Source organism: Drosophila nasuta, chromosome 2L (assembly GCF_023558535.2).
Source record: "Drosophila nasuta strain 15112-1781.00 chromosome 2L, ASM2355853v1, whole genome shotgun sequence".
NCBI lineage: Eukaryota > Metazoa > Arthropoda > Insecta > Diptera > Drosophilidae > Drosophila > Drosophila nasuta.
Window position 1 is genome coordinate 4,847,902 of NC_083455.1, and position 144,179 is coordinate 4,992,080.

General features: G+C 35.8%; 10 protein-coding genes across 25 annotated transcripts; 5 read left to right on the forward strand and 5 right to left on the reverse strand.

Annotated features, from left to right (window-relative positions):
• The first annotated feature begins 34,726 nt into the window (after nt 1–34,726).
• On the forward strand, nt 34,727–81,610 carry LOC132785271 (uncharacterized). 10 transcript variants are annotated; one of them, XM_060791300.1, is made up of 12 exons: nt 34,727–34,773; nt 57,308–57,772; nt 67,461–68,000; nt 70,626–71,062; nt 71,138–72,122; nt 72,970–73,687; nt 74,358–74,549; nt 76,002–76,640; nt 76,759–77,402; nt 77,466–78,147; nt 79,006–80,395; nt 81,136–81,227. In XM_060791300.1, the coding sequence occupies exons 2-11, from the start codon at nt 57,524–57,526 to the stop codon at nt 79,878–79,880; spliced, it is 5,961 nt and encodes a 1,986-aa protein (XP_060647283.1). In that variant the 5' UTR covers nt 34,727–34,773; nt 57,308–57,523; the 3' UTR covers nt 79,881–80,395; nt 81,136–81,227. The 10 variants fall into 10 exon arrangements, with proteins under 10 accessions (XP_060647283.1, XP_060647267.1, XP_060647276.1 ...); XM_060791284.1 differs by lacking the exon at nt 34,727–34,773 and adding an exon at nt 34,812–35,929 and having other exon boundaries at nt 56,988–57,772; XM_060791293.1 differs by lacking the exon at nt 34,727–34,773 and adding an exon at nt 34,812–34,947.
• Nucleotides 60,242–61,344, reverse strand: LOC132798872 (fibrinogen-like protein 1). The gene is made up of 3 exons (XM_060810875.1): nt 61,207–61,344; nt 60,434–61,146; nt 60,242–60,374 (listed from the first exon to the last, which is right to left on the reverse strand). The coding sequence occupies exons 1-3, from the start codon at nt 61,279–61,281 to the stop codon at nt 60,278–60,280; spliced, it is 885 nt and encodes a 294-aa protein (XP_060666858.1). The 5' UTR covers nt 61,282–61,344; the 3' UTR covers nt 60,242–60,277.
• Nucleotides 81,611–82,676: 1,066 nt separating the features above from the next.
• LOC132785323 (CD63 antigen) lies at nt 82,677–86,120 on the forward strand. 2 transcript variants are annotated; one of them, XM_060791380.1, is made up of 4 exons: nt 82,677–82,761; nt 84,165–84,257; nt 85,101–85,700; nt 85,770–86,120. In XM_060791380.1, exons 2-4 carry the CDS (start codon nt 84,189–84,191, stop codon nt 85,842–85,844), a joined length of 744 nt encoding a protein of 247 aa, XP_060647363.1. In that variant the 5' UTR covers nt 82,677–82,761; nt 84,165–84,188; the 3' UTR covers nt 85,845–86,120. The 2 variants fall into 2 exon arrangements, with proteins under 2 accessions (XP_060647363.1, XP_060647354.1); XM_060791371.1 differs by lacking the exon at nt 82,677–82,761 and adding an exon at nt 83,999–84,105.
• Nucleotides 86,121–87,436: 1,316 nt separating this feature from the next.
• LOC132798979 (tetraspanin-6) lies at nt 87,437–91,745 on the forward strand. Its single transcript, XM_060811056.1, has 5 exons — nt 87,437–87,546; nt 87,642–87,765; nt 89,453–89,641; nt 89,706–89,876; nt 91,082–91,745. The coding sequence occupies exons 2-5, from the start codon at nt 87,685–87,687 to the stop codon at nt 91,571–91,573; spliced, it is 933 nt and encodes a 310-aa protein (XP_060667039.1). The 5' UTR covers nt 87,437–87,546; nt 87,642–87,684; the 3' UTR covers nt 91,574–91,745.
• On the reverse strand, nt 91,617–94,092 carry LOC132798971 (argininosuccinate lyase). Its single transcript, XM_060811027.1, has 3 exons — nt 93,275–94,092; nt 92,070–92,470; nt 91,617–92,009 (listed from the first exon to the last, which is right to left on the reverse strand). Exons 1-3 carry the CDS (start codon nt 94,002–94,004, stop codon nt 91,728–91,730), a joined length of 1,413 nt encoding a protein of 470 aa, XP_060667010.1. The 5' UTR covers nt 94,005–94,092; the 3' UTR covers nt 91,617–91,727.
• Nucleotides 94,093–94,627: 535 nt separating this feature from the next.
• LOC132798985 (dTTP/UTP pyrophosphatase) lies at nt 94,628–95,977 on the reverse strand. Its single transcript, XM_060811069.1, has 4 exons — nt 95,728–95,977; nt 95,374–95,618; nt 95,176–95,322; nt 94,628–95,119 (listed from the first exon to the last, which is right to left on the reverse strand). Exons 1-4 carry the CDS (start codon nt 95,815–95,817, stop codon nt 94,972–94,974), a joined length of 630 nt encoding a protein of 209 aa, XP_060667052.1. The 5' UTR covers nt 95,818–95,977; the 3' UTR covers nt 94,628–94,971.
• Nucleotides 95,978–96,542: 565 nt separating this feature from the next.
• LOC132798978 (uncharacterized) lies at nt 96,543–103,481 on the forward strand. Its single transcript, XM_060811040.1, has 4 exons — nt 96,543–97,149; nt 98,423–99,253; nt 102,309–102,602; nt 102,662–103,481. Exons 2-4 carry the CDS (start codon nt 98,552–98,554, stop codon nt 102,968–102,970), a joined length of 1,305 nt encoding a protein of 434 aa, XP_060667023.1. The 5' UTR covers nt 96,543–97,149; nt 98,423–98,551; the 3' UTR covers nt 102,971–103,481.
• Nucleotides 103,482–103,703: 222 nt separating this feature from the next.
• Nucleotides 103,704–111,415, reverse strand: LOC132784831 (neurotrimin). Its single transcript, XM_060790707.1, has 7 exons — nt 111,199–111,415; nt 106,446–106,689; nt 104,527–104,891; nt 104,189–104,470; nt 104,058–104,129; nt 103,938–103,975; nt 103,704–103,724 (listed from the first exon to the last, which is right to left on the reverse strand). Exons 1-7 carry the CDS (start codon nt 111,278–111,280, stop codon nt 103,704–103,706), a joined length of 1,104 nt encoding a protein of 367 aa, XP_060646690.1. The 5' UTR covers nt 111,281–111,415.
• Nucleotides 111,416–115,761: 4,346 nt separating this feature from the next.
• LOC132784839 (zinc finger TRAF-type-containing protein 1-like) lies at nt 115,762–116,823 on the reverse strand. Its single transcript, XM_060790719.1, has one exon. The coding sequence runs from the start codon at nt 116,821–116,823 to the stop codon at nt 115,762–115,764; it is 1,062 nt and encodes a 353-aa protein (XP_060646702.1).
• Nucleotides 116,824–123,393: 6,570 nt separating this feature from the next.
• Nucleotides 123,394–134,488, forward strand: LOC132798732 (fibrinogen-like protein 1). Of its 6 annotated transcripts, none has more exons than XM_060810693.1 (4): nt 123,394–123,550; nt 123,678–123,828; nt 133,285–134,105; nt 134,163–134,488. In XM_060810693.1, exons 3-4 carry the CDS (start codon nt 133,507–133,509, stop codon nt 134,284–134,286), a joined length of 723 nt encoding a protein of 240 aa, XP_060666676.1. In that variant the 5' UTR covers nt 123,394–123,550; nt 123,678–123,828; nt 133,285–133,506; the 3' UTR covers nt 134,287–134,488. The 6 variants fall into 6 exon arrangements, 5 of the variants coding, with proteins under 5 accessions (XP_060666676.1, XP_060666677.1, XP_060666678.1 ...); XM_060810694.1 differs by lacking the exons at nt 133,285–134,105; nt 134,163–134,488 and adding exons at nt 131,666–132,092; nt 132,162–132,585 and having other exon boundaries at nt 123,409–123,550; XM_060810695.1 differs by lacking the exons at nt 133,285–134,105; nt 134,163–134,488 and adding exons at nt 131,389–132,092; nt 132,162–132,586 and having other exon boundaries at nt 123,434–123,550.
• Nucleotides 134,489–144,179: the final 9,691 nt, after the last annotated feature.

Genomic DNA, 144,179 nt, shown 5'->3' on the forward strand with positions numbered 1-144,179 from the left:
AAATTGGAGGCTATAGCCTTGACCGAGACCCAAAAAAATCAAAATTTTCATATATAATATTGTAAGTATGACAAGCTAACACATATTCATATAAATATATATGTATATAGTTTTGACTGGTTGCTTCCGTTTGGAACACCTGCGCATGTCACGTAGCCCTGTGCGACTTGAAGAGAGTGCCAATTGGCAGCTGGCGAAACGTAGCCAAAGTTTAACACTTTCGAGTCACAAACTCGGCCCGTTTCACGCCACATTTAAAAGCAATTCAAACAATCCATAAATTTATGATTGTGCATGAGAAATTCAGATTCAGATTCAGTCAGAGCAGCACGCGGGGTCCAATCAAATATTCAAATTTACGCTTTTCAGCGTTCATAACTTCATCTTTCAAATTAATCGATGAAATATGTACCAAAACGAACCGGCAACTGTCTCTCTTGCCATATATTTGCTGACCAACTTGTTGCTGTCAAAATAGCCCGACCGGCTGGCTCTTGGGTCTCGTTTCTGTTTCTATCTCTGTGGCAGATACTATGTATATATCTCGAAGACTTTAGATCGAAGTCCGTGGATGAAGTGGTCGCGCCACAGGCTGCCTAATACCTCATAAATAAATGTTTAGCAGTCGGTCAACGAAACTGTAGCGCACAAAAACAAATGTCTTTTGAAAATGAATACACGCGTAGAGTCAACTGATCACTCCTACCCCCGGTTGACCCCCGACGGCTTGTAATAGGCATATGTAGATAGGAGGAATACCCATTGTCAGGGACTGTCACAGACAGTCAGATAGCCAGACAGCGAGCCAGCTAGACAGCCGAAGTGCCATCGTGATAACTTCATAACTTAGCGTATTTGAATAATTTCGAATGCGCATTTCAATTTCAACGCACTGATACTGACGCACAAGGTGAGAAGGAGAGGGTCGCCTATAACCCCTGTCCAAAATCTATATACCATACATACATATATATGCTCGAATTGACAGCGACTAATGTTTGAAATTTTTGTTGTGGAATTTTAAAGATTTGTTTCGTTGTTGTTATGCTCTTATGATATACCATTTATTCACTGTTAGTTTTGCTACCCTGGAATGGCAGCTGAATTTATTGGGTGCTAAAGATGTAATCAACAGTTGAGTTCTCTCACTCTCTTTCCCCTTATCAATAGACAGACAGACAGACAGACAGAATGAAGTCATGCCCAGAGATCTGCATCTATTTAACGAAAAGAAACTGTTAAAATCCAGACAAATGGACAGGCCATTCGATAACTTATGTCTATAAATACCAAATATAAATGAATGTGTTCAAATCGTAATGATGCTACACTATTATTAGTATATTGATAAGGAAAATAGTAGACTCTAATCACATTTCTACAATTTTACTACTAGAGTATTCAGCTATATAAATACCAAATATAATAACGAAATCAAATCATAATAATGCTACACTATAATTAGTATTCTATAGCATACTTTATTTTTGGAATTCATCACTTTTCTACTATATAAGTAGAGTATCTATCAGAGTATTATACTATATAAATACCAAATATAAAATACCAAATATAAATGTTCAAATCAGAATGATCATTAGTAAATAGTACTCTGTTAAGTAAAATAGTATACTCTAATCACATTTCTACAATTCTACTATATTAGTAGAGTATCTACTAGAGTATTCTACTATATAACTAGCAAATAGCAAAAGTGTTCAAATCATAATGATGCTATACTATAATTAGTATTCTGTAGCATACTTTATTTATGGAACTCATCACTTTTCTACAATTCTACTATCTACTATCTACTACTAGAATATCTGCAAGAATTCTATCTATCTAACCACCCACATCTAGAGCCAAGATCTAAATGGCGCCATGTCAACGCGAGCTGTTAATGTGCTAATAATGTCACCCGAAAGCCAAAGCCACACAGCGGCACTAAAGTTTAGACAAAAACAAATGTGACCATATCCAGATAATGCTGCTAATATGCTAATTTTCAAATAAACATACATATATGTATATATGCGAGTGAAACAAAAAATATTTTGTAGCCAGGCAGGTCGACAGTCTGACAGTCTGACAGTCCGATGACTATCAAAGCATATTTTAATGATCATAATTTTTTAGCAGCTGTCCAGCTGGCGATTCGCTTCGGCTCGGCTCGCTTCGGTTTATTGAACAAGTTCAGTGAGGCTTGTTTAATATTTGTTTTTCCTTTTTTTATTTCGTTTAGCCAGCTTATTGTTTAAGGTTAGTTGTAAAACAACAACGACAACAAATGAGCGCACATTAATTACAAACAAACATACACAAAAAATATGAAACAAAACAAAACAATTCTTCTGCCTTTTTCTCTACGCATAACATATGGCAAAAAATATTATTTTTGTCATGCATGTCATCAAAAAACTGTAACGGTTTGTGAATCACACACATATTTACAAACATAAATCACACGCAAAAAAAAACCTGCATAAATTTTCGAAAAATTATAAAAATTAATAATTTACGCTTGAGAATTGTACAATTAACGAGCTCCAGCAGGAATTCGCATAAATAAACCCTTTCAATATTAATTTCATTTTTTGTGTTCGAAATTAGCAATAATAGTTTGTGGCACGGACACAAAAAACGACACTAATAGCATTTCTATTATTATCGTAAAACGCGTTGACAAATTTGCAGACATTAAATAAATTTAAAGGTTTTAAGAAATTTGTATGTTTGCCAAATGCGAAATATTTCGCTCGCTTCTGATTTGTCCGAAAACCCAAATCGTTTTGAATTTTCGCCAAAAAGTCATGCGTCATTGCTTCCAATCAGTTGGGATTTAAATAGTATTTGTATTGGTATTTTTTTGGGCTTTGGTTTTTGGCATTCGGAAGACCCGTTTTAGATTGCCTCTGGTGATTTTGGACAGATGGTTTACTAATAATATGTATTTATTAGTTTCGGCTTGGGATCAATTAACTTAATCTACTGCTATCTGTCATCGTCAATTGTCCAAATTGGCTTATTGGTCTCTTCAAGCTCTCGACCAGAGGTAGCGCTTTATATTTAACGAGCTCTATTGATGCCTGCTAACTGTTTCAGGTATCCCCAATGTGTGGGTTTTCGACCTCCGATCACTTTATCACTGATCACACTTGCAGCTTTTGTATTCATGGACCTTAATGAAATCGTATAAATCATTTCTTCTTATTTTATGTTTTTATCAATATTTTAGATTGGCGAAATGCAAATATAACTTTGATTGTATGCTATTAAAATAAACTTTTTTTGCAAGGAAATCTAGCATATTATATTTCATATTAATTAATCTAAGACTGAAACTTTCCTTATTAAATGAGAACACGTTAGAAAACTACAGCTACCCATTTTGAATAAAGCAAATCAGTGCGGTATTATTTTTAGAACATACCGTAATAATATACCACAAAAAATACTGAAAATTCAAATTCAAACTGAAATTCAAAAATATACCGAATGCTATATTTGCTACAATTATATAGTATATTCAAAACAACTAAGACCCAATTGCGTTCGGCGTTTGTTGCCATAACGAATTTTTTAAATAACTTCTAACTATAAATATTGATTAGTAGATTAAAAACACCTTTCTAAACAATTCAAAATACTTTCATAAAATTGAATTAGTAATTTTTTTCTAATTATTTAAGATAAATATTTATACATTTAATATTCCTCGATTGTATCAAATTATATTTTATTTCAGATCAATGGAAGCATATATAAAATACATCACTAAATTTATTATTAAATTGTATTAAATACTTCATTATTAATCTACGAACAATTAATTATAGTTAATTAGTAGAATGGACGCAATATCAAAATACTTGTTACTAAAAACACAGATTTAACTTCTTTTCCTATTCCTATTCTTTTTAAAACTATTAGTTGTTTAAAATCTACATATATTTTATTCTATGCCTATTTAATTTTACACTTAATTTTAAAAACCGTTGTTTAGAATAAAAAATATATATTTATTCAGCGAATACAAAATGTATCTAATACACAACAACATAAATTGGAAAGTATCTTGAGTCTCATACATTTACTAGATACAAAATAATGTTCTTTGAATTATATGCCTGGTAGAGCTCCAAAGCCACAGAGCCAGCGAAACGAAACAGCGCAAAATCCACGTCGACGGCTTCGACGATGTTGCCGCCATTAACGCAAATGACGCTGCAAAATGGCGTCCATATTAGGCAAGAGGCAAGCAGCCGACCAGTCAGCCAGTCAGCCAGTGAGTCTGGCAATGGCTTGGGCTTGGGCTTGGACTTGGGCCTGGGTGCGGACAAGCGCATGTTGATTGGAGCAGCGAGATTGGCAAACGGCGGCGGCGCATTCCATTTCCATGCCACTCATCCGACGGTCGACAGTCGACAGCCGCTAGTCGCTGGCCGCCATCCACACTGGCTGACAGTGATGACTGTCAAGAGCAATTAAAGTCAAACTCAAGTCAGCGTCAGCGTCAGCGGCGTCATTTGGGCTTAGATTTTTCACCGCCGCAGCTGCGCATAGTCAGAGCAGCAACAGCAGCAGCAGCGGACCAGAGGAGGACTGTGGCCACAGCCGGACGTGCTGTCCATTCAAAATGCAGCAACAACAACAGCAATAACAGCTCCAACCTACAATTAACAACAGCAGCGGCAGCACCCAACGAGCAGCAGCAGCAGCAACAGCAGCAGCAGCCTCTAAACTTAATTTCTTGAGTTTTTCCACTTGAAAAACTATGTAATTTAGCACTTGGCTTCAAGTGCACGGCTGACTGGAACTTGTGTGGACTTCGGATTGTGTGTTTTGTGTGTGTGGAATGGGGACTGACAACTGGTGACTGGAACAGAGAGTGCGTCATCGCCTCCAACCTCATGGACAGCTCAATCAGCAGCAACGTGTCCCACTCTGCCCCGAGGTTGCAACTACGTATCTGCATCTACAGCGTTTCGCTGTCTGTGACATGAAGTGTGCCCAATAATGAGCAATTAACGCCTTACTGCCTACTTTTTTCATCTTTATATCTATCTATTTCTCTCTGCTGATCTCTTTTCTTATTCTCACCTCTCTTTTTCACATCGTACGGTAGTTTACTACATGTTTTTCTTTTTAAATATTGCTCAGAGTCATAGTTATCAAGACGCCAGGTCTGAGTGAGTTGTTGGCCTGTTTTTTTTCTTTTGGTATTTTATATATTCGTTTCTTCGGCTGCGCGGGGCGAGAGGAACAGAAAGTAATTTCTGTAGCGCCTTTTATCTGGCACCGCCAAGTCTTCAACACCTCTCGACTGTTCGCCAGCGTGTGCGAGAGAAAAAAAAATACACACATACAACTCGTTGTAATAAGAAGTTGGTTAAAAACAGTAATAATAATAAAGAAAATCACCAAATCATCATCATCATCAGCTACAGCAACAGCAACAGCAACGGCAACAGCATCGACAGCAGCAGCAGAAGCAGCATCAACGAGGCAGCGGCAATGCGATCAAACGATGAATCGATTTACACATCGTTGATGTGTTATTTGTGTAGGTGTAGGTGTGCGTGTGTGTGAGAAAAACAACACAAGTGCTTGCGAGGGCGGTTAGTAAAATGTAAATGTTGCACTCAGATTATCAGATAACCAGAGTACGGTTAACAAGTGAGAATCATGCAGAACGGGATAATTTGCAATAAGCAATAAAGAATATAAATGAAATTGAATAAGAGTAAATGACAAATAAATTGTAAGTCAAATAATTTAGGAAAAATTTGTTTAAATAAATTAAACGTAAAACATTTCTAAATACAATTTACTCATACAATTTTGACAAAATTTTTACAATTAAATTATATTTTTATATACTACCTCATATTTTATTTCTTAGCATTGAAAGGTTATGAAGTTGAAATACTTTTAATATGCAGGTAAAGTTAAAAAGTCCTTTAATGCAATTTTTTTGTATATAGTAATATAGTAATTTTCAAAGAATTTAATTGTAATAATGTGAATGTAGCTTTAACTATTACTCTGCTGTACATATTACTTATTATAAATCTCTATTAATAATATATAGAAACCTTATTATCAGTGTTTTACAATAAATAAGAATTAATTAACAATATGCAATAGGAATTCATCTTCTTTAATTTGGAAAACGAATTCGAAACGGAGTCACTAAATTTTATTGACCCTAGCGATTTTACTGCGGGCCAGTGATAACTTGAGTTACCCCATCAATTGGGTAATTTCAAAACAAATTTAACTGCGAAGCATCAGTGGCAGGGCTCTCTCTCTCCCAAGCACTTGAGCTGCTCTCAAGCTGATTCACACACTCACACTCGCACATGCACAGAGTCAGATGGATACAAGCCGACAGACCGATCAAGTTTGTTGCCTAAGTCTTTCGTTTTGCGCTATGATTTGAATGGATGGATAGATGATTCGCATGCCCAAGTCTCATCTGCGCATTGATTGGACTTTTTTGTTGCTGTTGCTGTTGTCGTTGTTTACCTCAACTCCAAAATGGCATTTTGATGTGAGTGTGGGGCCGTGGCACTACCGTTGCCGTTGCTGTTGCCGTTGTTATTGCTGTTGCTGTTGCCGCCGCCACTTGGTGTACGAGTGTGTAATTAATGTTGAACAACTTCATCTTGATGAGCTGTTAATTAAAGCCGCCATGCGGTCGTCGGTCCCATGTCCAATTGTCCAGCAGTCCAACTATCCAACTATCCGACAGTCGGACAACTATTCGTAAGCCGCTTAGGTGAGCGAAACACGAGCGTAACGGCTGGCTGGCAAAATAATCACAAATTAAGTTGCCAAAAAAAAAGAAGGAAAAAATATGAGACTCCGACAAATACTTGTCATTGTTCGATTGCTTGGAGAAAGTAAGTCAAATACTTTGAAGTTCTGTTTGCGCTCTAATTGGCTGGGGCTGGGTTTTGCTTTGGTCTGTCTGACATCTTTCAAGGTCTTTAGCTTTGTTTGGCCAATTCTTTCGGTTAGCAGCTTAGTGACGCTTTGGCTGTGCTACTACGCCAGTGACACAGTTATTAACGTGATTGGCACGAAAGTCAATTCGAATGTGAATTGCGAATGTGAATACGAATACGAATGCGAATGCGAAGACGAAGAAACCGCATGGCAAATGTATCCCAAAATTAAAACGTAAAACCCAAAACTGAAAGGCTGAATGACTAAAAGCATCTGGCCGAGTCTCTAGAGTCTCGGGTCTAGACCACAAGCTGCAAACGGTGGCAGTCATCAAATCATATTTGCAATGACAATGCAATATACCTTCTCCTAGACTTTTAAATCAAAATCGGTATCGTTTCTCTGATCCTTTGGCATCCGACAAGTGCTTGGCAGTCAACCGCAAATTATACACAAATGAATTGGCCCAGCAGGCAAAAAGGTTTTGCGGTTTTGCAACAGCTCCCTTTTTATTTTTTTTTGTACCCCTGACATTTATCAGACATATGCAACCACACAAACCTATTGGCAACAGATTGCAAATTATAGCTTAGCTTAGCTTAGCAGGTTGCGGCCTAGACTGCAACCTGATTCATGCTAATAACGACGACCTAAAATGTAGGCGTCACTTTATTATGAGTACTGAGTTCAGTGAAATTACTTTTCACTCTAGTCCTAAGAAAGAGTTTCTCTTCGTCGTCTTAATTTTGTTTATTTTCAGCTATTAAATTGCATTTCTACTTTCTTCATATCATAAGCGTTTATTTCGTATAGTATTTATTAAAAAATGCAACTATTTACCCAGCAGGATTTTTATATTTCCACTTGCATCTTATCCTCAATTTTGGCTGATTGAGCATAAATCAAAGCGAGCGTAAAAAAATCTTTATTTGATTTTATTGTTTCTGATGAGCGTGATAAAAGTTAACAGTTAATCAGGGGGCCAGAATTCTCTTTCTCGCTCCCCTCGACCATGGCAAATTAAATCAAATGAAAAGTCAAACCCATAAACACATGGTTAAGCTGAGTTGTAGAACGACCCACGCACCCATCAACCATCTCCCATCTCCCACACTTGTCGAGTGGTAAGTACTGAACCCAAATATCCCAGAGTAACCGAAACCGAAACCAAAACCCAAACCGAATCCCAAGCACAAATCCGAGTTGCCACCCTTCGACGTTTAACATAGTTCGCCCCTTGTCTGGGGTTGCTCTGTCTTTACCCTAGGTTAGAAACAATTGCGATACATTTTGTTAAATTTATGCACCCTTTGCTGATTTTTTATTTACTTTTTCTGTTCGTGTGCACTTGTCATTTTTTTACGGCATGAATCGGCCAAGGGGAAGAAGCAGGCTATCGGAAGTAGCTTACACAACTGAAGGAGGAGCTACGTGCGGTAATTTGAGCGGCTCAACGGAAGCTAATGCCGCCAAATGACCTCCAAAAGCCTCTCATCGATATTTCACTTGATTTTACTGTCAGATTCAATTTAGCGCTAAATCTTTGAGTATTAGTGGCCGTTTTTTAGCAAGAATTTATCGTGATTTTTGGTTTTTTTTTTTGCTTATGCAAGTTGAATACTTTCCATATTATTGACAGCTGTGAAAGTACTTTGCAAAAAGTCGTTTCGGATAGAATAAGACTAAGCTAATATTTCAGGATAAGCGTCAAAGGCCATAACAGGCAAAGCTATTAAAAAGAAATAAGTTAGATTTTTAAATTGAATTATTAGATAATAAAAGATGTGCAGCCCAGATAAACTATATAGCATTATTCGATTTCTATACCCACTACCCAAAGGGTAGAATATCTAGTATATTGTGAAAAGTATAAAGTAAATATAAATATAATATAAATTCTACAGTGTTAATGAATCTTATAGTTCCGATCGGATAAAAGTTGTCGAAGTGTTTTAAGAAATTCTCTTCCATTGCAAAAAACAGCTACTGCAATCGGTTCTTAGATGCTTTGGCAGACGATATGGTATAATTTGTACTCTATGGTATATTTGGAATAAAGTGTAATATCGATATACCGAATACTTTCTTTAGTATATTTTGGAGGTATATTTGTAAAATATGGTTTTATGAAAAATGGGTAGGGTGTATTTTCTTTCCTACTTATTTATTTATTAGAATTTTGTATAAATTAAAAGTTAATAGATTGAAAGATTCATAATTAAGTTACAATTAATATAAATGAAAAAATAAATTAAGTATTTTATACTGAAATTATTGGAAATAAAAATATAAAACTCAGTTGTATAATTACATACTTTAACAATTGACTTTGTTATTTATAGTTACTTATTTTTAGACCAACAAAAACATTAAAAAATATGCTCCAGGCAGCTAGATGAATGTCTAAATTACAAAATCCCAGCAAAGTACATATTCGTATCTATAATAAACACGTCAAGAAATAGAAGAAATGGGTTTGGGACTGCGACTTGTAATAGAGTCAGCTCCCTCAATCAAAGAATGTGGGCGCGAGATTTTGTTTGAAAAATGGTGATAAAGAGACAAAGAGAGAGAGAGAGAGACCGGAGTATACAATGAGTGAGCGAGATGGCAGGAAGATGGCGACGGCAAAATGCAAAGAGAAGAAATGCTGATAAATGAGGCAAGTAAATGTTGAAATAATGACGCCTTGCCTTTAGTTGAGAGTCTGAGACGGAGTCGGAGTTGAAGTTGAGAAATATGACACGGCATGGAAAATAGTTCTCTGTAATGGTTAACGCTGCCAAACTGATTGATGAACTCCCATTAAGCCACCGGACCAAGTTAGGAGCCAGTTCACTTGCAACTGAAATCTAACCAAAAAAAAAGGAAAAAAAAAGTGTTAAAAAATGGTGAGTGATGATGCGTGGTACGGACCAAACATCGCTCTAATTGCACTAGCAATCAACGCTGCAACTTCAATCTTAGTGCAATCATAATCATCGAAAGTGCAGGGCACAGTGCACACCACATACCCATTCTCCCCCTCCATCTCCATCTGCGTCTCCATTCTGCTGTCTATTACTATGCCCAACCCATTCCCAGGCCCATTACGATTCCTGGCCTGCAATTAAATGGACTCTTAAACACCGCTCACGGCTTATCGCGTGTTAGACATCTCTCTGCAGCTTGGCAGCGATAAATGCTGGCGATAAGTCGATTCATTCCTCAATCTCATCTCCCTCTCAGATGATTTGCGTCGTCTCACTGTCTACTCCAGTCGCTGTCTCAGACTCCGACTCCGACCTCGACTCTCACATATGCGCCGCTAATTTCTGATTTTATTAAACGGCCATCGCATATAAAAATCGGTATTTTTACTCATCTCACTTTTTCCCCTCTTTTTTTCGTTTTTGAATATCATCCTATATAATTAAACACACCAAGCACGTCGTTTCGAGTTGGGCTTTTTTGTTCTTGCTGTTGCTGTTGTTGTTGTTCTTGTTGTTGCTGTGGTGGCTGCTGTTAAAAATATTTCTTCAATTTAATTTCAATTTCATGTCACAGACACAGCTAGGTGGGTGGATTGGCATGGAATTTGCTTCTACGAGGGTTGATATTAATTTTTATTAACAATTCATGTTTTATTTATATACTTAAGTCCATTAAATATTACATTAAACGTCAATAAAGTACATTTTGTGAAAATGTTGGTAGTCTATAAAAACTTTATTATTGTAAATAATAAATGTAAGAAAATAAATTAAATAATAATTACTTACTAAGTAAAATAGCGTGCTAAATAAATATATTTACTAAATACTTTGAAAATATAAGAAATATGTTAAGTACTTCAATAATTTTTAAGCAGAATATATTTGCAAAATATTTTAATACCCGTATATCCATAGGGTAGAAGGGTACTATTTCCTTAATTTTACACGCAGATCAAGTTTGTTTAAAAAGTTTACCACGCAGCTTTAAGTAGGTACAATTATAACTACAGAAAATTTTGAAGAAGTTATTTGAGATATATAAAAAATCTTAGCTGCTTTGGCTAACAATCCGTTATGTTTATATATCTATATACCAAATATAACCTTCGGTTTATTTAAGTATTTTTTGTGGTATATTATTTGAAAAATAATACAGCACTGTTTTGCTATTCTCCTTTTCAAAATGGATAGCGGGTATCTCAAAGTCATTAAACTCATTAAACTACTCTCGAGCCCAACTGATGCTGCAGATAATTATTATGCCGACTGCATTAGATTCACATGCGTTGTCAGTTTTTGCAATCCGCTTCTTAGTGAACTGCAGTTGCCTTTTTCGCTTTGTTACCCTTTCTCCCTCTCTCTCTCTTTTTCTCTCTCTCTCTCTCTCTCTCTCTTTCTCTCGCTCTATTTCTCACTACTATCATTTCAGTTCCTCAGCGCCAATGCAATTAAGTTAAGTGACAAGCAAATAAAGCTAGTAATCCTTGAATTTCCAAATGCATTGCAATAAACGAAGTATGGGAATTCCGAAACAATTGGCAAACCTTTAAAGATAACTTAAATTTATTTAAGTTATTTATTTAAATTAATAATTAACTGCTTCAATTATTAGCTTTAATAGTTAAGAGTATTTTCATATATAATATGTGAATACTTTTCATTTTAATTTATCTGCTAAAACATTGAAAGTTTTAAGTAATTTTTTTTAAAAATATGAACTTCAAATTTCATTTTAATTCTTGCTTTTTTTATAATATATATGTATGCAAACATTTTACATTGCTATTTGTCTGTAAAATTAAAAGTGAAATTATCAATTGTGAATTTAAATTTCTTACTCAAATTCGCAGGAAATGAATTTATTGTATTGTGAATTAAAAATCCAAAAATATTTTAAATAAATTATTAAATTTTCGGTTTTTAGTGTATCCGAATTCTATTTAATAATTAATAAACAATATACATTTTCTTAATTATTTATTTGCATAAATTTAAACCTAATTGTATGTGAGAACACACTCTGCTCATCCTGCACTCCGGATATGGAAATATATCCTGAAGCAACAAGTCAGTATCCTTCAGCCAAGGACCGAAGAAAAAAAGCCATTTTCCCTCAAGTCTGGCTGAAGTATGTGCAAAAATATTACAATTAAGTGGATGTGAAGGCAAATGCGCAACAAAGTCGTAGAAAAAGCGCAACAGCATCGACAACAGCAACAGCAACAGCAAAAAATGTAAAAATGGAGGGAAATGTGTATAGAAAAAAGAAGAGAAGAAACTGAAAACTGAAATGCAGGCGGGAAAAACAAAATTGACAACACGCCGCAAAATTCAATTACGTATTCATGTATGCAAAAAGGGGAAGCGCCAAATACGCAGCTAACGCAACAACAACAACAACAACGAAGATTGTAAGAGTAAGAGGCCACAGCAATAGCAATAGCAACAGCAACAGCAGCAGCAACAGTAGCTAAAGAATATGCAGAGCAACGCCCACGCCCACAAACTCACACACACTGGATTTGGGGGCGGAGGCGGGAGGCGGGCATAGACGAAACGACGCGACGCGACGCCTCCTCGTGTGGTTGGCAACTCTTCCCTCTCCTCTCTTGCCTTATTCACCTCATTCCGCACCTCGCGACGACAACATTTGATTGTCTGTGCATGTGTTCATGTGTGTGTGTATGGGAGTGTGTGTATGTGAGTGTGAGTGTGGTTGTCATTTATGCAAAACAGCTGCCAAGTAAAGGAAGTGAAGTCACTCCCTGTCCAAGTTTATCTCACAGCCTTATTGATAAAGGCAACGGAAGGACTTAGACACAAAAAGGCATTCGACAAGGCAACAGCAAAAAAAAAAGAAATAGAAAAGAATCGAAAGTCTCACATATTTCAACACAACAACAAACACATCAAATCAAAATAATAAGGAACGACACTAAAATACGCTGCAAAATATCAAACTTCAACTCATTCTTAATTACATATTATTAAGTTTTTATAATTATGAACAAATTTAGCAGCTGAAAAATTGAATTAATGTCGATATAGACTTTGTGACTATAGTCTTTCAATAGTTTTTCATAATTTTTAGCTGGTATGTGAAACATTTCTCATAAAATAAATTAATAAATAACAGACCTATCTTTACAATTATTTTATTTAGATGTCAAAATCAATGGTCATGTTTTTAAGAAATTCTTTAACGTAAACTTTAAAAATAAGTAAAGGTTATTCTCATATTTTCGTCACTTTAAATAGTGAATCGCTTGCAATATTTTCGCCACAGAATTACATAAAACATATACATAATATACTGAGTTTTACTAAATATTAGAAATAGTTTTTGTATAGCAGTGAAGGAATATAAAATAAATTATGCATTTAATATGATTAAAACAGACAGATTTTAAAACACTCTTAAATGTTAACAAATAAATGTTATTTTTTATTAAAGTCAATGAAATATTTCAGGAATGTTGTATGGCGCTTCTTCAAACGTAATTATGCACTCAACATTTTTGATATTAATTGATACTTTAGGAATACTACCTTTTATCCACATTTTATATAATTTAAAATAAATAAATAATATAAAAGTTATATATCTTATAATACTCAACATAAAAAGTGTAATACAATAATTTAACTCTTTCAGACACACATTTAAGATATTTTATTTATTTTGGTTTTCTCTTCTCTTATTTACAATCTGTCTGTTTAAGCAATAAGTAAATTGTATAATTAAAATTAAATTTACAAAAATAGCAGTTTTCCAATGAGTTCTGCTATTATGTATAGCATCTTTTCTGTAAGAATGGAGTTCATAATGAATACAATTTTAGTAAAAATTAAGCTGGCCAAACTAATATTCTAAGAATATCCCACTCATTTAATAAAGTGCACTCCAAAAAGACACTGATTATTGCACAGAACAGGGTATTAAAACAATTGGCTTACTTAATGATTACGGGTAAAAAGAAAAATAAAAGAAGAAAAAAAAACATTTCTATTAGACGATTGGCTTAAAGAGAAGCAGCCACATCTTCAAAAGCGAGCAAAGGGTTTTGCGCGTGTTTACGTATCAATCAGAGGACGCGATCCATTTGCATGATGTGGCACAAAAAAGAAGTTAGCTGGAAAGAGAAATGGAAATGGAAATGGATATGGAGCTGAGATTGAAGATGAAGTTGGGACTGAGACTGAGGCTAAAGCCAAAGCTGAGTCAGTGCATCTCTCAGAGGTCTGGCAAGATTCCGACATTGATCACAGCGTCATCGTCATGAGAAACACGAGATTAGCGCAACGAATTAAGAAATTGAAATTACTCCAAAAAGTGTTTGGCGATCGATACAAACAGTCAGCATATTTCACATCATCCACATCCACACACAATAACAACATCGGCAACACCAACACCAACTCTAGCAACACCAACAACAACAACATCAACTCCAATACTCAATCCAATCGCAAGGCGCAAGTCATCGCGGATCAAATGCGTTTCGCCGACGCGTGATATTTGTGTTTTGTTGCCACAGACGCAACAATCACGCTGTATCGAAAAACTGAAACTGAATCTAAAACTGAATCTCAATCCAAATCGCACTCTCAACTTGAATTTGAATCTGATTCAAATATCCAATAGCAAACGGCACTCGAGATGCGCTAATCTCCAGTCCAGCTGCCTTAAACCAGTCAAAGTCGGAGTCAGGCCAAGCCTCAGAGTTCAACCAATCCCCACTAAACTAATTAATCAACATTCAACAGTAAAATAGTGTCAATTGTCAACCTGAGATTGAAGTATTTGACTGGCCAACTATCGACTCTGACTTTGAATGTGAGTGTGATTGTGAGTGCAATCGATCATCGACACTCATTTGGCCTCTGATTAGCCGCCACTTTTACGCAGCATTCCACAAGACACATTTGACATTTTCTGTTCAATTTTGATGGCTATCGAAATTGAGATTGAGATACGTATCACATTTGTCCAAAAGTATATAAAAGTGTGGCAAACTGTGTGTGTGCATTGTCAGCTAATTAAACGGTTGACCAAACGGATTAAACCGATTCATTTTTGTTTCATTGTAAGTATGTTGCCCTAGAAATCGTTGTCATTTCATTTCAACTACGAACAACTAAGATTTAAATCCATTTATTTACTTTTACAACAATTTTATTATTACTCTCTTCCTTGAGTTTGGCGTCACCTGCGTGCAACGCACGTTCACTGGTGCGTTAAAAATGATTAATTAAGGCATTTGAAAATCATTTGTCATTCTTAATTTATTAATTAATTAGAATTGCCCAACACGTACATTGACACCTGAGTCCGTCTCCGTCTCCGACACCGTCTCTGTTGTCGCTGACTGCGACTGCCACTTTGGGTGTTAACAAAAGCCATGAAAAACCGGTCGCGATCGCAGAGTTTTGGCTTGTTAGCATTTTGATAAGAAAGATGAAAACAAAACTATTCACAAGATGTTTCAAACTGCACGAAATTTATTAACATATTTACAAATAGTACACGTCGCAATTGGAATAGCAACTAAATTAAATTCAGTTGAATTTGAATAAATTTAAATGCAAAGCCAACATTCATTTACAGCCAAGACACAAACCAAATATGTCAGCATTTGGCACATAGCTTTACTCAAAGCTAGCAGCTATGAAATTCTTATATTAGCGCCATCTGCCTTTGGTGGAAAAGTAACGTTGAGTTGGAACTGACTTTCGTTAAGTGGATATCCAATTTCGTTGTGTGTGGAGCAGACTTCGTTAAATAGGTTGAAAAAAATGTTCGAATGCGAAGCAGTGATCTGCTTGTTGCACTGCTTGGTTGCGAATGCAGTTCAAATGAGTTCCAATCAACAGGCACAGTAATTGCGTCAATATTTCTTTCACTTTTAAGCAATGATTCTCTTTTAATATGAAATATAATTATTTCAATTGCATGTTCTAAAGTTGGAATATTCTACTCTCCTTTGTCTATGTTGATTGATATTTTTAAATTAATAGAAATTTCTATTTGCCGGACTCGCACGCACATGGGTGTTGGCTCAATAAGTAATAAGTGTTATTGAAAAATACAGCAAAATAAACGACGTACAAAAAGTGTCCGCTTGAAAGCAGGTGTGAGCTAGAGGAAGTTTCACTACGTATAAGTAAATATTTTTATATATTGAAAGCTTATTTGCATAAACAATTATTAAATTCTTTAAAGTTATGTTCACGAAGCACTGAATTCAGAAAACTTACTAACATATACTCACGTGAACTTTTGATATTGAATTGCTGTAAAATATGTGGCCTAATTACAATAAATAAAAAATGATGGAACAAAAAAACATGTTGGTAAGTTTTCTGAACAAATTTTGAATTTTCAGTAAACTTTTTTGCGGGGTTTACAATGGAATTAAGTGCTCAATATATATTATCATATAAATTTAATTAGCTAGATGTTATAATACAGTAAAATTTCAGGACGAGAAGATTAGGCTTTATAATCTAATCAGTTTTGCAAGCAGTACACTGCTTGCGGAAGATAAACTGCTTGTGACATGAATTCAATTATTAATCGCTTTTTAGAGGCCATTGATTGTGTTGTGGATCTGTGGATCCATTCATCATTCAACTGACTTTTGAATAAAGAATTCCTCGATGAACAACAGATCTCACAAGCTAATTCCATATGTCAATTTCCAGTCACGTCCTGTCCACAGTTTGATCAAAACAAGAAAACTACAATTGAGTTACGCTTTCAGAGTGCAGAACAATACTTTTGTAATTTACAATTATTGTCGATTTACGATCTGCGCTTTTGAGTCACACAAACAAATCAATGCTCGATTCAAAGACATAAGGAAGTAAGTATCTCCATCGCCATCGCCATCTGTCAAGCTGGCAATTTAAGTACAAACTGTCGATCAGCCCTAAAGGTTGCCTGCAACCAAAAACAAAAAAAAAAAGAAAACATAAACACGCACTTTGCGACGCTAGCCAAGTATTTATATAGCTAAATGAAAAAACGTGACCGGCCACACTCGAGCGGTAGAGTGTCAAGTTGAAGGCCCTTGCCAGCACCATCATCATCACAATCATCATCATCGACAGCATCATCGGCAGCAGAAATTCATCATTTGAAGTGTACAAGCAGTTGCCAGAGCTTAGCCTCTGATGGCTGAGTCCGGTTTGGGACTCCAGCTCTCAGCTCCAGCTATCCAGAGAGCTCTGCGCGTGTCGCGGGTGTGGCAAAGGCGACGACACTTCGACACTTCTGCCGCTGTGGTTGCGGCTGCCTCTGATGATGTCGTTGTGGCACTCAGCGCTTGATTGAAGTCTACGGGCGCTTAATGAAGTCACACGATAAGATAATTATGCTTAAGAGTCTGCAGTCGGCAAATCGTCAAGAAATTCGCTGTTGCCAATGCTGACTTCATTACGGACGACTTCGAGTACAAAAACGAATACGAATACGAATACAAATACGAGTATGAGTATCTATCGTAATTAAAATTGCACAACAACTTAAGACAACTTCCTGAAGTTCTCTGTTCTCAGTTCTCTGATTTCTAGCTGGCTTCTTTGGCTTGCGCGGCATGTACAATAATTATTACTTAATATTTTTTTAAACAATTCAAATGTTGGCTAAATAACATCGGCTCTGCTGTGTTTTGAATTTTGCTGGCTATTATATTCTTTTTTACGACCCGTTTTTTACGAGCTGCGGCGCGGCAAGTCAATCGCCTTAAAGAACTGTCAAATCATGCAAATAAATGTGTTTTTAAAGCGACAGCCAAACGACTTCGCTTGGCTTGGTAGCCCAAAAGCTGACTCTCAATCCCCCAATCTGAATCTGAATCTGAATCTGAGCCTGAATCTCAATCTGAATCCCGTCATAGTTGGCCAGGCTGAAGGTGTTGCTGCTGCGTGATTTGCACAAAATAACATTACAAAGTGTATAAGAAAAAAAAAATGAAATTAATGAAGACAATGCAAATTGTTTGTACGCATAAAATAAACAATAATAAAACACACGGCGAGTATCGCATACAAATTAATAGTTTATTAATTGATTAATTAGAAATACATTGAAGATGTTTCTTGCATTCGATACTAGGAAACATTTATAGTAAAGTGTTTCCTGACTCTTGATGAAGCGAAGGAGTGTGAATCAGACTCGAAAAAGAATTCTCAGTTGGAACAGCTCTATGTTGATCCATCTTTTGTCTGGTTTGTATTAAGAGTAGCAAATCTTATAAAAACAAACGTTCTTTCTTAATTGTACAACTTAAATTAACACGCGAATTGGCTGATTAATGAGATGAGCATGCAGAATTTAAAGTTCCGTCTGTGTACTTAGCTATGGCTACTCTAAGAAACTTCAATTGAAGCATTAAAGAAGGAGGAAAGCTACGGTCGAGTGAGCTCGACTATGAGATACCCGCTATCCATTTTGAATAATAGTAGTTAAACAGTGCGATATTATTCGTAAAATATACAAATTTAAATGAAGGCAAAATAGTGTGGTATTATTCTTAAAATACACAAAATACTAAAATATACTGAAAGTCATATTTGGTATACCATTTTGAACAAACGAAAATAGTACAGTATTATTATTAAAATATACCAAATAATATACCGCAAAGATACTACTAAAGCATACCGAAATGCATATTTGGTATATCATATAGGTCAGAATATAGCACAGTACAGTATTATTATTAAAATATACCAAATAATATACCACTAAGATACTAAAGTATGCGGAAATGCATATTTGGTATATCATAGAGGTCAGAAAATACCACATTTTTAGTTGTTGACACTGATCAAGAATATATAATATATACTTTATGCGGTCGGAGGTGACTCCTTCTACATTTCCTGCCGTCAAAAAGTTCAAAATACCCTTCTACCTAATGAGTAGCGGGTATAAAAAATATTAGATACTCATAACTAATAACTAAAGCTATTTATTTTATTCAATATGATTGGTAGCTGCAATTAAATTGCAAAAGTTAAGCAATTAATTGCCAAAGTGGAAGATATTATTAATACTTATGACGGCGCCAGGAGTCTTCATAATGATTTTATGCGTTTCCAGCAAACAAAAGCATGAAAAGACATTGATTTCAGTGGCCCAGCACAAAGAGATCCATTGATGTTCAAGACTGAAGAGCCAATTGTGCGTTTTATTTGCTAATGATCTTATAGTTTGTCAATTGCAGTCGTAAAAGCGCAGGCGGCAACTTAATTAAAACAAGTTTGCAGCATTCCCAAAATAAACGAGACAAGAAAGAAATAACAGTGTCATAAATATGTGTGTTTAAACGGCGGCACCCTTAACACGAATACCGAGAAAACCATTGCGAACAAAAGCGACAAACAAAAAGACCAACAAAGAAAAAAAAAAAGGTTAACTAGACTTCAAGTCAAGTCCACTTGGGCAAGATTTGTGGTCAAGGTGAATGTTAATTGTGGCCCGTTTTTTCTTTGAGTGCAGCTCAACTGTATTTTATGCAGAAATTAAAGGTTAAGACATCAATTTGCAATTGAATTGCAAAAAGACTTGGAAATTAGAGCATTAATGACAATGAACGATTGTTTAATCGCTTAGGTCGGTGCACAAATTGATTTTGATGTTGATTTACAGTCAGTAACAATTTGGCAGCAACTTCGGTCCCATCACAAAGCGTCTCGGCTTTATATGGTCAGAACTAGGTAATTGACATTAAGCCAACTGCGATAAAACTGGCAACTGAACAAGCCGATTTGACAAATTAAAGCACATAAATTAGGCAAATAAAATGAATAGCGATCGCTTGGCAACAAGCACGGCTGAAATCGATTTTGGTTATATGTGGCGTATACTTAATATTCTGTAAGTCTGCTAATCCAACCTAAATGCAAAGGCATTTAAATACTAACTTAGCTGAAGATGAAAAAGAACTTTGACTTTTCTTGAGAGAATTGTTTCTGCATTCTGTAAACTTTCAAATAAGGCATTTCAAGTATTGTATTTTGTATTGTTAGGTGGAAATAATAATTAAAATAAACTGAAAAGTATTTTTTTTTTAGTTTTGCATACTTTGTATCTATTGCTGAAACCAATTAAGAAGATTAGGTTTTAAAATGTGTTTTTTTTTTTCATTTTATATACCAAAATTTTTCATTGGACAGATAATTTGATATAAAATGAGTACAGGATAATTTAGAATATTCTATTTAAAAAAATTAACTTACTAATAAACAAGGAAAGATCAAACTATACGAATTTTTAAACTGGAAAATGTTTACTAAGACCTCATAATTAAGCTGTTAATAATAGTTTTATTATTTCAGAGAAGCATTTTTTTGCCTTCATACTATTTCTTCACTGTGTGAACTTTAATTTGAAGATTACATTTTAATAATTTTTCCCATAATCAATCATTGGATTTAAAAATCATTAAGAATAAGCATCTTATTATGTATCCACATTTAAATTTGATTATTACACAATTATTCTATTAGGAAACTTTGACTTTTTGAAGCCGCCCTCGCAATTCGGGGAAATTGTTTCTAATTTTTCCACGAATTCCACGAAACTTTCTAGCGAGGCAGCTGCAGCCCTGAGTTGGCTGCAGTTAAGGGCATTGAACAGCGAGGTGCTTGGCTCGTGTCACTGCGGCTGCGGGGGCGTATGATTGATGTGTCTGATGTGCAGTGTGTGATTCGTTTCGTTTAAGCAAGACGTGTACAACTTTGGCTCGCTGCAGACAAAAGCGAGACCGTTATGAGTCGCTATTGGCCATCAATCATCGTACGTTGTCATGACTTTTTCTGTGTAGTCGTCGTTTCGCTGCGTCTGCGCGTTGGCAGACAAACTGGTGCCAAATGGTGATGGAGTCGATGTTGATGCTGATGTTGATGCTGATGTCGTTGTAGATGCTGATGCGTCTGTGGAGCTTTCCCAGAAATGATCGGGTTGATATGCAAAGCTGACTATAAAATTCTGATCTTTATGGGAAGCACTCATCATCATCAAATGGTGGGCATTTCGCTGCTTTTTATGACAATTGCTTCTCCTTTTGGGAACTTTTCGAGTTTCTAGTTTGCAGTATTCGAGTTTCTGTTGCTGTTTCTGGGATTTTAGTGTTTTCTCTTTGTGTTGCTTTTATTGGGGCTAATTTCGCAATCGCAGTCGCCATAGCTAATGTTTGTTTTCTAAATTATGCTTGTCAAGGTTTATTGGGGAGCTGCTTTCTGCATAGGTCATAAACCAACGGATTTGTGTTGTTATGCACATCAAAAATGGATTAAGTGTCTTGCGGAATTGGATTGACAGGCGGCATTGGCAAGGGATTTGCGTTATTCAAATTGATGAACTGTGAAGCGAATTCACTCACAATTGCCTCGCCTGCGAAGCGTCTTAAATTTAACGATCTATTTCATCTCCATGCCATTTGATCTCTGCTCCGGTTTGGCCTAATATAGTTCAGCCATCCATTAGCTCATAAAAACTTGGGGAAATACGACGGATTTCAATTTAAGTATTAGCTCACTTAGATAGTTAGTTAGTTAGATTAAATCCAAATTTTAATACAAATATATATTACTTAATATTTAATAGTTTTTCAATAGTTTAAAATAAAAACTGATTTTCCAGTATTTTTTTGTATTCCGAACTGATTCTTTAATAATTCACAATCTCAATGCCTAAAATAAAAATAATAAACAAAAATAAGATAGCTATAATCATGGGAACTCGACTGGGAGATACCATACTCTAAAAATATACCAAATAAGTATATTAAAATATACTGAAACAATATATGTTAGTAATACATTAAAAATATACTACTAAACATACCAGATTGTCACCCAAATAATCACAAAGTTATAACACCCTTCCACCTTATGAGTAGCGGATATAAAAATCTTATAACACTTAAATTTGTTATTTTGAAATAAATCAAAAATGAAATTGCAGACGAAATCAATTAAATTTAAATCTGTAAATTATCCATTAAGAACCTAAAGCTGTGCACCTTTTTTTGGAAAATAATTAACTCCTAAAGAGTTCTGATGACTCAAATTATTTAATTTGCATTCAATCAAACTGTCAAATGTTTCCCAACTCGAATGCATGGCCAAAACTCCCCACGCTGCATTGCTGCGCCCCAAAAAAATGCAAAGCAAATTAAAAGCAACAACAACAACAACGAAAACGAAAACAATGTTGGCAACAAATTTACGCAACGCTTTTTGACATTTGCCAAAACAGAGAATAAAATTCAAACGCAATCAATCATTAGCATCTTTTGGAAATTAATTCTCATTTTTATTAGTTGTACAATTGATGCAACGTTCAGCAGCCAAAGGCAAACACAAGAGCAGCAACAACATCAACAACATCAATAGCATTAGCAATAACAATAACACTAACAATAACTACAACAACAACATCGACGCCAACGCTTAAGCAAATGCTGCCATTATGTCTGCCATACAGAAAATCGACAGTATGTGCAGCATAGCACGCATTCAATTAACACAAATGAATGAATAATTAAATATTGCAGAGAGAACGCAAAGATTGTTTTAAGCACTTCTGATAAGTTGTTTGATGCCCTATTGAATTTTGACTCTGATTTTCGTTGAATTCACTTCGAAGATTTATCAATACTCGAGGATGGCAACTCTATACCTGTGGCATACCCCTCTTAGCTGCTGCTGGCAATACAGGGTACAATTCAAACGAAAGACTTAAGCGACGAACTGAGGGAGCAGCTCAGTTGGTTGATCAACTTCCCACAAGTGCAGTGCACATTTCAAAACTACACTCAATGCACGTAGTCGCAACTGAGAGAAGCTGCTGAAATGATGCCATCAACAGCAGATGACAAAAAAGCAAGGCAAATGTGAGTATAATACCAGGCAAGTGAATACCCTGTAACTTTAATATTATGTTAATGTTTTCACAACTTTATTGAGTTGATAATATGAATTTTATTATTTTAATTATTATATATTATATAATATTTACTTTTATTATAGAATTAAAATATTATATTTGAAGTATTGGAATATACCATCGATGAATGCTTGCACACAGATAATATGCAAAAAATATCGTTGATTAACCATTTCGAATTCGAGTTATGAGCTGTTGCAAAGTTGCCTTATTCAAGTAGCGAGAAGTTTGACGATATTTCTGCATACTCATTTTATAATATAAAGATATTATTTTAAATTATTATACATTATTGAATTTTATATATTAAATTATAAGCCTTATACACTTTGAGTTAATAAAACCCTACTAAACTTACATTTAAAGCTGTTCATACATTCTTTGGTCTCCTAAATCCTTTTTTTATGTGCATTTATTGATTTTTCAAAATTCAATTAAAAACAATATATATTTTAAGTAAATTAAATCATAGCAAACAGTAACTTCAAGTTACATTAACTCCCTTTGTTACTTTTCGCTGGGTATGCAAAGACAATGAAACACAATTGAGATCTGATAGATGCGAAAGAGGAGAGCAAGACGTAAGAGGAGGAGGTGTGGCTTGTGTCTGAGCAAAAGTCAGACACTCGCAATAAAGAAATCTAATAAATGAAAACCAAGTTGTTGTTTTTTCTTTTCGGGGGGAGCGCATAAAGCACACGCAGACAATTGTTTCTTCGGGGCTCTGCCCCAAAGCCTCTGCGTACGAAGTGTTTCTCAATGATCCAACGCCAACTTGAAGCAGCCACTGCTGACACACTCACCAATTCAGCAGCTCATCATCAATTCAGCGAGTCACCAACACACGACTTCAACTCGAACTGGGCTCATTCATTGGGTGACTTAATGGGCGCATAATTAACTAATGTGGGCAATGCTTAAAACCTTGCTGGGCTTCAGGTTGACAGACAATTAGACTGGCAACGCGACCCGTGGCACGAAATGAGTGCGCAACTGTAGCACTTCGTATTTCTTGTGTAACACATAAAACGGTTTTTGAAGAAAGACAGAGAGAGAGAGCAAAAAATTAATAATTAACCAGACAGCCCCAATGGCCACGCCTACTTTGCAATCCCCTTCAATGCAATTCCGCCCCTGGTTTCATGTTCAGCTTTAATCTTGTCTTCTTTTGAGGGGCTGTAATGTTTAATTATGTACGGCTTATTTATGAATTACACCAAAAAGGAAACCATATAACATTTAATTTTCTGTTTTAACAGATTTCACAAGCAACCATAATTATATGTTATTGAAGTTAGGCCTGGTTTGAACATATCGCAAATAGTGGAGCAACTAATATTTTAAAGCTTGGAAAACTAATCAAGATTTTATGTAGGTGATAAAATTTATATTTTTGAATTTATTCTTTTAGCTTTTTTGACCATCAGGTTTTGAATTGAATTCTAAGAGGTGTTCTACTACCGGTAATATTTAATAAATAAATCAAAATAATACTGGTGTTATCCTTAGCATCTCTAAGCTTAGAAATCATATAACATTTAATTTCTAACCAATTTCAAAAGAATTCTTTATTAACTGTTATATGTATGTATGTCTACTTCCAATTGATGTTAGGCCGGATAGTTGGTTAATAAATATTTAAGAGTTTAATCAGTTTGCAAATTGATCAAGAATTTACTTAAACTATAGAATATGGGTAAGTATAAAATATTTCCAAAATCATTCATAGTTCTAATTAATCTGTTAATCAATTGCGATAAAATTAATATTTATTGAAACTAAATAAAATGTTTTGGAATATGCTATTTTTACTTTGAATATTATGTATTTTTTCCAATAGTTTTATTTCCAGTGCTTGATTTGAATTCTAAATAATGTTATGCTGTTTAAATTTGATAATAATAAACATTTTTCTAGGAAAAATACGATGAAATTAAATATAATAACATGTAATTGTGTGTTTTATTCGATTTCAGTATTCGTAATTATAAAAATATGTCTACTTACTATCGAAGAATAATAGAAATGGTTGGCTAAAACATATTTTACAGTCTGTTGTAAAACTAATGAATATTTTATTTTGTTAAAAAAATTTGATATATATTATATTTTTAAATTTTTAATTCTCAATTAAATGCTCTTTTGCCTACTGTTAATTATTGATGACAAGAATAAATAAATAAAATAATAAACTCAGAATTTATTTACTGCGAAGAGAAACATCTCTTAGCTCTGATGATGATTCATGTGTGAATTGCAGGCTCTCTAACAGGAATTAAGAGTTAGCTAAGCTGACACTTTGATTGTCATATCAATGTCGTGAAATTAGCTAGTGAATGTCTAAATTAAATCCCTCTATGCGAATGGGCGTGGCAAATGGCGAGTGGTGAGTGACCGTGTTAAATCAGCAAAGGCTTTCAGACTCAGCTCATTAGATGGAAAGGCTTTTAATACAAATCTGTGTGTATTGGGTGCGGTTGCTTGTTAGGCTTCGATAAATATGAATGCTGATTGAGTTATTCCTCAACATGCTTAAGCGAACAAAACTGAAAGTTGCCGCTGCTCTTCCTGTCCTTCAAAATGAATAGTATATTTGTGACATGGTCAAGTTCATACTCGTATTCATCTGTATTTCCCGGCTTATCTTTTAAACATTTAATTAACAATATTCACTCTTGTATGTGTTTGTGTGTGTGTCTTCAGCCATTTCCTACGCAGCACGTCCACTTCCATTTCGGAGAGCGCATTTTTTGTTGTAGATTGTCAACCACGCGATACACATCTTGAAGTAACATGCAAATTGTTAAGAGATGCTACCAAACAGGCCCCCAACTAGCAGCCATCATTCGCATAGTTTATGCCGTAAAAGGCCAAACTAATTAGCTTCCTGTTCGGCGCAATGTCCGAAATGGTCAAAACAACAATCAACGGGTATATAAACAATTTAATTATAAATAAATAATTAAATAAATAGCCAGACCGTACACAGTCAGCCAATTTATATAGCTTGTAAATGCCGTAAATACTCGAGTCTCGAGTCTCGAATCTTATAAATAGAATACAATATAATAGAGCCACACCGAATGAGATAAATCAAGCCAAGCGCATTTAAATAAGATTCACCAAAATGGTGCGAGCACAGACAAAGATTCTACATAACTATTTAATTCATTATATATATCAAATATTTAAAGTTCGCGCCATCTTTTTCCATCGGCTGCCATGTCGTCCCTCCCAATATGGCAGCTGGACCATGTGGCGAAAATGAATTTTTAATTCGAATTTCGAGTCTGAATGCGACTGTGAATACGAGTGCGAGTACAACTCGACTACTCGTATTTCTACTCATTGTGACTCTGAGTGTCAGACCCACGCGTGTTAATTACAAATGATTTGTTATGGTTATACATATCTATCTGCCTGTGGTTGTTGCCATTGTGGGGCTTTTTTTCTATTCATTGTTTTTTTTTTTTGTCTCTATGTTACTCTATAGACTTGTGTCACATTTAGGCGCAACGTATTTATCATGTCAGCAATTAATCAATACGTTCATAGTACAGTTTTTTTGCATTTTACGTTGAGTTTAAGGGCGGTTCCAATAGTTCATAATCTACTTTTGTGATCAGAGTGTGAATAATGTAAAATGTAAATTTACTATCAATGCATCTGTAACTGGGATAAAATAATAAGCCAACAATATAAATAAATAAGAAAAAAATACTTTCAAAAGTATTTACAATTTGAATTTTAATATTATTAGTAATAAAATAGTGTGTGGACTGCATATTAAAATTAAGTTTACATTTCATAATAATAGTTTGCATTCCATTTGTAGAATATTTAAATATTATAGAAAATATTTATGTAATTTATATTAGATCAAAAGCTGAATATGTAGAATCGAAAAATAACACTTAAAATACCACTTAAAATAAAAACATTAACTATTTGCATATTTATTTAAAAATAAATGTAGATATATTTTAGTACGCTATAATTGAATATATGTTATTTTCATTTGTTTATGTATAGAGCTTATAGAATGAATAAACAGATCATATTAGGTGAACACAATAACTAATAATCTTAAGTTCATTAAATTAAATTCAGCTAAGCGTAATCAAGTTATATAATTATTCGAAGTAAATAATAAAAAAAAATGTAAGTATTTACATAAGAAAATGAAATTAATAATTTAAATAGCAAAATTTTATTATTTTGCTTTTTACAATGATTTCTTTATTGATTTGTATTTACAAATCTTAAATTTTTCATTTCGAATAGGAAACCTATAAAACTTCTCTCGCAGTACTTAGTGAACAAGTACAAATCCATCGTTGCAGTTCATTGCTAAATGATATCATTGAACATGGCTTCTATTTGGGTGCTTCACACACATACACACAAATTGCACATTAAGATCGTATGCAGTGGGCCCCGGTTTTAGTGAATAGGATTGAGGCGCAGAAATGTGCAAAAAGTGCGAACAAGTTGACAGTATTTGGCATCGAATTTGATTGTCTGGTTAAAGTGTTGAGTAAAGTAATTGTTATAGCACTCGCAGGCTGTGCCCAGATGACAGTTGTTGGCATACAAAACGAGCACATAAATATGTATAACTTACAAAACACACACACTCACACACACACTAACAGAAACAAGTACTCACGGCGAGTACTCGATAGAGAGATAGAGTGGGCTGTCATTTTGGCCATAAATATTAGGTGTTAAAATTATGCTAAATGCAGTGGGTAGCTAGGCCGTGATTTCTATATAACTACATTTCATTGCATTCAGTTTCGTTGCCCAAGTTATTCGATTTCTGTCATTTTGCTTGCCTTATTTTCATTGAAACACTGTGACTTAATTTATGCCCATTGCCTTTCTCAAAGCTTCCAGTTACGCGATCGTAAAACACATTTGAAATCAGTTTTTTCTCCCATTGGATTTTCATTATCTGTGAGACATTTTTGCAAACGATTTGGCAAACTTCTTCAACAAAGGCGGCCAGCAGTCTGTTACCAAGTCAGTTATTCACTTAGGCTCCCAAAAATGGTCATGAAAAAAATACTTATTGCGGTTTTTATGGGTAAATGTGGTTTTCTTGTTTATACGCGTTTATGCAAGAATTGCGAAAAGCAAATACATAACAGAGGTGTGGAGATTGAGTCTATGATCGATGAAGAATTTCTCTTTGAGGTAAGCTTGATGTAATTTTATTATAACAGAGTTTTTATTGATGTATTAATACTATATAAAGTAGTTGCATTCTGTTGTCTGTTGCGCTGTGCGTAGAACTTAAAACGAATTTTATTTATCGATACTTATTGACAGTGTGACCAGATGAACACTAGTATGGTTGCCAGATTTACATCCAACAAGTGACTAATTAGTTTTGATACTATTTTTTAATGCAACACTTTTGGACAGTTTTCATCCTCTCTTCCCACGGTCCATTCAGTTACGTATGCAAGTAACTTCTCCAGTAATTTTTAGTCTATATACATAATGCCACGCTTTGGGGACGGGGCTTTGCAAAATGCGTTCCATGTGATTTGCAGATGTTGTGAACTCTGACGACGTCAGTCAGCCGCGAGACAACGCAGAAAATTTGCTACTTGTTTGTTGTCGGTCTGGTTTGGTTTGGTTTGGTTTTGGCATCCGAGCGACTAGCAACTGAACTGGCAAAGCAAAGCAAGCCCAGCGTACAAAATCTTTTAGCTTAACATGTAATAGCTCTTTAAAAGGTTCACCTAAGCGCGCCCGAGTTTTAAGACAGCTTTGCAGCGAAATTGGGTCAACAAAGTGTTATGTATGCAGCTATTTATAAAGCATGTGAGCCAAGTTTGTTGCCTAAGTCATTTGATTCGCCTCTGGCATTAGACATGAGACATGAGAGATACATACATTGGCTGTGCCTAGTTGGCACTGCGCCACACATTACACTCCAAGATGCACATTGATTAGCTAAGGCCAAAGTTTAAGCGGTTAAACGTGCGCCCAACCAACAAGCAACAGTCAGACACTCAGACACTCAGCCATCCAGCCGTTCAACTAAGCCAACGATTCAGCCATGGCACAAGCTGTGACAGAGCTAATGCCACGAAATGACTCAATTTGTGCGAACTATCCTATTTGAGTATGGCACGCATGCGTTCATTTAATAATTAAATAGACATAAATTACTTTATTTTAATATTTATTCTTTATTACACACGCCCAACCAAATAGTTCACACACACAGCTTGCACGTGGTCAAACGCACAGACTGTGGTAAGAGGCGTAGATCCAAAATCAAATTATAAATTCAAAGCATATTCCCACCATAAATGTCGCATAAATTCGAGTATTTCGACAAAAGGGGCACGTAACATAAACAAATGCAAATTAGACGTAAATCAATCATAAAGCACGAATAAGTCAGCAACCGAAGCGCAGACATAAAACATATGTCATCGGCAGCACCAAAGCCAAAATTAATTCTACTCGCTGACCACAATAAATTGATTGGGGCAAAAGCATTTAAGTCAAGCAAGTTATTAGGATTTCATTTACCTCTTATTTTAAACCATGCCAAAAAAATAAAAATCTAAAATAAATATTGCATATAAATAAAATGTAAATATTGCGAAAGAAATCGTTTTATACTTTAAAAGTAATTAAGAATTATTTAAACAAGTATGAAAGCTACAGTTGAGAGTGCTTGACTATGCTAAACTTTGTGGTACTATTTAATACCAAATATACCAATATACCAAATTAATAAATAAAAAAACCGAAGCGTATAATTGGTGTATCGATATACCAACACATTTAGAATATACCATTTAGTTCAAACATACAAACAGCTAAGAACCTTTTATTTTTAATGGCGAAAGTGGGCGTTGCAAAAAAAAAATAAATAACAAGCGTTGACGGAAAAAAATGATTGTTCTATCTCTTAAAGTTTTTTTGATCCAATGTTTCGTGCGGTTATATTGTCTCGACTTATCTAGAATATATATACTTAATAAAGTCGTGGATGCCTTCTTCTACCTGTAACTTATATTTCCTAACACACAGCCTTCTCCACTTCCAGAGCCCCATTGAACTTTTACAAGAACCCAATGCTAATTCCGCAATAATATTGAGATGTACACTAATCGAGGGATATTCATACTTTTAATTAGTACGAATGGACAAATAGAAAGAAATTTGGCTCATATGGAATTGAATTTTGATTATTATTAATGAAGGGGAAAGTATACAAATTGTTGAATGACCTTGATTTGATTTTAATTGGACATATCTGTTTGAGTGAATCAAACTTCAAATAAACAATTATTTGATTAAAGTGATCTTATTTCTTAAAGACATGAAGTATAATCCAAAATTTGTTTGCATTCCTATCTCTACCGAAACTTTTAATATATAAACGCATATTTTTTTTGCAATCCTAATCCTCAAAACGAAACCAAAATGAAAAGATACTCGATGAATGCATATACTCATTACGTATACAACACAATTGTATAAGCAGACATAATTATAGTGAATATTGTTGTCAGCTCCCAGCATTAAAAAGTACTTTAAAATGTCCACTTTACGAGTAGAGAATACTGAGAATACTTGAGAATTTCTCAAAATAAACATTACAGCCATTTGAACGATGCACTGTGAATGTGACGAGGATGACACAACAAGCACAAACACATGTCATAAAAGGTAAAAAATACAACAATAATAATAACCAAATAAATAAGAAAGAAATAATAAAAAATGCTCACCTGCAGCTGGCGCCCAGAAACCGGAAGCAAAAGGCAGACAACAACGGCTGATGAACCTTTACCTGACTCAAAGGCGTGTCGCAAATCTAACAAATAAATATATGCGAGTATATAATTTTGTTTTTGCATCATGTGAAGTTGTCTCGGTGTGAGTTCGGTTGTTTGCTTTTAATGCGGCTAATTTAGTGCCACGATATGTTTTCAGTAATTAGTCAAGCATGCAACTCGACAAACTGAGACCGTGCAGACGCAAAATAAATCACACAAACTCAAACAAATAAACAAACAACAAAAACTTTAAGTAAACGTTGAGGAAGCAGTCATAAACACACATAAATATTAGCTTACAAAATGCATGCGTCAAATGTTTCGGCTTTTGGCTTTCTGTATTTGCTTTTTATTGGAGGTATGCGAAAAACGTGATTTGTACTTTGGCTTGCGGCATTTTAGTTATACGCAAAAAAAAAGATACAAAAAAAGTTTGACAGGCACGTGTGGCAAATGGCAAAAAGCCGCCTCATTTGTTTATAATTTGCTATTGCGTAAATTTCGATTATATTTCTAGGTGTTATTGACATTTGAACTGTGTCCGAAAGTATGATTGATATTTAACTAGGATTCTTTGTATTACTGATTCATAAAATTGAAACAATCAAATATTATCAGAGGCCACAGAAAACGTTTCCCCTCAAATGTTTCACTTTTAGGTGCCACAGACCCCTTTTTTTCAGTGATTTCTAAAACACCGATTATTTTGCAAGTGGTTTTGCTAAGAATAGTAATGTAACTTCACCTAAATGTACAAAATTTCATTGATTCATAGACTTTTAAATTTTTGATTAATCTTAAAATAATGAAATATTCTGTTGACTAAATTTTTAAAATTAACATTGTTGTAAATCATTAGTCAAATCACTTGTGCCGGCCAAACACTTCAGTGCTTGATGATTTCCCAAATCACTAGTGATTTCTGCGGCACCTTTGTATAGTTTGTATAATAATCGTAATATCAAATTACATACGTATGTTTTGTTTAATATAACTGTGTCTGAAACTATCTAAGTTATCGTTTCCTTACACTCTAACTTATGTCGGTTGATTCACAATATCAGTTACAACGTTGTCCAATTTGGAATTGAAATCCATTAACCACAATTGTCTGACGAAAAAGGACGCATTTTCCATTTGTGTTCTCCAAAAATACCAAGCACACATCAACAACAGAAATGATTTGCCCATAAGCAAAGAGTCCCGGTAATTTGTTTGCCTCACACTCAGACAGTCAGAGAGTGAAAAAAGGAATACAAAAGCGTCCCACACAGGGACCATAACTTTCAAATGCGATTTGTTCAAAATTTGTAACTGAAAACAATTGAGGCTATTTCCAAATGGCGTGACAACATTTTCATTTTAGCCATGCTTGACTTGCTTTGCCTGCTGCTGTTTCCAATAACCGAATCTGTAACCAAATACGAATCCCAATTGCAATTCCCCAATGCGAAACAGCCACCGCCAGCAACACGTTTTGATCCCAAAGGCCCAAAGGGTCAAGTGGCGCGTGTAGCGAAAGCCACGCCAAAAGCCATAGATACTATTGACAGGGACAGAGCAATAGCATTAGCAAGCATAAATGCGAGGTGCGATCTATTGATAGTAAATTTTCTATAAAAATATTAATAACAAATCCATTTGCTGCAAATTTGTGTTTAATTTGTGTTCTTTGTAAACATGTTTCAATTTAACTTTAAATTAAACAAAATAATTAATTTTTTTGTTGTAATTTTCTAACTTGGGTGCTAGTTTTCAATCACTTGTTGAAGACTGAAAGATGAAAAGAAATAAATGTAAATATGTTTATATTGTACTCGTATTTCACTGTATTATTTTTTTCTAGTCGATAAAAGAGTTTTTTACATTGATTAACTCAAGATGATAAATAATTTTAGTATTTATTTAGAGGATATAAAATGTTAAAGTTCTGAAAGCTTTTTAGTTCATAATATTTTTTCTTTCCTTTTTCTAATCGAAGGCCTTTGCTGCCAGTGCTTTAGAAATACGTAAGTGTTAATTTTAATTGTATCTTTTTCTTTTTTAATAAATATAAGATCATTCTACTTCATAGATAATAGTAAAAGAAAATACGGAATTTCACAACAGAACTTAAAGGCCGAGTTTCATTATCCCTTCTTCAACATAGTGCTAGAGATGATACTTTAATAAATAAGGAAGTTTTTTCTGATGAGCAATATCGATAAGTTTGAACTTAGTTTTTATCTTAACATAATCTGGCAGCTCTACGCTTGGTAACACTGTCGATACATATATCGATAACGCTTTTTGTGCTTTTTGAGCAGTTTTCTTATTGTAATTTGTGTTCTTCATAATAAATCGCAAAAGTTACACACTGATCAACCCTCGAATGTGCGATGGCCATGTTGGCGAGCCAGCCACACATCAAATATATACAATTATCACTACTACAAGTGCACCTCGTACAAAAACTTGGGCACAGATAGATGCAAAGGGCCCGAACGCAGTCTGGCGGCTCATCAGTATCTGTTCTCAGTTCGATCTTCACGCCCGAGTGCCGTTTGGGACCTTCCTCGGTACTCAGCATGCAGTGGAGGGCCGTGAAGTGGGCTGAGGTGGAGAGCGAGCGATACTTGGCTGAACTTGACATGCATTTTGTTATGCCAGTGCGTGTAGTAAAGTGAGTAAGTGTAACTACTACGAGTAGGTAGAGGTAAGACTCTCAGTCTAGACTTGCTTGCAAATTGTAAACTGCATTGGAGCACGGCCTACGTTCAGCATTGGGGCAAATCGCATGTTTTGTCTGCTCTGTTGTTGTTCTAATTAATCGACTCATTTCGTGCTGTCGTCAATGGGATTGGATTGGATTGGATTAGCGATGCCCCAAGCCAAAATTATGAATTATGGTCAAAAGCACTAAAATTCAATTAGTCAATCAGAGCCGACACATCTTTATTGTCTCATATGCTCATATTTTGTCAGCTCACCTGTGGTTTTATATTTCCACGAATTAACGTTTCACTTCGAACGCACATCGAGTACACTTTTTGGAAAAGTCAAGAATTCCAATTTTGTTTTGCGTAAATACGCAACTTTACTTACGTCACGTTACGTTACGTTATTACGAACGCGAGCCGGTCTCAAATGCCGGTTTCTTGGTGACTACGTAAGAGCAGAGCGCAAATAAATAAAAGCCGGCCAAAAGTGTTGAGAGCGTGAGATTTAAGAGTAGACATAGGGTTGTCAAGTGACGTGCAGAAATTCAAGTTGATAAAGCCGTCTTCATAAAATAAATACACTTTACTTATTATCAACGTCTACTAAAGAGTAACAACAAAAATAAATGAGAATTAAAAATCGAATAATAAAATATACCATGATACAATGTAAGATTGAAAAAAATCGTAGTAATCTTTTACAAAATAATAAATTGCAAGACAATAAATTACAAATTCTTACAAAATAATTAATCGATTCAGTAAATGAACTTAGGAGGATATGCTGTCTCCCATTTTCTATAACTACGAATGACTTCATAGAAATTACTTACGAGTAATAAATACTCTGCATAAATATGCAGCTCCTTTTTAGGGATGACAGCAGTAAATCAACTTTTATTACAAAAGCATTGTTACTTTTGTGTACACAGTATACAAATAATATTCAATTAGTTTATCTGGTGTCATTTCCAAGACACAGCCACTACTGCAAGTGGGTGAAAATCAATATAAACTCTAGAGTCTATAGAGTCTAGACCGAAGAGAGGCAACGACACAATGAGGGAGCCGAGCCATAAAGCAATTTACTCTTTACACTTCCGTTTGTGGTCTCTCTCTCTCTCTCTTCGCAACACTCTCTGGCCACAAAAGCTGACATCATCCAATGGCTAGGCAGCCCGATCGAGCCCAGACCGACGAAGCAGATATACTCAGATACAGACCAAGTTAGCAAGACCAGACCAGAGCAGGGCAGAGCAGAGCCAGCTGTCAGACTCGGGCTTATTTAACGCGCGGGCCAAGCTGAAAACTCTTTTAGTATAGCGTTGGCGTGCGAGACAGTCGGTTCGGTTGAGCACAAGATACACAAAGTACTTGACTCGCCTGAAAGCGAGAAACGAGTTCGAGTTGCGAGCAAAAAAAAATACAACAAAAAAAAAACAAAATTATATATACTTAATACACATACAATATAAGCACATTTAGCGCAGGCGTTGAACTAGTGCGAAACAATAACAACAAAAAAACTGAAAGAAAAAACAAAAGTAATAAATAATATAGAAAAAGAAAATGAACGTTAAATTATTTGTTCTGTGACTGTCTGTGATAAAGCTCTTTAGCCACTTGGCTGATGTCAGTCTATCTCTCTCTCTCTCTCCCTCTCCGTCTCAGTGTCAGGCCAAGTCTAAAGCTGAACTCGACGTGAATTAAAGTGAAGCCAAGCGTTGAGTGTGAAACGCAAAGCAGGCGCATTTAAAACGCAATCGCAAGTGCCGCTTTTTAGTCACAAAGACTAAGCAGCAAAAGTTACAATTTCAAAACAATTGTAAAGAAAGTGAAAAACGAGACGCGACAACCGAGTCCCCCAAACAAACAAATAAAAAGGGAAAGGGAAAGGCGTCTCTGCTCTTCGTTAACTTTGCATACATACGAGTATATCTTTTTTCAAGTGCAACGCTCAGAATTACATATATACATAAATACTGTATACAGATATATATTTATTCGCTTGTAGTTAGCTAAAGCCCACAAACAGCTGTTTGTGTTCAGTTAGTCGCCCACATGCCGCGGCATAAAAATCATTGAAAATTAATTTTTTATACATAAATAAATAATGTATATGGTAGATATATTTTCAATAATTTTTATTCCGATGATTTGATTTGCTTTGCTTTTTCGCTGACTACGCGTTTTTTATTTATTTATTCAATAATACCGATACAAAAATTGAAACCACGCGTTTTCAATTGCTGTCTATGAGTGTGTGTGTCTGTGTGTGAGCGTAATAAAAATAAAATCGAATGAAAAAAGTCGCAGCTTAAAAAGCGGCCAAGCGACATTGATGCCAATCGCCAGTGCATTTGGTTTTGCAGCAGAGTCGACACCAACAACATTGAATACGAGTACAACAAGAATAACAACAATAATATAGCATAAACCAAAAACGCCTTCAGTGGACTTCGATTGGAGCGTAAGACACATGCTAAAAAGAGCTATCAAAGTCTGACTATCGCGCCAGAGCCAGAGGTAAGTGTGCAATCGTCATTTGATTTATTTATTTAAGTTTTGTCCAGTTTTTGGTCTCTAATTTATATTCGATTATATAATAAATAACAAAGCTGTTTGCCAAAAATGTTTGCGATACAATCGATGTGTTGGCAAAGCACAGCCAAATCAGGCTTTATTATGACTTTAGTTGAGATTGCCAAGAATTACGGACAATTGCTTGAGTTTCTTTGAATTTTATGAAGGGTTTCCCCTTTAATAATGTGAACTGAAATTGTTGCAATAAGAAAGTTCATTATAATTGCAAGAAACTCAAGTTATGTTCTGGATAACTTGTTCATTGTTCTTCCTCTGGATTTAGTTTCTCCATAAAATTACCACAAATTATAAAGTATTTTTGTTTTAAATGTTCTGAAATGTAATGTCTGATTTTCTAAATGCGTTTACATTACTAACGACCATAGTCAAAATACATTTACTCATTATTTCCGGCAACTAAGTGTTACACAACATTTACATTTTTCTCACCCACCCAGCAACGTTCATTATCCAATGAGTTTTCTCATGCATCTCTGTGGACACACACACACACACACACATCATGAGTTGTAGTTTCTCATCTCGTCTCTGACTCGTTCGAAACAAAAGACTTAGGAAACAAACTTATATATATTGTCACCTCCAACGATATCACGAAAAACAACGATCCAAAAGAACTGGGTGTGGAGTTCTAGCATTACCTTGTGCCAGAGTTACGATAATTTTTATTGCCACGCGCCTTTTTGGCAATTTATCAGTCTCTTGAATGTCACAGCTAGAACTCAGTGTCTGGCGTGATGGCGTTGACATTAAGCGAGTTTCAGCACTGCAATCACCAAGCACTTTTTGTCAAGCTGTGACAACGACAACGAAGCACGTGTCAGACTCAGTTCTAATATGCACATAAAGGGCATATCAATTGCTGATAAATGGCAAGGTTTTCGCCGTCTACTATCGATATATTTCACTCATAAATAGATTGTAAATTGACAACAAATAATTCTAATAGCAATGCCGAAAAAAGTTCAATGTACATGCTGACAAAAAATATTCATAATTTTCCTTTATTTTTTTTTTTTAATTTTTTATAGCAATAATTCAATGGTGTTTTTGACACCACACCCGAGCATGCCATTTGCATATGCAGGGAATTCAATTTTATTTGCTGACAATTTTATCACATTGTTTTCTTTGTGAGTACAATTTCGGGCGAACGAAAAATTGCGCATAGCTAAAAGTAAAAACAAGAAAACAAAAAAAGATTAAAAGTAAAAAATCCACAGACAAAATAAAAAACCGACATATCCAAACGTTTCAAAGTCATAATTATCAGCTTTGCCTTTTATGGTTGCACATTGCTATTTTGAATGCTGAAAACAAAAAACAAATCCCAATAAAAAAAAAATTCTATATAAATCATTCGTTAGCTGCGTTTTGCTTAGAATTAATTCCAATGAACTTTGGCAGACGTCGAGCCATTTGCAATTTGTTTGCATTTATATCTACAAAAAATAGATGTTTTTAATGTTGGCTTTTGGCTTGGCTTTCGTATTAATTTCGGCGCCAGCCAGGATATAACGTGCGCTTCATGGAAATGTAGCTAGCATGACTGATGACATAAGAGGTGGAAGTATTTCTAGGCTGGCTGACTTCAAGGTTTTTAGGTTTGGGCACATGAGTTGACGCTGTGTCGATTTTCAATCGTCTTAACATAATTACTATTGTGTTCCTAATTAGCTCGTATGCTAGTCGAGTCAAATCAAGTTTGTGTCTTAAGTCTTTTGTTTTGGGCAATGTTTCTGAGACATTGTTGAGCCAACGTCAGTTTCTTTCCTTTCATTTATTTTTTCATCGTGCTTAATTAAACCATAAACACCTCAAAACACGCTACCATATTCAACATATTGCCACCCATATGACAAGCGACCCACACGACTTTGTTGTCGTTTTTTGTCTTTTTTTCGTTAACAATGCCAATTCGAAAAGAGCAGTTGAAAACTGCAGTGACTACACCTCCGTGGCGAGCAGCGGCAGTCAGTGAGCAGTCAACACTCGACAACATAAACGAAGCCCAACCTAGGACAAGTTTTTACTTGATGTGTTGTGGGCTTGCGTTTAGGTTAATCAATTTAAATTACCTTCAATTAGGCTTTTTGTTTCTTTTCGGGCATTGTGAAAGACGGCGCTGAACAAAAGCAAAACGAGAAAACAAAAATATGAAAACAATTTGTTGCATTGTCTGCGCGCAAACGCCCAGCTAACGGAGATATTTAGCAACTCAATTGTGAGGCTGCTGCTGTTGCCTGTGTGCTCTTACATAAATACATCTTACAATACAATATATAAGAAATGGAAATTACAATTTTATTAGCTCTTGATATGCCGGTATGCCTCCAATTTGTACAATAAAGAAAATATTCATTCATTTGCCGAGCAGCTGGTCAACAAAATTCATTTATGCATATGTATGTTGCTTTATTGACCAAGCCAAGCCAAGCCAACGTTGCCCAAGCTGCCACACACGGCGCTTTGCTCTGGCAATTAAACATTTTATAGCTTCATTCGATATGCATGCTGCCCCATGAATGCCAAGAAGTCTTGCCTCGTGTGCAACATGCGCTGTGTTGTGGGTGTTGGCTTGGTACGTATCATAAAATGTAAATTTCTTTGAGTCATAAAATAATATGAAAGAGAATTGATTGCCAGTAATCAGTTCAATCGGGGCACATATAAGTAGGGGAGGGATGCCAGAATATAACACAAATACAAGTTTTTTGAATTCTCCATAATTTGCATTGCAAATTTGCATGCTTTATGCATCAGTCGGCTTCTCGATCTATAAAGCAGATTTCATTCCCGACTCTAAATTACTTTATGAACAATTTATTGAAATTTATTTCTTCTAATTGGATGCCACAAATGCAAATCTTAACATGAGTTCAATAAAACCAACTAAGCTCTTCAAATAATGCCATCAACAAAAGACTTAGGCAACAAACTTGCAAAGCAATTAATTAATTTTTTTGATCCACTCGCATTACGAAAAATGTAGATTGTCAGGTGAAAGTTGATATATAAATTACATGGTGAATTGTCTAAATATCAAAAAACGTCGACAGCACGTCAGCCTGCCATTACAACGTCACTCGATTTAAATAAGCAATCAAATCAGCACCTAAGCAGTGTCATTGAACCAAGCAGCCAAGCAACAAGCCAACTAACCAACGTCCAGCAAATCAAAGCCGCTTAGCAAAGCAACAAAAAAAAAAAAACACAAAAAGGCACACAAAAACTTATAGTTTACGACTGCAGTCACACAAATCAACGGCGATCGCCTTACGACTGACAAACAGCACAAAGTCGCTCAGGATTGATGACAAGTCGGCGGCAATGGCAAATGGCAATTAACAGCGAGTGCGAGTACTCAAAAAGCCTACCAGAGAGTATCATAAAAACATACGCAGAAACCAGAGACTACAACATAAATATCACAAAAAATTAAGCGAAATGTGTTTATTGACGTCATTTCATGAAATCAGCAAAAAAAAAAAAATTGCAAAATTGCGGAGAAAATTTGCCAAGACAGATCGCAGACCAAGTCAAGCCTATCTCGATCCATCCCCATTCCTATTGCCACCCGCTGGGGTTGTATCCACTAAGAGCGAGCCGTTTTGCGAATTGTTATAATTGCAAACAATTACAATGGCAATAAAGACTGAGACTGCGGCCATTGTCTTGTCCAGCCTGTTTCGGTCTCATTGAAGACAATTTCTGATTATTTTTTTGTGAGCTTTTTTTGGCGGAATATTTGCAATGACTAGCTAAAGCCTGCCTACCACATGGGCCAAGCAAAAAAAAAAGCAACAACCATGGCAATCCCATTAGACAGGGTCCAAGTTCGACCAGGTCAGCTCCTGCTGCTGTCGCTCATTTTTTTTCTTTTGCATAATTATGTGCAGAATATTTTTGTTTGGCTTTTTGCTTTAAGTTTGTGTTTTTTTTTGGGAGAAGTCGCCTCTTGGGTCTCGTTTTTTTGACTATGCTGCCAATTACCGGCATGAAGGTCTTTGACTGCGCAATCACCAAAGAAAAAATACAACAACCAACAACAAAAAAAAAACGACGACAACAACTAGAAAATTTGTAACATTTTTGTTTTAGTCGGGGCTCTTCAAGTTTGTATTTGTTGTTGCTGCTGTTGCTTTAGTTGCTATTATCCAAGTAGTTTCGGTATTTTTTATGACTTGTTTTTCATGCTTTAATTTGTTGCGTTGTTGTTTTTCTCTTCTCGTTGGCTTTTTGTTGAGCTTTTGCCATGGCTCACAATTATTTTGCGGTTGCGTTGTTTTTGTTGTTGTTGTTGTTGTTGTTGTTTTCAGTATTTTCATATATACTTATGTATATAATTTTTGTTTTATTGTTGTTGGAGGCTTTTACATTTCACGCTCTTGACTTGATTGGCTTGCAAAACATTTCAGTGGCAATGAAAAGTGTTATATCTCTCATGGAGATATGTATTTTGAATTAAATGCGAATAGAAATATCTACCTAATAATTATCTAACTAATCTCCTTTTAAATGCCAATTACAAAAGCTTGCAACTCCAGTCCGAGTTTGCATTTCACTTACACTTTCTGCTGGTGATTCAATAAAAAGACAATAAACATTCAATAATCGACAGCAAAACCATTTTTCAATTAACCTGAACCGCAAATGCAATTAACTTTTACACGATTTCTAAAAGAAAACAACAATAATGCAACTTCGCTCGCTATTTTACCCGGTAACCCAGTTATTCAATGCTTTAAACAGATGTTTAATTAAATGCTTGAAAAGTTTATTATGCTGCAGCAAATTAATTAAGTAATTTGAGAAAACCTTTGCCAACGATAATTAAGTTAAAAATCATTATTAAGCAACCAGTCTTTATTTGATGGAGTTAATCAGTCGACTTCATTAATAATTTGTATGCAATTAATTAAAAACTTTTCATTAATTAAGCAATAATGGATTTTGTGTATAATTCAATTATGGTAGCAATAAAACTGGATAATATAATGAAAATAATTTTGATTTCTATAAGAATGGACAATAAGCCTATTATATATTTTGTGTTCCCAAACAGTAGTAAAAAGTGTTGAAAAGCCTAATTAAAATAAAGAATCAACAATAAGCCGCAATTAATGTGGTGTTAAACTTGACCTCTAAGCCATGAAATACATATGCATAATGAAAAAGGGCAAATCATGCGACTTGAATGCGTTTCTCGTGCGTTTTTAAACGCTTCAAAATAAAACACATTATTATTATTATGTATTTCAATGCCTTCGTTTTAATGGGACGCCATTTCTATGAGCATGAATGAAATTGTTTGACTTTGGTAAGCAATTTGGCCACAAAAATAAAACAAGTAAGATTTCGAGCACACTCGACTGTGAGATACCCGCTATGCATTTTGAAATAAAACTATATTCTAACAAAAAAAATATCCCAAAAATACTAAAAAATACCGAACGCTATTGTTTATTGATATAATATTTCATTAAAAAAAAGTTATAGTTTCTATTGCATGTACCAAGAATCGCAACTAGCGAAAAATACTAAAATATACCGAAGGATATATAAGTTATATTCATATAATACTTCATTCAAAATAGTTGTAGTTGTTATTGTATATACCAAGAATTGCAACTCTACCGAAAAATACTAAAATATACCGTAGGCTGCATATGGTATATTCATATAATACTTCATTCAAAATAGTTGTAGTTGTTATTTGTATATATACCTCTATCTCTTATAGTATCTGAGATCCGGGTGTTCACAAGGATGGACGGACAGACGTACATAACTATATTGTCACGGCTATTGATGATATTTAAGAATATATATAATTTATAGGATCGGGGATGTCTCCTTCTGTCTGAAGGCACAAAGTTATAATACCCTTCTTCATTTATGGGCAGCGGGTATAAAAAAGTTCAAGATTATAGTTAATAATGCGGGCTAATTGGGAATTATATAAGGGGCTACAATATGTAAATTGCAGGTTGAATTTGACCTAGAACTACAACTATTGACAAAGAGAGTACTTGAGTGTGCGTTGGTGTGCGCGTGTGTGTGTGTAAGTGAGTGTGTCTATTGAGGTGCGAAATGTAGGTGAGGAAGTAAACAATTTTGGATATGAATTTGCTTATTTGGATTTGGGCGGCTTGTTGTGTTGTGTTGTGTTTACCCGCTAATAGAGCTGCTGCCCTGACCTTCAATATTAATTGACTGTGATGTTCGAGTACCTCGATCGTTTATGTTGTTATTATTACTTGTGTTTAGTCATGCTGCTAATGAGCAGCCACCAGCCAGGGGCAGGTTCAATGCAGGTTGAGAGAGACCAAGCTAATTTCGGGGGATTGGCCACAGACACCGCGTGTGTCTGACTGGGCTGACTTTGCCTGCAGGCCAACATCAAGTATTTAAGCTGCTTTCATAAGCGGCGTTACCTAATCTCAGTAGCAGCTCTCTTAAATTGCGGAACTGCAATATAATTTTCAAACTCTTTGCTGCAATTGCAGGTTACAACTTTGTAACAATAAACATAATTTTCTTGAACAAAAGAGGCATTTTTTTTTGTATCATGTTTTCATTCTCTCTGTCGTCATCCACATCCACATTGCCAACGCTTTCACTTTTCCACTTTTCCTTACAAGCTCATTCGTATTGATTATTGCCTATTGATGACTGCCCCGTGTGATTTTTGCTCATTTCGTCGGAGTTTTTTGGTTTTTTGCCCCAAGTCACACACATTTCTTATGTCTTGGTCTTGGAAGCCGAAATGAAAAGTTTTCGCTTTGCTATTTGTCATAATTAATTTTTTGCGCTTTATTATTTAATTTTAAAGACAACTAGCCAGCGACTGGGCTATTAAAAACCATTAAAAATCATTCGAATGCGAGTGTGATTGACTTTTTATAGCCGCTCTAGTTTTGCGTTTAATGAAGTGAAAGATGTTTGTGCACCTTTGTTGTTGTGTTTTCTTGTAATTGGGGTGCCTTGTGGTGTTGATAAATGAGCCACAGCGAAAGCTCATATCAAATTTAAGATTTACGATGAGAAAGGAACCTTTGAGAGACCACCGAAATGGAGTCATTTAGGTGTTGAAACTAAATGCATTTGTCATTGGTAATAAATTTACAAAAATCGGATAAGAATAATCAACTATCAAAAGATCATATCAAGCATATTTAAATTCAAATATAATGATGTCATATTCAGAGAAACACTAAAAACTGCACTTCTTAAACGTATATCAGATTTAAAATAGCAAAGGAACATGAAAGCGATCTTCGAAGTGGAGCAAATTTGCTGTTAAAGTAAAATTTAATTTACTTTGGCTATAAATAAATACTTTAAATAAATCAGATTAGATCAGTCAAATTCTTTAAGATTTTCTCTAGAATATTTAAACATATTTATTTCTATTTAGGAATATATTTCTATTAAGGAATATTCAAAAAAATTGTCTGTAAACAACATCATCTGAAGTGAAGATCGAATTTATTATATACGATCATTTAAATATCAGATAAAATAAATAAATAAATGTAATTAAAATATATTGATATGTAATTAGTGAAAGGTAAAATATTAAGCTCCAATTTCTAATCTACGATAATTAGAATATCACATATAAATTGCAAAATTTCTTAGGTTATTTTCAAGCATAGTAAAACTAATGTATATTGACATATATTAAGGGAAAGCATCTTAAGTTAAGATTAAAATCTAAGAATAAAATATCTGATAATATGATGATAATAATGATAAATATCCAAATATTAAAAATTAAATACATATATTGATTTATATTTAGGAATATATTTTAAATTATTAGCATGTACAAAAAATCGTTTTAAGCTCATATCACATTTATAATTTCCGATAATTCGAATATCAGATATAAATGTTAAAATGCAGAAAATATTTCTTATTATTTTTAAAAACAAAAAAATCGTGATGTCATATTTGTTGAAAGAAACAAGCAATGCTGAATGATCACCCTATGTGAGACAATACACTATTGCAGTTCTCTGAAAGTCAAACAAAGCTGCAGCATGACTAAGCCAGGTTCACTTCAAGTTTGCCAATCCCCGCAAGCCATTGCCAGCGTGTTAATCAGCAATTTAGAATATTTTTGCACAAGTTAAATGCAAACAAAGCGACCAAAGCAACAGTTGTAGAGAAACTAAGGATTCGAGTTCCCTTCAATGCATTGCCATTTCCATTTCCTGCAACATTTGTTGGCCCAGCTGTTCGAGTTTTGCTGTTTGAGTGCTGTTATGGCATTGCAATGCATTTATCATTTGGCTCACACAAAAGACCCTTAGCTTGGCAGCAGCAGCAAACAAGCTGTGCATTGATTTCCTTTTTGCTATCTTGACAGCATTAACTTTGTTGCTAGGAAGTTAGCACACACGAAGGGGAGAGGGGAAGGAAGGCAGGCAGGGGGCAGGCACTTCGACAGAGACAAACGAAATAAATGCGCGATCGGGCGATAAACTATTTTTAAAGACAGCTTCAAAGGAACCAGTCAAAGAAAAGCCAAATAAGCTGACACGAGAGATACTCTACAAAAAACGGAAATACTATATAAAGAGATAGTTTTCATAGTTGTTATTGTTTAGCGGATCGATCCTCTTGCATCAATCTACAGGGTATACAAATAAGACAAGTCAAAATGATTTCTTACACAGTCAGAGGGAGACAGAAAGAAAGCTGTGGCAAAAAAAGCCTAACAAGCTGTAGACTAAGAGCTTCTCCTGCCAAGCCATCCTCTCCCCCTACAGCCGTTGGCTTGTATTTGTTTTACTTTTTCTGTGAGGCCTTGGTTAGCTTTAAAAGGAGTTGCAGCTGAAGCCAGCTTATTTCCTGCTGCAAAATAAAAATTCTAAGCAGCTGCCAGACTAGACTTGAGCCTAGAGAGCATCCTTTTGTCTTGGAAAAAAATTGAAAGAAGCAAAAGAACTGGCAGAAGAAGGAAGGCAAGGCTGTGAAGACTTTGGTCGCTTGTTGGCTTGTAAGGAGGAGGCATTCGGTTCTTGGTCTTGTCTTGCCTGTTTGCTGCTTGCTTGCCTGCCTTTCTGCCTGCCTGCCATTTCTAGTTTGTCTCGTTGACCATTTTTAGCTTTTTAAGTACTCTTTGGTCATTGTTAAGTACTTTTGCGTGTCTGGCAGCTCAGCTCGACAGGCGCTGCCTTCTGGGAGCACATGTTTTAGTTGGTTATTTATGGGCAAAGTGTCAGCGCTAATCAAATGGCAGCCATCTAAAACAATTTGGTTTATATAGTATATACGTATATAAGCCAGGCAATTGGCATTGTTTTGGCCAAAAAGGTCATAGAACTATGTACGTAGCAAACGCTACTATTCGGATCTCCATTTCCATCTCTACCACCTTCTACTCAAATACTCTCATAAAGATACAAATCTTTATAGTTGAGACGAAGACGTGCAATTGAAATTTGGTCATTTCCATATTGAGCCAGTTCCAGTTCCTCAATATTTTCCGAGTGCTCATAAACTGCAGTTTTATGGGCAACGTGTGGCCAGTTGTGCAAATGACGCAATGCGAACAGCGGTTCTTTTTTTTTGCGGGTTTTGTGGTCTTTGATCAGGGCACACGTGTGTGCGATATTTGTCATCATCATCGAAAAGCCGCCCACGCGAGTAGCGTAGGGGGAATGGGATGGGAAGGGGAAGGGGTCAGGGATTATAACTGATCCGCATAGAACGTGGCATTAGGTAACCTGAGCTCACGGAATTGTAGCTAGAAAAGTTAAAGCTGGTTCGTTGACTGGCATTCATCACTCATACGACGCGGTGTCCGAACCTTACTCAATCACAGATGAAAGAGTTTGATGGGAATACGGCTTTTGCGAATTGAATTGTGAAACGAGTTCTTTCGCTACGACGCGTCGGGTCAATGCCATAGAACAACGGCATATACTCGAATTGACAATCGATATGTAAATTAGCCAGACTCTTGCTGTGTGCTTGAGAAAATCATGCCAAACAGCGAACAAAATAATACGAAATTGTGAGGGATGCGAATACTTAATTTCATATGGATTTATTTAATGAGCTATTAAGTTGGATAAACGTCGTGACGTGATTAGAAATTATACCCGAACAACTGTACAATAACTGTGTGAAACAACTTATGGAAATAATCTAGTTTTGAAATGCTTATACGAGTATGTAGAAAGAGATCTCTAATTAAATATATTCACATTTGATTTAATCGAAATTGAGTCTGTTGTATCAACTTGTTCTTGTCAGCAAAGAGATTTACTTGCCCTCTTTTGACTCTGCTATGATTAATGATACATTTCTTTGTGATTTCTTCACTTTACATCTTATCTTTTGCTCATCTCTCACTTTCCTTTTAGAATACATGTGCTTTAACAGATGAGCATCGATTATATATTTTCTATAAATAAATATGCATTTAATTATCGATGTGCTAAAACATGCATTCGCTATGTCCATCAACGAGATCATCCTTCGATCTCTCTCCAAAACATCACAGTTGATATATTTTGGCACCATTTATGTAAATCCGCTTGTCAGTCGCTAATTCGAAGCTATCTGACCAAACTGCCACCCGATTTGCTCAGCTTTCATGCAAAAATCCGCCAACTCGCCAATATGCAAATCTGGCTATCTATTTTATGTAGCTGTTCAATTTTTGCATGTCTTCAGTTTTTCACTATCCAATTAAGGGCATACAAAAGACTGAGGTGACAAACTCGGCCGAGACAACTGCAAAAATATTTTGCGGACATTCAGTCTCAAGGCTAAGCAACGGCAATCAATCAACACAAAAAAAAAACAAAAAACAGAAAGCACAAGAAAATAAAAAAGCCGCTAAATTATTATGTAAATTATAATTTCTTATTGTCAGCTGAGCACAAAAAGTAAAAGTGTTAAAATTCATAAGCATTCATGCAAAATTGTATGTTGTGTTGTATGCAAAAAATAAATAAAAACCAAAAACCATTAAGAATAGACTTGAGCACAGCTTGGAGATACCATTCAGTTAATGAAGTTGATTATAGTACTTTTATTTGAAGTTGAGCGAGTGAGGGAATTAGAAATCCTCTTGACAACAGCAGCATTGAAAAAAGAAATACAATTGTATTGTTTGGAATATTTACTTGTCAGTTAGTAAGATTAGATAACGAATACGTTCAGATTATAAAACGACTTAAGACTTATTATTTAAGTATTATTATTGTATTGTTGTATGAATTTTATATATTTGCTATACTTTGATCTGAAATTTTAAAACAACTCAAGTCAGATGAATTTGTTGCTCATTATTCTTTGTGTCTTCTATTATTTTTAAATAATATATTTTATATATCGTGTTCACATTGAAAAATACTGAAGACATATGCATTTCTTTTCTATTATTATTTATATATTATATTATTATATATATATATATATATTTTAGTATCTGCGAATATCTAGACATATATATATAAAGTCTGAAATGTAACATAATAACATATAACAGGCTTAACACTAAATTCTTACTTGTTTTTAAATCCAGCTATAATATTTGCAGGGTATTTTGGTTTTTGCAACTGACCACAGATAAGACAGGTCATATTTCACTTTCAAAAAAACACGAAGTGTCCAAGCCAAGATTTTGACCACACACACACACAACACTTAACAATTCGCTGTCGTTTGCGATGTAGGCGTCGCATGTAATTAACTTTTGGCCCTACGAGGGCCATTCCCGATGCCATTCCCCCCTCTTGGTGAATGCAACTTCATGCGAACTGACGTTATGTGGCAAGCGCTGCTCGTTTTTCTTTCGTTACGCTTCATTTAATATGCAGTTCCTGAAAACGTAGCATATTTTATTTTATTTTTCTTTTTTACTTGAGATTTATTTTGTGATTTTGTGGGTTGTTCGTGTTGGCAAACGGTTCATTTATTTTGTCACATTGGAGCACATGCGTGGGCGTTTTCGAAGGGGGAGTGGCCGTGAGTAGTAACTTATGAATGTTGTCTTGATTTCGGGCGTCTGATAAACGCCGTTTGCTGACTTTATTTATTGGCCTGTTACCATTTTGGCAGTCGTGCCTGAAGGCGGCCAAAACGCTGTAAACTTTATTAGCAGGATATGACCAAAATGGCTTCCAACAATTTTGAAATAGGTTAGCTCAATAAAATTGTCAATTTGAAGTATGTGATTCACTTGATTGAAACTTAATTCACAAATATGGAAGGCATTTCGATGATTCGTTAATTTTTATGAATGTTGTAAAAACATTAAAGTTATTTTAGCATCATTTTTATTTCTCTCATTAAGTAGTACAAGATGTCTGTCCTTCAATTTCCCTTTCTTATAACTGGCCTCTTTTGCTGCTATTCGTGAAGAACTTTCGTTTTATTTATTACTTCAATTCCAGCACGCAAAATATCATCTCAATGTATCTGAAATTACACACAACTTACTCTTAGCATAAGAAGAGAGCAGTAGTAAAGTAAATATTGTGGAAGAAAAACAACTTTCACCCACGCTTCTTTCAACTGTGAGAGATCTCTGATCTCAGATATTGTTGCGGCACTTTTGTGACACATTCTACGAGATTTTTTCTCCAGCTCTTCTGGAGTCAAAGTCTGCTCCCAATTGTCAACAGCGATACAATGGGCGATAGCAACAACTTAATCAACGACAAGTAAAGTAATGTAAATAGAGTAAAGTACTCTCCGAGTATTCATCGTATGGGTGCTCTATAATTATATGCATGGCTGGTAACATGAAAGTCGTTTGTGGGGCTTTAAGTGAAGAAAGTTAAAGATTTGTTAGTGCCATTGTCAACTGGCAAATGGCCGGGATAAAAATAAAAGCAAATTTCGCACATTATTCAACTGTTCTAGCAACAATACAAATGAAAGTGTGGCATCAATAACAGAGTAATAAGAGTACCAAAACACAACACAAAACAGCAAAAAGGGGCGTTTACAGCCAGCCAGCAATGACACTTAAATTGGCAACACTTAAGTGACAGTTGATGGACAGCAGTTGAACGAGGGAAAAGTTGACTTAGGCACAATTGTGGAAAGTGGATCAAGAGCGCAATCCGTGCAGCTGCACTCCAAGTGATTTGCTCTCCAAACAGAAGGTATACATACGATATAAATTCCCAGAGTTGACACGAACTACAAATGTTTATTTCCGTTTCAGGGCATTTCAGGCTTTTAATCATATGCAATACGGCAGCAGCTATGGCCTATTAAATATGCAAATCGAACACAGTTCGCAATCACAAAGTTATCACATAAATTAGTTAACAAGTTTGCTGGCTATTTTGTTTTGGTTTCGGCTTTTCGCTTTTCGCTTTGGTTGTTTGCTGTTTACAATTCGATGAATCTAATCTTATCGTTTCTGCGGGCCAAAACAAGCAACCATTTTAAGTACTTCCATAGCGAGTACGTCATTGAACTTGACTTTGAAGGCGTTCCAGTCGTAGCTTTTAGCTCGAGAGCTCAGCTCAAGTTATGACACTCGATGTCAGTCGTCGTCGTTCTTCGTTGTTGTTGTTGTTGTTGTTTCTGTGCTGCACGCAGGGCGGACAGATGTACAAATACAGATGCAGATACATATATGAAGATAGAGATACAGATGCGATGCGCTATTAAACCAGTTTATTAAAGTGCAAGTGTAGCTGGCTAAGCATGATGGCCATTTAATTGTAGCCCCAGAAGGCAGCTCGCGAGATTCAATTTGAAAAGCAGCTGCATAAATCGTACTTAAACTCTTCGACGTGTAGGTGTTTCTGGGTCTCCGAAGTATGTCGTTGTCTCATGCCTCGCATTTGTACGCTAATTAAGGAAAAAACACAAACACACATACTTACACATATGCATTGGTATTTGTATTTGTATCTGTATTTGTGAAAACAGGCTATGTAAATTTCGTCGATTTAGTTCAAAATGCGCTTCGCACATTTCGTCATGAAATTCTCCCGCTTTTACGCAATGACTCACAGTTATCAACTGTCCAATTTAGTTAACACAAAAGAATAAGTAGTCACAAGGGTATTTTTTTACCAGTTAACAACTTGTTTTTTTTTGTTTTGGTGTGCCCATTACATCAAGTTCGTTGCTTAAGTCTTTTGTTTAACTGGCACCAGAATAACTCTTAAGTGCGGCATGTTAATAAAGCGCAATGACGACTACCAAAATCTTTGTATGTTGGTGCCGTTGCCCTTTTTTTTATGTTTTGTTGGTCACAACAAGTCGAAATTACACAACTTAACGGTTAATTTAATTATACAGCCAGAAACGAAACGAGACGAAAGGAAACCGAGTAGCATTTTTTTGTGAATGCATTGCAGAAAAAGGAAAAGATAAGCAACAACACAAACGAAAAAAGAACAAACGAACTGTCAGGTAATTCGTCAATCTGTCAGCTTTTTGACAGGCCAAATTGTGTGGGTTTTTTGTTGTGCTTGCCGAGTGTGGTTCTTTGTTTGATCTGCATTGTGAATTCAATTGGGTTGCAATTTATCAGTTGCATGCGGAAATAATCAGAGCAGCTGGCATAACGTCATTATGATATTTTGAGCAAAGTTTTGCGAGAAATACAATTGTGATTATCATAAATTGCCAAAGACTTTTGAATGAATTCTGTGTGATTCACTGAATGAATTTCAACACTAGTTTACTTTCACACTCAGCCAAAATAGCTCGTCACAATGAATCAATGAAATACTCGAACTTTGCATATCAAACAGCAGACGAAAGATGGTCGCGTTTAATGGGCACGCAAACAACATGAATAAACATACCTCAAACAGGCCTTTGTTGGGTGGTTTCTTGCTAATCGACTGAACAAATATTTGACTTATTGTCGAAAATAAAATAAAAAAGAAAAGACAAACAAATTAAGCTCGAAACGCAAGTGCTAAGAGTAACGGTAGCAAAGCTAAATTAGCGTAAATTACCAACAATTTGTGGGCGTCTTTTCGAAGATTCGCTGTGAAAATCAACTTTCGCATCGCACTTTCTGTTGGGTAGGGGAAAAATTACACAAGCGAACGCAACGAGTCAAGTTTCATGAGACATTACGCATACGCATAGTCAGTGTGAAATTACGCATACGCTCTTTGAGCACAATATGGGAAATCGACACCAGTTTGTGGGCGTTGCAGGAAGTCATAAAATGTAATTTTCATTAGACGGAAGATATCGCGATGTCTATATAATATATCTGTTACTTTTGTGACAAACAGCAACACGGATAAATTATAACTACAATTACCAGTTTTGCAGTTTCATACATTTCATTTTTCGCTGCAATTGTGGGCAGAGTGTGAATGTCTCGAAGGTGGAACCTGCTAGCTGCGAGCATATTCAACAAAGTGTACTCAGCCACTTTTGGCAATCCAAATTATGTAATTTTGTAAGCAAATTGGCCAAGCCAATGGCAGCTAAGAATTGTCTTTCAGACTAAACCAGTTGCCATTCATTTTACAACTCGGAACATTACAATGAAAATGCCATAAATTTGTACTCAATAAATGTCACTTAATTAAATGCAATTGACTCATTTAGCAAATTAATCAATGCAAAATAGCTACAACAAATCGACGCCCACAACAATCAAGTGCGGGTGCCCAACAACTCACCATATAATTAAGCGATTTGCGCATTTGCCTAGCCAATGCTTCCAATTGTTCCTCAGTGAACCAGGCGGAAGTCGCAGCAATCCAAAAGATACATTCGCGTGTGCCTAATAACAGACGCTAAACGAAGGCATTGCGGTATGCTCTGACCACAAAAAGCAACAGCAAAACAGAAAATTGTATTAAAATCGTATTTATTTGCCAATAGAAAAAAATTGCTATGCTCTGGGAGTGTAAAAAGCCTCGAACAAAAAACAACATCTTAATACTGAGTTATATCTATAATAAGTACAAACTGTGGGGTCAAAGTGACGCAGACGGAAGCACAATGGAAACTTGTGGTTTTTATGAGTACATTCACATAGTCTGATGTATTTATTCACCCAATATATATCACTATATATCAGTTGAAGTAAGGGGCGTGGCTGTTTAATGTGCGGCACTTTAATCAAAAAGTATTTATAATTGAATTGTTGCCAGAGTTTTGTGCTGAAAGATTGAGCCAAAACATCAAAGCGATCATAGATACTGAAAATTGAGACATGTATTGTAAGGCCCAGATCTACTTGAATACGAGTATATAAAGCTGTTTTCAAGATTGATGTTGAAAGGAGAACAGATAAGAACCAAACCGAACCGAACAGAAATGACATGAGCAAGGAAGTGAACAATTGTTGTTTGGCAAGAATATGAAATGATTTTACAGCACACAATATAAAGATTTATGAAAAACGATTAAATCTTTCTGTGTTCTTTACTGAAATGTATCGATTGTGCTATAGTTTAATGAACTTTATTTAAATCTTCGCCTAATGATCACTGTAAATTTATTCGAGAAGAACTATAAATAAATGTGCGGTGCACTTTCAAAATCAAATTCAGTAACTAAGCAAAGAAATAGCTTACATGCTCAAACGTATCTTGTTAGCAACCAGGTTTGTTGTCAAAGTCTTTCGTTTTTGCTACGGCTGTCAAAGTGACGCATTGGCCGACACGCGTTTGCTTCTGTTTGTGACTGAGTCAAAACTTTAAACCAGAACACCAGAGCCAATTATGCAAATCTTTGCATTCAGCAGCAGCAGCAGCAGCAGCAAGTGAGCTGAAAACTGAAATAACGAAATTTGCATATCGGTCAATTGTTGCACGATTTTCGCAGCGCACGCGCTAAAAATAACAAAAATGTCGCTTATCCGATTGTGATTGTGAAATAAATTCTTCAAACACCGCAATTGTTTAATTGACAATTATATTTACTTGTACCTTTGCCTCTCTTTTCATTCCAAATCTATTTACGCACTTTCAATGCCACCGAATGTATTGAACGCCTGCGCAAAACTTGCATAAAACATTCCATATATAAAAATAAGCAATTTTTCAGTCGAAGCGCAGCCCACACATCATTTATTTTTAAACCAACAAATAAATCAATCAGCAGAGCAACACCATTTCGTATTAATTTGTCAGCTGTAACACAAAACCAAAAAATTCAGATTAACCTAGATAAAGAGTGTTCATGAGTACAATATAAGTTTAGGCAAATTTTCAAGTGCCACAATTACGCATCGAATTGAAATGCAAATACATAAGTATGAAACATCTGTCAAACAATGCCAGCCCAGTTTTGGCCACAAAAGCCACAGCAAATGGACTTTCGTTTTGGTAATGAAGGAGAAAATAAATTATTATTATTTTTGTACCTCATTGCGGTTGTTTCGCATTCATATTTCCTTACGGACTAATAGAGAAAAAAACTGTAAAAACGAGCATAAGAAATTCATAATAATATTATCATTTACACTGACCTTCACAACAACTGGCGTTGTACATTGTATTCGAATATGTTCGTAAAAGGTCTGCCATGATTACTAAGTAGACTCGAATGTCTCACGTTCGTCAGTGGCGACTCCGGGTGGCAATGTGGTTTTTGTGGTTGCATTGCAAACTGGAACAGAACCAAGTAACACGCATTTCACATTCAAGTGGGAAGTGGTATGGGTTACACTCTCCATGAACTGCAACGGGATTGATAGAAATTATCTACGAGTATATACTCGTAAGTACGTATATAGTATATATTACTACTATTACTATTATTACTATTACTATAAGGCAAATAAATAAAATTGTATTAGCATTTTGGTTTGAGGAGCAGAACTCAATGTTACCAAAATAATTAAACTTTTCAATTTATGTTAGGACATCATGAAATAATCTAAATCTTCTAAAATAAAAATAAAACATAAAATCCAATAACCTTAGATTTGCTTCGTTCACCAACTACCCATAGGGTAGAAGTGTATTATAACTTTGTGTCTTCAGCAAATGGATCTAACACTTAGAAGGCGTAATCTCCGATCTCGGTACTCAAGAAACGACTGCTGTCTTAATTGCTTTGGTATATATTAAAAGTAATAGTATTTTGATATACCAAATATAGCCATAGGTATATTTAAATGCTTTTTTTAGTATATTAATGTAGTATACCTAAGGAATAATACCTTATTTTTGTTGATTTTATTGAAAATGGGTACCGGGTATCCGGGACAGTCTAGCACATTCGACTGTAGCTTTCTTACTTGTTTTGTTTTCCTTTTGAAAAATAACTGCAGCAATATCTCAAGCATTGGGTGGGAAGAAAAATGGTAGATTTAAATTAGAATGGCAGAAGATAATAATAATGTTTCTTCCAGTTTGCAATATCAGTTGACTGTGGCAAAAGTCGGTGAGGCCATCATTAGTATACGCTCGGTCGGTTAATGCATACGATTTGTTGGGATAAAGCTAGCTGGCAGTAACCTTTTGCGATGACAACGTAAGCGATAAGGCCAATTAATCAAATTCTAACGATAAATTGGCGACTTTATTGTGAGTGTGTGTGTGGAAGACAACGGGAAAAATAAATTGGCAACGGTGCGGTGCACAGCATTTCAGTGTTTATTTATGCGCAGCGAGCGAAGTCTAATTACACATAATTGCGCATAATTAAAATTTAATTAACACAATCAAGCTGCTCGCTGAGCTGACTGGAACTGCTATGTTGAGTCGAGTTGAGTCGAGTGAAGCTGCTGCTGAGCCTAGCAAGAATTGAAGTCAAAATAGTGAAACCGGCAAAACGTGTCCAAGGTGCTTAGATGTGAATGTGTCTTTCGGCCAAGTTGCGTGCTCTGGCTCTGACTATGGCTTTGGCTTCAACAGAGAAATAGTGCAACCGAAAAAATAATAACAACTTTTATTTGTAGCCCAAGTGTTAAGAGACAAAATAACGCACACCGAAACGAAAACGAGTGCAAGTTCAACGGCGAAAAACGAGTTTCTCATTTTATTTGACTCACTCGTATTTATTTTATTTGTTGTATTTGTTGTGCTTTTATGGCAAGCGTAACCAACTCTCCAACTCTCTGAAACTTCAGCCATGGGCATTGGCAGCGTCATCGTTGGCATATGAGGAAGTTATTGCCTCAGCAGCAACAGCAGCGCTCGACGCTCGACACGCCAAGATCAGCGAAAGAAAACTAAGTAACAGTTACTATTTAGCGGACCAGCCAGCCAGCATATAAAATATGCAGTAAAATTGCTTTTCTTTTAAACTGACCATGAGCATGGGGAGCGAAAAGGGTGCGGGGGGAGCGACTCACGGCTAGCGGCTGTTGTCGGTGGTGTACAAAGTGGGTCCGTGTGGTGGGATTGCATCGCTGACTCGGCCTGTGTGCTAAATTTGGTTTCTTATTTAGCTTAACTGGCGTTTCAGTGTTAATGCCGCCGAACACTTGTTTTGACAGCACTGGCACAGTGGGGCAAACTTGTATTCATATGGGATAACGTCAAAATTAATGCGACAATGCTATTAAATATGAGAAAATTAGTACACTTCTTATTTGAATGCAATATTTAAATGGGGTCGATTGGAAACAAAAAAAATATATAATTAGCAGTGGAAAAAACAATTGCTTTGATTGTTGATGTTTATAAAATATATAAAAAATTACTTTAAAAATATCGTAATATGTAATAATTAAAGCCACAGATAACAGAACCTACTTTGTTATAAATCGACAGCACTCTTACAGCAAGACAATATATATATATATATTCGAATGGGATCAAAACGAAAACTCAATTTTTGCGATAATGCGTATAAAAATACCCAAATTAATACACCATCTGCTTGATAGGCGTTAGAAGTAACACTAGTTTTTAGTTATCCCTTGAAAAAGTTTGTAAATTTGTAGGTCGGATAAATGCAAATTTATTTAACAAAAAAAAAATTGTAATAGTCATCGTCTTTTAAGCCAATGTTATTAAAAATATCTGGGAATATACTATAACTGTTGCTCATCTATAAGCTGAACACTTGTTTTAACAGCTTTAAAAGAACAACTAAATTGAAGCGACAATTAAAAATACTTTGATTACTTGGTCCAATCCAATCCACCAACTGTTGTTCTAATAGCAAAAATAAAAAAAACAGGCAAAGTTTATCAAATAAATGAATATTTATTTTAAATAAATGCTAATTCGACGAACTTTTCTCGAATACTATTCACATGCTTCACAGCATGTGAATTATTTCGAAAATATAATATTATTATTATTAGAGTGATTAATATTCGCATATTCAGGCAAAATTGGAAAACGAAATGAACATGTATTTTAAATTAAATTAATCGCTTGCTTGCCAAAGACCAGACTTGATAACACTCTGAATGTAAGGTAAAAAAATACATTTATTTGCAAATGTAATAATGTAAATTATGAATCAACTGAATCACTGAAATCGCCGTCTGCAAAATACGATTACCGTGCAATTTTTGACAATAATTAATGTATGTTGTGTGTTGTCATTGTGGCAAGTACTCGCTATGGCGGCTTGGTCAGTAAATTCTACGCCTCTATGCCTGTCATCAAAAACAAATTAAATTAAGTACCTTTACCAGAATCAGACACATGTTACAAGCCGGCTGAATGACTGACTGGCTGTTGATCCAAGCGGAAATAGACTGTGACATCCGCCGAGTTGCTGACAGCTTCAACTCGGCTGATGAGGTCTCTCTCTCCGTTTGTGTGTCTGTGCCTCTGGTTCTGGCATATCCGCTGGACGTTGGCCGCAAATTTAATTAGAAATCTGCACGGACTTTGTGTTGGAGTTGGAATTGAAGTTGAAGTTGAAGTTGGTTCAAGGCACTCGGTTTCCGGTGCTGCCACTGGCGAAACGGCCAAAACAAAACTGAAAAGAAATAACAAAATACCAGAAAATCAAGAAAAAACAACACATTTTCACACTTTGCAAATATAATTAACTAACAAAATTTCTTTTCATTCTGCTCTTGTCATTTCAGCAAACGCAAACGCACAAACACACACATAGACAGACTCAAATTAGAGCGTGAAAGCAATAAAAAAAACACACGGGCAGCAAAGCGTGCAAAAGGAAAAGCAAAGAAAATTATCATAGTTAGCATAGAAGCAAGACGAAAGGGGGAAGCGAAAGGGGGTTATAAGTGTGCACAGTAGCATGGCTAGAACGTCTAGAAAATGATTATTATGATAATAAATTAAACTTGCCATTAATTTAGTAACGAAAACGGCTGTCGAGACGGCAGAGAGAAGACTGTAGACTGTAGGTAGCATAATAACAATAAATAATAATTTGAAATAGGCGAGCGAGAATAATACACACACACACACACATAAAGAGAGCTAGTGACTTGGGCCCAAGCCACAAACTGAAGCCCAGTGCAGCAGCCTCAGAAAAAGAATACGAATAAACCAAACTAGACGACGAAGAGCAGCTCGAGCGCGTCGAGCGTGCAAATTAAAAGCGCACAGTAGCACGAAGGAATACAGCACACAACACAGCACAAACTGAAGCAACATGGAAGTGGCAACAACAAACAATCACAGTCAGAGCCATCATCATAATCATCATCGCAGCAGCAACAGCAGCAGCAACAACAACAACAACAGTGGAGGAGGCGGTGTTGCCGTTGGCAGCGGTTCCCGTTCGCCATTTCAGCGAGAGGTGCGTGAATGGCAACGCATCGATCCGGACACTGGAGCCCTGTTCAGCGGCCGCTTGGAGGCAGATCGCTGGATAAATGGACCACTGAACAGCTATGGCAAGGTAAGGGACCACAACCATACCAATATTATTTGTGCAACTTGAATAAATTACTCCCCAAGTGCAAGCAAGATTTTAAATATGTTTTTGCCAATTTAAAATGCATTTGTCTTGCACTTGAATTTGCTCACTGAATTTTGTTCAGTGTACTCAGTGTCTACTGATTGATGCCCCCAGACTCAAACTCAGGCCTAATTGTTGTTGCCTTCTTTATTTGCCAGTCTGCTGCTTGGGCTCGAGCATCAAAATGAAATTGAAAGGCACGCTCCGGGGCAACCTCGACTTCTCTGCACTCCAGTTGAGCGCTCTAAATGTAGAGGCGTCTACTAATTTAGTGCACTCTGCATTGGTGCTTTTGTGCCTGATTGCCAGTTTGGTTAGCTGCCTTTCGATTTTAATCGGTTAATAGTTTATTTAGCTATCAAGCGCATGGCCCGCCCCACAAAACCATCTCAGCTTTGGGATGCTAGTGAAAACGAACTTGGGCAGTATTTTCTACTTCTACTTCTAGTTGAATCTGCTGGCAGAAAATAATTAAAAATAAAAAAGTATTATGATGGCTAACTTTATTAATTGTTTTAATATGAAATAGATTCATTAACTCAGATTCTTAGTGGAGAAATTAGTAATTTACTTAAAGAAGTAAAGTTGCCTTTTAATAAAATAATTTAATTTAATACTTGAAGATTATTTGTGGAATATTAAGTTTGAAATATTTTGTTGGTTAATTAACATATTAAAAATTGTAATGGGAAATATTTTCACATACTCAGACTTTCAATTGTGAAGTTGAATAATTTCCTTAACAAAAGTTGTCTTTAATGTAAATACTTTGAATTTTGTTTATTTTCATATATTATATTTTAAGAATTAGATTCGATTCAAGAAATCATGAGAAAGGAAATATTTTTTTGTGAAAATGTGTTTTAAATTTCAAATAGGGTCTTACCATAGCTGCTGTGACTGACAATCTGATGTGTTTAGTACTCTATAGTATATTTCGATCATATAGTATAGTTTTAGAATTTTTGTGGTATATTAATTTAATATATTTTAAGTATAAAACTTTTCTGTTTTGCTCTAATTCAAAATGGGTAGGCGATCAGACCTTTCTGTCGCTTTCTTATTTGTCATAAATACATATAATTCCAATATTTATTGTGCAGTAAAATATTCAATCAAAATGAAGAGACCAATTATTACCTCAATTCCTCAATAGAATATTTGCGTAAAGTTAAGTGGTATTAATGTTGTTAAATTATTAAGCGTGTGTAATCGAGGTTTTGATTAATTAATTGGTCAATAATAAAATGCCAATAGCAAAGATTAGAACTCTCCAGAAGAACGCATAAACTACTATCAGATAGAAAGTAGCTAAGCAGCATCTTCTTTTCCTCTCTTTCTCTACCCCTCTCTCTCTCTCTTTCCCTCTCTCAGCTGTTTACAATTATGAATTTACAGTTCCACTGCTCATCAGGCAATTACCCATAGCAAAAATTCCAATGATGCCACTGGGCATGCGGTTCGAACCGTTAGCTACGCATAGCGAATAGGAAAAACACTTTGATAGATCTCCATCGCACAGCAAGTTTGTTATTCTGTCTGGTTTGGTTTGTGTGTCAGGCAACTCCAACTCCAACTCCAACTGCATCAGCATCAGCGTCCACATCAGAGAGTTGACCATCTTCACTGAGGCATAATTAACAGGTCGCACGCAATAATAACAAAGAAACGTCAATCTTTTGCTCAGATGCTCAGATACTAAATACTAAACACACACAAGTTGTGTGTGCCACTTATTAATCGATTTGCTGGCGAATCTAAATGAATGAATCTTTCGTATTAATAATTACCCAAAAAGTGAAACAATGCGCATGGCCAAGACACTTGAGAAAATTCCAGCAAATGTTTGTATTGCTTTTGTTTTGATTTGTTTTATCTACCTTTGCCTTTTTTTACACATATACACACACACCTACGTTAGTAATTAATGCGAGCTCTTCAGATTTCACTTGTCTTTTGGGCCATTGATTGCTCCAGAATTTGTCGGTCCTCAGTCCGCTTGGCAATTATACTATATGCTTGCTCATTCAATGCTGAGAGAATACAGAGCGACTCTTTAGTGAGCTCCAAGTGCCGGAGTCGTCATCGTCTTGAGTCGTGCGTGTGGCCAAGTCAAGTTCGCGGCTCAAGTGCTCTGATATATATAAAAGATAAAACTGAAATACCCAAACATCTGATGACATCATCGCAGAGTAGAAGCATTCGCACATTCCTTCAACGAATTAAAAGTAATCTATAAAATTGTACCATATGAATTTATTTGTATTTAACAAATCTCCACGTTATCTTGATCTTCATTTTACTCTTTTGATCTGATCATAATTTGAGAGATAAAACTAAAATACTCAAACATCAGAAACCATCTTCGCAGTGTGGAAGAATTCCTTCAACAAATCAAAACTAAGCTACTAAGCCATATGAATTTATTTGTATTTGAAGTTCACTTTACACTTTTGGTCTAATCATAATTTGTGAGAACTTGAGCACATTTCGTTGCCAAGGATACCAATAGAATCCACCGTTGTAGGGACCATTGAGATTGCTGCAATTAAGTCACAATCATTACAATATTATACTTATTTCAATTTACGAATTACTTACCAATGATAGCAATTGTTAAACCACCAGCCAGAGCTATTCTCATCCGCGCAATTTCTATTGCTTCTATCGTTGTCTTGATCAAAGGTTGAGAACTTCATGTTGTCGTGGAATCTCAAGCCATCGCCTGCAGTGCCTGAGAACTTGCCAAGGGAAGTGATTTGGAACGATGCGTCGTCATTGCCAATTGAAAAACTATCGTATTTAGCATATCGGGTCTCATTGTTCAAGTTCTGAAGCACTATATAAAGTTCGTGAGGCTGCGACTTGGTGATCAGATGCAGTTTGTCAAGACCAATGAAGAATTCTCCTTGTAAATCACCAAAGCCCCTTTGATAGTCTCTCCAGTCGCGGTTGAAATTCTCCTTGCCATTGGTGCGACGCTGAATCACTGTCCACCCGGAGCCGGAACCAGCTATTGACGAGTCACAAGAAACTTGGAACGGTTCTGCTCCAGGTATTTTGATAGTATGTAGTTCAGTTTCTTTACACAAACAGCTGGAGGAGTGGCATTTATTGGACTCAAGCACATATTCGGAGAGTAGAGACTTCAATTCCTTTATTTGCTTTTCCTGCTCCTCAATTTGCTCTGTTTCCTGAGCAGTTTTAATTCGCAACATTGCTATCATTTCATCCTTGTTGAGTGCCGCTTTTTCAAGTTTCTCTACTTCGCCACGTAAAGTGGCCACTTCTCTTTCCAAACTTGGAATAGTGTTCTGTAAGTTTATTGATTTAAGTAAATGATTTCGAATACCTTAAAACAAATAAATACTGACTGTTTGAGCTCCATAACAAGTTTCTGAAAATGTTAAAAGCGCAAACAAAGAAAATACAATCGCACTTTTCAACATTTCTTTGAAGTAATTTTATAAAACCAACCGATGAAGAAGCCAGACAAATGAAAACTAATTCAACTTATTATTTAAACATGGAATGAAATGTCGAGTTGAGTTCAAATCTATTCTGCCTCTTTACATATATTATCAGCTATTTATTGTGTTCACAAATATATAATTAAAGAGTATGTATTTATACAACACATTTGAATGAAGCCTAGGTCATCAATACGCCTATCACCTTCTAATCTACTATAAGACTGATGTTTAGTTTACATGTATTTAGAATACAACAATATTTATTATAAATTTTTCTTTATATGAAGGTATAGTTTATAAGTCATTTTTCATGTTTTAAAATCATATGTTTTTAATTTTCCCAATTGTTGTTGTTTAATAAACTTTTTCACGAATACCTCTGAATTTAATAGGCCTAAAAATTACTCATATTTACAAGTGATATAAATTATTCTAAATAATTGTTTTACCTAACTGAATTTTATCTCTTTCTTTATCCCAGAGTCACTCTTTTTAGTCAATTTCATTTCTACAGCCGTAAGCAATGTGCTTTAGGGTTAGCTTTGATATTTTGGGCTTCATTTACTATTCCTATTCATTTTTATTGTACTTCAGATAGAAGACCTTTTGCCAATTGTTACAATCACTCACTCAAAGTTTATATGCCCTTTTGAATTCACTAGATGGCTGCAGGGTATTGAGAAACTTGCTGAAATTTGTTGTTGCTGCTTTAGTTTTGTTGCTATTTCTATTGCTGTGCTGTGAATATATATTTTGTACTTTTCTGCCTAACTTATCGCGATTGAACTTTGTTGCCACTGCTGGCTGCCGTTGTCGTTGTCGTTGTCGAAGTTGTTGTCATTGTTGTTGCCGATAGAAGCAATCAATAGAATCGAAAACAATCAAAGAACTCTCGAACTAGAAATTGGAGCCGTAGTTAAAGTCAAAGCTGAAACTATTTGGAGTGGTCACTTCCAGTTGAAATAGTCGCACAGCTCGGTTGATTGCTTGCTCTGCGACTGAGACTGAGACTGGCCGAGGATTTATATCAATGGCAAGTCTATTGACTGAATATATATCCCGCTGTGTTTGTTTGCCGACAAAGTCAAAGGGAAAATTGCCGACGCGATGCGATGCGATGCGACGAGATTCGCAAGCCCACGAAAATTTCAATTGAATGAGCTCAATGGGAACGATCTTTGATTTGGTGCCAGACAGAGCAGAGCAGAGCTGAGAATAGAATAGATCAGAAGACGCATCCCAGCTAAGCGCAGATACCGTTACAGAACTCAAAGTCATGGGTTGCTTCATTAATATTATGGATAGTTGCAACAACAACAAGAAAAAAGCAAATTTACATTTTACCAGAGCGCTCGCGACATGCAGCATTTGAATTATTTTTCCAAAGTTGGAGTTGATTCTTGACGCTGAGGCTGGAGTTGGAGTTGGAGTTGCAATCACCGCGGGGCAGACGTAGCATGTGGCAATCCAAGTGCAGAGTAACGGTAAAAAGCCGCTGGCAGCAAGACAGACAATTTTTGTGGGTCAGTAGGTTGCCAACCAAGACAGAGGAAGAGAGCTTGAGACTATTGAAGATGCCTGCTCCAGCAGCGCAGCGAATCACCCCGTTGGTCATTTGGCCATTTGACGCTCTGCAAGCCATTTGTGCTATGGCTACTGCTCGTAAATTACATGCAACTAATTGAGGATGTCATCTAACGCGACTCACTTCAATTAAGCACCGCCACTTGTTAGTTTCCTGTATTACTGCATCTCGCGAGCCCACAAACCGACCATGATGTGGTCTTGAACAGCAAAAAAAAAAAATAACAAAAAAGATCTTGTATATATATAATTCGTACATATATCTATGATTTAGTTGCACAAGCGGAAAGTACTCGCACTCGTCTAGTCGTAAAGGCAGCGCACGCTGTGCTCTATAGAGATATAAAGCCAACGAGATCGTGACAGAAATAATGCATATAAAAATGTATATTATTAGCGTTTAAGAGGCGCAGAGCAAAGCCACAGCATGGCCAACAAAATGGCCATTGTTAGGCCAAGAAAGCAATTTAAAATGCAGCAACGCACAGTGGGCTCAAGGTAATATAATTGGCCGATCATAAATATGGCATTGCAAGTAGCTCATGTGAAACATATTAATAAGAGATACATACATATATGGTGGAATACAAAAATACTCAATTTTGTTAATTATATATATTTTAGCTTTTTATTGTAGTTATTTCTGGCTTATTTTATATTTTCTTTGAGACTCCTGTCCAAAATTATGCGACATCTTAAAGTTTTGTTTCGTCAGTGGTAGAATAATGGGAAAACGATAAAGCGCGAAATAAAGTATGAAGAATAATAGCGCAAAGTGTGATAATTTGACTCTGTTTGCATATTCCGTTTCAAGTAATGGTAATTTTAGCTATGCTGCACTTTGATCTTTGCAAGCGGTATTTTCGTGATTTGAACTATCTTAAATGACAAACCAAGAGATTTTTTTATTAATTGACATTTTTTAATTTATTTCATATATGTTTGTATTTTTTAATTTCTATTTTATTTACTTTTATATATTTTTAAATGTCAAAAGTCATCTGATAAATATTATTGTACAATTTATGAAAAAAAAAAAATAAAATGAATATGAACTTATTTAGCTATTCATTAATAACCTAACTTATTTCGCTCTATTGTTTTAAATTAATGCTTAATGAAATAGATTTCTTATCACATAATTTTATTGTTGAATTAAAAAAATTAAGAAAATATGAAAAAATAAATTAAAATAATAATAAAATAATGATAAGTATAAGAAACACTTAATATCAATGTAATATAATGTTAGGTTATAAAACAACCATAGCATGGCTTGCTAGTTCTCACTCAGGTTGGTCACACTGTGCGCGCAAAGTCAGCTAAAAATAAAAAGAGTCAACGCTTTGGCATGTCTATGCAGCGATCTGCGCAGCCCTGCCGCCAGAAAAGGCGACATGCATGCGCAGACATGGAGCATATGGCAGGCAGAGGCTGACACAGACGGACAGACAGAGAGGCAGACAGACAGACAGACAGAGAGTGAGGCAGACCATAAGCTGAGATAGACAGTCAATCTTATGGCTGGAGACAGCCACGAAGACGTTGACGTTGTTGCGGGCAGCAGCATCATTAAATTCGTTTAAAGCATGGCTTGGGCGAAAATATTTTGGCATAGGCCAAGAGACAGAGTCGGGGGCTGTGTCTGCTGTGGCTGTGGCATAGTCTGAGTCTGCGGCAGCATCTACAACGTCTCTACAACATCACGACTTTGGCTTTGGTACTCACTTGTAATATATGCGAGCAGCGCAACATTTGCTTTTTTTTTTTGGTTGGTTTTTTTTTTGCAGCTGCCGCATTTCGTTGAACCTTCAACTTGACTTTGAGCAGAAAACACAGCACACAACCAACCAGCAGCAATAAAGCCGTTGAGCATTTTTTCTTACTGCTGCTGTTGTTGTTGTTGTTGTTTTCAATTTGACTCGTATCGAGCATAAGGCTGGTGCTTTGGAATCGCATTGCTTTATCAGCAAATGCGAAGCCAGCAGCATGGGGGCTCAAGTTCGAGATCATGACACTGATTCACTGATTGTTTTGCCGTGCCAAAAGAAATATTTCCAGGTCCCGCCAGCTGCTGCTTTGATTAGACACCCCTCGCCACCCCCCTCTAGAGCTGTGTGCATGCAGATTGGCACAGCTTAATTAGCTGGCAGGCGAAATCAGGCCAAGTCAGGCCATAAAACTGCATTGAGCGGGCCAAGTCGAAAATCCTACACATGTTCTCACTAGCGAAAAAGAGGTCATCGATAGACACACTACATATAACTGCAGTCACTAGACAGCAACAGCAAAAAGTGTAATACATTGCCAAAAGGAGATTTAAGACAAAGTCTCTTCAATTCTCCTCCGCCTTCGCCTTCTTCTTCTACTTCTCCTGCTGCCAGCGTGGTGGCGTGAGAAACTCAACGACAGAACGTGCATAGCCCAAGGGTTCGAAACCCGGCTTATAATTTATGTCTGCGGAACGTAGCTGGATATCCAAGTACCCGCTTACCCTTGGCTGCTGCCCAAGGATGAGTGTGACTTTAAGGAGCTGCACACAAAAATGATTATGCATTTGCAATTTGGCCTGTGGTTAAATGCGGCGATCATAATGCGGCCAAGACCGAAATGAATTGTTATTTCAAAGTATCCCCCAGTGACATCACTTTTGGGAAAACTTGTAGTTGTAGAATAAAACGAAATACTCACTCCACACATCTAGGCATATTCTTGATTCTTTTTGTGGTAACAACCCAACAAGCTCAGCTTTGTCTTAGTCACTGAACAAAAACCCATGACTCAACTCACAGCATCGATACATTTTGTATGTTCGTTGTTATTTTTGTTGTAATCAAATTTAATGTTTGCCATTGTTGTAGAGATTGTTGTTGTTGCTGTGCATTTGCATGGAAGTGGAGCATTGAGAATGCATTTGATTTGGTCATTGACACGAATATGCCCAAACTGAACCCTAATACAAAAATTCTAGCGCTATAAATCATAGTCATAATCGATTGCCACAATCGATCTTTTCGGCCACACAGCCCCGCACACTCAGTGTTTGTGTGTATGTTTGTCGCTGGTCATGGCACGATCCAATAAAATAAATAAAAGAAACTGTTAATTGCTCTGAGTGCACACTGAAAAGGGTGCAGTGGGTCAGCGACTGAGGTCTGGTCACGTGTGCAGCTGTTGAGATAAGAGCTCAAAGCAAAACACTTGACGTTCAAGTGCAATTGGCCAACAACCTAATGACCAATGCGGTGACTATTTATAACACACATACGCCCCTTCAAACACACCCAATAAATATGCATATTGCTAGCTGCTGAAATGAGGGTAAATGTTGTTGATTAGATTATGCAGTTATTTCATATACACAAATGACAAGTATTCATATACCTATGAAGAGATCATTCGCTTTAAAAGGTATCTTGACATATTAAATTATCAAGAAATGTTCTAGTCCTATTACTTAATTAGGATTATTTATATTTCTTAATTAGGAACAAGTTTAATTTTGTAGACTAAATCTAATTAAATTAACATTAATTGAACTAAAAACAAGTAAGAAAGTTACAGTCGAGTGTGCTCGACTGTGAGATACCCGCTACCCATTTTTAATAAGGGCCAAATATTGCGGAATTATTTTCAAAATATACCGAAAATACTAAAAAAATACTAAAAATATACCAAATGATATGTTTGGTATATCGATACAGGACACCATTCAAAATATACCACAGACGGCACAATGTACCAGATTGTCGCCCAAAACAACTAAAAGCCCTAGTAAGTAGGCGTTTTTGCCCATACAAAAGTATTTCTTTAATAACTTCCACAATTTTTATCTGAAATCATAACTACTATAGTAATTATTGTATATACCAAAATTCGCAACTCTAGCTTTAAAATTGCGCTTGTTATTTGATTTTTTTGATTTGCGGGGGCGGAAGTGGGCGTGGCAAAAATTTGAAACAAACTTGGTCTGCGTGCAAACATAACAAATGCTATCGAAAAAAAATTTTAGCTCTATCTCTTATAGTCTCTGAGATCTAGGTGTTCATACGGACAGACGGACAGACACACAGACGGACAGACGGATAATAAGATTGGCTGACAATATGGTATATTTTGTACTCTTTGGTATATTTTTAAAGTAGTAAAATGCCGATATTCAATAAAAAGGCTTCCGTATATTTTATTATTACGGTAAAATTTTGGTATATTAATACAATAAGGTAATATTGAAAATTGATTGATGATATCTTAAGGACGAGCCCATATACAAAAAGGCAATTCTATTATATTCAATGTTATGTAGACATCAAATATATGAAGTGCTATTTAACGATTCTCTCAATTTCGCCTTGACAATTTGTCTACCAAACACATTGAGAAAACACTCATCCGCCCTGTAGACAGAAAGTAGACCTACTAAACTTGTCAAAAATTGTACTTACAAACTTACGATCATAATACAATACAATTAATACAATCCAAACACATTATCCTGCTATCACGCCAAAAATCCTAAACTCTGTCTCTCTCTCCCGCTCTCTCTCTCTTTGTCTCTCTCTCTCTCTCAGATATCCGATTCCCAAAATATCTCACAGCCCAATGGCACACAGCACACACAGCGCAAGCAGTTGGAGGTGCTGCGCACCGCCAATGGCGCCATGCAAGTGATCCGCACACAGACAGTACAAAAGACATCTTCCACATCCCGTTGGTCCACCTCCTCATCCAGCACCACCACCCGCAGCAGTGCGGCGCCCATGGCGCTCTGGGCGTCCAAACCAAACCAAGGCGTTGACATTTGTGAGCTTAGCGACGACGACGATGACGACGACGACGATGATGATCGTGACGCTGGCGTCGCTGTCATCGTCGACCATGAATCGCCAGCCACCTCGAAGTCGAGCCACAGCTATGACCATGGCCAGAAGGAGCTGGTTGATGATCATGTTGATTTTGTTGTGATTAATGGCCACTCGGACGACGCTGACGAGCGGCAACACAGCCAAGTCGATGTCGACGACGACGATGACGACGTACCTCATTTGCACAAACTCGGCCACAATTTGTTACCCGATACTGCGCCAAGTTTAAAATTGAGCAATCTAATGGTAAGTTGTGTTCACCTACCCCCTCTCTCACTTTATCTATCATCCATCTACCATCGTACCAAACCCTCCTCCGCCCACTGGTCCCCAAGACAGGCTCAAAATGCGGTAGTAGCAGTTTGCTTTGGGCCGCAATTTTTCATTTGCTTGTTGGCGGCTCATTAGCATGCTGCGATGTTTGCTTTTCGTTTTTCTCCATTTGCTTCTGTTTTCTTAAATGTATATCTCTTTCACTTTTTTTTTGTATTTTGCTTTTGGTTTTTTGCATGGCAATCGGCAAGTCCCGACCATGGCAATGACCGAAAAACCATCTGCTTAGCTTGGGCAACGCTTAAGTGGAGGAAATCATGAGAAAATTGTAATCTTGAAGCTTACATAAATTATCATAACGAAGACTTTTATTTTACCGGTAATAGAAATGGGTATTATTATTTACTTATTGAAGAGCTAATACAAGAGCTTAAATAAACACTGACCGATAATTGGACTTAAAAGTTATCTGCAATATTAAAAGAATATACAAAATATAAAAATAAAAACCGCAGATTACCTCTTATTTATGTGCCTATAAAAATTTAAGAACATGAAAGTAATCTTAAGTTATTTTAACTGGAAGGCAAAAGAGTGTTCAACCTTTCATTACAAAAGTAATCACAGCGCTTGAGAAATATCTTAAATCAAATTATGGATTAAAAAACAAAATCCTTTGCTTAATTGCTAGAAATATAAATATTAAAAGGGAATTTATTTTATGCCCGTTGCCCATAGAAGTACTCTTAATAGCTTTGGCCAACAATATATGGTATATAATATAATCTACTGTATATTTATATATCATTACACCAATTATTGTCTTCTGTCCACTTTTTTTTTAAGTATATTTGGTATATTGTCGAGCACATTGGATTGAAGCTTTTAAGCACTAAAAAAAATAATGTAAGATGTTTTAGAACAAATTAAATTTAATGCAGATATGTAAGTCATAAAAGTAATTGCGAATTACTTTCTTTTTGATACTTTCTACATCATTTCAAAATGTTTTAATGTTTAAAAAGTCAACAAATTATATTACCATATGAGCTTTTTTGTGATCCCTATTTGCATTTATTAATCCGAAAATGAACAGAAATTTATATGTGCACATTGTCTAGACAGAAATTTGTTAGCTATTGGAACTTGACCATGGCACATCGATCTCTTTCATCATGAGATTGATGCCAGGCCCAGACGACCACGCTCTGAATGTGATTCTAATTAAGCGCCTGGCAACAATCGATACTAATAGGCGAGCTCAATTAAGCATTTAACACTTAAGCCAAATTTATGAAAAGCATCCAAAACCCATTTTGGCAGCCCGACATTTGGGTCATGACTACAAAGGAAATTCTGGCAAAGGCAAAACGTTGTATGGAATCTCCGCTGGCTCGGTCATTAGGCAAACAGAAAAAAAGTCTTTAATTATTGGGTCTGCCAAGGGGATGTTGAGGGGCCCAGCCTCTCTTTGTATCGCTCTGTCTCTTTCTTTCCTCCATACTGCTTCAAAGAGAAGACAGAGACAGAGAGACGCGACTCTCGAGCCAAGTTTTTTACACCCACCTGAAAAGTGGCCATGCCCATCAATCTTGACACGTTCAGTTTTTTCTTTCTTTATTTTTTTGTATGTTGTTTGCGGATTAGTATGCTTTTGGTGAAGTAACAGTACATGTTGTGGATATAATTACAAATGATAAATTGTATAATAGCCAATACAAATATTTGAGAAATTAGCAAGTTAAATACAGAATAGAAAAAATTTGATATTTATGTACATACGAGCACATTGGCTTATTTAAATTATTACGAATTAAAGCTCTTAGAAAATATATATTTATTTATAATTATTTCAATTCCTTGAAGTATTCATTTTAAAAGTTTAAAAGGAATAAAAAAACTGAACATTTGTAATAGTCCAATTTTTATGTGTACATTTATCTAACAACTTAAAAAGAGTAAAGAAAAAGGTGTATATTAATATATTTTAAAACACAAATCATCATTAACCACAACAAAATATTTAAGACTTTTAATATGATTTTAATTTTTGAAGGCTGATGTGCAGACGAGATTAATTCCGAACCCTCTTTACTAAGGATAGTTGTATAAATATTACTCAATAATAACAAATCGAATTAGATGCGTTAACTCAGAATTTTTAAGTTGTTATTTTACATTTAATATGTTAAATGTATTACATAATATATATTGATATACGAGTATTCAATAAAATGTATGCAATAATATTAGAAGGAACTTTAAGGTCTTACTTATAAAAAGGAAGTTGGAGCACTTCTAAATGACTTATTAGCTTTTTGATCCATCTTAATGCTAAGAATAAGTGCAATTTTATGAATGTCGCTCCATTTCTGAAACCGTCGCAGCTTAAGAAGCCATCAGCAATTAATGCGCTTATATTACACGGAAATCCATTAAAGAGTTTAGCTGCAAAAGAAGGACTTCCTCATGGAACTCCTTCTGCACTGCGCCCACACCAATAAAAAACAATAAGAGAACAACTGAAAGAGAGAGAGAGACAGATAGAGAGACAGACACTAATGCGTTCCAAAAACTGCTTTTGTTTGCCATTTACAGAAAAGCAGTTCGAGTATCTCCAGCCAAAGCAGCAACAACTCAAATTTAACAACTGCAGCGGCAGCAGCGACTGTTGGCAACACCCACAGAAATGCGGGTAAAATAAGCCTACATGCAATTGTTGGCCAGACGACAACAGCAGCGGCAACACCATCCACATCATCATCATCATCATCATTATCAACGTGGCCCAAGCGACTGGGACTGACGGAGCAGGCTGACTTATATGGCCAGAACAACAACAGCAGCAAACGTCGCGTGGGCGTCCCAAGTGAAGCTGCTGGCGATGCTGACGTAGCCGTTGTGGCCACGCCAACGCTGCGTCGTGATTTGGAAAGTTTCCGGCATTATAACGATGACGCCGCCACCGCCACCACCACGACAACAACAACAACAACAACAACGAGAGGCGACAACGACGATGATGATGATTTGCGGTAAGTGCTTCGGAATTGAAAACGAAATATTCATGGCATTATTCGATTGAACTTGCTGCCAAAAACACTTTGCAGACTCAGTGCTCGCCATCAGCGTCGCCAGCAGGTGTCCCAATCCGTCTACGCCCCGCCATTGCCCGCCAGCTTTGGCCACCTTGGTAGCCTGCAGCGTTCGCGTTCGATATCGACGGATGATCTCAGCAACGATTGGCCCGAGGACGCCGATGAACAGCCCTGCGGCGATTGGCGACGTGTCAGCAAACTGCGACGCTCCTTTCAATCCCAAGACTATCACAACAAAGTCCCAACTCGACCACGTCCGCGTCCCTTGGATTTGCCCAGCAGTTCGGTGAGTGTGGCCCGCATCAGGGAGGAGCTGGAGAACGGACGACTCCTCAAAAAGGTCATGCACAACAATCACGTAGATCTGGCAGCCCTCGACAGCATTCTGAATCCCAACACTGCCTCCACGGTCACGCAGTCTGCCAGCAAGCCGCTGGTGGCCAAGCGCAGCACATTCCTCACAGCCGAGTCGCTGCAGGAGATACGCGGCAAGCTCAAGAAACTGTCCGACGAGAGTCTCTACAAGGAGGACTTTCTGGCCCATCAAGCCATTACGAAACCAGCCGCCGTTGCAGTGCTGCAATCACCAGAGCCAGCTCAAGTGTCGGCACCACCTTCCGCCTTTCGTGCCGTCCACAATACGCACAGTCTGGAGACGCGACAGCGGCCCAAAGACACCAGCTCCAGTGAGTGGCACTTGCGACGCAAGTCCTACGGCTTTGAGAAGATGTCGCCACCCGAGAGTCGCAGCATCTTCCGCGTGGATGCTTCCACGGACAGCGGCTTGGGTCGCTCCGGCGAGCAGCTGGGCAACTGGTCACCCACCACAGATCGCACTGCTGCCTCAGCTGCCAATGGTGGACCTGGCTCCACCATCATCCACTTTGGACGTCAACAAGCTGCGCAGTCGCCAGCTAGTCCCAATGAAACCGAGCTGAGCAAACGACACTCGATTGCCGTGGAGGAAACTTGGCGCGACATTCGCAAGACATCGCAGGTGAGTGACAACAAAAGAAGAAGAAGAAGAGACTGCAATGTTATCGATCTGGAAATGTGTAACCTTTAATTCGCAATCATTACTAATGTTGTGAATTCACATGTCGGTTTTTCAATAATTACATTCAGCAAAATCTAACGATTATTTATCCTGATGAATCAATAATAATAATAGTGTATATTTTTAATATGTTCACATGTGAATCTAACATATATTGCTCAAAGCAAGCCTACATAGAATCTAAGTATGATCACACATAAAATGATTTATATTAGACTCCATAAAGTATGCAATACTTCAACAACATTCGAATATATTTCTTATCTGGACAATCTCAATAAATCGCATCTAACTTGTTTTTATCCAAGATTTTGAACATTTAAGTTCAATTCTGTAATACAAATTAATTCGATTTCAATTTAGTGAATTCAATGATGCGTGTCCCATCACGAGGACAGCTCTTTAGAGTTGAAAAGGTTTTTTAGGGGAATCATTTGAATATTTTGTCAACTGGCGAACTTTCAAAAGTAAATTTTTGTTGACTATAATAAACATTACCATATTCACATTAAATGTATGAAAAATAAATAATACTTTTTTATACTATGTTTTTCAAATGATTATTTATTTTTTATATTTTATTCTGAATAACACCTTTGATTTTACCTTGATCAAGTTTCTTTATTTCTGTTAACCACAACATTGAGAGCTGGTAGTTAGTTGTTGATTTAAGTAATTCCTAGTTTGGTATTGTAAAGCTTTATTAAAATTGCATTTAATTGTAATTATATTTAATTGTTGATCGTAAAATGAATTATAACTTACTGATTTTTATGGATACTCTCAGGTGCACGTGAATGGCGGTGCCGTGAACGGCAGCAACGGTAGCAGCAACAACAATAATATCAGCAGCTCCACACAGTTGCAGCGCAGCAGCGCTCAGAAGCGTGTGGAATTCTGCAAGACAGAGGTGCATTTTGCAGCCGAATCGGGCCGTGTGAATATTGTGGAAACCGATGGAAAGCCGCCGCCCACGCAGAACTTTCGACGACGTCGACGCACAGCAAGCGGTCCACTGCAAAGTCTGGTGAAATCGGCCAGTGTGACCAGCAGCATCAGCAGCACTAGCACCACAAGCTCTAGCAGCAACAATGTGACGCACTTTGGCGACGATCCCACTGTGCGCAGCAAGCCAATTGCCTCGAGCACTGTGGCATATCGAGCCATGCTCATGGATCCCCCAGAGCTGATCACACAGCCTGTGGCTGGCAGTCAGGTGACGGTGATAACGACGACACCGAAGCAGCCAACATTGGAGCCTCGCTACAGTCTGCTGGAGACGACGAGCTCAACGTCCAGGCATAGCTACACTTCCACCAGTGGCGTGGATACGACCGACAATGAGACCGACGAGTTGGCCAACATACGTGGCATACTGAAGAACAAACCGATTAAACCGAAACCTTATCATCTGGGCGAAAATATCGAGAGTGCCGATGTGCTCTGGAGCATGCCAGCTACGATCAAGAGTGAGCGCGAGAGCAGTCCACCAAGCCGGGAGAGCGGTGAGTCAACAATTACTTCAAAGTCTTTTAATAAACATAATTAAATGGAAATACAATTAGTTTTAAATTCCCAAGTGCTACATGTCTTAAACAAAACAATAATTAAGCTACAGTCGAGTGTGATCGATTGTTAGATACTCGCTGGCCTTTTTTAATGAAAGGAAAGCTATGCGGAATTAATTTTAAAATATTCGACATTAATATACCGCGAAATTCAAAAATGTACCACATGCTATACTTGGTATATTGATATACAACTACATTCAAACTATACCTTATCAAAATATACCAGAATAACATCAACAATTTTTATTTGATCGCAACCAAACCACACTATAGTTCTTATTGTCTCTACCAATATTCGAGACTCTAACTTTAGATTTAAGCTTGTTATTCCATTTTTATGAATTTGCTAAGTGGAAGCAAGCACAATGTTATATGACCCTATGTACAGTGGGTATTAAAACTATTGAACGCACTTAAACAAATTTTAATCAACCTTTTAACAAGCCAGAAAATGGATTGAATCCCAGATAAGCAATCACTTTATAATGGCAATCAAATGAAGAAATTAGATTAACACAGTTGTAAAAATCTAACAAGCTAAAATAATTACAGTTTATTAAACTGGATTTACTCATTTTGTATTTGTATTTGTATCTTTCTATAGCCACTGGCGATCACTCACCGATCACCACCAAATCGGTGGCCGAACGTGTGCGAATTGTGGAGCAACGGCAACAGCAACCACAGCAGCAGCATCAGCAACTACAGCAACAACGACAGCCATCGCCTGCTGGCAATGGTTACTCCACAAAGATCAATGTGAGCCTCGGAGCATCGGAGGAGTGGCTAGAAACAGGTTGGTAGAAGAAAAAAATAAAAAGAAATTAACTACTCGTACTTATTTTAGCTATTGTTGTGCCTGTTGTAGTAGCTCGTAATTATTGTTATTATTAGTGTCTTATATTTTGATTTGTCTTTGATTTATTGTATTGTACTTCAACGCGGTTTTGTTGTAAACTCCTCTACTTGTCTCTCTCTCTCAACTAGCGCCAAGTCTCAAAGTACTGAATACTCATATTCAATACTTGAACTCGTAAAGCATGCTGCTTCTAAATTGCCGCTTCTACTCGTACTCGTACTCGCACTCGTCTCGCCAATAAATATCTCTAACCCTGAACATACACTCACTTTCTAACCATTACCAAAGCCAATCTATAGACCGTTAATCACGCTAATATCAAAACTACTTTGCCCATGATTGGAACATGATTGAAAAACATTTAATGCTTTTTTGTTATCCAACAATATTATTCAAACTTAATTTAAATTTCTAACGCACAATGACTGTTATGCTTGTAAATTGTCAAACATAATTTTGCTTTACTTTCATAACTATTACAAAGTTGAAGAAAATAATGAGAAAATATTAATTTGTGCGATTTCAAAACATTCTTCACTAAAATTTTGTTTAATTTTTATTTGAACATTTAAATTGTAATTATTTGAAGTAAAAATTAAAAAGAAGAAAATATTTAAAGATTTCAATATCGTAAAATGGCTTTATTATTAAAATAAATGTCCCTTATTAATTCTGGTCTAAATTTCTAAATAGCCAAAATATTATTTTCCTTTCAATCCTTTGTCGATTTAAATATTCAATTCATTTTAAATAGAGCTATACATAAATGAATATTTTTCTTTTTCAATTCAGTTCGGTTGTCAAACTGTAATGACTGCAACACTCAAAAAAAGTAAATAAATACAAATTACCATAATGCAATATTTTTGTATTGAATTTTTTTTTTTAAATATTTTATGGATTAAATAAATCTAATATAAAACCTAGAAATTCTTTTTAAAAAAAGATTTATTTTCCACATTTTAAATTGCAATTAAAGCAAAAAATTTAAGAACAAAAAGAATTCGTGTAACTGTCAAATATTGCAATAAATTTTAATGGCTCTACTAATAAATTCAACTTTCATTTGTGATTCTGTTTGATTTTACAAGTCATTAAAAAGGAATAATTAAAAAAAAGATTTAAATAAAATTTAATTAGAATCAAAATTGCAAAATAAATGATATTCATAAATGGCAATTCTACTTAAAAATTAAAAATAATAATTCAGAAAAAAAATTTTAGATTACAAACAATTTGGAGAACCTCACTTAACTTGCTTTTCAATCCTGAATCCATCATTTTGAATAAATACCCCAACACTGCTACTAATCCAACTGCAAGTCATTAAAAAATCCAACAAAAAAAGCAAACCACCAACAACATTTTTCGCACATTTCGCTATCACAGGTTCAAGCTCAGGCTCAGGGCCAGTTCGTCGTCGCAGCAGTGCCCAGGAGCTGCTGCTGCAGGACTTGCGCGTTCATCAGCGCATCCTCGATGAGGGCCTCAAGTCCACATCGCTGATCATGAAAACAATGCGTTCGGCCAGCGAATTCGATGAGGCCATGCGTCGTCTGAGCATAGCTTCAATCGAGTCCGCCCTAATACAGCCCACAATTGTGGTGCCCACGCCCATGTTGCGCTCCCACAGCTATCAGGAGGAGAGCTCGCGTCGTACCTCGACCACATCGATAACCAGCAGCGATCTCTTTGGCAGCACTCTCTATGACTCCTTGCCACGTACTCCGCTGGCACCGCCGCGTCTCAAGCTGCTGGGCAACACGCAAATACCCGTTAGTCAGCAGTTGATGCAACTGCGGCGTCTCTACGATGCCGCAGAGCAGGAGGAGGACAGCGCCGACGAGGAGGTGAAGCGCTATTTCCGCGAGAACAGCAACAGTGATAGTGGAGGTGGCACTCAGGACAGCTCCTCGCCCGAGGATGTGGTGCACAAGGGTTGCGAGTACTCGAGCAGCTGGAGCCGGCTGAAGGCCAAACGCACCATCTGGAAGATCGAGGCGCAAGAACAAACGCTAAAGCGTGCAGGTAAAACTCGTGAATCTTCGTCGTCTTCAAGTAGAGGAGTTTACTTCGCGTCTAGGGCCAAGGCAGATTTTCCCCGTCTTAAATACTTTATCATGCTTCTCCTTATGGTTCTTTTCAGATCTGCCCAAGTCCAATGTGATGAACATTGCGCTGCATGCCCCACGGCTGCAAAAGCCAAAGCCAGCGCCTCCCACGCTACGCATTGGTCAGCTGGTGCCTGTGGCCAAGCCTCGCACTCTGCTCGTCCAACCGCAGCCACAGCCACAGCCTCAGCTCACACAGCTTTCCGTGGATAATGGCGACGAGTCGGGCAGCGAGTCCTTGAAGATTGTGAAGGAGGCTCGTGGCGCACGCAAGCTGCGTGAACATGAACTCTCCTACTTTGGGGTGCAACATTCTCCGACACCCAGCCAAACCACCAAGCAGTCCACCAATCCACGACGCACGCTGCCGTCACGCAGTAAGCAAGCAAGCCACAACGAGGAGGAATCCAGCACAGCAACCACAACGACCACCAAGTGGCAGTTGTTGAACGATCGACCCGATTTACTAAGACACAGCCCACAGGGCAACGACGAAAGCAACAACAACATCAAAGACTACAACGAGGATGATGAGCATTGCTATGAGAACATTGCCAACGAGTTGACCACCACGTTCCGTGTGAAGTCGCCATCTCCGAGCTACGAACGCAAGGCAGATTTGCAGCGGGATGCGCAGATTCTTAGCGAGATGACACGCAACGCTGATCAGACATTGAAGGTTCATCATCAGTCTCCTTTCACCACTCCTTACTTGAACTAATTCAATTTACTTTTACAACAGGCTCTCTCTGATGAGGCTGCCTACAAGGATCAGCGACGTAGATCCTGCTCGCTACAGCGTCGCAGCGCCAAACCTCTAGCCACCATCGACGAGAAGGTAAAGACATCGAGTGTGACCCGCGGCACCTTTGCTTCAGAGGCGCGTCGCAATTCACGCCAATCGACGCCCTCGCCAACTCGAGCACGCAGCTCATCGCAGTCATCCATTGAATGTTGTCCCCGCGATCGCTCGCGTTCCAGTTCGCGTGAATCCATGACCCAAGGTGGCAACTCGTCCGACGACAATCAACTGAGCAAGCAGCGCGTAGAGCGACTGCGCATGCGCACCCCGAAGCGAGAAAAGTCTCGCCACGAATCAAACGAACAACAGCGATCATCACGACAGAGCAGCAAGCCACGCAGCAGCTCCAGTGCTGTCACCCATCATCACAGCAGCAGGCATCGTGAGAAGGAGCACAGCAGCGAGCACTCGGGTGTGAAGCATAGCTCGGCTTCGGCTGCCGTCGTTAGCTCGTCGGGTGGCTCGACACGATTGCTGCGCTCATCGCGTGTCAGCGAAGAGAGCCGACCACGCACCAGCTCTCACCGCACCAGCGACCGAGAGCGCAATCGCGAAAGAGAGCGAGAGCGTGAACGTTCGCGCGGCAGTGAGAAGCACCGAGAAGAGCTTTCACGTTCACGTGGTAAGTCGCTTGTTTGCCTAAATATCGCCATCGTAATCATAATCCCTTGCCATATGCGTACTCGTATACTCGTATCTATTGCAGACTTGTTTGTTTTGGGCTTGCTCATTTTGGGTGCCACACAGCCGCTTAAGCTGCGCAAACGTTTTAGGTTAGCTAGCCGCGACAGTCAGCCATTCAAATCGAAACTAAGCCCCACCAAATTTGCAGTTCGGGCAATAGATCATAACTTGTGGCGATTGATCGAGTCAAGGCTTCAAGGCTGTTGCTTACTTTTTCCACTTGGCACTTGTTTTTCTTTACACCACGCAGCTGAGAATGAAATTTAAAATGGCTAAACACACTTTCGGAAATTTAAATCAAAAATAATGATAATAAATTATTAAAAGTAGAGAATATTTGTGCCCTGAAAAAACTAAATTAAATATTGATTTTTAAGACTTTTGATTTGATAAGAATCTTAAAATAATCAAATTTACAGTTTGAAATATATATTTCAATATTATTTAATTGACATTATTAAAAACTATTTCAAAATAATATTTAATGTAGCCCTCAGGAGTATACATATTTGAAGAAGAAAAACAATTCAAAATGAGGCATATAAATGTTAATCACAATACAAAAAGAATTATTTTTGAATTAAAGGTTTATAACCATAAAAATGAAGTTACTCATTCTCAGTTGCCGCAAACTACAAAATTTTCAACTCACATTTTGGCACACACACACAAACACAACAATTAGTCTTAATCAAGTTAACAGTCGTAGCAAAGTCCGCAAATTGGTTAATCTAACATTCTGACAACTTGAAATCGAATTCGCAAGCTCATCGTTTCCATTGACATTCACACACAGGTCACTCCAGTCGCTCGAGACACAGTGAACAGCAGCAGCAGCAGCAGCAGGCAGCAACAGCGGGTCACAAGTCGAGTAAAAGCGGTCGCAGCAGCAATCACAACGACACTGCACACACAACGTCGTCGGCACACAGAAAGTCTGCGACTGGCTCTAGGACAACAACAACAACAGGCAGTACAACAAAAAGCACAACAGCAACAACAACGCACAAAGCAACCACAACTACAGCTACAACAGCAACACCTACAACAACGCACAACGAACTGACGTACGTATACGTAACGAATTTAGCCAATACACAAACCGCCGAGGATGCAGACTATGCCAGCATAGATGAGACTGCCGCAACTCCGCTGCCACAACCGCCATTGCCGCCCCCTCGTCGCAAGCGCAAGCAGTCTCTCATACCTGTGCCTATACAGCCCGCAGCCGCCTACGAGCATCGCGTTAAGCTGGACATGATTCCGGTGGCGCCGAGCTACTCGAATCAGTCGACGCTGCGGTGCAAGTCGAAGCCTCAGCCTCGCAAGCTTTCGCTCAAGTGCACGCAATCAACGAGCTCAAGTTTCGCCTTTCTGCCATATTTGCCGGCCAAGCGCAACTCGAGCGTTAGCCATGTCTATGACAATTATTTGCTGTACGCAACACCAGCGGCCACATTGACCGCTAGCAAGCTGCGTCCCTATCAGCACAATTTGAGCAACGAGCACGCTCAACTCTTTGGTAGCAGTGGGCGTGGAGGGGCGGCAAATGGGGGCGCAACTGCTGCGCTGGCGAGTCGGCTGGGCAGTTGGCCAAAACGGTTGCGCAGGCGCCAGGTGCGCAGCAGTGTGTCAACGCATCAGCCCTTTGGCATCTGCACATGTTCATAGTCAGCGCTGGAGCATACAACCAAAATAGCAAAGTCGCACATGGATGGGCGCAACCGGATCTCATCGCAGTCACAGTCACAGTCAAAGATTTCTCTCACGTTACTCACTCCTATGCACTCCGAAAATGTTCTTCCTACTTTACTGTTTTTTTGTTTTTGGTATAATTTTCTTATTTTTGACTACCTCAATGCACGCGAAAATGTCGAAATGAAGCACGCAATCAACACGAATAATTAAAAACCAATTCTCGAAAAGCTCAAGACGAATTGCAAATCGGCAATTGGCTCTGTTTTCTAACCCGTGTTCCCTCCTAAATACTAATACAATAAAAAATAAATCCCCATGGCATTGAGAAACAAAGAGGGCGACAGAGAGAAGAGAAAAAGAAGAGAGTTTTTGTTTGTTGTTTACTCGGAGCACACACTCAATGGGATTGCACAAAAAAACAAAACAAAACAAAATATCACACACACAACACAATGAATGAAAATGGTTCTGTTTTTACTTTTGACAGCGTAAGCCAAACTTCAAAATTTTGAAAACATTTTTAGTTAAGCAACACTGGAAGCATGTTGTGGGTGCATTAGGAATATTTAGAGCTAACACCAAATCTTTGCTCGTCTGTAGAACGTTGAATGCTAGACTAACTTTCCAAAACTAATCAACTTTTCTACAATTTTCTTCTCTTAAAACTACTTTTCAATTACAATTTGAAAAAAAGGTATTTCTAAACAATTAGAAAGTAACGATTTAATTTATAACAGTAGATGGATTCCTAAAATGCATGTTTGTAAACAATATATTTAACCAGCTAAAATGATATTGGAAATTTCTACTCTATGCTAACATTTGTAGCACAACCTCTACTACACTTTAGAACACTATTTCTAGTATCGATTCTAAAAACTGACTATGAACATGTTGCTGCAAAATCAAAACAAAAACCAAAAAATATATCAAAATAAAAATCAAATCATCAATGAAATTGGACATGAACTGCAAATGAATCAAAACATCAACATCGCTCGCTCTACTCTATTTTCTTATTGTACCAGAACACTAAAAGCGGTACTTTAGCAAAACTGGAACTACGTAGTGGAAGTAGCACATTTGGTATACTCTATAAACAAAAAGGATGTTGTACTATATATTTATAAAAACCAAGTAGCAATGCATATTAAAACTGTATTAACAACTAATACCATTTGGCGTAATGCTAATTAACCTCTATATTTCACTCTCTATTTCTCTGCAGACACGGTAAAAGCACACTGAATGGGCATCATCATCACCATCAGCATCATCATCAGCATAGCAGCAGTGGAGGCAGCAAGCATCATGGAGGACAACAGCCTCAGCATCATATGCACAGTCTGACCACAACGACAATTGCGGCCACAAAGCATCAACGCGATCGCCATGGCAAGGATAGAAAATAACAATAAAGAAAAAGAATGGAAAGAAAAAGAGAAAGAGAGGGAACCTATGAACGAAGCAACGAACTACTAAACCTATACTAAATAATATAAAAACTAACTAAGATATATATATTCATATTTTATGGCGTGCTTATTTTTAAGGCGCTTTTACGAAGCCAACTTTTTGTGCATAAATCTGGTAATTTTTGAAATTTTTCTCACATTTACAAAAATTTCAAGATAATTACTTAAATTGGCGTATAAACAAAAAAAAAAAGAAGTGTTTACTAATCCCACAATTAACATTTTATGCGTGCATCTATTAAAGCGATTTCCAAAAGCAGTTCCTTCAGCACATTCATACATACGATATATAAAATACAACATATAATAATTAACTCAACTAATTTATACACCAACATGTTTTGGCATAAATTCAAAATTCAAGTATTATACTATGCCAACCCTGTTACAATATATATCCATAATCGTACCTAACATTTTGTTAAAAGAAAAACAATATTTGTCCTTTATGTTTACAAACATTCATAAATGAAAAAATGCATATAAATTTAAATAAATAACAAATGATACTCATATATATTCTTTAATAGCATTAAGTTTTGTAATTTGCGTATGCGAAACGATTTTCATTTATACATAAATTTTTAAAGATTTCGCACATGATTTAGAATCTGTTTTTCTGTAAATTCGTACAAATGCTACATTTCGATATATTATTTTTTAAAATAAAAATAAATATTTTCAGAATGACATGCGTATATGGTTTTTCTTGTTATACCAGCTACCCATAGGGTAGTAGGGTATTATAACTTTGTGCTGACAGAAAATGTATGTAACAGTCAGAAGGATCCATAATTTGACTCGATGAAGTATATATTATTGATCAAAATCAACAGCCGAGACGATATAGTCATGCCCGCCTTTCTCTCTGTTCGTTCATATAAATAGTTAGTTGCATTGGTTATCAATCTGATATTTTTTACACTATGGTTTATTTTGAATGTAGTACTTTAGAAATATACCAAACACACCCTTTGGTATTGCGGTTTATTAATTTGTTATATTCCGTATCTTTCTTATCTGTTCAAATTTATAAAATCTAAACCAATTTTGCATTTCCTACAGGTTATTCTAAAGTCGAGAAAACTTTGACTTTTTATTTTAACTTGCTAATTTTCATGTTATAATTTTACCATGTACGTGGGCTTTCGTGCCACATTTTTTATCTGTTCACTACACATGCACTTATAAGCAACTACAACAATTTCTCAGTATTATAGTATTTGTAAGTACGTCAGGTACGTATGAGTGTTGATAACGAAAAAAAAAGCGGGAGCGTCAATGTGATTTTTTTAGAATGAACGGGCCACTGAAGAGGCCAGTTGTCGTCCAACCGTCGTTACCAACGCCAGTTTATCGAGCTGTTTGCCGGTTGAGAAGTAAGTATATTAGATACGAACAGAACCGATGTCTGACGAATTCTCTCAGAGAGAAAGAGAGACGAACCGTTTACGACAATGACATTTGCAATTCCAATTGTAGCAAGTAAATAAATAATAGCGACTCGTGCCTATAAATGAAATGGAAATTCATTATTAATAAAACCAAAAAAATCGTTATCAATTTTAGGATCTAGATTTCATCGATGATTCATACTTGTATGTCGACATGAGTTAATGAGTCAATGCTAGGGCACCAGTTGAGCGATAATATAAAAGTGTTTCCAAAACAAAGGTGTTATAAAATTAGTATAAGACAGTCAATTGCTAACAAATAAACGAGTCTATGACATTGATGTGAACAGCTGTGCGATAAAGCGAAAAGAGACTTCGCAATATTTGATTTTGTAAAAAAAACGTTAGTACCAACTGTGCAAATTAATTGGCTACGCTACTTAAATTAAATTAAAATTTGTTTGGTGTGAAATTTGATAAATATATTGAAAAAATAAAATAATTTTAAAACATACAAATATCTTATCTGAATAAATAATTCAAATAGGTCAAGGCATAATTTAATCTGTTTTGAAATGATTTTAGAGTTGCTTTGATCATTCATATTGATCCAAACAGAAGTGCTATAAATATATCATAACAATAATAAATATTACGAAAGAGAATATCAGAAGTGTTGTAACCGGTTGATTACATATGTATTTAATTTAAAAGTCCAGTATAGATAAGATAGTGAAAAATAATGAAACTTATTCAAGACACGAATTGCTCAAACTATTGACGTGTGTTTTAATTCTTATATACTTGCTATAAATTCCCACTGAACTCGTTTAGTATTGATATCGATTTTCTCGGAATTTCGCAGTCCGACAATTCTACCACATTTAATTAGTGGCATGCAACAAACTAATTTCGTTGCAGCTAAAAGCGTAAAATACATTTTGAAAAAGTCTGCTATGCTATGCTAGTATATACAAAAATCATCAATATAATAATATTTGCACAGTTTATGCGTAAAATGGAGTGCTGTGTCCGGGAATTGGCCATTGTTATCTTATCGGGGCCAAAACGAGTTTATCTTGTCTGAGCTGCAACAACGACAGGTACTTGGTAGCTGACCACATTTTGGCTAAAACAAAGTGTTTGCCATATCGTTTGCCGATAAGACAACATTTTGTGATTAGAAACAATAGAACGAACGAAAGTTGACTTTGGGCTCTTCGAACGGTCTGCAACGCTAGTTATTATCATTCAGACTTTAATTCGCGGCGGTTGTGCTAAATTTTGTTATTTTACAGTAAACAAGACATACACAATTAATCGATAAAGGTGCATGATAACTGCCCATAATAAATATAACAATATTAAAATTGTGACTCCCATTTCAGAATTCAATTTACTAAAGCACCAAAATGTCGCTTCTAACGGGCAGCGCAAATGCCGTGAAATACACGCTATTTGGATTTAATCTGATCTTTTTGGTAAGTATTCAACTATATAGTACACCAGTATTTCTAATATATATCTGGATGAGTCATCGAGCCGTGGGAGTGCTTCCAAAGCAGAAACTCCAATTAATAATTGCCAACTATCTATGTAATTCGGCAGATAAGATAAAGCTAAAGTTTATATATATTCAAATTTAATAATGCAGCCGAATATTCAAGCTTAATAACTATCTCTTCCACTATTTTCAGTATCTTTAACTACATATGGTATATACTACATATACAAAATGCATATATTCTAAATACTAAATATACCATTTATATACCATTATGGCTGTATATACTTCACTACTCTACCTATATTTTTCTAAAATACAAATTATTCATAATAATGCTGCCGAATATTGAAGCTTATTAACTATTTCTTCCACTACTTTCAGTATCTTTAACTACATATATACTAAATATACAAAATACATATATACTAAATACTAAATATACTATTTATATACCATTATGGCTATATATGTATGTATATACTTCATTACTCTACCTAAATTTTTCTAAAATACAAATTATTCATTTCCAACATAAATTCCATTGCAATTTAAAAATAAAGTTAAGTTAAAGAAAATTGTAAGTCTTTTACCAATTTATAAGCTTGTGAAATTCTTTGTAGGATCTACAATCTAGATTGGTACGGCTTAAGTTGACATTGATTAATTTGAAAGCATATAGATAAGTCACCATTTGAGTTATCTGCCATTGAGGCTTTTATTGGTTTATTGTTGATTGTAGACGAACAAATACCCTTTTTACATTATTTTAATATGTAATTTATACAAATTTTGCTATGTTTTTCTTTTGTTTGAATAGATCACTGGCATCATTCTAATAGCAGTCGGAGCTGGAGTTGGCGCTGTTTACACTGGCTATGAACTCTTTCTAACTGCCAAATTCTTCTCCATACCAACATTCCTGATTGTCATTGGAGCGTTCATCATTGTGATCACGTTCTTCGGCTGCTGGGGAGCGTTGAAGGAGAACTATTGCCTCATCCTCAGCTTCTCCATAATGCTATTCATCATCTTTATACTGGAACTGGCAGCGGGCATCAGCGGTTATGTTCTACGCAATGACGCCTATAGCTTGATCAATTCAACACTGTTTGATTCGTTGTCGGAGTACAATAGCGTTAGGGCGACTCCAACGACTGCACTGTGGGACAATGTGCAGCGTGATTTCCAGTGCTGTGGTGTCACCAACTACACAAATTGGAACGATGAGTTCAAGAACTCTAGTTTGCCTATCTCCTGCTGCAAGATTCCTGCGGGAGCCTTGGGCACCTTCACTTGCGAAAATGATACTTTGAATACTAATCGGAACAAAGACGCCTGTTTATTGGGTTTCTCCGACTATATCTCCGATCATGCTGTTAGCCTTGGTGCCGCTGGAGTTGTCATTGCAGTGCTCCAGGTAAATTCCAAATACAATATCTCAACAAATACAAATACAGATTGTTAATAAATTTGTTACTTCTTTCAGTTCTTTGGCGTCATCTTTGCCTGTTACATTGCGCGCGAGATCAAAATTCGAAATGGTATCACTGGCTTCATGTAGATGAAAATCCCACCTATCGATGGGGAGTCAAAAATACATGTGAACTTAATACTCTGTAATCAGGGTGTTTATTCTTAAGGAACATACCATACGTTGTACTTTTCTGCTGATAAATTATTGAAATGTTTCTGTAATTTTAATAATTCCACTATTAAACACAACTTAGCTTATAAATCCTCACATGCACTTCCCTTGATTCTGTAGTAATTAATTCGCTTTATTGCACTCCCATGAGCAAATAAACTTAACAAGCGGAGCAATCGGAGCGAAACAAAATCCAATCTAATCGAACTTATTAACAAAGGAAAGGTATTATTTCTTTTTGCGTCTTTCTTTTTAAAAGTGTGGAAGAGATAGGAATCGACATATAAAATATACCGAAAACTGCGAATCATTCCGAAGACAGACAGAAATTATTATTTTTGCATAAGTCTGTTCTAATATCAGTTTTAAGTCCGTTGTATGTTAATAAAATATTATAAATTTATTAGAAATAATATTGTCTATAAATGCAGAATAATAAATTAAATGAAAACAAGTTACAAAGCCCCAGTCGAGTGTGCTCGACTGTGAGATACTCATTATCAATCTCTAATAAAACCATATTCTACATATATACAAAAAATATATCACAATAATATTAAAATATACAGAATGCTTTATTTGGCATATTGATGTAAACATTAAAAATATACCATAGAGTACTAAACATTCCAGATTGTCAACCACAGCAGCTAAGACCCGTGGTAAGTAAGCGTTTTTGAAACAAACATGATCCGCTGTCGAAAGAGAATGATAGCTGGATCTCTTTCAGTCCCTGAAATCCAGTCTTTCATACGGACGGACAGACACACAGACATGGCTGATTAAGAATCATATGTATATACTTTATGGGGTCGGAGATAATTTTTTCTGCCTGTTACCCTATAGATAGCGCCTATAGCAATTTTGCAAAGCTCCTCAAAGTATGCTATGAAAAGGAGGAGTAAGAAATTGATAACTAAAATGGAAAAATCAGTATCTCTGATAATTACCAACATTTAAAATTGGTATCTTTATTTCTACACGATAAGGCCAAGCACTTTAAATATTTGCTCGCTTACTCAACCTAATTGCTGGCAGAGTCTATGCTATGAATATTCGTAGTTTGCCCAAAGCAAACTTGGACTAGACATGATGAAATCTAATGAATAATTTAAACTATTCGAAATAGCACGAGTAGTATTAAAAAATCGATAACGTCAACGCTGTGTTGACTCATTTCAAATTGATAAATAATCGATAAGTCATGGCAGCCCCCACTTCTGACCTTGCACTTGAAGTGCAGTTGAATTGTAGAAACAAACAACAATGAGAAATTACGTATTAAGTTCAGGTAAAATAAGTTTGTGTATTTGGCTCAACAAATTTCACATTTTATTGCAAAATAAATATATACTATACATATATGTATGTGAATGCATTATGCGCCAATCTTATCGCTGGCTTTTATCAACAACTTTTAGAGAAAAGAAAAACATTGGACATTTGTTGGCTGATAAGCTACGAAAAGAGCATAGAGAACTGCCACAGAGAGCGACAATTAGTGTGTGGGAGAGAGGCAAGCCAATTTGGCCGAGAGCCGAGAACCAATTGCGATTGTAACTGGCAACGTTTCACGTTCTGGGCTCGCTCAGTATACGTCTAGCTACGAAAAGTTAAAGTACGTTTTGTGAAAAGTAAAATATTAAACAAAAAAAAAACATTACAAATAATTAACAAATAATTAGCTAAATATATAATATATACAAATTGCAGTTAATTGCAGAGAATTCCAACGAAAGTTAACTAAAAAGCAAAAATGGCGAATCGGGAATTGGAACTGAATTCCGGAATGCGTTGCGCTAAATACATGCTCCTAATTGTGAGCTTTATGTTTGCGGTGAGTTTTTGATTTTCGAAATTTAATCAAACCTATTTCGTACTCCACTTTCGTGATTCATTAAACGACGCCATTTTGATATTCTTCCTACAAGAAATAGTATATAGTACATACATGAGTGTATATATCACAACGCTGATAAAAAGGCGCTTTTTCGCTCTTATCAACAGTTGAGCAATATTTTTATTTTTTGTCGTACTTGTGATTCACATAACACGTCTGAGCACTTGCTCCACAATACAATCCCACAAATATTTAATAACATCTGAAGAGAGTTGGCAAAGAGAAACGGATCAAAATGCCTGTTGGCTTTTCTTCTTTTATAAAAAAAAACTTGACGACTCGAAAGACACTTGAGTAGAGTTTCACTGATCGAAACAGATAACAAACTTTTGCAATGACGGCATGAATTTCACCTCAGTCTATGAATCAAATATTTTGATATTACAGTAATTACCAAGGCGAAATATGAAAATTAATTTAATTTAAATATTAGCCTACTTTATTATTAGATTCATTTGTTGAATCTAATGTTATACATACACACTTATTAATATAGGCTGTTCATCATATGTTTACCTAATAAATACTGATAAGATAAGTGACGCAGAAACATATTCTGACTCGATAAGTTCAATACTCGTACTCTCCCCTTAAGTGTATTGCTCTCATTATATCCAACTGACGCAATGAATTGGTGAACTAAAACAAAAACACCTGTATGTTTAATAGGCTTATTTATAAATGTACGTCAAGTTTTAGTTCAAATTGTTTAATGCCCTATTTAGTCAGCTCGAAATGCCTAAACTTTTGCTTTTTTTTATTACAACTAATTACAGGTACTTGGAGGTACTTAAAATGTACTATATATATTATCTTAAATAACATGATTTCAAGGCCAAAGCTTGTTTGACATGCCACTGGACATTATTATTTTAATAGTAATCATGAATCTCAATTAGACATGCACTTTTATGCAACAAAAAAGAATATTTAATATAATATAAATAATGTACAAGTAATGTATTCCAAAATTTTGCTAGATTTTTCACCTAAATGTAATAGGAGTTTATTAAGTTTGACAAACTATATATATTCTGATTTAGCAGATTTGCGTATAAATACTTATATCTCAGAGGACTCTTTGTACAAGTTTATTTTGGAATATGGAAGCTCTCAATTGTATTTTATATTTACTATGCAAGTTTCATTATATCCGAGAGACAGGAAGGTAATAAGAGTACACATATTAATAAAATTCTAGTTGAAAACGGGAAATGCAAACAGAATCAAAAATACTTTATTATGCATAGAGCTATTATTCTTCATAATTTATTTCGCTCTTTTTCGTCATCCAATTCTGATACGAGAGTAGAAAACTTTAAGAGGTTTCTTATAATTGTGGACAGGAGGGAAATCAAAACTTGACTGCAGTTTTCTTATCTGTTTAACATAATATTGTTTCTACTTTAAAATCATGTTTTTCTTAAACTTGGCACTTCTATTAGGAACTTATCTAATATACATGATGATGAGTACCAAATTGCATAATGCCGATATTCTCTTTTAATTAGAGCATTTCTAGAAATGGCGAAAATACTTTCCTCACTTGACATGAGTTCGCAAACTGCTTTTGTTCTATTTTCTATTTAAAATGTCTTATTCTTTTTTCTCACCTAAATCACAGCTGACGGCCATACTACTGATCATGGTAGGCACAACCATTCAAACGATCTTCGGCGACTTCAGTCTCTTCATCGACGGACACTTCTCGTCGCCTCCCGCGCTCCTCATTGCCATTGGCTTCATCCTGATCGCTGTAGCCACCTTGGGCGCCTATGGAGCTATCAAGGAAAGCGTCATGCTGATTAATTTGGTGAGTCAAAAAATGAACATCGAATGAAGAAGGTTTTAACGATGTGAATTATAAATTTACACAGTACGGCGTCGCCCTCTTCCTTGTCTTCATCCTGGAAGTGGCTGCGGCCATCGCTGCCTTCGTGATGCAGTCGCAGGTTCGTGAGATGCTGATGCGCACCATGACCAACGCTCTGTCCGACTATGAAGCGGACACCAATGTGGAGGCAGCCGTCGACTTCATGCAAACTGGCGTAAGTACAATAATTATGTGGTATCTTAAGTGAATAGGCATATGTATGTATGTAACTATGTACATAATTTCTAAATTGACGCATGAAGAAGAATTGAAATTCGGATCAGTTACTGTTCAGCGGATATAGTCCTGCACAATATTTTAAACGCGCAGAGCGTAAAATGTCATTTTGTATCCAACAAATTGAATTTATTATTTAGTCAAAGACATTGTTTTAGATTATTAATAGATTAGTGAATGGAAGGATGTTGATTGATATAGTTTTGCGTACGGTAAAGCAGAAAAACGTTACTTCTTAAGTTAACCTCGTGTTATTTTTCACTCACACAAATGGAAAGTTGATATGAGAATACATTTGCACCGACCGCTGATCTATATACTTTGAAAGACTAACTTCTTGACTTGCAAATATTTAGAACCATCCCCGGATAGCATGTTTGATTGGCAGCGAGACTAATTATGAGTAGCGAAACTTAAGAGAAAACCATTTGCCAAGTAACTTATTTGGTCAGTCCTTAATATTGCAACTTTCGCAAAAATATCTTTATTTATCCGTGATAAAGGATAAGACAAATCAAGTTTTTAAAAATTTTTTATAAATTTGACTTAATACAAAGTGAAAAGAAAAGTGAAATAGGTAAATTTTCATTACATTTTCTATAAAATTTTTGGTAAAAAATACAATTATTTCTTCATTAAATTTTGAACATTACATATTATTAATTTAGCCTGAAGGTCTTAGTCACTCTGGCTCATCACATTAAGGAATTGTATTCGTTATTTTAATAAAAAATTAATAATAATATTAGGCATTTTTCAAAAATAATCTAATATAATAGAGTCCCATCATAAATTTTATTTGAATACTATTTAATTGTTGTTTGAGTGAAATACTCATTGCGATAAACGAGTTCAGTTATTTCATTATTCTTATAATTTTTTTTAGTTTTTTTATTGTTTCCTTTTAAACCATCTCTAAAATATAATTTAAACTCGCAACGTCAATATATTTATATATATTTTTTCTTTTTAGTAACATTTATATATTTATTCTGAGTATCTATTTATGAATATTTCCTTGTCATCAACAGGATTTCTGTTTTAATTACACAATATTTTATGCACCTACTAAATTTCGAAATTAGGCTGCTTAATGTCAATTTTTTAATATGTACAATTAATTTTGTTTCGTATTGCTTGCAGTTGGGCTGCTGTGGAGTTGTCGAACCCGATGACTGGAGGGAGTATTATTCGTACAACAAGAACGGAAGCCATTTGGAAGCCGACGATGTCGTGGTGCCCCTCTCCTGCTGCGCCGATCTGGACAAGACTCCCAACGACAACAACGACTACAATTGCCTGGAACCCTACGAATATGGCTGCTTCCGCAAGATGAACTTCATCATTTCGCAGAGTGCCATGCTGATTGCCACCGGTGCAACCACAGTGGCCTTTGTGCAGCTGCTCGGCGTTCTCTGCGCCTTCATGTTGGCCAAGACGCTGCGTCGCAACAAGTCGATTCGTGAGGCACGTCGCTGGCAGCTGCAACAGAGCCTGGGAGTCCTCATCTCTGGCGGCAAGGTGGGACTGCCAGTGAACTCGGCCATGAGCGGATACCAGCAGCTGGAGAGCAATGGCGAAGTCGGCACCCATGAGCCATATACTTATACACCACAGAGTCCCAGTGTGAACTAGAAGCAGAGTTTACACACTGTAAAAAACATTAAACATATACAAGTATAAAAAAGAATTAACATTTATTAAAATATTTACAACTTTTGTTAACTATAATTGAAGCCAAAGCGACATTCAAATAAAACCAAAAAAAAAAACAAGCCAGTCCCCTCGTCTAGGACTGCTGGCGCAATTCCTTGTCCAGTTTCTTGAGTAGTCGCAATTGTTCCGCAATGCTCCCGGTCGACGTGCCTCCAATCACATCGTACTGCTGCACATTGTTGCCATAGTCTGCCACGCTGGCAATATCGGCACCAAAGGCAGCGCAAATCTGCTGCAGTTCACCTAAAGGCACCTCGGTTATATCGACGCCACGCTGCTCCGCAAGCGCCACAACGCGTCCAATGTGGTGATGAGCCTGCCTAAAAGGTACGCCTTTGCGCACCAGATAATATGCCTGAAAGTCGCAGTCAATTAGCCAAATCATAAAGTGTGGAATAGGTGTTCTGCGACTTACCCAATCTGTGGCCAGCATATCTGGACTCAGGGCAGCTTCGAGTTGCTCTCGCTGCACTTTCATGGTCTGAACTACGCCCACGGTCACGTCTAAGCTTTGGGCCAGCTTGTCGTAGGCCTGGAAGCAATATTGCTTATCGAATTGCAGATCCTTGTTGTAGGTCGAGGGTGTGCCTTTGATGGTCATCATGATGCCCGTCAGATTGGACGTGATCAATCCAGAGATGCCTCGAATCAGCTCCAGACTGTCGGGGTTCTTCTTTTGCGGCATCAAACTGCTGCCGCTGGTGAAAGCGTCGTCCAGACGTATGAAGTCAAACTCCTTGGTGCTGTAGAGGATTAGATCCTCAGCCAGACGCGACAGATGAAGACTGATCACAGAGGCGCAGTAGATGAAATCCACTGTAAGAACAAAAAAAAAAAAACAAATCTTACAATTCTATCATCGAGACTCTTGATTCGAGAGTCGAGTTATTAAAATTTACGAACACTTTATTATTAATAGAATGTTAAAATAACAGCTGTTAAATTCTATCCAAGTTTTCGTAATAATATATTTTTTTGTAGCTCAAATTAGTGATATAAAACGTTAACTAATAAGTTATGTATAGTTTAAAAGTATTTTAACAACTTTTAAACTATACATAACATAACATAACATAGCTGAATAGTAGTTATAAAACTTAAGATGTTTGTTAACTTCAGTCCCAATTTACATAAGCGCTTTGCAAGGAATATGAATAATTAAGTGAAAATATTGAAATTAGAACTTAAAATTGGAAATTGAAAAACTATACCATTTTAAAACTATATCATTTGTAGCTTCTCTATTAAATTAATTGTCGAAATTTATTATGCGATCATAACAAAATTTAGAAATCAATTAGAGTAAGATAAGAGATCGGCTTAGGTAAGAAACTCGATTCATTTTAGTTAGGACGCCAGGATAATTTTCATTAAATAAATATTTAGTCAAGAACAATTTAAAAACAAATTCTACAAAAAAGACTAGTTTTAGTCATATTTGAACTAATTATTTTGAAAATTCCATATTGATCTTGAATAAATATATTCTTTTATAAAGTAACTAAATTCCATGTAAGATACCAATACTTCCTATTAAGCCCTCCCATACTTCTAATTCGCACTAAATGATATCCTTCGAACCAATGTGTATTGGGTATATTCAATATTTTCTCTACTTACCCACAAAATCACGATCGCCCACTGCATGCATGCTGTTGCCAGTAACCGCTGCGAATCCCAGGCGCTCGGCTAGCCACAGTCTATCAATGCCCAGAGGATTCCCGGCAAGAGCGCCGCTGCCCAAGGGCAAGACATTGGCACGATCCCGCAGCTCGCCCAGACGCAGGCAATCCTCACGTAGAGCAAAGGCATGCGAGAGCAGCCAGTGGGAGAATTGAACCGGCTGGGCGCGCTGCAGATGTGTGTATCCGGGCATGAGAACGCCCAGCTGGGACTCCGCCTGCTTGGCAATGGCGTTGATGAGCAGGCGAAGGCGTCCCAATGTCTCGCGGATGGCTTTGCGCAGCCAGAGCTTCATGTCGGTGGCCACCTGATCATTGCGACTGCGTCCAGTGTGCAGTCGCTGACCCAGCTCACCGGTGAGATCGACCAGCATGCGTTCGTTGACGGTGTGGACATCCTCATCACTGGGCAGAAACTTGACAAGTCGTTCGATCCAATCGTAACGTATCAGCTCCAGACTTTTCACCAGCTTATCGCACTCAGCGTCATTGAGATGACCTGCTCGCTTAAGTGCCTCGGCATATGCTTTGCTTGCGTCCAGATCGTCGGCATAGAGACGTGCATCGAAGGGCAGACTATTGTTGAGTTCCATTAGAGCCATGTTGGGTTGGCCATTGAAACGTCCTCCCCACATTTGGTAGTTGTTGGTGCTCTGATTTGAAGTCATCTTTTGTGTTGCGCTCCCCGACGATGATGATTGTAGACTGATTGCCAGCTGTTCGGTTCGTATTGTTGATTTCTATAAATATGAAAAGTGTATATATTTTGAATTTATTGTGGACTGTTGCTTTATATAATCGTCTTATCTTTGAAAACTTACGTTACTCTTTTATACGAGTTTATGAGCTCTGTTTGAAGGAGACAAACCCAAAGTGCTGTGCGATTATAAATGTTTATCACAATTTGTTAACTCTTTACGGTATTAAAAAACTAGTAATGAATAACTTTCCGAGCAGAGGAGATAATAAACAATAACAATTTCGGTTTATATTCTAGAATCTCATATGCTTTGAAACATTTCATTTTATAGATTCGTGCTCTCAATTTTTATTTAACTCTCTCTTTTCATAACAATAGGTTTTTAGATATGATAGCGTACGTATCAATTAAGGGTTAAACCCAAAACAAATCGTTATCATATTTTATACTACAGTAGTCATTGGATATGGGCATTTAAGGAGTATTCTAAAACAAAACCACAAAATTGTTGAGTTCAGTATTATTAAAGACTGAGGGATTCTTTGGCATTATTTAACATTTTTATTTTACAATTTCAAATTGCCATTGTTATGAGTCAATTATTTAGCTTCAACATTGATTAATTTTAACTGAATAATATTCAAGTTATTGTATTTTAAGTACGTAGTAACTCTATATCATAGTGTTGGTAATTTCTTGAATAATTCACCATAAAACAACACAGCAGTTTGACTTCTAAAGGCCTTGTTTTAATTTGTACTCTTGACTTAGTCTACGGAGAAACAAAAGTATACAATTACGAATACAAACAGAACGCGTTATCAGTTAAGTATAGCCTCTGACGTTGCAACAGATTAGAACTTTTTTCTTCGGATTGTGATAAGCGAGCGACTGACAAGAAGTGTTAGCTGATTTCTTTACTTTTGTTGTGGTTATTAGTTTGTCAAATCCTCCAGAAAGAGCTTGTTCAACTCGCAGCACAGACGATTCAATGGCAGACCCATCACACAGTAGAAGTCACCATCGATGCGGGGAATCAACGCTCCACCAGGTCCCTGTACTCCATAGGCGCCAGCCTTGTCGCTGTTGAGGATCAGATTAGAAATTAAGTGATCTTTATATTGGACTTGGCTACTCACAGTGGATCACCGCTGTCCACATAGCTTTGGATTTGTGCTGCCGACAGATCGCCAAAGTAAACATCGGCCGTATCCGTAAATTGACGTACTCCGTTAGCATGTTTGAGCACTACGCCCGTAAAAACCCGATTGCAGGCACCTGATAAACTGAAGAATCTTTATAGATTGCGCTTATTAAGAAATATAATTGAAACTTACTTGGTTAGCATGCGGACTGCATCGGCGGGATCCTTCGGCTTTCCGTAAATCTCCTTGCCTAGTGTGACCATCGTATCGGCAGCTATCACCAGCAACTGTTTGCCATCACCTGTGCTGCTCAAGCGGCTGAAGACTTCCTCCGCCTTGCCTAGTGCGGTGGCCTCAATGTAGTCGGAGAACTCTTTAAAGTCCGCTAAGTTGAGGTTCTCCTCGAATGTCGAAGGGCACAATTCCGCATTGAGACCCTTAAATCGAAAAAATGATTATTAATCAGCACTTCATCAATTGTTCTCGTCGTTGCACAACACGAATGAAGTACACAGTAATTAGACTGTAATTACTTGTTTCATTTACCAGCATTTGCACAAGTTCCTGGCGGCGAGGAGAGCCACTGGCCAACACCACACGATAGTTGCTCAACAAGTGTTTAATGGGCGCCAACATAATTAAAATGATATCACGAAATTCTACGCGCGCGATGTAAACAAAACAAATCCATGTGCTGTGGTAATTAGGGATGGAAGCGCAATTACTTTTGCGTTATCGATAAATATGAATTGGCAACTATATGTGTTGACGATAGTCGTGCACTGCGAGAAAATGTAGTTCGTATTCGGCATTGGCTATGGCTGTAATTTATGCATAAAATCATTTTATTAAAATGAGTATAAATTCAAACGTGAGATTTTACAAATTTTGCAATTAATTGATTTTGACTTTAATAAGCAAATATAATTTTGTTAATATGTGTAACCACTATTTGTAGCGTAAAAGAAATTATTATTGAGTCAATAAAGATGTTTTAAAAAAGCAACTATAGGTGGAATGATATTTACAAAGTAAACAGAAATATATTTGAAACGAATGCCAATATTAACACACCACTGCAGAGTAATTTATAATCGTTGGTCTAAAATGAAGCATCATTACGCAAATCAACAATTAAATTGCGTATGATTTATTTTAATAATCTTCAAAAGTTTAAACAATATGTTAATAAAATAGATATTTGAAAAATTCAACAACAAAAAACTATATTATTCGATAACACAAGACACCGATATTTGCCATAAAAATGCGATGATTTCAATGCATATCGATATATCGATAGAGGCATCGATGTTTCTCGTTTCTAACAAAACGCGAAGCAATTCGCGGAATGCGATTCAGTTGCCGAAAAAGTTTTGTTTGTTGTGCAATTGCTGAAATAAAAATACAAAACAATTGAAACGTGCGAGAGACGAGTGACAATTTTGAACGTTAGTTGTTGGCTATGTGAGTGGGAGAGAGAACAAAGAGCAAAAAGCAACGACAACAGTGAACGTGAATCAAAAATTTGTGTTTCCTTGATCGGAAAAAGCGCATAGAAACAAGAATAAAATCGAAATGAAGAAGCAGCCTGCATTTCTCTAACATTCTTGTGTGTGTGTGCTCGCGAGTGTGTGTGTGTGTGTTTGTATTAGCTTAGTGATATTTTTAATTGTGTCGCCGACATTGTCGTGTTGCCCGTTTCCCGTTAGCCGAATTAATTCCGCTGTGGCGAACACATTTGCCATTATTCATTCAGTAGCAGCAACAGCAACATTTACAACAGGCTCGTGTCTACGTGCCGCAACAAAGCAGCGTCAGCGTCACCTTGAAGTGCCACAGTCAGCTGCTTCTGCCTCTGCAACAGCAACAGCAGCAGTCACAAGGCGTCGTTGTTGGTTCTTGTCGCCGTTTCCTTTTCCGTCGTCAACTACAACAAAGTCCAATTCTCGCAAAACTGGTGTCAAGGTTGGTGATAGAACCCAATAATAATATTAACATACACACACTTAAACATTTGTGTTTGATAAGCATTCTAATTGTTTATTGTACTTTCATCAGCATTTACACTCTAAAATGTAGGGTCTAAATGTTTGTTTACTTTTGCCAGCCACTGTTAAGTGTTAGAGTAAAATTCACAAAATATTGCGTAAACCTTTCGCCGTTTCAATCAATGTAAATGCGAGGGGTGCTTCAAAAGTTCACGTCATAAGTTCTATTGAAAAATCACTTTTATTCAATAATAAAAAACACAAATTAAGCCAACCTACAATTAAATACACTAACATTATTTTCTAGTTTATTTAATGAAGTGAAAATCTAATAAAAGTAACTTATATTTTCAAATATATTCAATTAAAATATAGAGATTCACCTAAGTGATTTCAGTAACACCAATTTTAGTTTCCAAATAATTCTAACTTAAAAAATCCATTATGTTCCACTTTAAGCAATTCTTAGTATTGTGGCGGATGTTAAATCAAATTTTAGTATTTGATTTACTTTTTAAATATTTAATTGTATTTTCAAAAAAAAACAATAAACGATAAACATCGTTGTGCATATGAAAATAATATGACCAGTTGAAAGCTTTAAAAGCTTCTTAAGTTTTTGCACGTACAGGATTAAAATATGAACTAAATAAAATAAATGATACTAACATATTGAGCCTTTAGACATGATTCATTGAGTATGTGTCTAATTTAGTATATCATGAAATTAAATTCGCATCAATATAAACTGCATTCAAGTTATCAATACATACGCTATGCTTAAAGTAGATTATTTTTGATTTTTACGACCCTCGAATAGTTTTTGCAAATTGATCAGGCACATCGGAAGTGTACAATGTGTATTTATAAACAAAATACAATTTTCGCAATTTATGCATATTATACATTATAATATATGGCGAACCAGACGCTCTAATCTCATTAAACTTTACTGCTAAGTAGTAAATACTCGTTACCAATTTGCAAAAAAGAGCGTCATTCATAAATAAACTTGAAAAGTCCAGATAAATCAGCCTTAGAGTTGAGCATGAAATTGATTTGTTTATTGCCCAGAGCTATTTAAACCGTAATCATCCTAAGCAGTGACTGTACAACTGTATCGTACTTCTCATTACCTTAACTGCAAACATTTTCGTATTTGTATTTTTGTGTGTATGTGTGATGTGGTCTAAGCAATACGTCAACTAACAACTCTCTCTTGTTCTTTTACTCCCTCTATCTCTCCTCAGGTATAGCGACAACACACGTATATCACGTGTTTGAGGTAGACGACAACATTGTAGTCAAATATCACGCGCTCGCTCTCTTGCGCGCTCTCTCAGTTGTATTTTTTCGCCTGCTCACTGAGTGTTGTTGCCATGTTTTCGCTACAGCAGCTGATCAAAGCGACAGCAACAGCGTCGTCGTTAGGTAGCGGCGGCGTGGGCGGCATCGCAGATCTATACAAGTTCCTCAGGCAACTCAACAGCACAGCGGCGGCAGCTACACGCAGCGTGACGTCATCAGCTACAGACACAGCTACAGCTACATCTACAACTACAGCAATACCAAAGCAATCTAGTCAAGCGGCGTCGAGCGAATTCAACTTCAGCGACAGCAGCGAGAACGGCAGCGTCAGTCACAGTTCGGCATCGATAGCGCACGGTTGCTGTTCGAGCGAATCGGAATCGAAATCGAAATCGAAATCGGAGTCGGCGCACGACGTGATTATATCAAAGCAATTTGTACGCAATTTACTGCAGCAACGCAGCCAGGACATACAGCGATTTATTCATACGCAAGGCAACGTCGATAGCGCCAAGTCCTCGCATCAACATCAACCTCATCATCATCACCAACAACAGCAACAGACAAACAAGTTTGCCATGTCTTCACTGGCAGCCGAACCACTTCAGGCAGAGATTTCCACCAGCGATGGCAGCAGCAGCACAGTTTCCACTGGAGCAGCAAGCGATGCCACTTCCTGCCACGAGGCAGCCTCCAATGCTGGCAAGAAACCCTGCTTCAACACTGGCCTCGCCGACATTCTGCAGTTCATGGAGCTCATTGGCAATCTGAAGGTAAGCGCACAAAGATGCTTAAAAATTGAAGTCAAAAGAAAACCAGTTCACTCAGTCTCTCTCTCTATCATTATTTCTCATACGTATTCGCATCGATTTTTCCCCAAAGCAGAACCAAACAACCCCAGGAGTTGTTTTTGCTCCTCTTCCTCTTCTCGCTGTTGTGATTTATATACAATATATTCCCACAACACTTTGGTTGTTTTCTATTTCTTCCAATGCTGATTGTTATGGTCGGAATTATCGCGTGACTCTTAGATTAATTTTTATTTACTTTGGTGAATTGTGAAAGCGAAATACTCGTTGTTGAATTTTATGTTTGAAGCGGAGGAAGCTTCAATGCCTATGGCAAGGTTTTTATATTCGACTTGAATTTTGTGGCGTCGACCGTGAAACTTTTTTCAATGTTGATAATTTTTAATTTTATAATCCACAATATTGTCATATCAGCCTTGAAGAATTAATTGAATCATAATACTTATGCAAGAAGGGGTGTCAAGCTATTATATGATATTCAATTTGTTCTAGAAAAATGTATAAATTTGTATTTTTTATTATGTGGTTTTAAAATTCTTTCCGTACGCTTAGAAATATGATAATCTGGTTCCTCAAGGTGTCCTCAAAGTAATAAGCAACATTCAGTTTGAACAGCATTTTAAAAGTGAAAACAATGCAAATTACGTTTTGTTTTGTTGATATTTATATTTTCTGTTGATCTTCTGCTTTTCGTCTGTACCCAGAAAAGTTTTTTTTCTTTATTTATTTTCTCGTTCTCGTATTGTATAATATTTGATAAATTCTCTCTCACTCTTCTATCCTCTTCTTTTCTCTGTAAGCGTTTCGTATAGTTGCTTGCCAAATACATATATTCAAAATAGATTTACGAATATACACAAAAAGTGTATTCTTTAGATTGTGCTTAGCTTGCTATTTCCAATGGCTGATGCGGGGTTTCCCTTCTTATGTGAAAGACTGTCACACGCTTAGATAGATAGGCTTTCCCCTTTACACCTCTTCTCTTCGATATCTAATCAGTATAATTGATAATTTCAATATGACGAATGGCGCGTTGAGGCAAATTAAAGTAGCCAAATATTAGTCGCATTTCGTTATCGAATGAGTCGTTTGTAATTTGAGTAGAAATCGATTTTGAAATGACATTTTGCTCTATCGAACTTTGAGCTTAGTTTCCAATTGCATAAGCGCATCAATAAGAACCGGATGCGATAAATTGAAAAGCGCAATAAGGCAAAGTTCCAAATGGTTCACGTGCAAAAGCCCCAGCAAAAAGTTTTTTATATTTTCAATTTTATTTTTACTTGGAACAATTCTGAAATGCCTGAGGCAAGCAGTCTGTATTCATTTTCGTTGTTATTCATTGACGTATGCTAAACAAGAGAATTTGACAGAAAAAATTGCAAGGCAATTTGGCAAAATGTTAGATATATAATATATTTATATGTGTAGTGTATATACTTTATAGCTACATATCTATTCAGGCAATATCTAGAGCGTAGAATAGCAAAAAGAAAACACACAAAGTAGAAACGCACCTTGTGACTTTGATCTTGGCCTTCAAAATGTAGATAGTCTTTTTAGGGGTGAAGGGCAATAGGTTTCTGTGTCTTTGTTACTGATAGAGACAACTTATAAGAAGAACATACACATCCTCAGTTAAACATTTGGTGATTCAATACTCTTCGTTCTCTTTGTGTAAAATATTTCATCATGCAATCCTAAAATTGTTGTATGCTGCTGACAAAGCACAAAACTGTTTTGCTGATTGCGTTGAATGTGTTTTGGCACATTAGCCAGAGATTAGAACGAAATTGAAGACAAAGACAATTATATAACTAATTATAACGCATTCTCTGTCGAAGTCCACGAAACGAAATCTCGAAACTTTCTGCAGAGTTTGCAAAAATGTTTACTGTTGCATCAATTAAAAAACATTTATCTATTTACTCAATATTATCTCCGTCTTTGCATTTTCTAGATCTAATTTTCGTTATAGAATCGAATTGTTACTTTTTTCCAAGTGCCTTGAATTGGCAGTTTTATTTGACAACACGCGATCTTCAAAGTAAGGATCGTATAATAATCTTGTGCATACATCATTACGAAGTCGAACATCTGTTGCTTTGGTGCCATATTCTTTTTATTCTCAAATCTGTATTTGAGCAGACTTGTTATCGACTGAATAGCAATGTTCTTTCTGCCTTATAACAGCTGTGCAGTTATTCTGCCCACAACAATTAATCTCAATAAAAGCATTAGCTTATCTAACTTTTATGACTCTTATCTGCTCTACTCTTATAACAACTGTTTACAACTCTCTCCTATCTATGTTGTAATTTAGCATTATAATTAGGGAAGTTGTGAATATTTGCAAATACATTCTGCTAAAGCATTTGGCTGTGGTAAGAATTATATGAATTAGCTTTGATAAGCGCTCAAGTCAAGTATTACGTGACTTTTGCGAGATAAACCACAGCATTTGATAGCTACATGTAATCAATTATTGTATTTCTCTTATATGTAAATGAAAAATCAGCTGTGTGATTATCATCGTAATCGCACATTGTAATACAAGAATTTAATTAAATGAAACTACGTGGTCCGAGAAGCGGAAGGAAAATAGTGGTTGGCAGTATCTTTAGCAGCTTGTTTACCGCATGGTTCTATAAATAAGCAGTTTATTGATCAAATAGCAACAGCCTATAACCCTAGTCGAGGAGGAGGGTTAAGTTGAAGGCCTCTTGGCCAAAGGGGGCGGCCTTGGTGACGATGTCACTGACAACCGACAACCGGCAACGTCGTCAATGTTGTTCCTCTTGCTCTTATGTATTTCTCTTTAATTATACAAAGTGCTTTGGGAAGAGCTATGCAAATCAGAAATTAGTGCGTGACAGGATCATAAAGCGTAGGCTGTGCAAACCGTTGATATGTTTACAAAATTCTGAAAAGCTTTAAATATGAATGATGGCATAAGAAGTGAATCATGCACAATTTATTAGGAATATCTATTTAATAGTTACTTCAATCTTTTCTACAGCATACCAAACGCACTGGCTGGGTTCTTCGCGATGTGAACGACTGCGAGTCCATCTCGGGACACATGTATCGGATGAGCATGCTTACTTTTCTGCTGGACGGCAGTGAGGGTCTCAATCAGATACGTTGCATGGAGCTGGCATTGGTGCATGATCTGGCCGAGAGTCTGGTGGGCGACATAACTCCGTTTTGCGGCGTGTCCAAGGATGAGAAACGTGCAATGGAGTTTAAAGCCATGGAGGATATATGCAAATTAATTGAACCGCGTGGAAAGCGCATCATGGAACTATTTGAGGTAACACAATTCACATTCACTCTCCTATGTTTCTAGTATTTAATGTGAATTCATTGCAGGAATACGAGAATGCACAGAGCCCTGAGTCAAGGTTTGTTAAGGACTTGGATCGATTGGATATGGTTATGCAAGCATTTGAATATGAGAAACGCGACAATTGCCTGCTTAAGCATCAGGAGTTTTTCGACTCGACGGAGGGAAAGTTCAATCATCCATTTGTTAAGAAGTTGGTCAATGAAATCTACGAGCAACGCGATGTGCTGGCCAAGGCCAAGGGCGCCACGCCGCCGCCGGCGATTGAAGTGCCTAAAATGGAATCCACATTGTCGCCCACAAATCTAACCAATGGGCATGGCAGTTCAAGTTGAACTTAGCAGACTTGCAACAACGCTGTCTGTGTAATTGTTTTAAGTTTTGAGATCTAGGTTAGCACGCATACACACGGATACACACTTTCATACACACACACACAAACATAAAAACATACAAGCACTTAATTATTAAGCCAATCCAACTAACAAATGATTGTTAAGCCTACCTCGACACGCTCATAGTTAGAATTTATATTTATCATTTTAATTTATTAAACTTCTTGTTTTTAGCTTAACTAATGACACGGCGCTCTTGGCCATGATTTGTTAAACACTATCCTTTAGTTCAATTCTATTTGATTAAGCGTTAAAGTCGTAGCTAAATACGAGATTGAAGGTGTAACACAATTGTACATAAACCCAAACAGAAATCTTAGCTAATTTTAAACGTATGATTGCAAAATATTTTACGTAAATGTTGTTAGGTGCAAGTTGTATGCAAATCAAAACAAACAAGAAAAATTGAGGAAAAAGAATCAGAAAAATATTAACTGTGTATGTCAAAACATAATTTTGTAATTGGAAAATCAAATATATTGATTTTCATAGCTTACACAATACAATTTATTTTCCTTTAAACTACTTATTCGTGAACAAAATGTCGTATTTTAAAATTATAAAAGAAATTAGGCAAACAAAATAATAATTAAAGTCCAGCTACAAAAGTGACTAAAAGACAAGACAATTCTGTGTTTTATTCAATGGAAATAAACTTTATTTAAGCAGAGGCTTATGTTTGGGGATGAGTTTCCTTAAAATTTTAAGTTCTTGAGTGGACTTTGAAAATGAATAACGGATATTTTAAAGTCACGACTCCAAGACTCGCATCAACATTTCTATTTCATTTTCGCAACCTTTTATTAAAAACATTTTGAATTGCTCACAAAATTAAAATTTTATTATGACAACCCAAAAATAGTATTGTACAAGTAAATTGTAAAATGTTTTGATGCCAAGGAAAAACTTGTGTCTTCGAGTTGTGAGCAATGTTCGTCGTGTACTCTAAAATATATAAATAATATTAAGTATGCAATTAGTTGATTAGTATTGAAAGTTTTTCAACATAATTATGTTTCATATTCACCTTCTATGACAATGTACTGATTGTCACGTGTTGATGTTTGATGTGAATGCTGTACATGCTTTTTGGCCTTATCTATAAGAAGATTTAAGTTTGCTTACCTACGTTATAACATTATATTATCGTTAACTTACGGTGTAATGTAATACTGCGTTCTGTCTCTCCGATTGCATTCTTGGCAATGCATTTGTACTCGCCAAAGTCTCGCTTGCTCACTGGACGTATCGTGAGACGCATGACAATGCGATGCACATGATCCACGGCCATGGACTCGTAGGTGCCACCTTGAAGCAGATCTTTATCCTTAATCCAAAAGTTGACAGATGCTGGCTGCGATTCACTAACGCATTCCAACGTCAGCTTCTGTCCCAATCCCACATAGATCGTATCGTATCGCGTCCAGATGGTGGGAGCAACTGAAAGTCATTTGGGTTGTTAAATTAAATTCATTTTGCAATTGTGCTCCACTTACAATTTACAACTAACATGACGCGTTTGCTCACTGTTGGCGGCACTCCATTCGAGGCGATGCAGAGATAGGCACCCATGTGGACGCGCTGAAGCTGCCACAGTGTCAGATTCTGCCCCTCCAAGCTATAGACTTCGCTGTCCTCTGGCGCCCCCTCCGGCATTACCAAGAGCGGAGAGTTCTCCTCTCGTCGCCAGGTAATTGTTGGCAGTGGAACACCTGTCGCACTGCAGGTGAGCGTTACGTTCTGGCCACTGGATCGGACCACATCCTGACTGGTTTGGTAGTCCACAATGTCGGGTGGCACCACCACATCCAAGTAACCCATTTGACTCTTCATGGGATCCGTGTTTATTTGGCACATGTACCTGATTGAAAGACATTTAACTCGAAGATAATGCTAACAAATTCTTTGTATACCCGATATCAATAGGGTAGACTCTTTTGCGGTATATTTGTCGAATATGGTTTCATTAAAAATGGGTAACAGATATCTCACAGTCGAGCACACGCGACTGTAACTTTCTTTCTTGTTTTATATATTTTGATTAGACTTAATCTGCGGAGGAACTTTCAAGAAACTGGTACTTAATTTAATGTTTGACTAAAGCGTAATAAATCATACTCATTTAATAGCAATTGGTTACAAAATAAATTATTTAAATTATCGATTTAAAATACGCTTATGATATGTCTTGGTGTGTTTTAATATTTATATTATTATTTATTATTAAGTGTTTTATATGTTTTATTAAATTTTAATTTTATTTCATGCCAAATTATTGGCGTAACTAACAGATTATTCATAGCATTTTATTACTCTAAAATGGAACCCAACGAAACTTGATGCTGTAGTAATATCATAATTAAGGTTTACACGAACTTAATTTTTGTCAATTTTAGAATAGATTTTAGAATCTGAAGAATATGTAGATGATTCTCTTCAAAATCTCTTCATTTTTTTTTTTATGTCAATAACAAATTTATCTAAAACTGCTCGTTTGTATTCTATCTATTGGCAATTTGCTATCTAATTGTTTCATGTTATTTATATATTTACTGTCTGTCTATTAACCAAATGTGTCAAACATCATTTTTATTAACCACTTTAATAAACCAAAAATATGAAGCACTTATCTTGTTGTTCATATCATAAATTTTGGAACAACTAAACGAATTATAATGTACTATAGTTAATGTATATACTCCACAGAGTTGAAGAGGATTATAAATTAATTTGAACGAATAAAGTAAGCAGTATAAATACAAAAAAAAAAATAAAAATCATTGTCAGCTGCTCTTTTCTTCAAATTTGTTTCACAAATATCGGAACCGATTTCTCAGAAAATTATAAGAGATGATTTCTATATTTGCGCTGACATTATATATAATACATTGCGCTCTTTAGATATGGTTTTAAAATAATATATGCATGAAATAGTTTTGGATTTGTAGGGGAAGAAAAAATAAAATTAAATTTGACTAGCTTAAAGAATACAATGTTTAGACATCAAATCCACATCTTTTTAAGAATATATTTAATAAATAAAATAAATCACTTCTAAAATTTAAGAGCAGTTTTTTGCACTACTTTTAGACTGATTTTTGAATGTTCTTAAACAAACTTTAGCTATTGCTCTCCATAATATAAACAGAGGCCATTTTAGGCGAACTGGAAGTGTATAGCTAATATATTCTCTTAAATTAATGTACTTTTATAGATAGATAGTGCAGACATATCCACTATACCATAACAGGTTATATATTTTCTTTATAAAATATCAATTGCGAAAAGTTTTTAAATGTCACTTTTTAATTTTGCAAATGTTTTTCTTTACCTTAAACCTAAATTGTTTAAAAATTAACATTTTGCATTCACTTAATATGTTTTACCAAGTGTTTTATTCAAATTATTCACTCACCAGCCGCGATCCGATTCGTGAACATCGCGTATACGCAGCTGCCAAATGCGATGCTCAGTGTGCGAGATGCCAATGCGATGATTCTTGGTAATGACATGATTCTGAATGCTCAGTATCGTCTGGGTATCGACCCTTAGCCAGGCCACCTTATAGCTAACCAGATCGTGGACGATGCACGTGAGCAGCGCATCGCGTCCCACGGGCACAGTTACATTGTTGATGGGGCCACTGAATTTTGGATCCGCTGGAAATGTAAGAGCAGGGTCGGGTTGGGGGTTGGGGTCAGGTAAAGCAAACGGCTAAGCAAAGTGGTTGACATTTATGAGTCAGCTCGTTAGGGGATTCAATGGCGCAAGCGATTTAAAAGGTCTTCGCTCAGCCAAGGATATGTTTACGAGGCGTGCAAATATTATAATTTTGCATTTTTTTGTATGACGTGCTAAATGTTTAAGATGTGTGCAAACAATAATTTTCATAAAGAATGCAAATGGTAAAAAAAAAAATAGGAAGAACATTTTCGTAAGGTTGAACACATTTTTAAGTGAATATATTAATTTGTGTATTCTTAAATGAAAGTACAGAAATTATTGAGGAATATTACAAATTATTGTTCTTATTGTTCTTATTAATATTGTCTTTGACAACTCTCTTGAATTACATTAAAAGTAATTGAAATGCAAATTAAACATAAATTATTTCATTTTAATAAGTAATTTTCATATAATCATTTATATTAGTTAAATAAACTTAAATTAGTTTATAAATAAAATTAAAAAGTTTCTAATTAAAAATTCAAACATAGAAATTATATAATTGAAGAAATAATATGAAAATATTTTTGAAAATCCAACATTATTTCAATTTAATTTAATTCTGTCTCTGTAATCTAGTCTCTAATCCACAATTATGTGACATTTTTAATTTGGTCATTTCTGCGAGTGTCTGCAAAATATCAACTGTCCAAGTAAATATTTTCTAAATTTTTCCAGATGCCCTTTAGGCCAGTCAAAATACGTTTTCTAGTCGTTTTTACGCTCATAAATTTTATTACATAAACATTACGCGTACTTAGCAGCAAATAATCCAACAATTAGTTAAATTAGCTTTTTAGGGGTGACTCTTGAGAAATGCAACCCAAAAGCCTAAAAATGTTGGGATGTCCATAAATAGGATCGAAATTTGGGGGTGTAGACTTTGGATTATGTCTAAAGTGTTTCTATTGCTGTATAAAGAGCAAAATTGAAACTCCTAGGTCAGCAAGTTATGTCTTCGTTTTTCTTTTTTAAACATGAATATTTCTTTTAATTTTATAATATAGTTAGTTGTATTGCAGATTTAATTATTTAATTTTTAAACTGAGCTCTTTTTTTTGTTATGCTTTTACCAAATATACTTTATTTATAGATGCAGCCAATTGGTAGAAAATTCTGAGAACACATTTTTTAATTTAACCGCAAGTTGAGAGCACAAATTTCATGCAACTTCGGCGTCCACATTTGAGGCTAACTGATAATTTTGGGGTAGCCGCATTCAACTTGTTACCGCCGGCCGTAAACATTGGCGTCAACTTGCCGGCCATAACGGTAAACCATCACGCCCACAAAATGCGAACCGAACCGAACCGTAAAAAATCACATCACATGCCTAACAAGTAGCATGATTTTGCGGCTCGCCGACGCCTCACACACAGCAAATACCTAAATTACAATTATGACCAAATAATAACCCGAAAAAGAGCAAAAAGAAAAACTTGAATGTACGAGTATAGTAGAGCCCAAAGGAGAGTGTATGAGAAATAGAAAAAGGGACAAAGGGTGAGAGAAGAGTCTTCAGTCAGTACCTAGAAAAATGTAAAAAGCCACTGCCAATGTGCGCTCTCTACCTTTTTATTTACCCATTTAGCCCTCTGATTGCCATTGCAGTGCGGGAGCTCTTCAATGTGTGTGTCTGTGTGAGTATGAGTGTGTGTGTGTGTGTGTGTGTTTGTGTGTATGGGGTAACTAGCTTGAGCAGGGGCCTATGGCATGCTATATAGCCTATAATTTGCGATTATGTTTGGGTTCGGGTAGAACGTCCCTCGCTTCGTCCCAATTGTTGAACGGTTGTCCAAAAGACGCCATTGTTTGAGCCGCTTTGTTGTTGCTGCTGTTATTGCAATTTGGCTATTGCATGTTTGCATATTGAAACATTCCAACGTCTAAACAGTTTTTACCATATGAACTCGATGAGTTTACCAAACACTCATACAATAAAAGAACACGTTCTTCCCATATACGTAGTATATGTTATCCCTATACCATGTATGTCTGGTAAGGTCTAGCGACTAAGTTTATTACCGCAACTTGCTTCATTACTAAATGTTTTGTTGGTTTGCCTTTTTAAGTCGAAGAAAAAAGAAGAAAAGGCTATACTGAAATGAAAATGGTGATATGAGACTTTACACTAAACATAATAAATTGTTGAGAATATAACATTGATATCTCGAATGTTGAAATCGAATCTAAAAGTATATATATATATATATCTCAATTTCCAAATTTTATTTTTTAATTTGGAATCTTTATTTATTTAATTCACAAATTCATCGATTAATTTTCTTCATTTTTGACTGGTTATTGGAATACTTTGCTATAATAATATGAGAATATAAAAAAAAAAGAAATTGAAAAGGAAAAAAAAAACCAGTCTTTATTACTTGTTGAACTTACATCCCATTCAATTATTTTTTAAATATAGAGCACAAACTATTTATATTAAATTCTTTTAAAAAGTATAATTAAATTATATTTTAGCAAGTAAGCAAACTAAGTCGAGTGTGCCCGAATGTAGGATATCCGGTTTGAATAAGAGAAAAACCGTGCGGTATTATTATAAAAACAAAATATACAAAATACTGTAAAAATACAAAAATATACTGAAAGATATATTTGGTATATTGATATAGAAATTCATAGAAAATATACAAATCAGTACAAAATATACCAGATTGTCAGCTAAAGCAACTAAGACCAGTAGTTGATCAGAACACTTGATCGTATAAATAACCGTCATCATTAAAATATTTAATTGTAAAATTTAAAATAAGTTGAGAACTGTGAATCAACTAAATTTCCGCCTTTAGAAATTCTTTTTTATTATGTGTCAACTCGTCAAAAAATTGGTCTCTACAAATTTTTTAAGCAAACTGAACAACATTAATAAATAGATAAGTAAAAGGATCATCAAGTGGGGTCTTAAATAACAAATACGTTATGACAGGTTTTATATTTTTGTTTTTAATTTAATTTGTAAGATTTACAAGCACTTGCAGTATGACTTATCAAACGCATAAACAGACGCCGCAGGTTGTCTGTCGTTCTTTCAGCCAACGCCAAGTTCTCCAGCTCCAACTCTAGCTCGCTTCAGACTGCATGACTCTCTCACACCGTTGAACTTGAAACGGAAAGTGAATGTCCTGTCTGTTAGACACTCCAACTGTCTGCCATTTGGCAAATGCAAGCGAGGAAATCGCACAACGAAATATGTCAGCACGTAATGTCTGCCAAAAGCACTGCAGTTGGTCGCAGTTCTCGCACTCCGCCTTCTGAAGCTTTCATTCCTACCTCAACAACAAAATGAAATGAAACAACAACATTCGAAGTGAAGAGAATAATACCAGAGTGCCATAGGAAATACAAAAAAAACGTCGCCTTTCCGCTTTGTTTGTCTGCCCCTCACCCCTCTCACTGTCACTCTTCAAGGGACTTCCCCTTTTCTTATCGTGCGTCGGCGAGCCTGCCAATATATTTTTCTAGTTCTTGACACATTGATTTAAGCAACAATTTCTGATATATTTATCAATATTTGCTGCCAAATTTAAGTAAAATTGCATTATTTTTTTGTTTACAATTTCTACTGTCTTTGGTTTGGTTAAGGGAATGGGACTCTATAGGGTTGCAACCCCTAACAAAAAAACGGAAGTCGCTCGTCGTTGGCCACTTTCCCAGTTTTGCGATACTTGGCCGCAGTTTATTCACTTAAAGAACCGTTGGACTTCCGCTTGTTAGAAGAGCCCCATGTAATGGGTTTTTGTTTTTGCTATTTTTGGGCAGGTTGTTAGCATTTTTGTTATATATTTTGCACCTTCAACGTATTTAATTAGCAGTACGTTGCAGTTGCCTGACACAAACTAAGTAAAGTAAAATTTAAGGACTGCTTCTTTTGGTTTTTCGTCTAAGTTTTATGCATATCTACAAAATTGTTAATTGATTAAAATTATTAATCAATTATTACAAATTAAATTTGAAATTTATAATTTGTTGACAACACAATCTAAAATTTTAAATTAATAATGAAATTTTGAAAATTAAGTCTGTATTTTATCTGTATTAACGAAAGAATTTTATACATTTTTTATTTTACTTAAAAAATTAAAAAATATAATCAAAATAAAATTTTAAATTTACTTATAATCAGCACAATTTCTATTTTTGTATTTAATTGTAATTATATTCTATTATAGATTAATGAATATAAAAAAAAAAAAAACAGAAATGAATTTTTATTAGAATAAGAAAACAAAGTAAATGCAGTCAGATAATAAGATTTATTAGTACGAAATATTTTAAAACAATAATGTGCGTGCCTTCTTAAGAAATTTAATATATAGAAAAAGTCTAAGTAACGCATTATTGATTAAATGAATATAAATGGCCAATTAATTTCGCAATTTTAATTATAATACTCTTTTCTTTTCAGTTTACATGTAACTTACAATTATTCAATTCTGAGAAAGTTGCTGTGCCCAGAAAGACAAACTGTAATATTAACAAAACATAAACGAAGCCTTTTTTCATATTCTACGCTGGCTTTCACATTAACCAAAAATTTGCAAGTTGCCAAATGCGAAGTGAGTAAAATAAACTTTCTTTTTCGCACACTTTCACTGCCAAATGGCCAAAGAATTTCCGCTGCACTAACGGCAATTTATTTTTTCCGCCTTTCACAGAAGTTTGCTTTCCGATTGCCCCGTTTGTCAACAACACGTCTGCACACAGTTGAAACTGGCCGCGAACTGCGAATGGCGAGCTGCGAATGCCGCTGATAATCAAGTGTCAAAATTCATATTCAAAATTCAAATGTTGCCAGGCGCTGACTCCGACACTGGCTCTGACTCTGACTCTGACTCTGACTATTGCCACTAGCATTGCTGGCGCTGCGCATGTGTCTTGAGGGCTGCCAAATGCTGCCTCTGGCTGCTAGTTGTTGTATGAGTGTTGTTGCTAATGGTGGTGGTGGTGTGGCATGCATCAACCCGCTGGGCAGTCGCCAAGGTGCCTGTGTCTGTGCACCATCCACGCTTTCCGTTTCTGTTGCTGCCGCTCTTCTGGAGGGCTGGCCAAAGGTGCGGAATAGTAAATGTTTCATTCATAAAGTGCAGAGCGTAACATTTTCATATGCACGTGTCGCGTCATACTACACATGCGTCTATATGTGCATACTCCTAGTTGTTGCCATTGTTACACCCGTCTTCTGACACCTCATAACAGGGCTGTAATGACTACACAACTCCATCAAGGATTGCAAGGAGCTTCTTTGCACCTTTTTAAATTTGATATAAGCTAGAAACTTTTATGAATTACATGAAATTATATTCTTCTAATACTTTGAACAACAAAATTCGGTAAAATTATACAAACGAATTCATGTTAATTAAAATGTGAGGAATAATTTATATGAAGTTGAAAACATTTTTAAATTTTGATTTCAATAATTATGCATGAAGATTAATGCATTTTTATATATGATTCACAAACAATTAATTTTATTAAAAATAGTTTAATACATCATTAATGTTTACACTTTTGAAATTGAAACCCTAGTTGAACCTACATAAATAGAATAAGGTGTAAATAGTTTAGTTCCCTTACATCTTCAATGCTTGCAACATTTCATTTAAAGCAAGTCTATCCAAATCCAACTTACGACTTGTTCTTAGTTTACGGGTATTTCTGAAGTCGACTCCTCATTCGTTTCCATTTGTTTCTATCTATGTTGCTGCTGCGCATTCTGATTGAGTTTTAAGCGAACTGCCAGCTAATATTTGCCACCTGACAACACACTTTTTTGGTGGCAAATGCTTCGGCAACTCTCCCTTTCGGTGAGCCCCAATTGCTGTGTAATTAAGACCGAATTCCCAAACAAATTTGAGTTAAGGTTTTCTTCATATCTTTTGTTTACGCATTGCTTTTACTTTTTGTGCCACATATGCACTTTTCTTCTTTAGCGTATGAGTCTCTGTGTGTGTGTGTGTGTGTGTCTATGTGTGTGGCATGTCAGCGCCCCTAAGTATGCTTTATTATTTGCGCGCAATTAGCGGATTTTCAATACGAATCAAGTGTAATTGTTTGTTACTCGATTTGTGCTTTTGTTGCAAGATGAAAGTTACTTACAAATTGTCTGTGCTTTATGATGATTAAAATCATGTCCGCTTAAATTTATTTGAGGCTTTTCATTTGATAAATACGTTCTGGTAATTAGATATCATTGCTAATTTTAATTTTGTATAATTTTATTCAGGGTATAGCATAGTATTTAGTGGTAAAATATTATTTCTTTATATTATATTTTAGCTTTGTGCCTTCTGACAATCTGGTATATTTTGTTCTCTATAGTATATTTTGTATGCAGTACTTTATTAATGTACAAAATAAATCCTGTGGTCTATTCATTAATTTTTCAGTTTTATTTTAAATGGGAGATGCTACAGTCTAGTGAACTCAAGTGAGATGGAGTGAGCTCGACTGTAGCTTTCCTACTTTATTTTATTGTATAGAATCTTAAATTAATATGTAATTATTTAGTGCATTTACATGTTAAGTTTTATTGAATAATTCCAAATTTTTATAGTTTTATTTGCAATAAGCGAGTAATATCTGAATACCTATTTTATAGTATGTAGAAATAATTTGTTATCGTAAATAAATGTATTTGATGATTACACTTGGTGGAAATTATTCTTGACGCAAACCTTTGACAAGCTTTTCACCTCACAACGTTGCGCAGAAGTTTTCCGTTAGCTAAGACTCAAACGCATTTTAGCTTTTTCGAAGAGCAACACAACTAAATAGTAATCGTAAAGAAAATAGCAATGCATTGACTAAAATAAAATTAAGATTTTTTTGAAATGTATAGGAAAATACTTATAAGTAAATTTCCTTTGTAGAATGATTATTTTATCTGCAGATGTTAGCCAATTATTTCTTGGTGTTCACCTTTTAGCTAGAAATAAAATTTACTTATTTAATTTAACATTTAAAGTTATTTTAAATCACTTTCTGCGCATCATTTGATTTACTGAGCTCCATTGGGCAAGGCTCGATAATTGTATTTAAATTAATTATGCATTTAAAGCACAAAAACACAAATGTGGACGTTTGTTTGTGTTAAATTAATATAATTACATGGTGCTTAATTATAAAAACAAAAACATTTAATTAAATCAATGCAAAAATCTCATTAGATATTCATACAGAACGATGCGAGTATCGCACACAAGCAGCCACTTGTAATGAGTACTATGAATACACTCGACTTTTGTGCCCACACACGTTCGATGTTGTTGCTGTTTTTATTTGCACAACATCAACAATAGCAGAGGCTATAACAACAGCGACAGCAACAGCAACAGCAACACCAACAGCAACAACTAAGTACAATACAATAAACATTAATGCTTAAACGCAGACAAATAAACATAAACATTTATGTCAATAAAATGAACTGATGCTTGACCCGGTCGGTCAGATAAAACGTCGGTCTGCCTCACACACACTCGTGTTTATACGAGTGTGCCAAAAGGCTGGCAACATTTTAGTTAATTGCCAAGTTCAGGCTGTAAACGTGTGTGTCCTTTACAACATCTTTGTCGAGTGCTTTCAAGCGTCTAAATATTTTTAGTCAAAGGCTGCATCGGCACGCACGAATGCTCAGATCTGTCATCCCTTCTCCATCTCCATTTTTATCACTATCTTCATCTCACACACATCCTTCGGTCCAAGTCCTTGCCAAAGTTCATAGCCAGCAGCAGGTGTTGACCGACTACCATTCGATTTGCACACTCTCTGTCTGGTAATTGTTGGAGTAAACGCTCAATAGCCAACTTCTGTTGATGTTGCTGTTGTTGTGCGATGTTTTGGGCCTAATTGAGTTTGCATTTGGTTTTGCTTTGTACAATTAGATTAGCAGCTCGAAATATTGAGCTTCAAACCCTTCTAGCTTAATTATTATAAATAGCCTATTGTTACAATTAAATCTAACCATTTCAAAGTGATAAGATTGTTAATAGAAATTAAGAAATTCATTTTCAATTGAATATTTTCTTAGAGTAAATAAGTAAGAAAGTAAGTAAGTCGAGTATGCTTGACTGTGAGATACCATACTCTGCAAATATATCCAAATGATATACCGAAAAAAAACTAAAATATGCCAAAGATTATATTTGGTATATTGATCGAACCAAATTTTCAGAAATCACAAATTCAGTAGTTATAATTGTTTGTTATATTTTAAGTATTATCACCCTGGCTAGTCTTTTTTAACACTAGCTTCTAGTGCTGTCGAAAAACATTATATTTCTTATAGTCTACATAAGTGTTCATACAGAAGAACAAACGGTCATGGCTATTATTGTCTACGCTGTTGGCGCTGATCGAGAATATATATTTATAGTGTCCGAGGTACCTACATAATATGTACATACACTCCTGCCCAAAATTATACGACACCTCTAAATTTTTTGTTTCGGCGCTTGTAGCAGAATGGGAAAATGAAATAGATCAAAACAAAGTATGAGGAATGATAGCCCAAAAAGTAATGCACAAAATGAGATATTGTTAACTCTGTTTTGAAAATTTGCAATCAGATAAAAATTGTGGAAGTTATTAAATAAATACTTTTGTATGGGCAAAAACGCCTACTTACTAGGGGTCTGAGTTGCTTTGGCCGACAATCTGGCACATTGTGCCGTCTATGGTATATTTTGAATGGTGTACTATATCGATATACCAAACATACCATATTCGGTATTTTTTTTAGTATTTTTTAGTATTTTCGGTATATTTTGAAAATGATACTGCAATATATTGCCTTTACTAAAAGTGGGTAGCGGGTATCTCACAGTCGAGCGCACTCGACTGTAACTTTCTTACTTGTTTTTTTATAGCTACTCTACTGAAAATGGACTGAAAGAAACCTTGTATTATTATTATCTTGTTAACTAAATTAATTTACTTAATTTTACCTATTTTTCAAACAAATCTGATGATATATGTATGTATTATATACGAGCCATCAGTAGACGGGCATAGAATCCGCGCTTGTTGAGAAGTCTGTTGATGTTATGCCAAGAGTTTTCATAGATTGTCGCCACTGGTCCGTTGGGATTATCTCTACTAAAATCGTGTCTCATGCACAGATTCGCCTGGAATCGGATGTCCGAATAGGTGCTACTGAGCAGTGTGTAAGAAAGTCCCAGAGGTGAACGTTCGATACCCGAGTTGTACAAGCACAATTGAAACAAGAGAGTACATGGATCGGTTTCCTCTTCGTTGGGCTCATCAGCAAGGTTGGCCGTCCGCCACATGAATTCAACTGACCAACGCCGATTGAAAGCATCAATGATTTGGCAGGTCGTAAAAACATTTGGCAAAAATGTCTCATCTGTCGGTATGAGGTGCACCATACGAGCTGTGATCTGCGGCATTTGCAGAAACCTCATTACATTGACCCGCAAAGCAGTCTTCTTATCTCGTTTCTCCGTCATCTTACGCAGCTCCTTGAGCAATTCTTCAGCTTTCTTGTGGCGAAACTCGCAATTCTCATTATGTGCCTCCTCCAGCACGCCCACTTTACCTTTCCACTTGCATCCGATGCGCTTGTATTTGCATGTTGTCAACCGGTTGCAACAGTCTTGTAGGCTATGAAGACGCAGTTGACAGCGCGGCAAATGCATATTGCATTTCTCACAGGCCACAACTGCTTCAGCTAGTTGCTGTTCGACATCTGTATTGCGATTTACTCGTTGTCGATAGATTCGCACTCCACACTGTGAACACGTGCCCATCTGGGAGCCAAGCATTTTGTCCAGCACACGTATTTGATAGCAGCCAGCACAGATGAGATGCCCATTGTTGCATTCGTAAATCTTTGAAAATGGCACCGTGTTGCACACAATGCAGCGGAAGTTGTCCAAATCGCCAGAAATTCTCAATCCATGGACGAATACTCCGCTCGCGGCTGGCACATTGTTGATCTCGTCTTCCGAATCCACATCCGTATTGATCTCATCCTCAGCGCTCAGCCTGGGACTCACAATCTCTTCTAGATTTTCTAAAGACATCTTTACGTTTGTATATATATATATCTCTAGTGGAATGTTATTGAAATTATTGTATGTTCCGGTCTGAGTTCGATCTCACGTATCGAATGTACTATTATGGGGTTAGTTTTCAGTCTGTCTACTTCGACTCAAAAAAGCCAAAAGTCCAGGATCACTAGATTTATTTGATATATGTACATATGTATATGAAATGAAATTTGTATGATATACCTTAATTTAATTATATATATCAACAGCCGAAACGATCTAGCTATGTCCGTCTGTCCGTCCGTCCGTATGAAACACTGGATCTCATAGACTATAAGAGATAGAGCTATAATGCTATGTTCGACAGCATTTGTTATGTTTGCACGCAGATCAAGTATGTTTGAAATTTTTGCCACGCCCTCTTCTGCCTCCACAAATCAAAATAATCGAATAACAAGCGTAATTTTAAAGCTAGAGCTGCAAATTTTGGTTTATACAATAATAACGATAGTATTTATGATTCCCGAAAATTTATTTCGATCAGATAAAAATTGTGGAAGTTATTAAACAAATACTTTTGTATGGGGAAAACGCTTGCTTACTAGGGGTCTTAGTTTCTTTGGCTGACAATCTGGTATATTGTGCCATCTATGGTATTTTTTGAATGTGGCACTATGTCGAAATACCATTCGGTATATTTTCAGTATTTTTGTAGTATTTTCGGTATATTTTGAAAATAACACCGGAATATTTTGCTTTTATTCAAAATGGGTATCGGGTATTTCACAGTCAAGCACACTCGACTGTAGCTTTCTGATTTGTTTTTTCCTTGAAATGTGTCAGGCAAAAGATTGCAAAATTAAATATTATTATTGAGAACAGATGAGGTAATAATTTTTGAATTCATTTAAAAGTGAGTAAAAAATAATAATGGGAGAAACGAAATGAAATTTTAATCTTATAAAAGTAGCTCAACAAATGAAGTACGGCAATAAAAAAATAAACGAAATATAGATATTCCTCGATAAATGATTTTTTAAGAAGATTTATTATGCCGGTGAGCTTATAGTTTTAAAGGATCGCCATATTATTAATTTAATTATCATTATGAATTGTAATTATATTTTGTTCTTATTAAGAAGACTGCACTTTCCATAAAATATGTTTGGGAATAAAAACTCTTAAATTTATTCAGCTTAAAAAGTGAAAAGGCGAGTGAAAGTTTTTTCCGCTTTGGGTTTTTGCATTTTCTCTCTCTTTGTTTCGCTCACTTTGTTGGCCAACATTTGTTGGTTGTGTTGCTCAAATTTGTAAATGAATACATTAAAAAAGAGATTTAAATTAATTAGTGAATTTGTTTGTTGCACAAAACACAAATAGTTTGCGGTTACTTAGTCGAACCAACTCGGACAGTTCATACACTCTCACACAGACACACACACACACACATACACATTTAATGCGTTTAATATGAATAGCTACTGAACTTTGTTGCATAAATTGAAACGAACAATTATATGATGCAATTTAGCTTTTATTTCAACTGTTAAGTAGTCGTTGTAGTACTCGATTTTAATTTAAAATTTGTATCTCTTTTATGTATTTAAATTTAAGTTATATATGTATTATTACAATATTATATTAACTTTTCTTTGTACTGTTAAGCAGAGAATATTGTGTAGTAGGACGTGTGCTTACACACACATACACACATATACATTAACTCGATGCTCTCTCGGCTATCCGAACTCTCTCTCTCTCGATATTGGCTCTCTTTATCATTTCTCTCTTTTCACATTCTATGTTATACATAACTAAGCTATGCAGTCAGTCTTGATCGAGCAGCAGAATAAATCGGACGCTAAGCTACAATTCGTGTTGTTTTATTATCTACCACAATTGCTTAAGTTTTATTCCGATCTTGAAAATCGACTAAAATCGAGTTAAAAGCGTAGTCTTGAAAAAGGAATCAATTTTTGGCTCATACAATCTATGCTATAGTTTTTATTTTTCTTGAAAATTTGAATGTGATCAGATTAAAATGGCAGAAGTTATTGAAGAAATACTTTTGTATGGTATATTTCGAATGTACTACAATATTTATATACCAAATATAACCTCAGGTATATTTAAGTACTTTTGCGGTATATTAATTTGGTTCAATATATTATAAATATATCACTGTTTTGTTCTTATTCAAAATCAGTGGCAGGTACCTCACAGTCGACCACACTCGACTTTTACTTTCTTACTTGGTTTTATGTAATATTCGGATTTAATTTGTAGTCTTTTTTTCTGAGTATTTATATTTATTGTATGTGTATTTATCGTTATTATTTTAACATTTATTTCAACTGCCAATTCCACGTTCTTAATTCCACACCGCATTTATTTGTATAGTTATATTTCTAACATGCGTATGTTCTTGTTGTTATTATTTGATTTATTCATTTACTATCGAAATTAGGATATATCCATACTTTACTCTATACAGATAATTTTCTATTTTTATTAGCCCAGCAAATATTTACAAAAAAGCAAAAACTTTAAATGATTTTGCATCGAGATTTGAAAGGAAACGAGAACGCACACAGAGACACACATCGAGAGATGTATCAATAAATATTGAAATACGAGTACTTATGAATCTAGGCGAATATTTCATGATGCTGCTGCCACTGCTGCTGTTGCTTTTGTTGCCCCAGATTCCCACATGCAACTGCTCCCTGGTGGCAAAAAGCTGCACGAAATGTAGAACATTTTTCATTTCAACACGAACAAAATTGCATTTTTAAATACGTGCGAGAATGGGCGGGTGAACAGCAAAGAGAGAGAGAGAGAGGATAGTTTTTCACTAATAAATAAAAGGAGAAAATAATAAATATGCCACAGCAAAAACTAACAAAATGAATACAACTACAAACATAGCTGGCAATGCGAAGCAACACAGCAGTTGAAAAACAGCAACAAGAATTGCAACAATAACAACAGGGACAACAACATCCACAAAACCAGAAAATATTTAAAAAAGCTTTTAAGTGTTATTGATAGTTGAGCATAGTAGTCCCTCCTTCTTCCTCCATCCCCCGTCTCTCATCACCCTTTTGCTCTTTTTGTCCATCCCAATCTCTCACTCTCTCCATGGCAATGTTTAAGAATTTTGTTTCATTTCCCTCGCTTTTTGCTAACAATTTTTGCATTTGTTTTTCTCTTGATCTGTTTCCTTCGCGTTCGTGTTGTTAGCTGTTGGCATTGTTGTTGCAGGAGGAGGGTTTGTAAAGGGGGAAGGGGGCGTGGAAAGCGCTTCCGGTTATTTAAATGCTAACAAATACAAATTGTTGGGCGTTTGCCGGACAGCACTCAACAGTTGTTTGGTTCTCTTCGCAATGCTTTCGCATGGCTCGAATTGGGTTTCCACTTTTTATCTGGCTGCCAGAAACATTTTGCATATTTGGGTTATATTTCAATTGTTGCTCTCGGTTTCGCTTCTTCTTCTTGTTGTTGTTGATGTTGTCCGAGTACTTCAGTTTTCAATTGTTTGCGATGCTCTTGATTGTTTAGATGTGATGCATCTGGGCTTCGTTACACTTTTAATTTATTAAATCATTTCGAGGGTCTCAAATATCATATATAGATAAAGTGCACATATTTAATTATTGCTCATTTATTTATTTGTAATTATTAGAGTTTTTATGGTTTATTGTAATAAGAAATATTTATATTTTATGTTGATTTTTTTTATTTAATTTAATTTTTAGTTTTTTGTTAAAATATATTTATTTCTTCATTTATTCAATTATTTCAGTAAATACTTTGGCTTTTCTTTGTAACAATTATTTAAATTTTATGTTTTTTCTTTAATTGAATTTTCAAAATTATTTTTGTTATTAGTTTTTTGCTAAAAAATGTTTTTTTGTATTTATTTATTTGTAGCTTAGTTTTTCTGTACAACAATTTCTAGCAATTTAATTTTACTTAGTTTTTATTTTTTTATTTTATACATATTTTCATATTCATCTTGAAAATATTTTTGGTGTTATTTACCATTTACTATTTTTGTTTTGTAAATTTTATATATATTTACTTGATTATATTATATTATATTAATTTTATATTTAATTACTTCATTAAATACTTTTGATTTTCTTTTACTCATATTTAATGTTATTGATTTTTATATTGTGTTTAAATTATTTGTAATATTTATTGACCTGCTTTATTTATTTTTATATTGATTATTATTTATTTATGTTATTTAATTCATTTGTATGTATATGCTGTTTATTTTATTAATATTTGTTGCTTCAATTGATTATTTATTTATGACATTTAAAATGCTTTATAGTATTTATTTACTTGGTATGTTTTTTCAACCCATCGGTTATCAGAGCATTCAATCGTCGCTATTCTCAAATACATTTATAGCTAGTGCAACTTATGCCACTTTGTTAATCCATAGACAAGCACTTGGTGAAGAGAACAACAACAATTGGACGGCTTTCAGAACACGCTTTCACGCCGTATCAGGAAGACCTGGCAAAACCCACCGATGAGTGCATAGTAAATTGTGAGCTCAATACTCGGACAAAATTTATTGTTTTCGTTTTGTTTGCTATATGTGTGTGTGTGTGTGCACTCTATTGTGTGCATTTATTTGTACAATTTTTTGGTATTTTGTTTTGTACACATTGTGGTCCATTGTTTTTATCAACATACCGACGCTTCGGAAGCGCGCCGACTATTTTGTATTTTGTATTTTATATTTTGTATTGACCACTAGAAGCAGAATCGGAGTGGCAGCTGCGAGCGGCAAATTCAATATTCAATGCATGCAATATGGTCACGTGAACAAAGAAAAATGCGATTAGTTGGCAAGTGTGTGGTTTATTGTTTCGTTGAGATACTTTAAAGAGCTTATCAAGTTGTGTCGTTGAACCAATCCGACAGAGAGAGAGAGAGATGAAACTTTTGACCCACTTGCATGTTTAGTTTGCACCTCGAGGCTCGAGGTTCTTCAATTATGCACATTATGGCAACTACTCTGGCAGTCAAGTGGGCTCTGAGATTCACATAATGCTGCACAATGTGAATGTGACATGCAGAAGAAGGAGAAGAACGTTGCTGCGTCAGAACAACAAGTGTCAAGAGTGCGGTGAAAAAAGAAGTGCGTTGCATACTTTAAGGCGCTTAAATGCTCAACGCCAGGCCACAGCGCCAGTCACATTTGCGCCATAAATAAACTGGCATATGCAACAGCAGCAGCATCAGTTCTAATGCAGTTACAGCTGCTTCTGCTGCTGTTGCTCTTGCTGCACGCTGAAGTGTCTGTTGAAGTACGCAGTAGAAGTTGCAGCGTCCTTCGCGTGTGGCAAGATAAATCTCAACAAGTTTTTATGCATTCGCATCGCTCCTTCTGTTTTTATATTTTTTTTTGCTACACAGTTTTTTCTTTTTCTTTTTGTGGCATGACAAAAGTCGACAACATAAGCCAAGCCAAGCCAAGCCAGGCAACTCAGAGTCCTTTAAAAAGTGCCAAGTCAAGCAAATGCGCCAAAAATGCATATGCAGATTTTATACATAATACGGTATATTTGAGATGTGTCAAGGAACTAACTCTCTTACTTGCTTTGATCACTCGAGCTCTTGTGCGTATGCATTACGTCCAACTGGCTCATTTAACAGACAAACAAACATCGAGCATACGCCACGTTGACCTCATTTTTCAGCAAAGTGTTTTGCCCTGCATTCGTTTTGCTTTGCATTCGTTGTACTCGCCTTCTATTCTCTCTGTTGTGCTCTGTTTTTTTTCGGGATCTCTGTCTTTGTTTGTGCTTCTTTTTTAAGGCATTTCGGTTTTACTTTTGCCACTGTCGCATGCCTCCGTGTATTGTCCTGTTTGCCTTTCGGCGTTTTTTGCAAGGCCTTTTGGGCATATGCTTTGTAATGCAAGCCAAAGTCTACGAGGCTGTTGGCATATGCAGGCTACTTAGTTGCCTACCATTTCTTGTTTATGTTTCGAAAATAAATGCCACTTGTTCGCGCTCTTTGCAACTCGTGCTCTTAACAGCTAACTGGAAGTTTCCAGTTCGAATTAAGAGAGTTCTAACGCAGAAAGAGCGTTTTACTCTTTTTTCAATGTTTGTTTGCTATTGGTGGTTGTGTGCGTGGGTTTGGATTATTGTTGGCCACCCACGAGTTTCTTAAGCTTGCTTCGTTAGCTGCGAAGTTTGATTCGATTTATATTCGACGTTTGATATGTCTAAAAGATGGTATTGTTAACATACAAAAACTCGAAATACCTCGAAATACTTTATGTACATTGAACCATATTTTATTTGTTTTAGAATTGTACTTTATAATCATTTTATTTTCATTTATTTACTTTAAAAATATTAGCAGCATTGAATCAAATTTTATTTATTTTAATATTTTATCAAATATATTTTTTTGAATTGATTCTTTCAATATGAGCCAAATTTAGAGTTTGCATTTAAATTTAAGTTTTTTTATACCGGAATTCAAAAAGCATTTTATTAGCTTAGTCACCTAAAAGGCTTTCGAATTTCTATGAATATATTTTATAGATTAAGTCATATAAATGGGTTGAAAACCTGTGTTTATATTTGTGTAATAAATTAAAAGTTGCCTCCCAAATTTAAATATATAAAACTCTTATAAAAACGTGAGAGAATTTTCGAATAAAGCTCGTCAGAAATGCACTTAAAGGATTAAAAGTGACGCACATTATTGACACAATTAGGTAAGCACTGAAGCACACACTTCACAGGCATTTGGGAAAAAGTGTGACATTGTTTTTGAAAATATTTTAAAAAGCATGCATTTTTTTCGTTTTGCTTTTGTTCTTTTACTTTTCATTTTCTGGTAAGTTTTTGTTTTCTGTTTTGTTGATCCGGATTGGCGTGCATCAAAATGCAAGAGAAAAACTGAAATTGTTTGCCCAACAACAGCAGCTGCAGGGCTTGAGCACAGGAATGTTGACATACTGTAGCTGCAGTCGACACAAGTACGATATAGTGGGTGAGTACTATCTATAGTATATATTATATATGTTTAGAACTGAGCGTGGCTCACAAGATAATTGCCAAAAGTTGTTAAAAAAAAAAGTTTTGACCAACATTTTTGCAGCTAGTCAAAAAGTTGGACCCTTGGGTCAAGCTGTGTCCTGGCCCCAAAAAAAAGTTCGCTAAACATTTTATTCTATCTAATTGAGTGTGTTTAAAGTTTAAAGTATGCCAAAGTTTGTTCAGAAAGTTGCCGATTTAAGCCAAGTGAACGATTGCATCTTTATAAAGCCAATAATACTCACAAACTGTTGCTCACTTTTGGGATCCATTATTATTATGGCAATTTGTATTCTTATTATTATTATTATTACTGCCACATGGCGTTTGTTATTGTTATTTTGACTTACGCATTTTGATTGAGTTGTGCGCATTTTTTAATTTATTTTACACGTTCGCCCTTCGACCGGAAATGAACGCGCGCATAAAAATGTCGACGACCATCGACTGGCTGTTGTGCCATTGTGTCCATAAAAAGTACGAGTGTGCGTGTGTATGTGTGTGCATTTGCCCATCTATGGTACATATAAGCACAAAATAATAAAGCAACACAAATCCCAATTTCCGTCAATGCACACTGCGCATATCGCATGCACGCGTCGTATACGCAATATGAGTTTCTGTCCTGTTGCCGCTGACGTTTCTGTTGCTGTTGCATGCAAATGTGTTTTGCCATAGAGAACACAAAGATTGTGCACATATTTTGCTATTATCCGCACAAATGTTCGCTCTGTTTTTGGTTCATTTTTTAATGCTTTAGCAGTATATGAAAATTTATTTGAGTTTCTAGAATAATTTTTATATTTCATAAAAGATAATATTGTTTTATTTAATTTTCTTACCGTAAAGAACTTTTACTCCATATTATTTATCATTTGCTGAAAGCTTAAGAAAATTGTGTTGGAGTATTGCAATATTGCATTTTTCAGTTGTTTCTGTTGTAAAATTTTTGACTTTGGCCACAAGCCGACATTGATAACAATTACGAGTTAACTCAGACAAACTTTGCATATGATTTTAAGCTTAACTGTAATTAAAGCTTCCTGGCAAGTGCAGGACAACACCAACATCAACAACAACAACTACAGAAAGGGCAACAAAAACCAAACTGCAGCATAAACTTTGTTGGCAACTCATAACTTTTACTTTGAGATGGAGCAAAGTGCAAGGAACAGGATATGGGGCGGGGCCACAATAGCCCAAAAGAGAAAAACTTTATAACACTCTGTACTTTTCTCTGCACATGTATGTGTGGTGTTAATAATAAACCAAATATGTGTGAATTGTCTATTGTTTCTGAGAGCTCGACTTAAAAATAATACGTAATCAGCTTAAGTATTGTATAAGTTACTTGCGAAAAATCCTTGAAACCGATATTTATTTTGTATTTCAAGAAATAAGATAAATACTAAAGAAAAACATTGGTATAAGGTGCAAAGCATTTCTTTCAAAATATTTAAATATATTTTTAAACTCAAGAAATTATTTAAATGATTGATAAATACGATCATCAAATTAAATGCAGTAAAGTAAACTTATTTCTAAAAAAAAAATGTAAAATACTTTTGAAGTCAATGTATTGATTAATCATAATATATCTTTTATACAAATACAACAGGGTATATTAACTAAAAACTTTAGCCAAAGCAAATAAGTTGTTGTTGTGCTGTTGGAGGTTTTTGTTTTTTTTTTTGTTTTATTTATTATTTTATGTTGCTTCTTTGGTTTATTTGTTGCAGCTGCGATTCTTATGCAGAAGTGTTAAGCACGCGGCTCTTGGGCTGTGTGGCACACAGAATGTACTTTTACTTCTGTTTTGGGTTCACAAGTTTTAAGAGCGAACTTTATGCTCTAATTTCCGAAAAGGAAAAATTAGCAAAGTATTTTGCGCCATTGCCATATCATAAACTGGCGAAAAGCACCAAAAACTGGAACTGGAGCAGCCATATAGCCTCATCTTAGACCCATGTGTGTATCAGTGTTCGTGTGTGTGTGAGTTGCTCACAAAAGTCACATAAATTTGAAATGACAGCAGCGTTTTACAGTTTTTCGAGGTCGTGTGGTAATAAAGTTTTTCAGAGAAAACACAAATACACCGAGAGAAAATGAGAGAGCGAGAGCAAGAGCGAGAGCAACAGCTGCTCAAAGCGACGCATGATGACAGTCCAAAGTGGCAGCTAGTTAGGCATTGGGACAGCAACTGAGCCCAACCTCAACCTCAATCTCGAGAGTAAGAGCAGAGGGCGGGTCAGAATGAGATGATGATGGTGGAGAGAGGCTCATGACTCGTAAAATATGTTTATGTCTGCGTTGAGTTTCCTAGGCCTGGCCCAAAACTATGTGCACTCACAATTGCTCTGTTGAGCTGCTCTATGAAATTATGCAATGGGGATTATTTTAGTTAAATTGCCCGACTGCGTCGTGGGTCACTCAGATACGGCGGACAGTCAGACAGACATTCGAATTTGCTCTTGTTGCTGAGCATTTAGCTGAAATGGAAAAGGAATTCGAATTGAGACAATTATAATAGAAGACAAAAATTGACTTACGTTTTTTACCAACAAGAATGAAATACTTTATTAACAAATGCTTCTATTATAATCCCCATCAACGTTCAATAAAATCATATTCTAAAATTAAAATTAAATTAAATTAAATTATTTTAACGAAAAATACCATAATATACTAAAGACTATAATTTGTATAGTACTACATTCCAAAAACATGCCAACTTAATATACTGAAATGTACTAAATACTATATTTGGCATAGTACTATATTCAAAATATACCATATACCATAGAGTATAAAATATATCAGTCAAAGCAGTTCAGTCCAGATTTTAGTACGCCTTTTATGCCATACAAAAGAGTTTCTTAAATAACTTTTACAATTTTGATCTTGACGCTGATCAAGAATATATAGTTTAAAGAGTCTCAAGATTATAATACCATTCTACCCTATGTGTTGGTATGAAAAGAGAAAAATATAATGAGCAGCAAAGTTTTTAAATTGTTCATTTTAATTCATATATTTTTTTTATAAATATTGCCTTTCGATATTAGCAAGCAGATTCAATTCATTTGAACTTAAAAAAAAAATGAAATGATTTGCAAACTGCCATTATTGAAATGCTTTCAATAAATCACATTTAAAAGTACTTAAATTAAATACTTATTTCACATCACTCGCGCACTGGAAAAAGAAAACCGAAAAAGGAAAACCACAACACAAATCAAACCACTTGTAAAAAGAGAAACAAACCCAAATAATTGCCACAAACAGAATATGTTTAAAATAAATTAAACAATGTGCCAAAATGATAACCGCATAACATGCGAAATTCTCTGCTATGCATCGTCGCGAAATGTGCAATATAAATTGTAATTAAATTGACAGTCGTCAATACTATTTTCCTCAACCCAGAGTGATTTGCACTTTAATTATGGCAAATTGCCAAAACAGCCGCTGGCTGATGGGCAATGGCTAAGCCCGTCGTCCACTTTTGGCCAATGCAGAGCAAATGTCGCTCAATGATGAAAATCAAATGACACAAATCAATGACGGACCTGCGAATTGTGGTCACTTGGCCATTAGAGCAGCGGCTTTTCCAACGGCAGTTTCAGCACCGATTTAGCATTATAGAAAATGTGGCACAGTGGCCACAGTTTGGTTCCGCAACTTACCCCGTAACCCCTTCTACCCACTAATCACGGCAATGTTTTCAATTTTGGCTATTTATTAAACTAGATGGTGGAGGTTATAACAGTTGCTTCTTATGTTAGATGCCATTTATGTTAGTTAGGAACATTAATTTAAAAACAAAGGCCTTAGTCAAAATTTCAAGAATCTTGTACAAAATTTGCTGATAGATACATTATTATATAAAAAAAACAAATATTAGTTTTTGCCGATAGTTCCAAAGTTGGATAATCATTACTGATTATCTAATGTAACCAAGGAGTAAAGCTACAATATGAAAACATTAAACCGCTTAAAGTATAATACTATACTGTGATATTGCAAAAATTGTTATATTAAACCAATTATAAAAAGATGAAAAGATGCAATGAAATAAAGAGATATACCAAAAGTTATAATTGGTACATTAAAATACTACTACTAATTATTACAGGTTATCTAAGCAGTAAAGCTACAAAAAGAAAGCATGAGACCGTTTAACATATATAAAATGAATATACTAAAAAAATTTAGAAATATAAATTAATAATAATAAAATAATATATAATAAACTCTATAATTAGTATATAAAATTACATTTAAATTCAAAATATTCAAAAGTGTATGTTACATTAACAAAATTCATTTATATAATATTCTTTGATTATAAAAATGGTAGTTCTAAAGTAAAATTTTTAAATCTAATAAAAATGCAAATAATACATATCAAGATTTTAAAAAGTTGGCATTACTTTTGTTCAGTCAGTTATTCAGTTTTAATAGCTTTTCTATTAAAAACAGTTGGGCGATTTCTGTAGCTAAAATTGAGATTCACATTCAAGTTTGGTCCGCAGAATTGACCCATTTAAGCTAATCTGACTACAAGTCTAATTAATGCAAATTAAGGAGACCCATTCCAACATATAAAACTGGCATTTAGAAACCGCGTACAAGATTTAAAATGGGGGGAGGATTCCCCCACATTACAACGGAATTGAGGCTTTCAAGAGAACGACTCTGACGACAACTCGTCGTACAACATAATTAGGCTTATGGCAGTGACTTTTATAGTCAAGTGCCGCAGCAATCCCGCTACTTACTGCTTGCCGCTTGCCACTTGCCACTTGCCACTTGTTCTGAGTCCCCAAGCCTCGATGGGGCCCATTTGCGTGCGTCGCTAATTAGTGTAAAATGTTTCCTGTTATTTACCTTTTTCGGTTTTGCAACAAAACAGGCGACGAGACCTAAATTGTGCATACTCGTGGTCTATACCAACTGGGACAGGGAGGCATTGGGGCATGGCATTTAGTGGATACTTGTATCGGTAACTGTAACTGTAACTGTAACTGTTTTGGTTACGGTGTCGATTTTTATTTGTGCGCTTTGTGACGTGACCTGTTTTGGTAATAAATAAATAGTCGTATTTATTTTGCAGTTGTAATCAACACAATACGAAAACAAAGGCCAAATCAGCGCTAATTAACTCGAAGTCCCTCCCTTCACCTCCCATGTAGTGAAATGTCCTTGCCATTTCATCGCTACTTAACATGCAGAACATCAACTCGTTCAACTCAACTCAACTGAGCTGAACTCGTCTCGACTCTTCTCGACACTCGCAACTCGCTGCTGCGTAAATTGCATTTTAAAATAAATTATAATGATTATTATGTTGCAAACAACAGATGTCAGCTCGACTGTAGAGTCATGTCTGTCAATTGTCGTACTGTGAAAACGGGAGCACAAAGCTCTCTCTCGCTCTCTCTTCCCTCTCGTTCTATCTCTGTCTATCGGATTGCTCATTGTGAATACTGGCAGCACAATTTTGCCACTTTGCCACTCAGGTCTTATGGGGAGAGCATAAAAATGTTAACTGAACAACATTAACGCAAGCATTTTATGACGTTGAACTTAATAATATTAAATCAGTGACGAGTTTACGAAGCTCTAAACGCCACACAGCACCATGATGCTCATTTCTATGTTCTACGCTCTCGCAAATACATAATCGCCAGTTGAATTGAGTAATTCCAGTCAGGCTATTTCTAGTAAAATTAAAGCTAATATTCCAAAAAAGACAAATTAAAGAGTTAACCTAGCTAGACTACACAACAAAGGGAACTTTTTGTATAATAAAAGAAGAGAGATCACAGAAAATGCATAATGCTTTTTTATTGTTGAGACCATTTAGCTATTTTGTTTACTAATTACATTAAATTAGATTTATAAATATACAATATATATAAGCTCTTTCACTCATTGATTGGACATCAACATACTGACCAAACCGCAGTTTCTAAAACATTCATTTCTTGACTACAAATTACTAAGAATCGTTTTTTTTTATAATTTCATATTGAAGATCATTAAATTAACATTTCAAAATATTATATTTTGGCCCTACATAACTATGATGTCGATATCCCTTTAGCAGCCGAATTAAAATTAAATTTTTTTGAATGTTAACATTTTAACGTTTATACATATGTCTATAGTTATACCCGCTATCTATAGGGTAAAAAGGATTTCATAACTTTGTGCCTCCGAGAAATGTAATACATTTAATGTATGAAGCAGGTAGCAGCAGCCATCTCCGACCCTATAAAGAATATATATATTCTTGATAAGCGATATGGCCATTTCTTTCCGACCTTAATAACACGTAGATCAGAGACTATAAGATATAGACATATAATTTATTTTCGACCCTTGTTATTTGCACTAAGATCAAGTTTACTTCAAATTGTTGCCACATCCCCTTCCACTTGAGTAAATCGTTAGAAATCAAATAACAAACAAAATTTGAATGCTAGATTTTTGGTACAGGGAATAAAAATTTCTGAAAATTTGGCTGAGATCAGATAATATATTGTCGAAGTTATTAAGGAAAAACGCCTACTTTCTAGGGATCTTAGTTGCTTTGGCTGACAATCTGGTATATTTTGCACTCTATAGTATATCTTGAATGTAGTACCATATCAATATTCCAAACATACGATTTGGAATATTTTTTAACTATTTTTACTGACTGTAGCTTTCTTTCTTGTTTTAATGCATTTTTGAAAAGCTCACTAAAATCTTATTTTCATTATTACACAGTCAAAATATGTTTTATTTTTGATTAAATTCTCTGTACTTTAATGAAAAATAATTTTTTGCAATATAGCCCATTAAGCACTAAACATAAGTCGGATAGGGCCGCTAAAATGATGATACGCAGTGTATTTTTTTTAACAAAATAAATTATAATAATTAAAAACAATGAAATTTAGAATAAGTACGAAAACTATTCCCGTTTTGAGTCTATTGTGAAAGCGACTTGACTGTTTGGCTGATGTCACAGTACGTCAAATGAAAAGAGACGAGCAAAGCGAGTAGCACTGCAGTGCACTGCTTTCAAAAATTAAAAGCAAACTAACCCAAAAACAAAATACTCTTAGCATAATATTCTAATTAATCTTTTATTACATTAACCAAATTATATTAAAAAAAAAAAACAAGAATCATAAATTACAAAATATAACTAATATTTTCTACAAAAGGGTAAAATAAAAATTGGTGATTTTTAAGAATTTCAGGAGTGTATACATCAGAGCAAAAAAACAGTTGATAGCGCTTGCCTAAGCACTGATAAGAGGTAGGGTGATGACTTGTTGTGAGCTTGACGAGAGTCAGTTTTAAATAGACTGCTAAACGAGAAGGAGTGTAAATTCGCTTTGTTAGTATAATTTAAAATGAATTGGAATCTACTTCTATTTATATTGATACTTGTGCATAATTGTTATGCTACTGATTTGGTTAGTATATTGCTGAACTAAATAAATTGTATTTAAAACAGTGTGGATTACAGGAGTGTGACAATCAATGCTCTTGGTATTGTTATCAGGTAGCGAAACCTCTGCTTCAATACGCAAAGAAGGCACAAGAAAAAGAACGCGAATTGTTGAAATTAACAGAAATAAATCGTAAACTGAACGAAGAGAAAGCTGCTCTAGCAAAACAACTTGTCGAGAAAAACGAGGAACTAAAATTTTATAAAAATGATAGATCCAGTTGTTTAGATAAGAAAACTGGAATTCAAGAGATGAGAGTTTCCTATGTTCATATATTCCCAGTGCCTTGCGACTCCGAATTAGTGGGTTCTGGATGGACAGTTATTCAGAGGCGCAAGGATGCTAGCGAAAGCTTTAATCGAGGCTGGACTGACTATCGTAGGGGTTTCGGAAATCTAGAGAACAATTTCTTCATTGGACTCGAAAAGCTTTATCTATTAACCAGTCAAAAGCCCCATGAACTTTATATATATTTGAAGAGCTCGGATAATGAAGTTCGACATGCAAAATATTCTGTGTTCAAAATTGCTGGTGAATCTGAGAATTACAAACTATTGTCGGTTGGAAATTTTTCCGGCAATGCTAATGATTCTTTGAGTGGACATGTTAACATGAATTTTTCTACTTATGACCGGGATAACGATGAGTCGAAATACAATTGTGCCTTGGAATGGTTGTCCGGCTGGTGGTTCGCAAAATGCTTCTATAGGTAAGTTATGTGTATTTTAGAATAATTTTGACAATATATAAAACCATTAATATTTTTTTTAATTCGCAGTAATCTTAATGGGCTTTACAAAGATAATGTGATAAATCTACATAATGGAATTAGGTGGAACTCGTGGAACTCTGGAAAGGAATTGACTTTTGTGCAAATGATGATAAGACCGATAATTCATTAAAATATTGATCTTTAAAGATAATGGCAAAAAATAAATGCATGTAGTATGTTTGTACAAAAAAAAGCTTAAAATTTGATTTTATACGTATTAATTTTATAATTTCTTCCCTTCTTAAATTTTGTTATAAAAATCGTTTCTATCAATTTGTATAAGTTATAATGTTGATTAATCTTGTTTCACAGTTTTATAAAATATGATGCCTGAATAGTAATTAGCATGAATATCACGTGAGTTTGTTCGCCACAAACATTGTGAAATATTTCAAATATAAATATATATAAAATATTCGCGATAAGCAATATGATCAACCAAACATACTATATTCATGAGCAGTTTTTTTCTTATTGCGCGAGCTTCGTTTCAAAGGGCATTCTTTGGATTCGTGCGAATACTCTTCAAACTGCCTTGTATGATTTGCTTTAAAATTCGTTGTTTACACTAACGAATCTCGATGTTGTTGTCATAACATTAAAAAAGAAATTATACAAATTACTGGTATGACTTGATCATCGATGAGCTTCACTTTAGCTAACTGTATTCCTGATATCGATGGAATATTGATGATGATGAATGAGATTTGCAAACAATATTGATGAACGTTGCTGTTATCAATTAATGAATTGAGCATTGCCATTGCTGTCAGCGTCTCCACCAACATTGATGAGCCGCTCTTTGTTATCACGGCTACGACACTCAGAGTTTTTGTGGTAAAATTGATAACATTTGAACTTAACTCCTGATAAGAGAGAGAGAGATAGAGAGAGAGAGAGAAAGAGGGAGCGCATCGAATTCTTTTCATTACTAAGTGTGCGCTTGAGATGATTCAGTTTTAGCTGAGCTGCTTTATGAGGAGTCTAATATCACGTTGTTAATATAAATTAAAATGAATTTGAAACTCTTATCATTTCTATTAATAGTTGTGCATAATTGTTATGCTTTTGATTTGGTAAGTTTATTGTCTAACTTAATAAATTTTACCTATAACTATTTCGATTACAGCAATGCGCCAATGATAAGGCTACCGAAAATCAGTGCTCTCTGTATTGTTACCAGGTAGTGAAACCTCTGCTTCAATTCGTAACTGGGGCACAAGAAAAAGAACTCGAGTTCTTTAAATTAACAGAAACCATTCGTAAATTGAACGAAGATAAAGCTGCACTTGAAAAAAAAAATAAGGAATTAGAATTGCAACGTGAATTATTGATATCATGTAAACTAAATATGGAAAATTTAAAGGCTACCCAGTGCACTGATGCAACCGAGAAGCCTGATTCCAAAAATGCAAATACATTTTCTGTAAAGGTTCAAGAAGACAATTCAAATATGTCTAGTTGTTTAGATAAGAAAACTGGAATTCAAGAGATGAGAGTTTCCCATGTTCAGACATTCCCAGTATCTTGCGACTCCGACTTGGTCGGTTCTGGATGGACAGTTATTCAGAGGCGCAAGGATGCTAGCGAAAGCTTTAATCGAGGCTGGACTGACTATCGCAGGGGTTTCGGAAATCTAGAGAACAATTTCTTCATTGGACTCGAAAAGCTTTATCTATTAACCAGTCAAAAGCCCCATGAACTTTACATATATTTGAAGAGCTCGGATAATGAAGTTCGACATGTTAAATATTCTCTGTTTAAAATTGCTGGCGAATCTGAGAATTACAAACTATTGTCGGTTGGAATTCCTTCGGGCAATGCTGAAGATTCCATGGCTGTTCATGTAGGTATGATGTTCTCTACCTATGATCGGGATAATGATAAGACGGGTGATAATTGTGCCTCCGATTGGAACTCTGGCTGGTGGTTCAACTCTTGCTTTCATGGGTAAGAATTAAGGAATAACTGTGCAACAAATGCAATAACAATTTCTTAATTTCTCAGAAATCTTAATGGGATTTATAAAGATAATGTAACAAATCTAGAAAATGGAATTAAGTGGAACTCATGGGACACTGAAAAGGAATTCATTTTTGTGCAAATGATGATTAGACCAATAGTCAATTGATTGATTGACTCTATTTCAAAATAAAGACGATGGTTTTCACTGGCATTTCAATCAAATTTTGTTATAAAATGTTTCTTCTCTTTAAAATATTGTTAATGATAATTTCAATAATCTACGATCAATTGCTTACAATATTGTTAAGTCTTTTGACTTTTTATGTTTGTGCTGTTTACAATTCAACTAAACTGAATGTTGCAAATTAACTATTTTTTAATTGATTCTTGTTTTATGGCAGTAAAATAATTGATTTTTGTAAGTAAAGGTTTGATTCTGGTGATTATATTTATACCCGCTAACTATAGAGTGGGAGAGTGTTATAACTTTGACATTGCAGGAAATTTATGTAACAGTTAAAAAGAGGCATCTCCGTCAACAGCAGAGACGATATACATAGCTATCTTTGTCTGACCGTCCTTGATTTGAGAGACTACAAGAGATAGAAATGTTTCAATATAGATCAAATTCGTTTAAAATTTGTTTCTACGATCACTTCCGTTGTACGATTTTTGTTTCAGACAATAATAACAGCATCATTTATGATTCCTAAAAATTTGGTTGAGATTGAAAATTGTGAAAGTTATTCAAGAAATTATTTTATATGGTGAAAATCTCTTAGTTGTTTTGTCTGACAATCTGGTATGTAATCGATGGTATATTTTGAATGTAATATTTATAAAATATACCAAATATAGCCTTGGGCATATTTTAGTAGTTTTGCGCTATATTAATTTGGTATATTATAAGAATGCCGCACAGCTTTGCCTTTATTCAAAATGAGAAGCGGGTATCTCACAGATCTGCACACTCGACTGTAGATTTCTTACTTGTTGACTTACTTGACTATTATCGTAACAGAAAGCGTAGCGACCACAACATGCAGATGCTATTATAAACTGAATGTGGAATAGCTTGTTGGCCCAGAAACATTGCGCAGTTTAAAGTAAAATATGCAGGACATGGCACATAATCAGCAAACATATTCATGTGTAGTTTTGGTAACCACATCATGTAATTAAGTAAATATTTTCGCAAATTTTTGCCAACAAGCGAGCGCATTCTGTGGAAGTGGCCGCAAGTGTAAAGTGATATGGCCATGAGGGGAGAGATACTGCAACAGCCAAGGGAAAGAGTGAAAGTAAAGGAAGTATTCGACGATGGCCAGCAGAGTTGCATATTTGTGGAATGCGAATGGGATATTTGGCCGTAAGGTGTGAATGTGTGCTTCATTCGCAGATTTGCTACATAATTAAGAAGCAAATGGGAATGGGCAGCGCGCCAAATTGAGTATACGCCACGTGGCTGCCCTGCAATGCAGCCAAGCAAAATTAAAATAACCGCAGCCATACAACTGCAAGGCGTCCGTTAATAAAGTCAAGCTGCAGCCCCATGAAGCAGAAGCATTGTGTTTTAATTGTAAGTGGATTACACGTGTGCGTGCATTATAATTAGCTGCAAGTGGCAAGTGGGCAGTAGCAATGTGAAAATGGTCAGTGAACGTTGCAACTGTTGCATGATTCTGCACCTGCAGTTAAAAATATTTGAAATGCTGCTTTAATAAGAGTGTGAGATATCAAAGACATTTTGAAGACTTTAAAGTGAAACAGTTGCCAGAGTTTAGCAGAGAGTTCTCGGTTTTAGGCCGCAGGCTGGGTGAGCCACAGAGTCAGTGCCCGAGTCAGCTAGAGCGAAGCCAGCAGATTTCCCAAAAGACGAAGACAACTCCATGGAAATAGAGACAGCAACCAAGCATCACACTTCACCCTCGACTTCGACTTCGACTTCCACTCTGTCTTAGCTTGGGAGAACGACACAAGCAGGCGAAGCAAAGTTCAAGTTATGAATAATTAATGTCTGTCTAGCTGTGACACTGTGTGTGTGTGTGTGTGTGTGTTGAGGTGTGTGGCATTCTCTAAACGGAAGCTGAGGGGCGGACCAAGCCTGTTTCTCTGTCCATTCGTCTGTCTTAATGTCTGGTTGCCCGACCATTTTGTCTGTGCGACGCCATTCGTGTGAGCGAGTTGATAATTTGTTATAATTGCCGGGGGACGGCCACAGGTCAATTTTGTGGGCATTTATATAAATTTGCAGAGACAGCAGCACTGCGACAACAAAAAGTCGCAGTCACAGTATACCGAATCAAATTAGTCGAGGGCTGCTGTCTGAAAAACTTTGTGAAGGATGTTTGTAATGCGACAAGCATTGCAAATTTATATTCCAAGCTGTTCTCTTGTTGTGAGGGAATAAATAAATGAGCGTTTTAGATGTATTCTTCTAATGTATTAAAATATCATGTTAATAATGAAATATATAAATTAATTTTAAATTTAAATTTTTAATAAGACTTAATCACTATGTAATAGTCAATTTATTATTACCTATTGATTTTTCCGGTATATTTAAAAGCACATGATTATATTAAGAGTTTTATTTCATTTAAATAGAAAACATTGACTGAAATATTTTTGAACTTCGTATTCCCAAATTAGAAGAAACGTATTTCACATTTAATATTTATATTTTAAATATTTTATTATTTTCAATACTTAATACTTTTTAAACGCACCACATTTATTTTCAAATAAAGATCAAAAAGAAATGAGGAAGTTCTAGTGTGGCTATCTCTTTTTTATTGAACCTTTACTAGCATAAAGTTATCAATAAATTACATAGTATTTTTGATTGGTATATTCCAACACATATGTATATATATGTTTTAATACTCTATTTAGATCATTTGCTTCAATGATGCAGTTATATGATGCAAGGGTTTACAGCAAAACTACGGACAGCTGTTTAGGAGAGAAAAGTAAACAAACTCAGGCAGGAAGAAAAATAGCAAAAGCAATAGAAACAAATCAACCGAAAATTAGCAATTCAATAAATTATTGCGACACGGAGGGCATTCAAAAAGTATAAGTATATATTAATTATATTTATTATTTATCAATAGAGTCTACTTATTTCCAATTTATATTATAATAAGCAACTCGCACTGCAACGATAATATATATATCATATATGTATATCATATATATATATATCATTATATATTTATGGTATTATTGTATTCCAGTGCAAAAGTTTTAAATTGATCGCCTGGCCGATTTTCGTTATGCCTATATATACTTAATTTTATTTTTTCGACATACTTTATTTTTTTCAAGAATTGCTAGGAATTTTTAAATAATTTGAGGTCGCCAAAATTTGTTAATGGAATAAGTAGCTGATTTTCATCGATATTGCTTTTTCCAATAAGTATGTATGCCAAAATATTGCGGCTCCATTATCCGTCCCTCTCTTACACATAGCGGTTTATGAAATAATTCGTCGGAAGGTTCTACCTAACAGAAATTTCAATGATCCAGTTCAGTCTAAACACTGTATAAGGTGTTAACAAAATGTATTTAACCTACAAGTTGAACAATAATATTTATTAAACGAAACTGAATTAGATTTTCTGATGGGGTTCAGCATCTAATAAATTACTTCCATGTGTTATCTACACTTCAAATAAAAAAAAAAAATAAAAAGTAAATTTTCTTTATAGCATTGTAATGGTATGTTTTTCGTGATGATAATCTTTTTACACAGACCTAAGAAGTTGTGATTCTGATTGTCCATTTCATGTTTATCCATGTTCTTTATGTTCGACTTGTTTTCTTTTATTTTTTGAGTGCACGCTTCGTTTAAATGTGTGTGTCGAGCTCAAGTTGACTAAGCACACACTTTTGGCCGGCAAAACTGCAAACTAGCACAGCTTGAAACAGCAAACATCAGCCGTGAAGAAAGACAGCAGCCCAAGGTTGTGTGTTTGGCCCGAAAGACATAATAACTTGTCGGGGCCGGATGTTGGCTCGCCTTGCCTGGCCGGCCACACCTCGTGCTTGGCTCACTCTGGCCATAAATACCTTAACAGCTTTTGCGTAACTTAAGTCACCTCAGCACTTAAAAGCAGAACTCAACTCAACTCTGTTCAACTTCAGCCATGACTGTGACGGAACTGGAACTGAAACTGAAAATGCGTCAAGTACTGCGCGGTGTAAGCGCATTAAACTCATCCGCAGGTGGGAGTTTAAGACTCGCATTACGTTTAAACGTGCACAATGCTCAACTTTTGCAACTGCAATGAAATAAGCGAGTTAACTCAATAATGCACTTGGCCAGCTTACACACAAGAGAGTACAAGAGTGCAATTGCCAGGAATCGCATCACCCTCATGCCCGAATACCTTTTGAGTGCTATTTCATACGATTTTAAGCCCATTCATTGAAACATATGAAATACTCCACGTATGTCATCGCCATATAAATGGACTCTTTACACTCTAGCCTTTTTTTCATTTTTATTATTATTGCGTGCAGTTATTATTGTTGAAATGTACTTGGCAGCTTTTATTTTTCTTTGCGCTTTAATATTTCCGATGCAGATATCTCAGCGATTGACATTCGTGGCGTATACTTAATGTCGAGTGTACTTTACTGTCAATGACGGATGACATGTAAATAGTCCTTTATTGTCAACGGATAAGTAAGCAAATCTGCTGCTACTTAATGAGTTAATTGTTCGCACAAGTGTTTTCAATTAAATGACATTTCATTTACCAGCATTCATTTTTGCAAAAGACAATAACAAAATAAATGTACTGTATTTTTAAAGTAAACTCGTATTGTTTGCTTATTTTTATATTTTGCTCACATCTGAAATGAATCAGGAAATTCCCTCAGAACTCTCTCTTTGCAATTTGGACAATTGCATTTATTGCGACCCGATTTAAACCTGCATTCCCAACTATAATTTGGCTTATTTTACGGGCGCAAAAATGTCATAGCCAAATGCTCTGCGGCTCAACCTGACACACATAAAGACATGGGCTACATAATAATGTCAGTTGCCATTTTATCGAAGCCAGTCAGTCCTCCCACTCTGCTTCAGCTCCGAAAAAAAAGCCGCAAAGGATATCAATGAACAATCGATGGGGCGATGGCGACACACTAGCCACAATACTCGCCTGCAAAGGTCCCAACTCTAGAGTTACAAATACAGGCACATGCACGTCTTACGGGCATGGATATAGATACACAACTACGGGATACAGATACAGATACGTTGATAGCAAGACACGGTAGTCGTCGCAGTGAATTTGTAAAATACGTGACAAACATTTGCAATTTGGTCAAAGTCGCTATAGATGTCGAATGTCGTTGGTGTTGTTGTTGTTGTTGCCGTTGTCATTGTCGTTATCATCCCGTTCTCAATACATTTTCAACAGTTTTTCCTTTTCTTTGTACTCCGCTCTGATATTTACAATTCAATTGTTCTAATTTCATTTCGCAAGGTTCTCATTTCTCCTCGCTCCAAAATAAAACAAAACGAAGTTCAATTGAATTGACAGCCTGTGAGAATTAAATACCCCCGAAAATACTTTTTCGACCCACTTTTTATTTGTTTCATGTTTCACGTCTAAATTGATTTATATATTTTCGTCGACTCGCATAGTTTTTTCGTTTGCTGTTTGCAGTTTTTCGCACTTTTCGCCTATCTGCCTCATTTTTATTGTCTGGTTGACCACATTTTGTGGTTGCCTGGGTTATAAATTTATAGTAATTTTTTATGCCATTTTAAATGGCAACATAAATTTAAATTTATTACCCGTCGATTTCCGTTGTGGCTTGCCCGGTGCTTCTTGTTCTCTTCTGCTTTCGCTTCCACGGAGTTGCAGCTTCTGCTTTGCGGACTCTGAAAGCCGCAGTGAGTCTCTTCGTCACCACAGGAACTACGATTGCCTGCTGTGATTTTTATGCACTCCTGTGGTCTTGTCAATTTCACAGTAAATATTTCAGCTTTCACTCGTTATTTAATTTATTTTAAGTGAACCAAAGATTGACGAGTTGAACTCGTCTGTTTCTTTTCAGTTTATTCAGTTATCTCATTAAAAACAAAACAAATGGTTGAAAAGAAATATGTAAAAATCATAAAAAATCAATTTTTAATTATTTAGAGAGTTGATTTTTGTTTATAACTTATTATAAAAGTTATTTTAGGGGAATATGCTCACAGTGATGAAATTGATGAAAATGAAGTGAAAGTTTATTTAGCCATAGAAATTTATAAACCTCTGAAATATTCTAGTTGGTTGATGCCTTTTCAAACAATTTATAAAGAAAATAAAATATTATATTAATATTAAAATAAAAGATTGTTTTTAAGAAAACAAGTAAGAAAGCTACCATGAGTGTGTGCTCGACTTTGAGATATCCGCTACCTATTTGCAATAACTTAGAACCATATTCTAAAAACGTAATAGTTAAATATACCGAAAAAGTACTAAAATATACCCAACGCTATATTTGGTATATCGATGATTGTTGCATACATATCCTGTAGGCATAAAGTTATAAAATAGTAAATAAGTAGTAAATAAACACAACTGACAACCTACCTAATTTATATAATTAGTTTTAAGCGCTGGGAATGCAAATTAATAAATATTAAATAGTTTCGTTGCTAAATATTAAATATTAAATATTATTATAAAATTAAATCAAAGATGGAGTGCTGTATTTATCCATTTTCTCCAGGATATATCGTAAATATTTATGTCTAGTTGTTGACAACAATTTTGGCTAATAGATCAACACTTTAGCAACAAACAGTTGACGCCGAAGTAAGTGCTTAGCATACCACGTAGCTAAGAGCAAATTTAATTAATTTACTCGCCACACTTTTTAACAATAACGACAACAACAACAAGCAGAGGAATGAGTTTTTTTTTTATGACTTGGACAAGCCATAAACTCGAAAGTTACGAAGTTGCGAGACTTTCTCAGCAGCTGCAACTTCATTATGTGACTGATGATGTACAGCAGCACTAAGTAATCATATTTTTCCTTTTTTTCACTTTTGTATTTTTCGCTTTGTTTTCAACAGTAAAAACAAAAAAGAGAATAAGGATGTCGCAGGACTTGCAGGACAATCTCGACAGCGTTGGGACGTTGCGAAGCATAACTGCATAATGGCGAGAGAACAGCAAAAATTGGCATATAAAAAGTTTTTTTAATGAATGGAATTAGTGTCTGAGCACTGCACTGCATTGACTTTGTTAAATCGTCCGGGCAGCGCCTCCGAAGTCCTCGAAAGTGTCCATCAGTAGCCATCCTGTGCACATCTTATTTCCATTCGCATTCCCATTCCCATTCCATCAGTTAGTCAGTTAGTCAGTCATTCAGTCAGTCAAAGTATTTGGCATGCCAGCAACGTCTGTGTTTCTCCTTCTCACTCTGCGTGCTTCTGTTCTCTGCTCCTGTTTCTGGGCTAACAAAATTAGCGCTTATTAGTGCCAGTTGGCCAAACTTGTGCTGCGTTTTTCATTTTCGACTTTTACTTGCCATAATTTCCCTCGAGTGCGCCACTGAGAGAGATCTCTAATTGTTTTAAACGAACTTTCATCAAAGTTGATGTACCGCAAAATGTTTGCAACGCGGCTCTGAAATTAATATGTTGTTTAACGAGTATTGTTTTACAAGTTGCGCCGCATTGAATGCGTTTCAAGTGGAAGTGGAAATGTGGAGAAAATTGCACTTACTTTTCTTGCACTTGCACTTCAAGTCGATTCGAATTGTTTTCAGAGTTTCGCAAGACCAATTTTACTACTAATTTAAATGTATAGAGTGAAGTGTTAAATGAAATTGGATTTTTAATATTATATGTTTGGTATGCGAGTTTAAAGTGCGAATATTGGCTATTGAGAGCTGAGGCTTTGTGTGGCTTCGTATGCCTTACTAGGTCTACTCATGCTCCTGCTTTTCGTTAAAAGAGAAGTGAATAAAATTGATCTATTAATCATATTGCTCTATTTCATTGCTTAATCTAACCTATCGTAAGCAAGTAAGAAACCTACAGTAGAGTATGCTTGAATAAAAGCAAAACAGTGAGGTATTATTTTTAAAATATATCTAATTAATCCGAAAATATACTTAAATATACCGAAGGCTACATTCATATGACACTATTGTAATTATTTCATCCAACCTATCGCAAATAAAGCGTGAAATCAGCCATGCTTTGATTTCCATTCCAAAGAGATTTTCCATGAAAACCTCATTTAATGTCATTAAGACAGTATAAGTCAAAAGGAGAGAAGTAAATTCGAGTTCGTATAAACATATAATCCAGGAAATGCGACATAATCAGGACATGACTGCAATGCAGTCATAAACTTGCACCAAATATCAATTTATACACTTAATTAAGCGCATATGTGACTGCGCCATTTTATGAGACACTAATGGACAGAGGGAAGCAAATACACGCACACTCACACACACACACACACACTCATGGTATCGTTTATATATGCCAGATTGATCTATACACAAGCACAACACACACACGCAAACAGAGCTCAGAGTCAATTGCAATTTTATGAGCTGTTGAAAATGAAGTGTGTTACTGAGAGAAGCGAGAAACGCGAAACGAGAGGCGAGAAGCAAGAAACGAGAGACGAGAGACTTCACTTCACAAGCCATTACGCTGATTGGCTTTTAATGTTTATCAATACATTACGCAGTCAGTATCAAAATTGCTATCCTCTCTGACTGACGTTGAGAGAAAGGCCTCATTTCATCTGAGGCGTTAATGCACGGGTTGAGGTTGCGAGTTGAGGTTTCTGTGGTTTACCCAGCTACGAAATGAGACAAACTGCTTAAAAAATTCACGTCCTGTTGATACTTTGGTTTGCCTTCCCTTGCTTTCTATTTTTCGCTTTTTGTTTTTGGTCCTCACTCGTGTTGTTTCGTGTCTGTGGCACATAAATTTCCATTATCACATGCTAACATTTAGTCCAGCTATTATTTTCATACAAAAATTATAAGATGCAGGCAGGCACAAAGACCAGAGACACGGACCAGTTTCAGTTCATGTCGGCAAAGTCCTCAGAAACCATCGCCTGTCCTGGACTGGGGCCGAAGTGAATTTTTTTTACTGTCGTACATAGTCCTGTGCATAATTTATCTGTCAGTGAAAGTAGCGAGTGCAGGAAAAGTAAACGAAACCAGAAGCATTTTTCGTATTCTTCAACTGCAGTAAATTAAATACTCTTTCATTTTAGAATAATCGAATAAAAGTAAATTTAAAAGATTTATAATATATTATTATATTATTAAAAAAATAAGATATAAGATATTGCAAATCATAATTATATATATTTAAACTCTGGCTTCTTCTTAGCTTCTAGAATAATCGAATAAAAGTATATATAAAATATATATAAAATATATTATATTATATTTAAATTGAGATATAAAGAATTTATTTATACTCTAGCTTTTCTTTAGCTTTCCTTTATGTGAGGGATCTCAATAGGTCAGAATTCACTATTTATCTTATATAAGAAACCCAACTGGGAAACGCTCAATTTCAATACTATTTTAATCTATTTTAATTATCATATTTAATAATTACGTAGTTATCTTGCATTTTATTCTCTATTTTATGTACCTTTTGAATGTAGAAAACAACTGTTAAATAATAGTCTGATTAGCTTATAGCCACAGCAAAAGTCTCTGGCAACATGTGGTGTGTGGACTTAGTCAAGTCATCAGAATGTACAATGGCTTGAACTACAAAATGAATCTCTAATTAAAATATGTAAAACAACTTCAAGTTAAATAGAACATTTTAAGAGAACATTTTAAAATAATTATCGCCCTACAACATCAAATAAAATAAACAGTAATTCCGTAAACTATTTCGATTTATCCCATTGTCCGCGCAGTGACAGAAAAAACTATGGCAACACTTGCAACAGCAACAACTGCTGCTGCTGCTGCTGTTGGCTGCCCGGCTAGCTGGCACATGCATCATCATCATGATGAGGAGGCATCGAGGCTACAGAA

Excerpts from the sequence above, each read along its gene's own strand:
- LOC132785271 (XM_060791300.1), top strand. The coding sequence starts at position 57,524 with ATGGAAGTGGCAACAACAAACAATCACAGTCAGAGCCATCATCATAAT. Across the intron at positions 76,641-76,758 it reads ACAAACGCTAAAGCGTGCAG|ATCTGCCCAAGTCCAATGTG; the intron begins GTAAAACTCGTG and ends GGTTCTTTTCAG. Across the intron at positions 77,403-77,465 it reads ACGCTGATCAGACATTGAAG|GCTCTCTCTGATGAGGCTGC; the intron begins GTTCATCATCAG and ends CTTTTACAACAG.
- LOC132798872 (XM_060810875.1), bottom strand. The coding sequence starts at position 61,281 with ATGTTGAAAAGTGCGATTGTATTTTCTTTGTTTGCGCTTTTAACATTT. Across the intron at positions 61,147-61,206 it reads CTTGTTATGGAGCTCAAACA|AACACTATTCCAAGTTTGGA; the intron begins GTCAGTATTTAT and ends ATAAACTTACAG. Across the intron at positions 60,375-60,433 it reads TTTAACAATTGCTATCATTG|CAATCTCAATGGTCCCTACA; the intron begins GTAAGTAATTCG and ends ACTTAATTGCAG.
- LOC132785323 (XM_060791380.1), top strand. The coding sequence starts at position 84,189 with ATGTCGCTTCTAACGGGCAGCGCAAATGCCGTGAAATACACGCTATTT. Across the intron at positions 84,258-85,100 it reads GATTTAATCTGATCTTTTTG|ATCACTGGCATCATTCTAAT; the intron begins GTAAGTATTCAA and ends TTGTTTGAATAG. Across the intron at positions 85,701-85,769 it reads TTGTCATTGCAGTGCTCCAG|TTCTTTGGCGTCATCTTTGC; the intron begins GTAAATTCCAAA and ends TACTTCTTTCAG.
- LOC132798979 (XM_060811056.1), top strand. The coding sequence starts at position 87,685 with ATGGCGAATCGGGAATTGGAACTGAATTCCGGAATGCGTTGCGCTAAA. Across the intron at positions 89,642-89,705 it reads GCGTCATGCTGATTAATTTG|TACGGCGTCGCCCTCTTCCT; the intron begins GTGAGTCAAAAA and ends AAATTTACACAG. Across the intron at positions 89,877-91,081 it reads TCGACTTCATGCAAACTGGC|TTGGGCTGCTGTGGAGTTGT; the intron begins GTAAGTACAATA and ends TATTGCTTGCAG.
- LOC132798971 (XM_060811027.1), bottom strand. The coding sequence starts at position 94,004 with ATGACTTCAAATCAGAGCACCAACAACTACCAAATGTGGGGAGGACGT. Across the intron at positions 92,471-93,274 it reads GGGCGATCGTGATTTTGTGG|TGGATTTCATCTACTGCGCC; the intron begins GTAAGTAGAGAA and ends TTGTTCTTACAG. Across the intron at positions 92,010-92,069 it reads ATATGCTGGCCACAGATTGG|GCATATTATCTGGTGCGCAA; the intron begins GTAAGTCGCAGA and ends TGCGACTTTCAG.
- LOC132798985 (XM_060811069.1), bottom strand. The coding sequence starts at position 95,817 with ATGTTGGCGCCCATTAAACACTTGTTGAGCAACTATCGTGTGGTGTTG. Across the intron at positions 95,619-95,727 it reads AGGAACTTGTGCAAATGCTG|GGTCTCAATGCGGAATTGTG; the intron begins GTAAATGAAACA and ends TTTCGATTTAAG. Across the intron at positions 95,323-95,373 it reads GCAGTCCGCATGCTAACCAA|TTTATCAGGTGCCTGCAATC; the intron begins GTAAGTTTCAAT and ends AAGATTCTTCAG.
- LOC132798978 (XM_060811040.1), top strand. The coding sequence starts at position 98,552 with ATGTTTTCGCTACAGCAGCTGATCAAAGCGACAGCAACAGCGTCGTCG. Across the intron at positions 99,254-102,308 it reads AGCTCATTGGCAATCTGAAG|CATACCAAACGCACTGGCTG; the intron begins GTAAGCGCACAA and ends TCTTTTCTACAG. Across the intron at positions 102,603-102,661 it reads GCATCATGGAACTATTTGAG|GAATACGAGAATGCACAGAG; the intron begins GTAACACAATTC and ends AATTCATTGCAG.
- LOC132784831 (XM_060790707.1), bottom strand. The coding sequence starts at position 111,280 with ATGAAAAAAGGCTTCGTTTATGTTTTGTTAATATTACAGTTTGTCTTT. Across the intron at positions 106,690-111,198 it reads TTTCTCAGAATTGAATAATT|CGGATCCAAAATTCAGTGGC; the intron begins GTAAGTTACATG and ends TTACATTTCCAG. Across the intron at positions 103,725-103,937 it reads CTCACAACTCGAAGACACAA|GAAACTCATCCCCAAACATA; the intron begins GTTTTTCCTTGG and ends TAAAATTTTAAG.
- LOC132784839 (XM_060790719.1), bottom strand. The coding sequence starts at position 116,823 with ATGTCTTTAGAAAATCTAGAAGAGATTGTGAGTCCCAGGCTGAGCGCT.
- LOC132798732 (XM_060810691.1), top strand. The coding sequence starts at position 133,169 with ATGAATTTGAAACTCTTATCATTTCTATTAATAGTTGTGCATAATTGT. Across the intron at positions 133,232-133,284 it reads ATTGTTATGCTTTTGATTTG|CAATGCGCCAATGATAAGGC; the intron begins GTAAGTTTATTG and ends TTTCGATTACAG. Across the intron at positions 134,106-134,162 it reads TTCAACTCTTGCTTTCATGG|AAATCTTAATGGGATTTATA; the intron begins GTAAGAATTAAG and ends TTAATTTCTCAG.